Source organism: Sturnira hondurensis, unplaced genomic scaffold (genome assembly GCF_014824575.4).
Source record: "Sturnira hondurensis isolate 20B ecotype Veracruz unplaced genomic scaffold, ASM1482457v3 Scaffold0013499, whole genome shotgun sequence".
Classification (NCBI taxonomy): Eukaryota; Metazoa; Chordata; class Mammalia; order Chiroptera; family Phyllostomidae; genus Sturnira; species Sturnira hondurensis.
The window spans coordinates 1006993-1146622 of record NW_028086130.1 but is presented as its reverse complement, the minus strand read 5'-3'; the positions used below and the strand labels follow the sequence as shown (position 1 = coordinate 1146622).

At 36.3% G+C, this 139630-nt stretch overlaps 2 protein-coding genes and 1 pseudogene across 4 annotated transcripts; 2 read left to right on the top strand and 1 right to left on the bottom strand.

The window, feature by feature from the left end:
- The first annotated feature begins 16422 nt into the window (after positions 1 to 16422).
- IL7 (interleukin 7) lies at positions 16423 to 61910 on the top strand. 2 transcript variants are annotated; one of them, XM_037061639.1, is made up of 6 exons: positions 16464 to 17084; positions 22552 to 22685; positions 53131 to 53211; positions 54234 to 54365; positions 58711 to 58764; positions 60930 to 61910. In XM_037061639.1, exons 1-6 carry the CDS (start codon positions 17075 to 17077, stop codon positions 61047 to 61049), a joined length of 531 nt encoding a protein of 176 aa, XP_036917534.1. In that variant the 5' UTR covers positions 16464 to 17074; the 3' UTR covers positions 61050 to 61910. The 2 variants fall into 2 exon arrangements, with proteins under 2 accessions (XP_036917535.1, XP_036917534.1); XM_037061640.1 differs by lacking the exons at positions 58711 to 58764; positions 60930 to 61910 and adding an exon at positions 57031 to 58136 and having other exon boundaries at positions 16423 to 17084.
- A 6644-nt stretch (positions 61911 to 68554) lies between these two features.
- ZC2HC1A (zinc finger C2HC-type containing 1A) lies at positions 68555 to 116747 on the bottom strand. 2 transcript variants are annotated; one of them, XM_037061638.1, is made up of 10 exons: positions 116660 to 116747; positions 108466 to 108539; positions 101951 to 102067; positions 96458 to 96599; positions 94587 to 94735; positions 90729 to 90828; positions 90065 to 90164; positions 78834 to 78950; positions 73633 to 73740; positions 68555 to 71373 (listed from the first exon to the last, which is right to left on the bottom strand). In XM_037061638.1, the coding sequence occupies exons 1-10, from the start codon at positions 116673 to 116675 to the stop codon at positions 71208 to 71210; spliced, it is 1089 nt and encodes a 362-aa protein (XP_036917533.1). In that variant the 5' UTR covers positions 116676 to 116747; the 3' UTR covers positions 68555 to 71207. The 2 variants fall into 2 exon arrangements, with proteins under 2 accessions (XP_036917533.1, XP_036917532.1); XM_037061637.1 differs by lacking the exon at positions 78834 to 78950.
- On the top strand, positions 102357 to 104600 carry LOC118997776 (BTB/POZ domain-containing protein KCTD20-like; annotated as a pseudogene).
- Positions 116748 to 139630: the final 22883 nt, after the last annotated feature.

Genomic DNA, 139630 nt, shown 5'->3' with positions numbered 1-139630 from the left:
GGAGAGAAGCGAAATCCTTTGTCCTACTCCGCCGCCATCTTCTCCTCGCTCCCCATGGATATTTATTAAGGGCCTATTCTTTGCCAATAAATGTTCTAGGAACTAGATATATATCAGTGAACAAGAGGTGTCTCCATGGAGCTATGGTATAGTGGAGAGAAAAGGGCAATGGACAAAGAAGTAAATATACAATCTGTCAAATGTTGATAAATTATATGGAAAAGAGTATCTAGGGATGAGGAATTACTACTTTAGATGGGGAAGCCTCACTGGTAAGACCATGTGATATATTTCTTCTCTGCTCTCACTCATTGTCATACTAAAGCAGAGAGGAAAACTCTCTACTTTAGGAAAAACTTCAGTGGAGTTTAGGAAAAGAAAGCTGAATTTATGAAAACTTTTAGAAAAGTTTATATAGAGTGTAAGCACCATAAAGAGGTATTGTTGTAAAGGAGAGACCGTAAATTAAGTGTTCAAAAGAACTGAGCCATTTCTATAAATTCTTTATAAAGAATTTAAAAATTGGGAGGGTCCAGTAAACATGTACATTTTCAGCCTTGCCTGCAAGATCAGAAAATCAGGCACTGCAAACCATGGATCCCAGAATCCTTCAGACCAGTCCAGCTCTCCAGTCAGTCACTGTGGTTCTCATCAGGCCGTTTGCATTCACCTTACCTGAACTACCTGCTCCCTATAACCTTTCGAATTTGTGACCTTTCCAAAATTAATGAATAATTTTTAAAAGAATCTCATAATGTGTTTGTTTCTAAACTGCTGTTTCTCTGTTTCTGAAAATCAAACCCACCATCAAAACAAAAAAATTTAAATAATATACTAGAAGCTCTGCAACCTGCTCTGTGGATATTTCCAAAAACCATTTTGAAGAATGAGAGCATAAATATAAAACAGGTGTATAAATTAAGGTACTCACTTTGATATTTATTTGAAAAATACATATCAGAAAATAAAATCTCTGGAGTCTAAAATGCACATGATACCTTGTATTAGTAATTAAAGTATATAACATTATACAGATACTCATATTGTTCAATGTGCCTATTTTAACATTAACTGTAAGCTTTAGAGAACAGTTTCTTCTTATGATTGACCTTACACCATCAGCATTACTATAATACAATGAAATATAAGTATCATTTCATACTTCAAGATCATTTAAAATGTATAGAACAATATGAAGGAATTTGACCAAATTAATGACAAGTCGATGCAAATTTTTTTCATCAGTGAATGTAGCATGAAGGTTATCAAGTTACTGCAATCAATTCTGGTAAACCAGTTTTTAATTCACAATTCACAATTGCAAATAAACTTCAAACAAACACCTGCACTGGTTTATAAACATTTCATGGACTGAGTTTATGAAATATCACCTTCCAACTGCCAAGATGCATACTTACAAAATTCTATTTACAATGCTGCCTAGATACCACTATTAGTCATCCTAAATATTGCTACAACCAAATAAGTCCCATAAATAAAATGTTGCCAATAAAGACAACTGGTTCTGGAATAATTTCTAGAGCCAGTCTCATCAATTTCAAATTTGTTTATTTTGGAAGGAATAAGAGGAGGATAAAATAACTGAAGTAGAGCTTACAACTAAAATTATATTTCAATTTAATAGAATATATGTAAATAGGATGTTTAAATAAATGTTTCACATAAGAAACTATTTCAATTCTTTTCCCCTTCACTTTGAGATTTCCTTATACCTATTTTTTAATTATAGAGCACACACCAATACATGTATTTGGTTGGCATTAAATTCATTTGGATGCCATTTTTAAAAAAATAAAGTATTTTTTTCATTTTTATAGTATTTTTTTTTGTCTGAACTGTATGAAGTTTGAGAACATTGAACTGTCCTTATGGGAGTTTTCCTTATATTACACTTTTAACATAGCCAAATATTCTAAATATCACTTTTGGGTTTTTTTATGTTTCCTTTTTTAAGTATACTTTACTGATAATGCGACTACACTCGTCTAATTGTTTTTCTCCCATTTCTCCCCACTCTGCTCTGTACATCGCCACCCTCCAGTATTCCCCCCTCCCTTATTTCATGTCCATGGGATGTATATTTGAGTTCTTTGGCTTCTCTATTTCCTACACTATTCTTAACCTGCCCCTGTCTATCTTATGGCTACCAATTATGCTGCTTATTCCCTGTACATTTCCCCTCCATTCTCCCCTTCTCCACTGACAACCCTCCATGTGATCATTTTTATGATTCTGTTCCTGTTCTAGCAGTTTGCTTAGTTTTTGTTTTTGTTTTTTAGGTTCAGTTGTTGATAGTTGTAAGTTTGTCATCATTTTACTGTTCATAGTTTTGATCTTCTTCTATTTCTTTCTTTTTTGTTTGTTTGTTTGGTTGGTTTGCCTTGCAGTGGGTCTTCTCTGCCTGTCCTGTCTCTGCCCCTCCTACTGGTCTGGATGAATGTTTCTTTAACTCCTTGGTTGTCAGAGTTCCATGCAGTTTGGTTTTCTGACAGTTCTGGTTGTTTAGTTTTTCAGCTCATTGTTATCCTTGTTTTGGTTGTGCGAGGAAGCAAAGCATTTCTACCTATGCCTCTTCTTGGCCGGAACTCTCTTAAATATCACTTTTGATATCAGATATGTATGATGAAATAACAATAGTGATTTGTTGTTCAAATATATGAAAAAATTGAGTATGCTTAAAAGGCAGAGTTTTTCTGTGTCTAAAATTTCTGTCTGTATCTAAAGATTAAGGTACTCCAATTAATCAAATCCTAGTTATCAGTTGATGAATAAATATACCAGGATGACCACACGCATGTACCTTTGAAATGATATTGGCAGTACATTTACCAGGTGCTTGTGATGCTCAGGGCTGTGCAAAACATTGAGAATAGATCTGCCATCAAGACTCGGGTCTGGCTCTGGCTGGTATGGCTCAGTGGATTGAGCACTGGACTGCTAAGCCAGGGGTTGCCAGTATGATTCCAAGTCAGGGCACATGCCTAAGTTGTGGGCTAGGTCCCCAGTTGGGGGTCCACAGGAGGTAACCACACATTGCTTTTTCTATCCCTCTCTTTCTCCCTCCCTTCCACTCTCTCTGTAAATAAATAAATAAAATCTCTTAAAAAAAGATTGGTGTCTGTCCTCAGGAAACTGACACAGTTTAATAGTGTAGCACATACAACAGCAGAGGTAGCTATCTATTCATTCAACAAACTGGAATGAAACACTTAAGGCAAGACAGCCATGGTGCTGGACTCAGAGATAGCATAAATAAACAGAAGTCTGTGCCATGAAGGATCTCACATCGTAGGAAGAAAAGCATCACAATAATTACAATATAGCTGAGAAGCACCTGATGAAGGAAGAACCTAGTCCACACAAATGAGGTTATATAGAGCATCCCTCAGAAAATAAAACCTGAGCTTACCTTGAAGGATAAAGTGGACAAGGGCACTCTGGGCACAAAGGAAAGCATGTGAAGATATATGGAAGTCTGAAGGTCTGAATGCTTTGAGGTTTAGGATGCCAGGTGGGGTGTCTAAGTGACTGAATAGCAGGATGAGTTGGTGGTGCTAAATCACGGAAAACTTTATCTCATATCCAGGGGGTATGTTGGCACTACCCTTGGGAAGGAAACAGGAGACCATTGAAAAACAGTCTCATAGTTCATTTTTTCAAAAATTCCTTTTAAGGAGATTTTATAGTTGAGAAGAGAGAAAAAAATCACCTAAATGCAGTAGGAACGGCAGACAGAGAATAGTTAGTATTAAGCAAATGGTACCAAATAGGACTTAGTGATTAATTCCATAATTCCTAGGTTTCCAGCTTGCTGTAAAATGTACTATTAAAGTATATCTTCTGAAAAGATATAGGATGAGAAGAATAAAGCACAAAACAAGTATGTGTTTGTACATGTTGAGTTTGAGATATCTTTGAGAAACTCAGGTATAGATGCACCATACATGGCTTGTTGTTAATGGGGCTAGAATTTAAGGTCATGGCAGACTAGGCTGGAAATATAAAATGTGGGCAATAAGCACAAACTGGTGGTTGAAACCATCTCAGTGGCTGAGGTGACTCAGGAGGGAAGTGCAACATAGGGATGTCACAATAGACAGACAGAGGAAGAGTCCAGAGCATGAGAAGTAAAGAATTCAATTCTGTAAGACAAGAATCAGGAGAATGATGTCAGTAGAAACATAGGAGAGAAAACATGCTAAAAAAAGTAAGTGTCCAATGCTCCTGAGATGTCAGTCAACTAGGTGGTGAAATATGCCCAAAGGGTTTTTACAAAACTGCATCACCCCGAGTGGCTAGCAAGAGAGAAATGGTGGAAAAAATTACGGGCCATTTGTGTACAATGCAGTTATTTCAAAAGTCACAAAAGGTCTCTCTGTCCTTGTATGGGGAAACTACTTACCTACTGGGAGAAGGAGAAAAGGGTATGAGAGGAAAGAAGTAGTTATCCCACACAGCACATCTGCAGCAGTCTTGTCTTTGTCGTTAGATTTAAAAAATACCACGGAAACAATGAACCTATCATGTATTAAATTGGTAAAGTAAACATAAATAGAAAATATTGACTTTAAGTGACTTTAGTATACAGCATTTTGATGTTATATACATGCTTAAAGAGAGACATTCAGGTAACAGAAGGAACTATAAAGATGGTTTAAAATTCCATTAGAAGTTATATAATTTTGTCAGTATTTTGTGTCAGTATTTTGCAGCTACTTTATTTATATCTATTGTTCAAAAGTAAGCATTTCAGTTAATCATCTCAGGAGTCAGTGAATATTATCAGTGAAAAAGAAAAGTGATGAAATTCTAAACTTTTTAAATTAACTGAATATACCTGAACTATTAAAATGTAATTAGAAAGATCAACACAAAGTCACAATTTGTCCAGCTATGAAAAAAAATGAGTACTAAAATGAGTACTAGGCCACTAAAATGGCCTAGAAGCAATGAGTACTTTTAGTGTCCAAGTTGTGGTCATTAATACAATAATCTATTATAAGAAACCAGAACTCCAATGTAATGGATGTTTTGGGGACAATTTTGGAAATTCAAATATCTGCTTACTAGGTAAGAATTTATTAAAATATAAAGGTAGAGATAGAGGCCTGAAAACAAAGCATGTTGCAGAACAATATGTATGTATAGTGCTCCATTGCTGGAATTATACCCTAAGAATCCTGAAACAGCAGTTCAAAAGACCCTATGCACTCCAATGTTCATAGCAGCATTATTTACAATAGTCAAGTACGAAACAGCTTAAATGCCCATCACTAAATGAGTGGATTAAAAAACTGTGGTACATTTACACAATGAAATAGCATGCAGCAGAAAGAAAGAAGCTCCTCCCCTTTGTGACAGCATGGATGGAACTGCAGAGCATTGTGCTAAGTGAAATAGGCCAGGAGGTGAAAGACAAATACCATATGATCTCACCTATAAGGAATCTAATCAACAAAACAAACAAGTGAGCTAAATAGAACCAGAGACATAAAGAACAATTTGACAGTGACCAGAAGGGAGGGGAGAGCGGGGATAACGGAGAAAGAAAAATAGTCAAGGAACTTGTATAAAGGACCCATGGACAAGGACAATGGTGGGGGTAGGATTAAATGTGGGAAGGGTAGGCAGGGCAGGGTAGAGCAATAGGGGAAAAATGTGGGCAACTATAACTAAACAACAATAAAAAACTATATATATATATATAAACTATATATATATATAAACTATATATAGTTTTTTATAGTTATATATATATATATATTGACAGCATATTAAGCATCACAAGTGCAATGGTTAGATGGAGTTTTTAATTTTTAAATTTTGTCTCAATTTATTACATGTTTATACTTAACATGATTTGCTTTTATTTTGAAAAGGAAATTTAAAAAGTAGCATTGTCAACTAGTTCACTGATGACCTAGGACATGGTGGACAGAAGCCAGGGTGCCTGGGGTGAAGAATGGCTAGGCGTGGACACCATAAGTGTGGACGACTCAGAATGAGTCAGGCACATGAGAAAGCAAGGACAAAGGAAAGTAATTAAAAGCAGATACGCTAGTCTCCAGGCAAGCATTCTCTGCCATAGAGCTTTGGCACTGGCTTTCTTTCCCCTCTCCAGATGCTTTCTTAAGAGGTATCCATGTGACTCACTCAGTCACCTAATTTCAGTCTTTGTTCAGATGTTACCTTCCTGCTAAAGCCTATTCATAATCACAACCCTTTCTCACCCTATCACTTCCCTCCACATATACAAATCCCCTACTTTGACCTTATTTTTACCATAGACCTTAGTAAATTTCTAATGTTTTATGTAATTTTTTATGGTCTATTGCCTATTGCCTCCACTGGAATGTAAACTCATTTTAATATGAATTATTTGCTTTGTACACTGGTATGTTCCAGACACCTAGAACAGTGGATGAGGACTTAGTGTCACCTGATAACTATAAACAGAATTAAAACAAGGGTTATTTATGGTTGGGAAAGACTTGAGCACATTTATGTGCCAACCTTGACTATTACCAGGGAGAAACACAAACCCAATTAATTAACTTCAGGATGAGAGAAGTAATTCTTATGAGATTTCCTTTGTATCTTCCTAGACTGTAGAGAGTAAGAATAAAAATGCTGTTCAGAATGTTTTACAGGCCAATGAAAGAGTGAGCTGACTACCACATGTGTCCTTGCTATTTGACCTTTACTTCTAGTAATACAAAAGTCATCGCCGGAAGAAACAGCTACATAAAATTTTATTGGTGCTTTTTCAGGAGGGGAAAAATACCTCATTGCCTTGGCAACAGGACATTTTAGAAACACACAATAAGCTGGTACTTAGTATCACTGAAAAACAAAGATCCAGTTAATTATATTTACTGACATGGTACACTGAACTAGCTGCACTTACACTATGGAAAAAGAATCAGTAAGAACTGCCAGAGAGGTCTACTTGAAAAAGTTCTACCTTTCACTGCCTGGCTTATTTCATTAGCATAATGCTCTCCAGGTCCATTCATGCTGTCACAAAGGATAGGAGCCTTTTTTTTTCTTTCTACTGCATAGTATTCCATTGTGTAAATATACCATAGTGTTTTTATCATGTATTTTATTGATTATGCCATTACAGTTGTCCCCTTCCCCCTTTCATTCCCCTCCACCCTGCACACCCCCTCCCGCCCACATTCCCCTCCATGTCCATGTGTCATAAGTTCTTTAGCTTCTACATTTCCCACACTACTCTTGCCCCACCCCCTGTCTATTTTCTCCCCACCATCTATGCTACTTACTCTCTGGACCTTCTCCCCATCTCTCTTCCTCCCATTCCCCTGTTGCTAACCCTCCATGTGATCTCCATTTCTGTGGCTCCACTCCTGATGTAGCTGTCTGCTTAGTTTGCTTTTGTTTTAGGTGTGGTTGTTAATAACTGTGAGTTTGCTGTCCTTTCACTGTTCATATTTTTATCTTTTTTTCTTAGATAAGTCCCTTCAACATTTTATATAATAAGGGCTTAGTGATGATGAACTCCTTGGACTTGGCCTTATCTGAGAAGTGTTTTATCTGCCCTTCCATTATAAATGATAGCTTTGCTGGATAGAGCAATCTCGGATGTAGGTCCTTGCATTTCATGACCTGGAATACTTCTTTTCAGCTCCTTCTTGCCTGCAAGGTCTCTTTTGAGAAATCAGCTGACAGTCTGATGGGAACTCCTTTGTTGGTAACTGTTTCCTTACCTCTTGCTGCTTCTAGGATTCTCTCCTTCATTTTAATCTTGGCTAATATAATTACGATGTGCCTTGGTGTGTTCCTCTTTGGGTCCACCTTCTTTGGGACTGTCTGAGCTTCCTGGACTTACTGGAAGTCTATTTCCTTTGTCAGACTGGGGAAGTTCTCCTTTATTATTTATTCAAATAAGTTTTTCACCAATTGCTCTTCCTCTTCCCCTTCTGGTAACCCTAAATTTGGATGTTGGAACATTTAAAGATGTCCTAGAGGTTCCTAAGCCTCTCCTAATTTTTTGAATTCTTTTTTTTATTTTTAAAAATGCTTTATTTATTTATTTTTAGAGGGTAAGGGAAGGACAGGAGAGAAATATCTATGTATGGTTGCCTCTCATGTGTCCCCTGCGGGGAACTGGACTGCAACCCAGGCATATGCCCTGACTGGGAATCAAACCATGATCATCTGGTTCCCAGGTCCGTGCTCAGTCCACTGAGCTATACCAGCCAGGGCCTGAATTCTTGTTTCTTCATTCTTTTCTGTTTGGTTGTTTACTTCCCTCTGGTCCACTCCATTGATTTGAGTCCCAATTTTCTTTTTATTGCTAATGGTTCCCTGTGCATTTTTCTTTATGTCATTTAGTGTAGCCTTCATTTTTTCATCTAATTTGTGACCAAAATCAACCTCTTCTGTGAGCATCCTGATCACCAGTATTTTGAACTGTGCATCTGATAGGTTAGCTATCTCTTGGTCGCTTGAAAGTATTGGCTCTGGGGCTTTGATTTGTTCTGTTTGTGGCATAATTTTTTGGTCAGATCATACCTGTTACATATGAGGGGTGGAACCTCAGGTGTTCGCCAGGGTGGGGCAACCCCGTCAACCCAGTCCCTGGGTTGTGACACTCTATGTGGGGATGGGGTCAGAGGGGGATCAATGGTGCTTGTTTCTCTCTCTCTCAGATTTCAGTCCTTTCTGCAGCATCCCACAAGCAAGTTGGGCCCTTCTGATGCTGGTTCCCAGGTGGGTGGGCTTGCGTATGTTTTAGGACCCTGTGGGTTTCTCCAACAAATTCTCCTGTGAGGCTAGAAGTCTCTCCCAGCACCTTTTCAATCAGTGCTTTTAGGCTTTATTTCCTGGCGCTGGAGTCCTGGGTTCCACGGTCTATCTCGCTCAGCATTTTTGCCTGGTTTATTTGTGTGCAACTGTATGACCACAGTCAGCCCCATGCTGCCTGTGCTCCTGGGTCTGGCAGCCACCGCCTTTTCCTGCTGTGACCCCTCTCCGCTGGCCACCAACTCTGCCCCTCTTACCGGTCTGGTTGAATGGTTGTCAGACTTCTGTACAGTTAAACTTTCTGTCTGTTCTGGTTGTGTATTTGTTTCTAAATCTTTGTTGTCCTTAATTTTGGTTGTGTGAGGAGGCACAGTGTTTCCACCTACGCCTCCATCTTGGCCAGAAGTGTACCATAGTTTTTTGATCCATTCATTTACTTACTGATGGGCACTTAGGTTGCTTCCAACACTTGGCTATTGTAAATTGTGTTGCTACAAACTCACCTATAAGTGGAACCTAATCAACAAAACAAACAAGCGAGCAAAATAAAACCAGAGACATTAAAATTAAGAACATACTGACAGTAACCAGAGGGGAGGTAGGAGGGGATAATGGAAGAAAAGAGGGAAGGGTTTTCAGGAACATGTACAAAGGACACTTGGACAAAACCAAAGAGAGGTAGTATCAAGGGTAGGGAGTGGGGATGGCTGAGGTCAGGGAGGAATGGTCAGCCTAACAATTGAAAAAAAAGTTTTTAATTGTTGCCATGAGGCAACAATTAAAAAAATTTTGCCACAAGGCTTATTTATTTCCTTAATATTCAGTTTAATATTTAATAAAACTTTAGCTGGAAATAAAAAGGAAGGAATTATATTAAGTCAAATTCAAGTCAATAAAATAAGTTTTTATTAAGGTCATCAAAAGTCTTAGAAAAAACTAAAGTCATAAAGAAGATAGTAATCTCAATCAAGATCAACAGCAACTACAGTAGTAATATAGAAACAGAAAAGTATGCATTTGGTTTATTCCAGACCTCCTAGCATTTTTTAGATTCAACCTCCTGAGATTTTGGGGGGGCTCCAATTTTTATCACTTTTTGACAGTGATTGTTTTAACTCCTGAAAGTCCTCAATTTTGCTGTTTTATTTCAATTGTTTTTGGATTTTACTTTAAAGTCACTTATTTAAACCTGGCTATTAAACAAAAGTGCCTGAAAACACCTATAGTCTCAGAGGGTCATTCTTAAATGATCAGTGCACAAATACATACAATTTTCATTTTTGTCTTGGTTTTTTGGGTCAGGTCTTATTGTATGTTTCATGTAAATACATATATATAGACATCTATATATATATGTATATATATATACATACACATACAGCAAGCTTAAAAATAAACTCAAACAGATTAATACATAGGAACATATTTGTGTTTGGTAAGGAGCAATCATTTCACACTTTTCTTTAAAAAGTTATAAAATGAGTTCTTTGGATATTAAAATCAAAGGAGATAAACTTTTAAAATCTGAATAAAAGCTCAGAGGTCACAGAGATAGAAATGACACAGAATCTTACTTTGAAAGGAAAGAAATAACAAGAAATAGAAAACATTACATTTTACTGGTAGAAACAATGTCTTACCTAAGACCAGAGATTTTTCAACTGGTGTGCCACAAAAATTTTTAAAACATGCAGTACCTATTTAGTCAGGGGCACTGACCTCTTTCCCCTTACATTGTCAAATAAAAAATGATAACAGCTAAGACAACAATAGCCATCTGGGGTGAGTGAATTAAAATTATACCTATTTCATCAGATCAGCAAGAAAAATACTTTTTTGGTGTGCCACAGAATTTTAGTAATCAGTTTATGTGTGCCATGAAATGAAAAAGGTTGAAAGTCACTGCCTAGGACAGGTCAGAAAAAAATAAACCTAATGAATAAGACATACTTAGAAACCTTGTTAGTTAAACATTAGGGAAAATTGCCAACATAGTAAAAGAAACAAGGAAATAAAAACCTTTAGCCACCATTTCATAGGGCATGTCACTGAGAAAATATATATCACTTTGTTTCATTGTTTGAAGAAAATATTGATACACCAAAGTTGATGTCTCACTGTTTTAATCTCTTGAAAGCTTCCATTTTTGTGGTACTCTTATTGAGGTGTATTGTCACTGCCAGCTAACACATTAATGATTTAGGTGAGCATTTTAATGGTAGTTTCAGGCTTGTAGGATGTCAGTTAACCAACACATGACTGATACTCTAGGAGCTCGGGAAAATACAAAATCTTTTCAGATTACTGTTTATTGACTTCACTACTGTGTCAATACATGCAATCATTCCATGTCATGTACAAATTAATGGAGGTTCTGAGAATTCACTCACAGTCCAAGGTAATGACAATATGTAGGACAAACTTGGCTTACCTAAAGGAAAGATAGATTGGATTAATTCTCTACTATAATAATAAAAAGGACTCTAATAGGTTACATAGATCTTCATATTAGAAAAGGTCCAAATCTATTAAGTATGAGAATTTTGACACTCTTACCAGAAACCTGAGCAAACTCAGGTCAGTCAGTGATTGTTGTTATAACATTACTGGATGTTATCACAGGTTCACCCCAAGAACTGGTTGTCTGTGAAAACAAGTCAAAACCTGTGCATCTGATTTCTTCCTTTTCCACAAGCCACACTTGGGTAGAATCTGTATCTTAAATAGGATTCTGTTGACTTCAGAGAATCTCAGGTTGAATAAGACACCACCACTATTGTCCAAGACTTCATAAGAACAACATAGCATCTTCCCATAGTAAGTGGATGATGTTAAGGGAATCTCTCCAGGGACTTTAAGGCAAAGAAAGACAATGTTTTTCCATTTTCTTCAAATAACTTGCATAAAGAAAACTATGATAGGAATATCATCCCTAATTAGGCATCTATCCAGGCAGTAGTTAAAAGCACAATCTCTCTAGAATTTAGTATATGAAAGATACCTCTGATTGCCCACAACACATCCACTAATGTACAAAAATACTGGATACTGCAAACTGTATAAGCTATACTTGCTCCCTCTGAAGGTAATTTAGGAAATATTTTTCTCTTCAACTAGCCAATACTCAATCCAGAAGTAGACATGAGAGTATTAAAGGGAACACTTCAATAAAGAACATAAAATTAGGTACTAGATTTATAGTTGGTCCCTATTATGAAGAACTAGAGAATTTAAGGACTGAAATGAAAGAGGAGAGAGAAATGAAAGAAGCATAAGAAAAAATAATTCATCTTGGGTTTCTTGGTTCTATCCTTTTTTACTTCTTCAGAAGAACACAATTTTACCAATTAATATATAAATGTGCTCTAGTACCTCTCCTACAAGAAAATGAAAACCTCCATTATGTTGGGCATGCCTTTCAGACCATTACCCAAGTCCTTTTACTTTTACCAGATATCTTTAAAAAGTTGTCTCTCACTTTATTTGTATCTTTGCTTGCACCCTACAAACTGGAATATTGCTTCTATGTTGTTCTTCTCAAACTGTTGTCATGAGGAATATAGACAATCTCTCCTACACCAAAGTCAGTGGACCCACTTTTCAGACTTCACTTGTTCAATCTCTCTGAGGCATTTGGAAACACCGACTACCTAAACTAACTTGAAAGTCTGTCCTCCTGTCCTCTCTGGGACACCAGATTCTGCCTTTCCCATTTTGCTGCCCACTGTTTGTTCCTTTGTTGGTGGGCACCCTTTTCTCCATCTAACTTTAGTGTTCAATACTCAAAGTTCCTCCCAGCCTTAGTTCTCTGTCACTTCCTTCTTAGTTGTAGGTTGAGTAATTTCATTCATTTCTATAGCCCCAGCAATTACCAATATGCTGACATACACATTTCTAGCAGAGTTCTTAATAATTTTTAAAGATTTTATTTATTTATTTACTTTTAGAGAGAGGAGAAGGGGAGGAGAAAGAGAGGGAGAGAAATATCAATGTGTTGTTGCCTCTCCCATGCCTCCCATGGGGACCTGGCCTGCAACCCAGGCATGTGCCCTGACTGGGAATTGAATTGGTGACCTCTTGATTCACAGGCTGGTACTCAATCCACTGAGCCATACCACCCAGGGCAAGGTTTCTTGATATTTTGACATGGCCTTGATCAAACTTAGAAAGAAACCTTTTTATTTTCATTTTCATAATGCTCAAAACTGGCAGTCTCATCTTATCCCTGGGCTTCATCCTGCTAAATCATGTATGTTTTTATTGTTGAACTATCCAGACACAAAGAGTTTATATAATACTTAAATAGCTATGGTTTTTAAAAAAACAAGAGAATTCCCAAATCCATTTAGGAAGCTAAAAAAAATCTGACAAAAAATAGCCAAGCTCAGTTAAATATGAGGAACAAACATCTACCAATTAAGAATGTAATTACAAAATTTTAAGTTAAATATTAGAAACTTGAATATAGCATTAAGGTAAATTTGTGGTTTATTTAGAAATGGAACAAGAAAAAACATAACTATGTAAATAGATGCTCAATAATCATCTGATAAAATTTAAAACTCATTCTCATGCTCAGGCCTGAAAAATAAAGAGATATGATTTAATTTATAGCTTCTCCATTATAGCTTTTTCCCACTAGACAGGTAAACGAACCTTTTTTGGACTCCAGTTTCATTAATCTTTAAAATTAGTCTGCCTAGCTGGTTTAAAATATCAATACATCTTGTCCTTTCTTTTTTATAATACTTTTTATCTTTTAAATTATACATTTAACTTCTAATCTCCCCACCAGACCTGCATTGCTATCCACAATGTCCAGCTTAATACGTGTGCGTACACAAGCAGTTACAGAATTTGTGAGGACCATTTACAAAGTGAAAATGAGAGTGCTTTTGACAAAAAAAAAAAATCAGGAATCACAAGACAGTGACATAGAGCATTAAACCAAGCATAGAGCCCTTGTAAGCACTTACACAGGCTCCTGGACGATGACCCAGAACACATGCCCATTAAAAATGTCAAACCCGTGTGTGTGTGTTTGTGTGTCCAAAGTATGTTGAATACTATGCGTGGAAAATTAAGTCATAGGAACTTCAGAAAATATCCACAGACAGAGCAACAGCTAGCATTCAGATCTTAGACTATCAAAAATAGTTATAGTTAGGTAAAAATAGTTTAGATAATTAATTAAGAAAATATTTTCAAGTTACCAATAATTGACTATTTTGATTGAAGGCACTAGACCGCATGTGACTCAGGATGGCTATGAACACAGCCCAACACAAAATCATTAATTTCTTAAAGCATTCTGAGATTTTTTATGATCACAATGTATTTAATGTGGTCCAAGACAACACTTCTTCCAGTGTGGCCCAGAGATGCCAAAAGGTTGGACATCCTTGCAAGAGCATTAAAAAAGACACCGTTTAACCTTCAAGAAGTCTCTCTTTAAGTTGACTTTCATATCATCTTATTTCATTTTTTCTATTACTTTGTATTAATAATCCCGAGAATGTTGTCTTCCTTCTCAGTATTTATTGGTTATAATTTATAAACTTTATGTACTGTTTTCATGTTGACTGTTCTGCAAAATTCACTGGGGCTATGAGTAAACATAATAGTAATAACTCCATTTTTCTAATCATAAAACATCAGCATATAAAAATTCACAGACATTTTGTCCTTGCTCTTTCCATCTTGTAGAAAATAATGCTCAGTTTATCAAAATATCAACCATTCATTTAAGACTTCATTTAGAATTTTTTCTGATAGAAAAATAATAAAAATGTGGTGAAAATGTGGCCACTCTCATACAACAAAAATTCCAAATCCCATCTTCTGAAGAGTGATTCTTCACATTTGGGGTCAGAAAGAGGAATCTACATTATTCCTGGAGCTCTGAATACTTTCTCCTCATGCTTCCCCAACATCCACTTATGCATGCGCCCTTATTCTCCCAGGTTTTGTGGTGATTGCATGAAAAAGGAGGACAGATTTCCTCTTAAGGAAGTTATTGATAGATCCTCATTTATCTGTCCCTTAAAAGTGAAAAAGGGGGAGGGGGGTAATTTCTATAACTCAATATTGCTGTCAGGGATAATAAATAACCAACCTAAGTGTGTTTAGGTACTGGATTCCCTTTTAGAAGTCACTGCAGCTTCCTGTGTTTCTATGCTCATCTCTTCTCTAGGTTCCAGTCACATGGAGTGCTCTGCTTTGCCCACCCATTCCCTCTCCTGCTCTCATTCTAGTCCTCCTCCCCACCTTCTCTGTTTCCCTCTGCATTCACGTCCTTCCCCTCGAGCATGTTTCCATTCACGCCTTCTCTTTCTGTTGTTGTCTCACTCTGTTCCTAAGGAGTCCCGTCTGACTGCCTGAGTCTAGGTACTATACTTAGTTGAAGGCAACTTGGCTGGGACAGGAGAAAAACAGGACAGTGTTTTTGTCAGAGTTTACCTAGCCAGTTACTGAGGGAGCTTGTGCACAAACCTGCTCCATTCTGGCTGTGGAGTCTATGCATGGAACTGTGGCTGGAGCCACAGAGGGTCAGAGGGGCACAGAGCCCGGGTCACCCAGCACCTTAGGCTTGGGGTGATTGGAAGTAGCCAGGCTCCTGTGAGGAGAAGAGTCACCGGCAAGAGTGAAAGCTGGCCATTCTGGATTGCAGGGTGTCTGCGGTTGGCCCACAGACCATGCTCAGAGCAGATAGAGTGGATTTGGGTGTTTTAGAGGTAGAACTAATGGGGCTTGGCTGTGGATTGGATGTGGGACATGAGACTAACAGACAAATAGAGGATCCAAGTTTCAGGCTTGAGCAATCTGTCTCACTCTCTATTTCATTGGTATTCCCTCTCTCCCTCCCCACTTTATCTCTTCCTTCACCCCAGAACAGAATCAGGAATGCTCCTATCCCCATCTCCCTCCTGGCATCAGTTTCTACATAATTCATGAGGACTTCAAACACAGTTCCACGCATAGACTCCACAGCCAGAATGGAACAGGTTTGTGCACAAGCTCCCTCACTAACTGGCTAGGTAAACTCCGACAAATTACTTAAGGAAGTATTGGTCCCCACATCTGTGAAGCACAGATAAGAAAACTGTCTACCTCACAGAAAATGTTGCATGAGACCACATGTGCAAAAGGCTTACTTAGCATAATACTAGCACAGAACGAACGATAGGTACACAATAGCCACTATTATTATCACCGTTATTACTTTATACTACCCACCTTCATTTAAGCAAAGCTTCGGCAGACTAACAGAAACCAAACTAAAACAGTATATACCTAAATAATTCAGGCCTGAAAAAAATTTAACTACTCAGTAACACACAGTCAAAACGAAAAGTATGATTTCTTAGCCAATTCAGATAAATGTGAGAGTCAGTTATTTAACTATAATAGACTCCATTTCCCCCACCTAATTTGGGCTTTGATTTCCATGTCCAAAGATTTCCACTTACCAGTGTAAGTGGACCCACAGAATTATTTTTCCCTAAGGTCTCACCTGAGCAGGTGCATCTACAAAGAGCAGAAAGAGACTGATGAGAGGAGTTGGAGAGGCCGAGGGCGTGACTTTCTCAATCCTTCCTACTTTCTTTCCTTAGAAGACTGTTTGGCACCAGCCATCACACCTGTGGTCAGAGCTGCTACGCCCCCTTCCTGGCCTCTGCTTGCACTAGCCCAGCTTTCGTCCTATACTTTTGTCGCTTCCATGACACAGTGGCAACCGATGCTTGCCTATTTCAGGGACCTCGCTCTACCAAGGCGGCTAGAGGTCATCTGGAAAGTGTCTTGCCTAGAACCGCTCTAATTCAGAACGCCCCCTCGGTCCTCCTGCGGAGTCCTCATCTAGTCCTGGTCCAGGTTCACAGAAAACGCCGAGGAGTGGAATGCACAGGTGCGCAGGGGAGGGGGGCCACTGAAGGCGCCCCGTGATGAACCCAAAGCTCGAACCTGCAAACCCAGAGAATTAGAAGCGAAGTAGAAACTGAAAGTACACTGCGGCAGATCCTACGGAAGTTCTAGGAAAGGCAGAGCGCCCAGCCGGGCCGTGTCGTGTGCCGCTCCCCCCACCCCCTCCCCTGGGATGGATGAAGCGGCGGGCGAGGCGTGGGGCAGAGGAACCAGCCGCAGAGGCACCAGCTACAGAGGCGTCCGCCAGGCCCGACTACCGGCCCCTCCGAGCACACGGTGGTCCTCGCAGTGACCATGGGCTGTGAGAGTCCGCTCCTGCTGCAGTTGCGGTCATCATGACCACGCCCGCCTCCCGCAGACCATGTTCCATGGTAAGCGCTCCGCTCCTGGCGCACCAGTTCGCGCGCCGGGCACGCTGGGGGCTCCGGGGCGCGCAGTCGGGCCCCGCGCCCAGGCGCGTCCGGGAACAGCCGGGCCTTGCACTTTGGACTTGTAGAGAGCACTGGCTCTCCCACAAGCAGCCGGTAGCTGCGCCGGAGTCCCCTGGCCCAAAGCCACTGGCACCTGGGGCAGCTGCGCCTAGCTGGCTGCGAGAAGCCATCCCCGACGCCCCGTTTCTGTCCCGGGACCCAGTGCTGCAGCCTCTGCGCCGGTCAGCTGGGGCAGACGGGTCTCCGAGGGAGATGGGGCTCTGTCAGTTGTCCTCAGCTACGCTGCCCTCGGTCCTCCTCGCCCAGCCACCCTACTCGAGTCCCTGGCCGCTCCAGATTACAACTTACCGGCGCCCGGCGTCGGGGAGCACTGGGGCTCCTACAGTTCTCAACTCCCTGGAGAAGTGAAAGCGCGGCTCCCACGAGAAGTGCTTTTAAACCCTAAGGGGATAGGACTCTGGAAAATCCCGTTTTCCTCCCTCAGAGAGGCTGGGAGTTTCCGTCAAGGGCTGTACCTTGTGCCTTTTGCCGGGAACCAAGTCCTCGGGCTGGCACTGGGAGAGGCCAGTTTCAGGTTTCTTTTTCTTCCTATTTTATTTGTGCGGATTTCAGACATGAAATGAACAAGGGGGCGAGCTGGGTTTCGTTGCCAGCCATGTGGCCAGAGTCCAAAAGTTTACTGGAAGGAGAAATGGGACAAAAAGATGTTAAGGGAGAGAATCTGCTGAGGAAAATTGGAATGTTTTACAGTAAATACTTCCTCATGCAAAAAGAGTCGGGTCGGGGAGAGTGCTGTAACAGTGATTAGCTTGTTGGTCCCTTTGACGCTTGGTCTGTGGGCTTTCCTGGCTCCACCGTGGAATCACAAGAACCCTTTCCCATCTCCGAGGCACTGAAGAATCAAGAATGGACATAGCCCAGACTTACCAGATCAGTAACAAAATAAAGGGGCACGAGTTAGAGTATAGAAGACAATTATGGAAGAAGATTTATAATGGGCATCCTCCCGAAGTTTATGGAGAATTAAAAATTAGGTATATCCTTGTTTTCCTTTCAATACACATGGGTCCTGCTCTTACTTCTTTCTGGATCATTTCTGGTCCTATCTAGTCCTAGCGTCACCTCTGACCCGAAGTGGAAGGTGAAACAAGAGTAGGAAGCCGAGGGTGCGCATTATGGATGAGTCTTTATTTCCTGAAATATATCTATATTAATCATGTAGCATAAATTGTTATCAGCAAGCAATATTAAAACTCTAAACTTGGAATAATGGTTACAATAAGTGGCTTTCTGCCAGTTTGTTTCTAGTTTTCACTAGAAGCTTAAGGATAAGGTTACTCTTTGTCCTTTTTCTTTGCTACTTCATTTGGGAATTTAAGTTATTGATGACCTACTATGTGGTCCTCAACTATGCTATGTAGTTTAGATAATTTACTCATATTCGAGGACCGAAAAATGGAATGTTACTAAAAACAGAGAGCTAAGAAAGATTAGAAAACTTCAACGTGGATAAAGGAGTATTACACACAATACCACATCAACATTTAAATATCTTAAAAATGGAAAAGATCATTTCATAGGACTAACTAACACATCTTATCACATGTGAGATTTTTTTCTGGTTGCACTTCTGACCCATAACCCAGTGAAATAACAGCAAATAATAGTGTCTTTTTTCCTGCGATGGGAGTATATGATGGCAGCAAGTCAGAACTTGGCCAGGAAGTGCTGTCCTTTGGTCCTAGCGGAGCAAGGTGGGTGGTTGTGCATTTCCCTTGACTGAACAACACGCAGTTCTTGGGGTGTGTGTGTGTGCGTGTGTGTGTGTGTGTGTGTGTTTTGTTTTGGGTTTTTTTTTTTTTAGGAAGCAGGGTAAGTTGGTGGCTAAAAGCTGAGTTTCTAGACTCTTTCAACCTAATAAACCTGAATTTGAATCTTGCCTCTCTCTCACTAGACACTTTATATATGGAAAAAAAAACAAAAATGGCTTTTTGGTTTCAGATTCTCCATCTGCAAAAATGTTAATAATTGGCAGCCCTTAATTCATGAAATGGGTGTGACATATTATATGCCATGTCATAGGAAGTCTTCAGAAATGTCTTTAGTGTTTATCATGGGATTTGTGGATAGAATTTACAATTCAATCCGACTATGCTTGTGGTGATTATAAGATTTTTTTGTGTGAGCAGTATTATATTTATTTCTGAAAGCTTAAAAAGCTGGTTTCCATATAACATATGATTCTTTTATATTCTTCGTTAACATTTTCTTTATTCACCCATTTGCTTGTACCGATTGATCATATGAAGACCAAGTCTTATACATTCAGATTTTTAAAAATCCATCCTGAGTGTCTTTTTACTACTTTTTAAAATTTCCAGGGAAAATAGGTCTATGTAATGTTTGTAATGGACAATCAATGAACACTTATTGGTCTTAAAGGCTGAAAAACAGATTGGAATTGATGGATTGTAGAAACTAATTTATTTGTGTTCACTTTGACCCCATAACTTAAGTAGCTGAGGATTGAATGTATTATTTGGCTTAAACAAAAAACCAACAAGAGTTTTTTAGACGGCCATCATTTTGGTTTAACCAAATTCCCTACTGAAAACAAATTCTCCAGTTTCAATCCCTTCAGGAGATCTAAAGAAAATTCCACAAGTCCAAACTTGCCTTGCATTATCCTTTATGGTTTGTCTTCTCTGTAACTTAATGAAAAGGTTGGGCTGGGGGAAGTGTGGGTATCAATATACAATTTGAAACAAAACAAAATGAGTCCGTTCCCCATTGTAACAGTGTTAAAGCAAGCTCAAAGCAGCCAATACTAATGTTACTCTTTAAGTGGTGTGGAAAAAAGACTTCAATCACAGACCAAAGTGCAAGTCATTAGCAAGAAACTGGGAATCTATGAGATGTACGTCCTAAGCCCAGGGTATGCTTGCAGCATTGTCCATGAGTGATTTCAAGTCTAAAGAGTCACTGCATGTGGATCGCCAGGTAGATTATGAGCAATAAGTTGCTTGAGAATTGGAAGGGACATTAAGGGATCATTTAGTCACAAGTCTTCATTTTACACACCAGGGAAGTGAAGCTTAAAAGATACTCTGTCCTTCGTTCAGCCCACAGCTCATTGTCATACTGAGACACAAACCCCATCTCTACTCTGTTAAAACTCAGTGTCCTGCACTGCCCTCCTCTTAGTGAGGGTAACTTATCTAACATTAACGGGCAACAAAGGGCACTTCTTACTGACAAGTCAAATTATGTTTTAGAATTTGAAACTAGTTTTATTACACAAAAAAGACTGAATTTTCCAACAAGTCATCATTCAAAAGCATTGATAAAATAAATGCCTTTCAATGAATAAACAGGCTTATGTGAATTTGGAAGCACGAATTATTAAAAGTTGAGGTGAAGTAGACACAACAGCCAGCTCTCTACAAAACATCCTCCTTTATCAAATCATAGAAGATGTTCTTTTGAAATAACATTTATGTATAAGGGTAAAAATGCCTCTGTTTCATTGTAGTATTTAAGTACTTTATTGTATTTCCCTTAAAGCTCATTCCAAGTTATGTGCCATATAACTTTTCTTTTATCATCTAATTCTCCCAAAGTCCACCATGGGGACACCTGTAAGGTGACAGAGAAAAGTTAGTTTGTCTACAATCCATACAAATCTGATTACAGAATTAGGACCTTGTAAATCATTAGTAGTTGTTCATACCTGGGAATCTTCAGGCTGAAGGAACAGTAGTAGAAGAGAGAGTGGAGCTGTATCATGTTGTATGGAAGTGGTTTGCATCCAGAAGACCAATGTACTTACATATTATCAAAAGATGATGACCATTTCTGATCAAGTCCTGGTGAGACAACAAGCTCAGGTTAAAATCCAGACCTGGCACCTACTATCCCTGTTTCAGAAAAAGATTAACTTGCAGAACTCTTGTTCTTTAAAACTAGTATGTATGTGACACTCAACAGTATTTGTCCCATGGTAGGTATTCAATTAAAGGTAACTAGTGTCATCATTATTATTAATCCCCTAAGTGATTATTGCTTGTCTTGTATGTAGATATTTCATGCCAAGCAATGAGTAGATTCCATGTGTCATTTTGTTTCTACTGCCTTTTCCAGGGTCAATGACATATGAAGATGAGATTCATGTAGGATTCATGTTTGTTCCCATATCTGCTACCCACCCTACTTTATTTGTAAAACATGGGTATTTAATAGCACATAATTTATGAAGTGCTACCAATTTTTAATCACAAATGATGGTACCATAGATGACAATGTTATTGGGAACTTTGTGATATATTTCATAGTTTTTAGGTCATTGTCACAATGTTAGTAGCTTGGGTTCTAAGGAGTATTGTTTGTAATCTTAATCAGAGCAGGTGCACATATGAAATGCCTTGCACTCAATAAGTACAGTTAAAGTTCATTTGGACAATTCACATATGTTGTCAATATAACCCAAGCATTTACCAAAAGATGCAGAGAAGATACTCTGGCAGGCTAATGAAGAATTGAGTCCCTATATAACCAGATTTTTATGTCTCAGAGGACCACTGACTTTCTATTCCTGTATTATTACTGCTCCAAATTATACCATTTATGATTTCATTCCTTTTGATTACACAATTTCCCCTAATTAGGAAGGCTTATAAAAACAGATAGAAATAATTAGTTAACAAATGTGAACTTATTTACTGAGTTTTTCTAACATATCAAGAAGCTAAACAGTGTTTGAGGAGAATAGGGGTCTTTGAGTACTTAGAAACAGCAGTTACTGAAAAGACAAGGAGTCTCAAAATACAAATGTCAGCTTTAACATTTCTGGAGGGGGTAAACACTACACATACACACACATATACCTACACACATAAACTCACACACGCATGATCACAGACTAGTACCACGGAGATTAACCTGTAATGCATCCACTTGGACAACCACTGAGTTTCACATACATATACGATCACATGCCATAGATCATAAAATTTCAAAAATGCATACTGTTTTTACCTGTCATTAGTTACCTATTCACCTGTGGATGCCTTTTCTTGTAGGGATGTTCAACATAAATCAAAATTAGATAAATTGCATTTATATGTTGAGTGTTTCCCAGAAGCAAAGAGGCTCTGCTGGCATCTACCCTTTTCTGCACTTTCTCAGAAAGTGATTTCTCAATTAAAAAGTGAAAGAAGCCCAAACACTAAAATTCTGTCTTACTTTTGTTTTAACTTAATATTGAATCTTATAGTTCTTCCCACTCTATCAAAAAGCCAAGATGCATGTTTACAATTATTAGAACTACATGGTCAGGCCCATTGAAATGCTACTATCAAATAACATGACTTATAATGTTCAGCTTATTCTTACTTGCTGTTGACTTTAGTTTCTTTTAGGTATATCTTTGGAATTCCTCCCCTGATCCTTGTTCTGTTGCCAGTAGCATCACCTGATTGTGAGATTGAAGGTAAAAATGGTGAAGAATATCAGCATATCATAATGGTCAGCTTCAAGGAGTTGGTATGTACTTCTTTTGCTTTTCTCACATTTAAACTCATTGGGAAAATTTAATGGGTGCTGTCACTATGCAGTTTTGTATTTTAGTATCTATTTGTAATTCTTGAAAGTGAAATAACTAAAGAATAAAATTCATTGAGCTACTGACTATGTATTTTCCTAACTGGCATCATTATATCCTTTAAAAACAATTCTTTCCTAAACTTTCAGAATTCCACAACTATCCTTTAAACCTTACTGCTGTTCATTATCAAATTTTTATAAGCATGATTTAGCATAGCTGTGTGCATTTCCTCACCTGTCATTAACAGTTAGTCTCTGTAGAAGCATTATGTCAAGAGGGAAAAATAAAAGAATATAACATTTAAGATTATCATGAAAAAAATATATATAGTTATCTCATTTTATCTGAATATATGTATATGCATATATATTATGTATGCATTTTTATACACATGCATATATAACTTGCTGTGAGTTAATTTTCTATTTACCATGGATGGTTTTTAATAATAGATTTTATTTTTAAAGCAGCAACTTTTACAAAAAAAAGTTGCACTGAACATAAAAAAATTCCCAGATATCCATTCTCCCTCTGCACAACTTCCTCTATTATTAACATCTTGCAATTTCGTGGTACACTTGTTATAATTGATGAACCAATCTTGATATGTTATTATTAATTAAAGTTTATAGTTGACTTTGGGCTTCATTCTTTGTGTTGTATAGTTCTATACATTTTGACAAATACATAGTGTCATGCGTCTGCCAATACAGTGCCCATAGAATGGTTTCAAATGCCCTTAAAACTCCCCTGTGCTCCACTGATTCATCCCTCCTCTCCTCCCCTTGAACCCATGGCAGCCACACACCTGTTTGTGGTGTCTCTAGTTTTGCCTTTCTGGTAGGTAATGTAGTTGGAGTCAGGGAGTACACATTTGTTAGACTAGCTTCTTCTACTTAGTAATGTGTAGTTAAGGCTTCCCAATGACTAATTCTGGAATGATTTACACCTCATCTCATTTTATTGCTGAATAAAATTCCATTGAGTGATTATACCTCAGTTTGTTTCTCCATTCACTGATAGAAGGACATGTCTTGGTTACTCCTATTTTTTGGCACTTATTAGTAAAGCTTCTATAAACATTCATGAGCCGAGTTTTTTGTGGACATACAAAGTGAGTTTTTAATTCACTTAGATAAATACCTAGGACAGTGATTACTGCATGGTATGGGAAGACCATGTTGACCTTTCAGTAAAACTGCCAAACTGACTTCTAAAGTGATTATACTATTTTTCATTTTATATTTTATGAATTGTTGACATTTTTCTGGACTAAATGATGCTACTAAATTAATCTTCCTGAGTCAAGATAATGTTTTTTTGTTTAACTTTATTATCTGTGAAGAGAATCAACAAGTATTATTAGTTCTGCAACACTCAGGTGAAACTGTAAAAAATAAAAATAAATTAAAACGCTATTGACAATTCAAAAGGAGAATTTAGCCACCAGATTCACAGCTCCCCCCTCCCCCACCCAGAAGTATAGAAGAGCTAATCTCATTAAAATGCACAGCAGCAACAATGACATTATTAAAGCAAAGCAAAGCATGCCTACTGGTCTTAAGGAGATTAATTCACAAGACTGGGAAAAGTATGTGAGGTAATCAGTCCAAGTGAAAAGTGCCACAATAAGCTCGGGGAAGTTGTAAATACGAGGTGAGAGTAGAGAAGATTGAGTCACTCACTCATGCATACTTTTCAGACATGGCTGTGTTTAAATCTCAGGGAGACCATAATAATACTGACACTTGAGAGTGCTTGTTATATTCCAGGTTATAACCGATTTAACTGTCTCAACGTTCCCATCAGACAGGTACTCTTCTAGCTTCAATTTCACCGAGGAAGAAAGAATCTGAGGCTCAGGCTGCTCAGTCTATTAAGTGTTAGAAGGATATGAGCCTCTGCTGGTAATCAGCACCCTTTCCTGCCCCCCAGTAGCAACATCTGTGTTAGGGGTGGTGGAAGACTGGGGATAAGGCAATGAAGGACCAGATATAGAGACTTCTTTTAAGAAGCTTGCCTTTGGTGATGTTTAGGTCTTGGGGGGAAGAATTCAAGTTGCAACTTGAAAAGCTGTGAGCCAGATTTGGATATAAGTATGTTCTAGGAGGAGGTGAATAAGGTCATCTGGGTGCTAAGAGACAGACCACATTGTGGAGTGGCATGCTGATCTTTAGAGTTTTTAGATAGTAAACCCTTTTAGTAAAAAAAAAATTTAATAGATTTAATCACTTATGCTATTACAGTTGTCCCATGTTTTTCTCTCCTTTATTCCCCTCCTCCCTGTACACCCCCACCATCATTCCCCTACCTTAGTTCATATCTAAAGGTCAGACATATAAGTTCTTTGGCTTTTACATTTCCCATATTATCTTTCAACTTCCCCTTGTCTATTTTGTACCTGCCATTTATGCTTCTTATTATCTGTACCTTTCCCCCATTCTCCCCCTTCCCCTCCCCACTGATAACCCTCTATATAATGTCTATTTCTGTGAATCTGTTCCTGTTCTAGTTGTTTGCTTAGTTCATTTTTGTTTTGTTTTGTTTAGGTTCCATTGTTGATCGTTGTGAATTTGTTATCATTTTACTATTCATATTTTTATCTTCTTTTTCTTAGATAAGACCTTTAACATTTCATATAACAAGGGCTTGGTGATGATGAACTCCTTTAACTTTACCTTATCTAGGAAGCACTTTATCTGCCCTCCCATTATAAATGATAGCTTTGTTGGATGGAATAATCTTGGGTGTAGGTCCTTGCCTTTCATAACTTTGAATACTTCTTTCCAGCCCCTTCTTGCCTGTAAAGTTTCTTTTGAGAAATCAGCTGATTTCTCAGCTGAGAAAATGTTATATTCTCAGCTAATGGGTACTCCTTTGTGGGTAACTGTCTCCTTTTCTCTTGCTGCTTTAAGATTCTCTCCTTCTCCTTAATCTTTGGTGATGCAATTATGTTGTGCCCTGGTGCGTGCTTCCTTAAGTCTAACTTCTTTGGAACTCTCTGAGCTTCCTGGACTTCCTGGAAGTCTATTTCCTTTGCCAGATTGGGGAATTTCTCCTTCATTACGTTTTCAAATAAGTTTACAATTTCTTGCTCTTCCTCTTTTCCCTCTGGCACCCCTATGATTTGGATATTGGAACATTTAAAGTTTTCCTGGAGGTTCCTAAGTCTCGCCTCACTTTTTTTGAATTCTTGTTTCTTCATTCTGTTCTGATTGAATGTTTATTTCTTCCTTGTACTTCAAACTGTTAATTGGGTCCTGCTTTCCTTTCCTTCATTGTTGGTTCCCTGTACAGTTTCCTTTATTTCACTTTTCATAGCTTTCACTTTTTTTCCTCTATTTTGTGACCATTCTCAACCATTTCTGTGAGCATCCTGATTACTAGTGTTTTGAACTCTGCATCTGATAGGTTGCCTATCTCTTTGTCACTTAGTTGTATTTATTCTGGAGCTTTGATCTGTTCAAAGCTGTATTTCTTTGGGCTGTATTTCTTTGTCTCCACATGCTTGTTACATAGTAAGGGGCAGATCCTTAGGTATTTGCCAGGGTGGGGCAACCTGCAGTGTGGCACTGTGTGTCGGGGAGGGGTCTGAGAGGGAACAATGCTGTTTGCTGGGCTCTCAACCAATTTTTAGTCATGTCCCTGGCTACCCAGGGACCCTTGGGTGCTGGTGCTGATTCACAGGTGGGTGGGTTTGTGTACATTCTAGGACCCTGCGGGTCTCTCCAACAAACTTTCTTGTGAGGCTGTGATTTTCTCCTACCACTGCAACCCCCACAGGTTTTTTCAGTCAGAGGTTTTAGGGTTTTATTTCCTTGAGCTGGAACCCTGAGTTTTGTGGTCTGTCTTCCTCCGTAGTTGTTCCTCCCAGTTTATCTGCATGCAAATGTGGGGCTACCTGCTTTACCACCCACCACGTCTCCTGTCCGGTCCTCCAGGGGAGGTGCCAACCTTGCTGTGAGTCATCCCCGCTCCAGCTGCCTGTCCGCCCCTCCTGCTGGTCTAGATGAATGTTTCTTCTTTAACCCCTTAGTTGTCAGACTTTCATACAGTTTGATTTTCTGGCAGTTCTGGATAGTTTTTGTTTTTAAATTTGTTGTTGTCCTTTTGGTTGTGCAAGGAGGCACAGTGTGTCTACCTATGCCTCCATCTTGGCTGGAAGTCAGCAAAAATTTTTTGAGCCTGTACTTCCACTGCACATTTAACATTTATTTATGTATCATAGCACTTTCATAGTATTTTCATGTACATTAGTAATGATACATACAAAAATTAAAATTTATCTAGATGAGATAAAAATAAATTGTGATAGAATTTTTAAAATTGCCCTCCCCTGTTGCAGTGGACTGTCCATTGTGGACTCCACTTTGAAGATCATGAATATAGCAGAAGACATGAATGGGCCTGTGTGTTATATATCAAAATGGGGAGTGGTCTTGATGTAATGGTATTTAGGCTTTCTTCTAAACATAACTAAAAGTCAATGGCGATTCAATCATAAGGTAACATTTCAGTAAAATACAAACCTTTCAGCGTTTGCTATGTGCAAAGTGGGCCATTAAAATAAGTGATAGTTCTTGTTCTCCTCTAATCTATTGTGGTGATGGAGACACATGTCACTGTAATACAAAATGATAATAGTACATTACAAAAGAGTTTGATACACATTATCTTACTCGAGCATCACAATATATCTATGAGGTGATAATGACATAATACTAATAGGGTTTGCTATTTGCCAGTGCTATTCTGAACAGTTTCCATGTATTAATTTTATAATTCTTAGAACTCTATATAATAAAGATACAGAGACCCAAATAACTTAGATGGCAAGTGGCAAAGCTAGAATTCAAATGCAAGCATTTTGGTTCTAGAAAATGCCCTTATGAGGCAAAGCAGTTAATAGCACCCTTCTGACCTCCTATTTTTGTGGGAGAACATGGATTAGGGAGTTGTAATGATAACTAATATCAGAAGGTATCAGGAACTTTAAGATGGTAACCCAGACTGGATGAATTGTAGGGAAAGAAGCCGGGGAGTTGAACAGGTGTTGTAAATATTGTCATAGCCATCTAAATGAGATAAATAAAGTGGAATCTAGTTGTAAACGTAAGAAAATAGACATGAGGAAAACCATTATGTAGAATCCAAATAGGGTCTAGGGAAGGGAGGTTCATAATCAATGATAAAGACGCTAATTTCATCTGATCTTCCAAATAATGGCGTTTAGATTCCTAGAATTGGAATAACTAAATTAAATAGATTTAGCATTTTAAAGTTTCTTAATACATATAACAAAATTATTTTCCAGAAAGAACCAATCAATTTATAGGTCTTATAGCAATAAGAATTATTGTCAGCATTGAGTATTCTTATTTTGTTTTTGATAAAATCTGTCAAGGCAATGGAAAAATAAGCTTTTGTTTTTATTTATATTTCTTTGCTTGTGACATTGCCTGGTTTTTTTACATTTATTAATTTTATATTTTTAATTATTTTGCATTGAGATAAAATTCAATTTACATTTTACTTTTTAAAGTGTGCAATTTAGTGGCTTTTCATATATTTACAAGTTGTGCAATCATCACCATTATCTACTTCGAAAACATTTGCATCACCTGGAAGAGTGATGAAAATCACTAGTAGTGACTTTCTATTCCCCAACATCAGATGCTGGCAAGCACTAATCTAGTTTTTGTTGCCATGGGTCTGTCTTTTCCAGGCATTTCATATAAATGGAATCATACAACATATAGCTTTTGTGTTGGGCTTCTTTCACTTAGTGTAATGTTTTTAAGGTTAACCATATTACGGTGTGAATAAGTAGTTCTTCTCTTCTTATAAATCAATAATATTCTCTTCTATGCATATAGTACATTTTGTTTAGCTATTCATCAGTTGATGGACATTTGAGTTGTTTCCATGATGAGTAATACTGCTTAGAACGTTGGTATACAAATTTTTGTGCAATTCTCTTGGATGTCTATCTACAAGTGAAATTGCTGCATCATATGGGTAACTCTGTTTAATTTTTGAGGAAAAGTCAAACTATTTCCAAAGTGGCTGCACCACTTTACATTCCCACCAGCAGTATGTGAAGGTTGTGGTTTCTCCACATCCTCACTAAATCTTGTGGATTATTTTACTCTAGTGATCCTGGTGTGTGGAAGGTGGTATCTCATATTTTTTTAATCCTCACCCAAGGACATGTTTTTACTGATTTTAGAGAGAGAGGAAGGAAGGGAAATGGACAAAGAGAGATGTGAGAGAAACATATGTGCCTCCCATATGTGCCCAGACTAGGGTTCAAACCCACACCTATATATGCATGTGCTTTAATCGGGGAACAAACATGCAACCTTTCGATGTACTGGATGGTGCTCCATCCAAATGGTCCACCTGGCCAGGGCTCATTGTTTTTTGATTTGCATTTCCCTAATGACTAATGATCAAGCATCTATCTTTTCATTACTGACCATTATTATTGATGTTCTTTAAAGAGGCCTCTCTTTTAATTCTCTGCTCACTTTTAAATTGTGTTATCTTTTTATTGGTCAATTGCAAGATTTTTTTTTATATATTCTGGATACTAGACCTTTATCAGACATGCAGTTTGTAAATATTCTCTCCCATCCTGTGGGTTGTATTTTCATTTTCTTTATAGTAGTCCTTGAAGCACATAAGTTTTGTATTTTGATGAAGTCTTCCTTTTTTTTTTCCTTTTCTTTTCTCTTTCTTTCTTCCATTATTGTTGGTCATGCTTTTGGTATATATACAAAGTCACAAAGATTTACACCTATTTTTTTCCTAAGAGATTTATAGTTTAAGCTCACATTTAAGTCTCTGATTAATTTTTAGTTAATTTTTGTATATGATATAAGGTGGGGGTCCAGCTTTATTCTTTTTCAGCTGTTCCTGAAACTTTTGGTGTAAAGACTGTTTTCTGCATTGAATGATCTTGCCACCTTTATTAAGTATCAATTCAACCCAAAATGTATGGGCTTATTTCTGGACTTTCAATTCTATTCCATTGTCTATTTGTCTTTCCTAATGTCAGTCACACACAATCTTGATCAGCATAGCTCAGTAGTTAGTTTGGGGATTGGAAGTGTGTATCCTTCAACTGTTTTATTTTTCAAGATTGTTTTGGCTTTCATGGGACCCCATCATTTATATTAAATTAATTATTGATATTTGTCTTATAGATTGTCTACATTTTTAAGGGATTCTGTTGTTTAAAAGCTTTAAAATTCAAATGCAATGCAAAACTCTCTGTTGGTAACATGATTCTGCATAATAATCTAGCCATATAACTCCACACACTTGTAAGGATGGCTCAGTTGGTGTCATGGACGGTGGAAACGGGGGGTGAAGAGCTTACGGGTATCTTTTCCCTCATAGCCCTGATTATCCCTTGTCATTCTCTTATGGGCTTTTACTGATATTCCTATTATTTGGTAATAGATCATTATATATTTAGTATAATAATTTTATGATTGTCATATATGTTGAAAACATTTTCCAGTTTATCATTTACATTTTATCTTGCTTTTTGATATATATTTCTTTGTATATAATTTTTATTTGATCTGTTAATGCTTTGTTGAACATTTTTATATTTGTGTTCATGAAACATACTGCATTGTAGTTTTCTTTTGATGTAATGTCTTTATCTGATTTTGGTATTAAGGTAATTCTGGTGTCATAGAATGAGTTAGAAAGTATTTCCTCTTCTTTCATTCTGTAAAAGAAATTGTAGAGATTCGGTCTAACTTATTCCTTAAATGTTAGATAGAATTCACCAGCAAACCCATCAGGGCCTGGTGCTTGCTCTTTTAAAAAGTCATTAATTATTTATTTTATTTCCTTTATAGACATAGGGCAATTCAGACCATCTGTTTCTTCTTACATGAATTTTGGTCACCCATGATTCTTGAATCTTAAAATACATGTAGATGTTACCAAAAGAAGTAGAACTGGGTTGGGGGGACTCCCTCAAGGAGAGGATTGATCACTTTACAAAAGAATGTAAGTAGGAAACCACTTGGCATGCTATGGCTGGATTGTAGGGTGCAAAATGAGAACTGAATCCTCAGAGGCAGCCTGGATGACTGACTCATTTCTGTCCCTATCATACTGAGGAATCTAAACTTTTTCCTAAGCACAGGAAGTCACTGAGGAATTTGTGTGTACAGAGGTGTGGCAAGCGGAAAGCCACTCAGTGTAAGAGCCATAACAACAGAAATCTTTGTCCTTCATAATTCACTGCTGTACTGGGAAGGACTAGAATTCTCAATAAACAATGAATGAATGAATGAAGTAATGCCATCAGATTTTTATCTTACAACTTTTTTTTTTCTGGCAACCCTATAGATAATTTGTAGGGTAGGATTGAAAACAAGACAATGGGAAACAACTTCAGTCATTAAGGTGAAAATTGTTGATGGGCATAAACCAAAGTAGTGATTCAAAATTTGAGGGTACTTCAGAACAAACTGAAAGGCTTATTAGGATATAATTTGCTCGGCCTCATCCCCAGAGATTCCTGTTTTTGAGGAATTTCAATGATCTGGGAGGCCTACTGGATAATTTCATGTATATCCCTACCTTATTTCTAAAGAATTTATGAAGTCAAAACAAAAATTAGAATAGTCCCCTGATTTTAATCTAATACTTAAATTCTGTTGCATCGGCTCTGCAAAGCCAGATATTACACTTTGTGGGTTTTAGCTGACACCAGTTTCCTTGCTTGTTTGTTTTTCAGTAGTTAGCTCAGCCACAGTAATAAAACAGAAAAAAACTGACTCGTAAACTGAATTAGCTATCATTTTTATCACACATTTTAGTTTAGAGTCCATGATTGAATCTCCATTTTAAGGATAAATAAAGCAATATTCTGTATCATAGAGAAATATATTGCCACTGACACCCTCAATTAGATTGTGTTTTAGTGAAGCAGCATTGCAGTGCAGTGTGAGGGGCACTGAGTGAAGGATAAGAAAACCAAGTTTTTACTAGCTTTGTTCTCAGCAAGCACTGTGAACTTGGATACCTCATTTAACCACTTTAGACTCTTCAATCCCCTTAAAATGTGGAAAATGAATTATCCCCGGGGTCACTCAGAGTGCGAAATTTTTTGAGAGATCGAAAAAATTGTTTTCTTATTTCCTTCTTCCTTTCCTTTTTCCTTCCTCCATTGCTGACTTGTCTGGATTATTTCCCTTCTTTCATAAGTTTTCATCAATCCCCTACTGTGTACAGTGCTCTATGTCAAATCCTTACAAATAATAATATTAAATGGTCATCAGTAAACATATAATTGAGGACTGGAGTGAAATTTATTCAGAAATATTATCTTATAAAGGAAGAAGTAAGCCATACTTGGATAAGAAAAGACTATTTCTTATTCTCCTGAACAGTCCTGACATCTTTTGACCATATATGTATGGATTTATTTCTGGACCATTCAATATAATTATTTATTATTCTATACACACACACACACACACACACACACACACACACACTCAGTATCCTGTGCCAGTACACTATGTCTTTATTACCATTGATTTGAAGTAAATTTTTAAATCAGGAAGTGTGAGTTCTAGTTTGTTCTTTTTTTCAAGATTGTTTTGTGTGTTTTAGGTCCCTCTCAATTCCATGTATATTTTAGAATCAGCTCATCAATTTCTAGGAAGAAGTGATTTGGGAATCTGATAGAGATCTTATTGCACCTGTACACCAACATGTAGGGTATTGTCTTTTTCACAATGCAAAATGATGGTTATAATCCATGAATACAGTATGCTTTTCCATTTTTTAAATCTTCTTTAATTTCTTTCAACAATGTTTTGTAGTTTCTAGACTATAAGCTTTGAAGTGCTTTTGTTAAATTTATTTATAAGCCTTTTATGTGTCTTTGATGCTATTGTAAATGGGATTGCTTTCTTTATTTCATTTTAAAATTATCTGTGATTCTTAACTCTGTACTTCTTGAATACTTACCTAAGTTTGTATCTTATTTCCCCATACTAGTCCATAGTTTGTCAAGGACAGTTTATGTTTAATTTATCTTTTTATCTCACAGAATGCTCAATATAGTACTTTGCACCTAGTAGTTTATCATAAAAATAAAAATATAAATTTTAATGGTATAGGATAAATAAGATATGAATTTTAAATCAATACCATAAGTTAGTGAGAACCCAGAATTTGTTTCAAATAGGCTAGGAAGTCTTTTTTCTTGAACATTTGTTTCTTTGGAACTTTTTTATAAATCAAATGTCAGGTACTTTTGAAATACTTAATATGAACTGGTTTTAGATGTTACACATTATTTTATCCACAAAAAATTGTTTCGCCTAAACATGACTCATATGATTGAATTATGTAACTCAGTCACTGGACTTGAGGCTGGTTAAAAATTTAAAGACTACTAGAAAATGCCAAATACTTTCTAGGAATGCTTCAGTTTTACACATGTTCCTGAAGGGCTGTCCTTTCTTTTAAGTTAGGAAATTTAATATCTAATGCCTAAGAGGTTATAATTGTTTTTTATAATTTCTAATGTCTTTATCTCTATTCTAGAGTCCCTCAGAGATTCAATTTCTGTCTTTGCATAGATAGCTCTCAATCAGTCACTGGTATATACCTCTTCCATGAACTTTGGAACCATTTAATTCTAATATGAATTATAAATCTCTACCTAGAGGTACCGTGGCACATCATGCACAATAGAGAGTTAATTATGATCACTGTTATCCTGTTCCTGCTTCTGCATTTTGTGTTTTGGGTAACAGCATTTGCATTTTTCCAGTCATTCAATCCTAAAAGCCTGGAATCATCCTTGATACCCTTGTTCTTTTATATCATTCATCATCAAATCCAATAGATTTAGTTTATCCCCATAACAGCTGTATAAGTCATTCATTCTATTGGCTTCCACTGCTGTAGTCTTAGTTCAGGTAGCCATCAAGTATCAGTGGGACAACTTCCAAGGCTGTCAGCCTGGTTGATCTTACTATCACCAGTGTATATCTGTTCTCTTCACTGGCATTTTCATTATCTTTCCAAAATTCAAATTTGATACTCTCTCTCCTTTTAAAATTTCTTTAATATGTTAAAGTCTTTTTATCCCTAATCTAGATATAAAAAAGGAAATAAAATTGTTATTGTTTAGAGAAGATATCACTATCTTCATAAAAAATACAGAAGAGTCAACAAAAGAACTCCTGGACCTAAAAGCAATTATAACAAAGTTGTAGGATACAAGTACAACATGCAAAAAACAATTGCTTTTGAATGATCAGCATTTGAAATTAAAAAACACCATTCATATTACCATCAAAAAAGAGAAGTACTCAGTTAACAATATAACAATATAACAATATTGTTATATTGTTATAACAATAACAATATACTCAAATAACAAGTACTCAAATATAACAATATATATGCAGTATCTATTTGAGAAAACCTATAAAATCCTGAGATACAGAAATCAATGAAGAACTCACTAGATAGAGATACTCCATGTTCATTGATAGGAAGACTCAGTAGTGTTAAGATGTCAATTACCAATGCAATTTAATAAAATCCAACCAGTTCTGTGGATATCAACAATCTGACTCTAAAGTTTGTATGGAATGTTGAAAGACCCACACAATATCCAACACAATATTGAAAAGTAAAAAAGATTACTACCCCCACCCAATCTCAAAACTTATTATAAAACTAAGATAATCAAAACAGTATGATACTTGTAAAAACATATATAAATCAATGAAACAGAATAGAGAACCCCAAATAGACCAACACTAATATAGTCAACTGATTTTTGACAAATGATCAAAGCCAATTCAATGGAGAAAAGATAGTCTTTTCAACAAATAATGTTGGAATAGCTGAACATCCATGCACACACAAAATAGACCTTCTACCTCTCATAAAAATAGACTCAAAATGGATCTTAGACCTAAATATAAAACACAGAACTATAAAACTCATAGCATAGCATAGTAATAAAATCTAGATGACTTTGGACTTGGTAGTAACTTTTCATGCATAACACCCAATAGTAAAATCCATGAAAAAAAAGAATGAGGTTGAATTTAATTAAAGATTAAAACTCTATTATAAGAATAAAAAGACAAGCCACAGAATGGGAGAAAATATTTGCAAAAGTATATCTGATAAAGGAATTACTTTCAAAATATCCAAAGAACTGTTAAAAGTCAACAATAACAAAAGAAACAATCTAATAAAAAGTGGGCAAAATACCTGGACAGACACCACACCATTCTATTCAGTGGCATACAGTCAATGATCAAAATAAATGAGCTACTAAGCTACACAGGACATAGAGGTATCTTAAATGCATGTCATATGAAAGAATTCAGTCTTAAAGGGCTACATACTACAGTGATTACAACTAATCATTTCAGTTGTAACACCCATTACAACTGAAATTACCAAACTATGGAGACACCAAAAAGATCAGTGGTTGCCAGGGGTTGGGGAAGGAAGGAGAGAAGAGGGAATGAGTGGATGGTGCATAGTGTAATTTTATAGCAATGAGACTATCTGTGCAACACTGTAATGGTGAATTCATGACATACGCACCAAAACCCTGAGAACATTACAGCACAAAGAATGAACCATATAAGCTATGAGCCTCATTTGTTAATAATGTAACAATAATGATTCATGTTTTATAACAAAGGTACCAGACATCAATGCAAAGATATTAATAATAGGGAAGACTGGATGAAAGGAGGGGATACGTGTGAAATTTCTCTTCCTTTTTCTGTAAACCTGAAAGTATTTTAAAACATAGAGTTTATTTTTGAAAGCAAAATAAAATAATTAATTAATTAAAAAATAAAAGTAGTTACATTAAGACTGCATAAATTCTCCAAATCCAACATCCTTTGGTATGCACAACTAGTTGCTGGGAAGGAAAAAATTATACTTCCATAGATACTTTCCTGGGAAGAATGACATTAAAAACCCAACCTCTTATTTTTTGAGGTTCCATGATATTACATTCTTTACGAAAGACTGAATTGTTCCTGGCTGCTATCCACTGATGGGGAATTCATCATGAGAGAAAGGAATCATAACTGGTTACCTGGACTCCACACAAGTTTCAAGACATTTGTTGGAGAAAGTTTACTCTAGAAAAATAAGGATTGTCATCACTTTCAGATAGAGTACTCTACAGTTGCAGATATCTTTGGAGACAATGTTGGGTATATAAATATGAATTAAATAATTATAATTTTGTCCCCTGAGGCCTGTGTATGGTTGGAACTGGTACAGATGCCTGGACCAATAAGAACATCAGACTATATTGCACAGGTTTTCTATGTTGATGCCTCATAGCCACTACAGACATCAAAAGAAGTGCTTTTCTTTCAAAAAAAGAAAGAAAAAGCATGAGCCAAAGGCTGTGGATGGATCAGATAGTCCTGTTTCCTCTACGTGGCAAATGGAAGGAAACATCATCTGTGATTAAACTTTCTATATTCTGAATTCAGAAGCTTGAAAATAAATATTTCTACTAATCTAGCAAGTCAGGATAGACCTACTTTAATTGGAAAAGTTGAAAAGATATGACATTTGAGTACTTTCAACCTGCTGAGGCATTCATACCTGTTTTGGAAAGTACTATGACCTTGTTACAACAAAGAAATGATATGATGTAGATTCTAAACTTTGTAGTGTACTTTAACAGACTGTGTTAGATGATGACACAATAGAACTTATAGGTGCATATATCACTGTGATTCATGATTTAAAATGTGCCGCAGGGGTAAGATGACAGATGAATGCACATTAAAATGAACTAAGGCCTTACAAAAGTATAAAATATAAAATCAAACTAAGGAAAAGACAATTGTTTTTTTAAAAAAGTCATTGAAAACTGGCAGCCTAACAATGAGAAAAATCTTTCAAGAAACCACAAGATAGTAGCATCTTCTGAAAAGAATGCCCCTCCAAAAATAATGAAATGTGGTTGAACGGTGGTGCCCCAGATGACATGCACACCGGGAACTCGTGAATGTGACCTAACTTAATTGTATCTGAGAACACCTTTTTTCAAGCTAGCATGTTCAGTCTGAATGTGCCGTTTGCTTGCTTAGCTATGTAATGTTGAATAAATTGTTTAATCTTTTTATTTTTTAGTTTCTTCATTTTTAAAATGAGGTGAAAATTAGAACCATATTTAATGGAGATATTATAAGGATTAAATGAATTAGTGTATACAAAGTTAATGAAACAGTGCCAGGAACTTGGTGAGCATTCGAGAAGGGATGGCTCTCAATAGTTTTCATGTTGGAAATGTCTGTAATAATACCTTCTGAATTTCCTATTTTACATCCTTAAAAAACAAAAGTAAATAAAAACCTATAACATTTTTGAATGGCAATAAATGATTTATGAGAGTGAAATTTTTTAAAAAATTGAACATACACAAGATGATTTGGCATTTATAGAACTTAGAGGTAGATCATCAATAACTGGCTTTCAATTTTTTTGTCATTAATTTTCTCCAAAAAGAGGCCTCCAGCCTTGATTATTCTTCATCATCTGATGCCCATTTCTAGCCAGACCTTGTGAAAACCACTGCTCAAGTTTATTGTGCTCATTTTACTAGCTAAGAAATTCAAGGAAAGGCAACATCGTATCAGCACAGTGCCACAGGAAGGTCTTCTGGTCTGGAAATGTTTGGGTCAGAACCTTAGCTTTGTCACTTTAGTTGGAAACTTTGGACAAGTCAATTACATACTGTAGGGCTTTAAAATTTTTAATTCATAAAATTAGAATTGTGGCTTATATAATAATCTCAGAGGCCCATTCCTGCTGAAAAATTATATAATGACTCTCGTGGAAAAACTATATAATGCAGCAATATGCACCTATTCACACCTCTGTTTCAATGTTCTTTCCATTGCACAGATGTAGGATTACAGTTTATTTAGAATAAGCAGAGAACGGACACCCCATATGAAGCTTCTATATAACTCTCATAACAGTATTCCTATACATTCGAGTAAGATTTGTTACTCTTTTGTCTGCAGCACTGTACCCTGTACAGGTGAATATGTTGCCAAATTTCTAATATTTAGTGTTTGTATTTGACACCAACATTAATATTTAGGAAAACCTGCCAATTACTGAATCATGTATTTCTGGAATACCACTTCTTATCTCCAAGTGTACCTAATCACACCTTGATTAATACAAATGAATAAAAAAGCAAGTTGTATATCTAGGGTATGTTGGTGAAGCTGGGAAGACCTGGCATGAATAGAAAATATATATTCCCCTCAAGGAAAAGTCTTTGATGAATATGGAACTTTGCACAAGATAAAGAATGGGTTTAACAACTAAGATTTATTCATCACATTTTGTGGTACCCTCCTTTGTTCTGTAATCATAACTTTGTAAGTATCAAAGAAATTCTATAGAGGTAGTTTCACAAATGAAAACTCACACTCATAAGTTTTCTTTTTCCAACTCTTCTGCATAAAAAAGCATTCTGGGGGCACTTTTATGATATTATTTTGAAACATCATATTTGATAAGATAGTCATTTTCAATGTTATTCTTGTGTTCTTTGCTTTATTCCTGGAGTGTTCTCTACAGTGGATGACCATCAATTTTATTGAAGCATTTAACTTTCTCTTTCTGCTATTGTTTATATTTTATGAAGACATGGAATATAAAACATGCTATTTTATGAGTGTAAGTTAAATAAGAAGCAAAGTAATAATACATTTTATTAAAACTAATTTACTTGAATAAAAGTAATCTAATCTTAATAAGTGGATTATATATTTTATCTTTAAAGTGAATATTTCTTGTATAAGCATGTTTCTTTCAGACTACCTAATTTAATTATTCAAAATAAACAGGTCATTAATAAAAAACTCATTGGGAAAAAAAAAGAACAACTACTTTACTTGGGCTACTCTGGGTCATAGAAAAACTGGGGAATTACCAAAATTACACTTTGGTAGCCTCGGGGCTTTAATTTATAGTTGTGAATTAATAGCACTATATAGTCACCTTAGAACTTTAGCAAAAAATTTAGTTTGAAATATGTTTTGGCTATTAAATTACTGTATTCAATATCCTCTCTCTTAAATGTCAGAGTGTAATTGATATATATTTATTGTCATAAAAAGGAATAAATGCTAACACCAAAAGATTTTCCCTACTCACCCCCTGTCCCAACACTTGTTAACATGCAAAGCTGGACAAGAGACAAAGGAAAGGCAGGAATGCAGCATTTGAGAAGGATGTGCTATCTCTGTCTTTGCAACATGACACCTTCTGAAAACCTGTCTGTTGAGGATGGACTCTCAGTGATAGAGGAATTGAGAATATTAGGATAAGCAGAGTCAATTACACAAATGTTTGTATAAAAGGTTTATATGTGTTTTCTTCTAAATTTTGCTGAAAAATTTAGAAAATGATTATAAGTTTGGAATTAATTATTTGATCATTTGTTTCACCATGACTATTCCCAAATAAAAAAGCCTGTTTACATGCTAAGATATCTCCAATTTGGAGTCACTTCCTTTATTCAGTGGGACTTGTCCCAAATGCACATTTCTAGCAAGACAGAAAGTCTTACAAGCAGCCTTCCTTCTGATCCTTCCGTATTTTTCACAGCTGTATACCTGCCTCCTCTCATTTCTCCATAATTTACAATTACTCATCACCTAATTTGATTCTCCGGGCAACAGAGATAAGCGTCATGATCACCCACACAATATGAGCACTTCCCCAGCGTGTACTAATCGTCCTAAGGGAGAGTTGGAATCATGCCACATCCCTGCCCAGCAACTCTCTCGATAGGCTACCACTCATTTTCTGCTGAATGCAGGACTAATACATTTTCTGGGCATCTTGGCAGCAGAATCTGCTCCCAGTCTGTATTTCTAGCGTACTTATACTCTCTGCATTGCCCTGGATTGCAATAAAATTAGACAAACTAAACCTAAAACTAAAACTAGACTACTTACTATTTCCCAAAAGAGCTCCACATTTTTGTACCACCGTACCTTTGCTCTGTGTTCTCTCATTTTGGAATTTTCTTCTTCCTCTGTCTTTCTCCCCAAATACATGCTCACTTTTAAGTACCCTTTAAGATTAAGCCCAGGTTATACTTCATTCTTAGACTGATCAAAAGTAATCTTTCTTTTATAGCATTCTATCTTTATAATTTAGTCAGTTATCACTCTATTTTATGCACAAAATATGAACATTCACATATATTCAATAAATTTCCTAAGTAGACACATAATGAATAAGCAAAGAAAGAGGATTGTAAGCTATGTCATATAGACTGGATTTAAGATAAATCTTAAAGATTTATCTTAAATAGATTTATCTTAAATAAATTCTTAAGGAAAAGAATATAGTTTCCAACTTTTCTTTTGTCTAGAACTTACAACATCAACCCTTCTATTATAAAAATTGAATTGAGTTCACATTACTTAGATGGCACAGTTGGTGTAGTAGGAAAACACACAGGCTTTGTAACTGGGCAAACCTATTTGTGTATTATCTGTGCATATCATTGGTTTTCCACTTAGCCTGTTTGGGAATCTGCTTTGTCTGGGATTATGAGGTGTAATGGTGAAGGTGCTTGTTGTTGTGCCGAGCACTGTTTGCTCAGTCATTCGAGGAGGTCAGTCATTCAAGGAAGAGGTATTCCTGGGATAGAAAATATAACAAGCTTTTTTTTTTTTTTTTGAGAAAGAAATGTTTTCCTGTCTTTGGAGCTGGAAATGAGTTGCTCTAGAAATCTAAGTTAGGAGAGGAGGTTTTTTTTTTTTTAATCCTCATCTGAAGACATGCTTATTGATTTTAGAGAGAAAGGAAGGGAGGGAGAAAGAGAGGGAGAGAAACATCATTTGGTTGCCTCCTGTACTCACACCAACCGGAGACAAAACCCACAACCCATGCTGACTGGGAACTGAGTCCATGACCTTTTGGTTTATGGATGATGCTCCAACCAACTGAGCCACACTGGCCTGGTGGGAGGAGCTGCTTTAGTTCTCAAGGTGGACTTCCTCTGACCATATGAAGGTTGAGCAGGAGCAAGCCATAGATTTTCATTGGTGAAGGTAGCTCATCAGAATTGGGGCTGTTTTCAGAGCAGCAAGCATCCAGGGTATGGGTTATGAAAGTCTCCAGGCTCAAGAAGGTATATTTGTTAGGGTGCTTTCACTTATAAGTAGCAGAAAATTGAACATAAATAAATGTAAACATTACAGAGTACTTCATTGGCTTACATAACTGAAAAGTTCAGCAGTTGAAAGCTCTCAGTTGTGGCTTAGTCAGAAGTTCAGTTGTATTTCTTTACAATTTTCTCACTGTGTTTCTGTTTGTCACTTGGCTTCATACTGTGGCTTTCCAGTAGCAACGAGTTTTTTCTTTTTCTTCTTTCAAATCTGGAAGAATAATCATTGTCTTCCCTAAAAGTGATCAACCAAGCTCCTAGCTATACTCACTGGATTATTTGTGAGACAAGCTCTATGCCAGGGGGACACCAAGGCTCTGATTGCTTTAGACCTTGGTTGTTTCAGCCAATTTCTCTGTCAGGGAAGATAGGATAATCCTTATTGTCTTAATATCTAAGTATTAGACCCATTAAAGCCCAATTTATGTGGGAGTGGAATTCCGGTAGTTTCAAAACAAACAAACAAACAAAGCCAAGCACTTCACTGCTAAATAATGGAGAGGGGAGAAGAGAGAGTAGGAAAGATGCAAAGAACTCTGCAGTATCCTTTAAAATAGGTGTGTTAGGAGTTCCAATGCCCAGAGAAATGCTTCGGTCTCAATGAGGGCTATGATCCATCTCTATAACCAAAGTGGGACATTAATGGTTGTCACTAGAGAAACAGCTTTACTCAGGCAGCTGGTGATTTCATTAAAGTTCATCATCTCTGGAGACAGATTTTGACAGCAAGTTGAGCAGACCAAGTGGAAAAACTTGATTTTATCAAAGAGCACACATTAGGCAATACCATGGAGAATTAAAAAAATTCTTTGTGAGGAGTTAGGCTACATCGGGTAGAAAATTAAAGGCTTATAATGGCAATTTTCAACTGGTGTGCCACAAGAATTTTTAAAACATTACCTGACTATTTAGTCAGAGGCACTGACCCCTTTTCCCTTACATTGTCAAATAAAAAGATGACAACAGCCAACACAGTGATAACTATCCAGTGTGAATGCCCTTTGTTGAACCATAAATATATAGGTCATATAATAGAGTTACATCTTATTGATCATATCACCTAATAAGTTGCATTGTATTTGTTAATTCTTGGTACCCCAAATTCTCATATATAAATATTGGCACCTAATTTTTTTGAAAAGTCACTTTAGAGCAAAAATGATAGGTAATTCTTATTATTTTTTGTACATCAATCAAAATTATATTTTTGTCAGCAAACAATACATTTTTTTGGTGTGCCACATAATTTTAGTGATTTGTTAATGTGTGCCATGAGATGAAAAAGGTTGAAAATTGTTGACTTATTATAATGAGTGTGTAATAAAGAAGAGTGACTTTATGTTGTAATCATCATAGATACACATGTAAAGTCTCCCATACAAAAGCCAAGATTTTATATAACTACACAACCATAAATATTATCTTTTCACCTCTCTCTCTTCCTCTCTATCTTTCTATATTTTTCTCTCACATACATACACACACATATAGATACTTACTATTTTGTGTATTTGTGCATAAATATAATTAAGAGAAGGTAATTGATACCATAGACAGTGTCCAGAGAGATAATCTGTGAAAAATAAATGATTCTCAAAAAAAGCTAACAAATGAAATAGGAGCCAACATTCCAGAATTGAAGAGAGATATATTTTTGTATTTGGAAAAGATAGTTTGCTCATTGTGAGTCAACAGTAATAACAAGAGACAAACACTGGGATATACCAAGGAGAAATTTTTCAAACAACCTCTTTCTAGAAGAATAGGCAGGGTTTCCAATAAAGGAAAATTAAATCAGGCTACCCTTCAATATTTCATTAAAGTTTACCTCAATTGACCAATTTCTACTGAGATTTGTTATAACAAGACCATGAATTCAAAATCCTAGACCTAGGCAAATTTCACTGAATGTGCAAGAAAAATCAGTATACACAGAATTCAGTAAGGATACAGATTCCTTATCTAAAACAATCAGGAAAACTGGGCTGTAAGATTGGTCCAGTTGAACAATATATTAATAAATGAATGGTGAATAAAGATGAGTTATTAAATAGTGAACTATTTAGTTACATCTGGATAGTTATGGCAAATACAGGCATAAATCAATAACGTTTCACCTAAAAACTAATAACATACAAAGTATGTTATGTCGTCACAGAGGGCTGAAAGTAAAAAAGATGACATATCCCTCTTTTTATATCAAAAAGACTACTAGATCTGCTTAGTATTTATATTGAGAGAGAATGTAATTATATATATTTTTGGAAAATACTTCTAAAAGAATTTTTTAATATGCTAAAATTTATATGCCAATATTGCAAAACAAATAAAAAGGAACATAAAGAAATAATGAGTCATGGCTGGGTAGCTCAGTTGGTTAGAGCATCGTCCTGATACACTGAGGTTTTGGGGTCAGTCCCAGGTCAGGGCACATACAAGAATCAATCAATGAATGAATGATTAAGTAGAACAACAAATAAGTGTTTCTTTTTTCTTTCTAAATGGTTTTATTTCTCTTTACCCTCTCTCTTTAAAAAATCAGTAAAAAATTAAGAAATAATAATGAATATCTAGTAAATAAAATTATTTTAAACTATGAAATTAAGTAAGACTAACTGTATAAAACTTGCATTATATGAGAGATTCACCTGAAAATAAAACATAGAAAATATTTTAAATTTTCTAATATAAAATGTACTGGTCATTAAGAGACTCTACAAGAGTAGATAAGAACAGGCTATTTATATAAAAGAATGCAAATTGTGAGTAATATGAAATGATATTTATCTTCCAGGACTTATGGAAATGCAAATTTAAATGGATAATGAAGCAGAAATTGTCTTATGTCAGGATTGGTAAAAATTTCAAGGTTGATGACATCTGGTGCTGGAAAGGATGTGACAAAACACACTCCCTTATTTGCTAGTGGAAGTGTGAATTATTTTTTGAAATAAATATATATTTTTTCTTCAGGAAATTTCAATTATGGGAGTCAATTTTAGAGCAATGTAGGCACTAATATAAAAGAATTTATATACATATATATATACACAAACATACACACAGATACACACCCCTATCTTGGAACAGTAAGTCCTCCCGAATGTCAGTGATAGGTACTTGCAACTGCAGGGAAATGACTTGTAAGGAAACTGATTTTATTATATGCTAATTGATATAAAAATTAAGCAATGTCAACATAAAAATTAAGCAATGTGGAGAATTTTTGGCGAGTTTATTTGAGTCAAACTGACAATTGCTGGAAAGCAAAATTTGAATGGATTGAGAAATGTTCCAGAGGATGGTTGTTTAACACCTTACTTTATATATTACAATCAAAAGAGGAGACAAAAAGAAGTTACAAGAAACACATTGGTGACAGGTTTAGGGAGGCAGGAGAAAGCAAAGCAGGGAAACCTCTGGGATGGGATAAAAGGTAAAATAGACTTATACTTTTTTACAGGGGTTGATAAAGGATAGTTAACAGTCAACAATTAACCTTGTAACAGTAACAATGAGGGGATTTGTGGTCTCAGCTTGTGCCCGAAGGGTTTTGGGAAAAAGGAAGTTACCTTGACATTCCAGAGGTGTGTTATTGTAAATGCAAAAAGACAATAGAAGGGTTTAGTTAAGATAAAGATTGACCTTTGTTAGGGAATAATACTGACCTAGGATATGACTGCCTGTCATGATTTGCTTGTAATGGGGTATTTTTTCATTACCATTTTAAACCCCTTAAAGGGCATCCCTCACACCTCACTCCTCACCATTCCCTACCCTGAAATCACCACACTGTTGTCCATGTCCATGAGTCTTTTTTTTCCTTTTTGCTTAATCCCTTTGTACCCTCCCCACCCCCCATTTCAGACTGCCCTTTTGTGATTACTTTTAGGTCTATGAGTTTGGAAGGCTGCCTTGCCAACCTACCCTGAGCTTGTCAGGTTAATGTGTGGCCCACAGTTCCTAGGGCATCTCATCAATGTTATAACAAAACAACCTTATTTAAGGACCTGGTATACTGCCTTGTCTGGGTAAAGTCACCTCTGGGTGGAATGCTGCCTTTTAAAAACACCTAAGATTCTTAAGAAATCAGTCTTTGCGGCTACAAGGTTAATCACAGATGCAGTAATTAAATGACAGCATGTTAACCTCTTGATTCCCTGCCTGCCTATGTGAACAACCTTAAGAAGCAAGTCCTAAAAAAAGAGTTTAATTTGCAAACTTTGTTTTCAAAGATATAGGTGTGTATGTATAAGTAATATACAATATTATATGTTATAGAATGGATATGGATGGTGTTCCTATATACAAATAATATAAATTTCATATATATACTATATTATAGGGCACATTACACATATACACGTCCCAAATGCATGTATATGTGTGGGTAGGGAGGACACTACTTTAATTACTGTAATCAGGGGAAAGGTGTATATGTGTCTATTTTGAAGTTTTGATTTTAATGAAATCCCAGTTATCAGTTACTTCTTTAATAAATCATGCTATCACATTTTGGAGATTTTATTTTAAAAGCTATCACCATACTCAGGTCATCTAAGTTTTCTCCTACATCACCTTCTAGAAGCCTTGTTTCATGTTTTAGATTTAGGACCGTGATACATTTGAAGTAATTTTTTGTGATAGGTATAGGGTCTGTGACTATATTTATTTATTTTTGCATATGTATGTCCAGTCATTCCAGCACCATTTGTTGAGGGACTGTCTTTTCTCCATTGCATTGCTTTTGCTTCTTTGTTCAAGATCAGTTGACTCTTTTTATGTGTGTTTATTTCTGGGCTTGCCTTCTGTTTTATTATGTATCTATTATTTTGCCATTATCACTGTGTAGATTACTGTAGTTTTATAGTAAGTCTTGAGTTGAGTAGTGTCAGTCCTTTGGCTTGATCTTGTCTTTCAATATTGATTTGGCTACTCTGGATCTTTTGCTTTTCCATGTGCTGATTTTAAAGTAAGTTTGTTGATATCCATAAAATAACTTGCTGGGATTTTTATTAATATTGTGATAAATCTCTAAATCAATTTGGGAGAACCAACATCTTGACAACAATGAGTATTCTTATTCATGAGCATGGACTATCTCTCCACTTATTTAGTTCTTTGATCTTTCATCAGAGTTTTATAGTTTTCCTCATAAAGATCATACATACTCTGTTAAATGTGTACCTACATATTTAATTTTGGGGGGTACTACTGTAAATGGTGTGTTTAAGTTCAAAGTCCACTTGCTCATTGCTGGTATATAGAAAAACAATGAATTTTTTCTTCTACTAACCTGTATACTGCAAACTTGCTATAATCATTTTATTAGTTCCAGGAAATTTTGAATTTATTTTTTGGATTTTGTGTATATTCTTTTGGATTTTGTGACATTGATTGTGTCATATAATAAAAAAAGACAGTTTTGTTCCATCCTTTCTAATTTGTATACTTTCTATTTCCTTTTCTTTTTTTATTGAATCAGCCAGGACTTCTAATGGAGTGTTGAAAAACAATGATGGAAGGAGTGTCCTTGCCTTGTTTCCGATCTTAGGAGAGTTTTAAAGGATGATTTATCAGGGTACAGAATTCTAGATTGGTGGTTTTTCTCTCTCAATGTTATAAACATGTCACTTCACTCTCTTCTTGCTTGTGTGTGTTCTGAGGAGCAGTTGGGTGTAATTCATGTCTCCTCTGTAAGTAAGGTCCTGCCCCATAGCTTTTTTCATGATTTTTTCTTAATCTTTGATTTTCTAAAGTTTGAATATAATATACCCTAGATATAGGACTCAGGGCATTTCTCTGCTTGGTGATCTATGAGATTCCTGGTCTGTGGTTTAGTGTGTGGCATTCATTTAGAGAACATTCTGTCATTATTGCTTTAAATATGGTTTGTGTTCTTTTCCTTCTCATCCTAATATTTACCTGTGCATATGTTACACATTTTGTAGGTGTTCACAGTTCTTAACTATTCTACTTTTTTCCCCCAGTATTTTTTTTTTTGCCTTTTAATTTTGGAAGTTTCCACTGTGATATCTTTAAGTTCAAAAATTCCTCAGCCATATCTAGTGTAATCAGGAGCCCATTATCTTCTTACAGCTTTTTAAAATCTATAGTATTTCTTTATGATTCTTTCTTAGAATTCCCACCTTCCTGATTACATTATTTTTCTTACATGTTTTCTACTTTTCCTATTAAAGCCCTTAGCATATTAATCATATATTTAAAAAATTCCAAGTATGATGATTTCAACATTTCTGCCATATCTATCTCTGGTTCTGATAGATGCTCTGTATCTTCAGATTGTTCTTTTCTGCCTTTTAGTAGACCTTGTAATTTTTGTTGAGATGTGGACAGGATGTACTGTGCAGAAAGATGTATGGTAGTAATGTAGTGGTAGGTGTGGGGAGAAAGGAAGCATGGTATAGTCCTGTGATTAGGTCTCAGGCTTTGATGAGTCTGTGCCTCTGGGCTATAAATTTGACTGGTGCTTCTCAGTACCTTCAACCCTGAGGTAAGACAGAATGGCTAGAGGGGCCGAGATGGGTATTTTCCTTACTTCAGATGCAGGTTAGTTTCTGGTTAACTACTTTCTTCTGAGAATGGGCACTGTGAAGAACGTAAGGCTCTGGCATATACAGAGTGATTCCTTTCCCCTCCCTCTGCCAGAATAACAAAGGGATTTTTTTTTTCAGGTATTCACTGTGAGAAATGTATAGAACCCCTGTAGGTAAAACTTGGAAAAGTGTGCTTCTCACCCACAATGATAGGGTTTTCTTAACAGTTTTTACTTCTCAGACCTGTCCACTCTGAGCCTCCAACAATTCACCAATTACATTTGAGGGTCTCCGGACACCAGCACTGTTTCCCATAGAAGTTCCAGCTCCTGTAAATTGTGATTAGCATAGCCACCTGTCTGTCTCTCCAATATTTGGGGTAGCAGTTTGCCCTGTGACTGCAGTCCTCTGATGGGCATAAGAAAAGTTCCTGATTCTTAAGTCTATTCAACTTTTTTACTTGTTATGATGAAATGGTGACTCCTAAGCTCCTTGACTATCAAACTGGAAAGCAGTAGTCCCCCAAACAACTCTACCCTCATACTAATAGTTCTTGGGTTGATATAGAATTATTAACTGATATACAAATAAGTATAACTTAGTGTAATGGAATTGACTTAGTAAATATACAACTCAAATCATGAGCCTGAAAATACATGAGTATATTAGAAACAGATCAAAACTCCAGAAAAATAATTTAGCAATGAGGAGATAGCCGACCTATAATGCAGAGTTCAAAACACTGGTAATTAGGATGCTCCCCAAAATGACTGAGTCCCAATAGTAGAGGAAGAAGTGAAGGCTATGAAAAGTGAAATAAAGAAAAATATACAGGAAACCAACAGTGAAAGGAATCCAGGACTCACATTAAAGATTTGGAACACAAGGAAGAAATAAACATTCAACCAGAATAGAAGGAAGAAATAAGAATTCAAAAAAATGAGGAGAGGCTTAAGATCCTTTGGGACAAATTTTAATGTCCCAATATCCAAATCATAGGCATGCCAGAAGAAAAAAAGGAAAAGAAGTTGAAAACTTGTTTGAAAAAATAATGAAAGAAAACTTCCCCAATCTGACGAATGAACTAGACATGAAACTCCAGGAAGCTCAGAGAGTCCCAAGGAAGTCAGATCCAAGGAGAGACATACCCAGACACATAAATTACTCAAGATTAAAGGAGAGTCTCTTAAAAGCAGTAAAAGAAAAGGAGACAGTTACCTACAAAGTAGTTCTCATAAGACTATCAACTTCCTGATTTATTGACTTCTCAAAAGAAACTTTACAGGCAAGAATGAGCTGGAAAGAACTATTCAAAGTCATGAAAAGCAAGGACCTATACCCTAGATTACTCTACCCAGCAAAGTTATCATTTGGAATGGAAGGGTACGTAAAGTGCTTCCCAGATGAGGTAAACTTAAAGGAGTTCATCATCACCAAGCCCTTATATGAAATATTAAAGGGACTTGTCTAAGAAAAAGATCAAAACTATGAACAATAAAATGACAACAAACTCACAACTATGAACAACTGAACCTAAACAAACAAAAACAAACTGAGCAAACAACTAGAATAGGAACAGAATCACAGAAATGGAGCTCATATGGAGGGTTATCAAAAGGGAGGGGGAGTAGGGCAAATGGGGGGAAAGGTACAAGGAATAAGAAGGGCACAAAATAGATGGGGGGTGGTTAAGAATAGTATAGGAAATGGAGAGGCCAAGAAACTTACACATACAACCCATGGACATATAAGGGGTAGGGGGAGTGCTGGAGAGAGGGTGGTGCAGGGCAGAGGGGTAAAAGGGGAAAAATGGGACAACTGTAATAGCTTAATTAATAAAATATACAAAAAAGATACTGGCTGTAGTTGAGCATGTTCAATGTGCTATGGCAATTAGTTAATATATTTTTACAGAAGGAATAGTGAGAATTGATAGATTCAGCTAGTTGGTTAATTGGAGACCCATTGAAAGAGCTTCTAGTTTTTGGACCCATTCATTTACTGATGGGCAACTCGGTTGCTTCCAACCCTTGGCTATTGTAAATTGTGCTTCTATGAACATTGGGGTGCATAGGTTCCTTTGGATTGGTGTTTCAGGGTTCTTAGGATCCAAAAACTATGGTACGTTTACACAATGGAATTCTATGCAGCAGAAAGAAAGAAGAAACTACTACCCTTTGCAACAGCATGGATGGAACTGGAAAGCATTATGCTGAGTGAAATAAGCCAGACAGCAAAAGACAAATGCCATATGATCTCACCTTTAACAGGAAGCTAAACAACAAAACAAACAAGCAAGCAAAATATAACAAAAGACACTGAAATACAGAAGAAGCTGACAGGGACCAGAGGGGAGAGGGGAAAGAATTTCAGGGGAAAAGGGTAAGGTCTCACATGAACAAGTATAAAGGACACATGGACAAAAACTAAGGGGGTGGAAATGGGAAGGAAGTAGGGAGCACCGGGGGGGTGGGGGTGGGGCTGGGATGGGAGTAAAATAGAAAACTGTAGTTGAACAATAATTTTTAAAAAAGAGAGAGAACTTCTAAATATGTTCATGTGGTTGAACAATAATATCTATTATCCCTTCAAAAATAACTGTAAAATCAAGAAAGAAACACTATGTACTGATACTAACAAAATAAATGGACAAATGAATGAACACACAAATAATCAAATGAACACACAAGGAAAATAAAGAATTCAGACCACAGATTAATTATCTATGAAAGCAGTAGAAAATGTCAATAATTTTCTTCTTAACACTAAGAAATCAAATTACAAAGAGCTAGAAATAGTATTAGTCAGACGAAAGATAGAAAAAAATTAAAGTGAGTTATTTAGGTTTGGGGGTGGGTGGTAATAGTGATAAAATAAAAACCAGAAATGAGTGCCCTATTAGAACAGGCATAAAAACCACACACACACACAAAACACAAGACACATATAAAAGGAACAGTGAAATAAATAATCCGTTGTATACATAGTTAGTGTTTCTGAAGAAGAGACTGTTATAATAGAAAAAATTCAAGGATATAATAAAATTGTTGAAATGAGAAAAGACGTACTTCTAAAAAGTGAAAGGACAAGTATTTTATGAACGGCTGATATAAAGCAATATTTTACATTGGGAAATATTGCAGTTCAGAGTCAGAGTGATTTTGGCTTTTCTGATTTTTCATATTCATAATAGATATAAAGAAATCTCCAAATATGTTAAGATGCCTGTAAGAAACTAATTGGCAAAGCAATTCTACTATTGGTTAGATCAAAAGAGAGATATACAGGATCTGGCAGAAGTAAGGCCTGTTTGAGTGTGGTTGGTAGGGTCATAATACAGTGTAATAGTTTATAATTTGAACATTTTACCTAAAACATCATATGGTGTACTTGAGTGTAATATTGTTATGTTACTACATAACATAAGAATTACATGCCTATGATTTTGTAATTAAAAAAGATGCATTGTTTGCACCAGACCTTGTAGCAGCTTCTTTCTAACTCCAGGATTCTATAAATTTTAGTCTGTGTCATCCTTCTTATAGGGCTCAAATGGAAACAATTTCAGAAAACAAATGTAACAGTACAGTTGTACACTTATATTTAATTTATTCATAAAATGTACCAAAGTCAACTAGTCAATTCTAATTATGACTTCTATAGAAGTCAACCTTTCAAGTGAATAATAACATCTTTTTTTTATTATTGTTTAACCACAGTTGTCTCCATCCCCCCTACCACCACTTATCTTCATATACTGTAGCAAATGTATCTGTTGGTATAACATTACCTTTCTGTATCTGGCTAAAATGAGTTTATTAAATACCAGGAGTAGTGGTTTATCCAGTATGGCTTTTCAAGTATTCATGAGTCATGCAGTTTGTTAAAATGCCCTAAGAAATGTATACTAATTCTGTGACATATTTTCATATAATATTTTTAGTAAATTGGAGGATATCTAAGATTTGCTGCATATTTGTCTATTTTTTAAAGGATGGCATAGCAAAAAAAGTGAACATATGTTTTATCAAAGAGAAATATATGTGTGATATATTCTCCTGTTTGGAGTTAAGTGGAAGTCAATAAGAAGATAATAAACAAATAGTAGCTCTCTACTACCTTTTTAGGAATGTGTATAAGGGCAACCTGGGGATAGTCATAAAGAGTATATGTCTTTCCCTGGCTGGTGTAGCTCAGTAGATTGAGTGTGGACCTGCGAACAAGAGGGGTGTGGTTCAATTCCCAGTCAGGGCACATGCCTGGGTTGCAGGTCAGGTCACCAGTAGGGGGGTGCATTAGAGGCAACCACACATTGATATTTCTCTCCTTCTCTTTCTCCCTTCTTTCTCAGGTCTCTCAAAATAAACAAATAAAACCTTGAAAAAAAAAGAATATATGTGTTTGCACTAGAGACATCTGCAGTATGGCTGGGGTGGTTTCCACTAACAAATCTGTTTTTAAATATACACTTTTCCAAAGATAAAAAGTGATATAAAAATGTCCAATGCATATAGCACCCACCACCCTTTATATCAAAAGGCACAAGAAACTAGGACAGTGTTTTCTTATCTTTGTTTTCCTATGGAGTTTGGTAGAGGATCTTGCACATTGGCCTACAGTAAGTGGTGAAAGTTTAAGTGAATGATTATGTGTTCAGACATTTAATTCCTGCAAGAAAAACACATAGTATATTCATTTAGGATCAGGATGAACCCAGAGACCGTCTATGCTTTTCACAGTCGGTAAGAGTAGTGCATTTTCTGAAAGTCAGATGAAGGAAAATTAAAAGCCCATGACTATGTCCTGATTACTCCACTTCTTATCCTATTTTTTGGTGACAACATACTAAGACTTCTTGCAGCTCTGAAAGCTCTGACTGCATGGACTTGCCAGTTTGCCAGACTGACCTAGTCCAACCTTGTGCATCAGAGAATCTGAATCCTCAGGGAGGTCTTCCTAATATGTCCACTAAAGTTTTTGATTCAGGGAGTCCCCACCTTCAAATACTACATTCCTTAGAAACGAAGTAGGAGAATGTACCAGTCTGCTTCCCCACTCCTGCCTTACAATATGCACACATTCCAGACAAATTGGATTGTTAAAAAATGCTGCAGAATGACTTTCTAGTTTACTTTCACTCTCAAGAGGTTTTCCCTTCATTCTAATGTAAAGTGCCCTTTGTTACTGTTTGAAGTGACAGAAAATTGGACCAAATAACCTCAAGTACATTTCAACTCCAAGACCTCAAAATTTATAGCATTGTCTGTATATAGTATAACTTCTAAGATAGGTACTTTTACTTTCCCAATGAGCCAGATTCTTTCAATGATTGCTGGGATTAAATGTGGAGTCTGGAGGGAGCTCTAGGTCTGTGAGGCTCTGTGTATGTACTTGACTATTCTTTAACTTCAAAAAACCATTCTACATGCCTCGTCAGCTAAGCCAAGCTAAAGTTATTTTCCTTAAAATGTACATATAACTACCAAGTTCATTGTTATTTTTATAGTTACTACTTATTAGAAAAGTCCCCAGTTTAATCATTTAACTTTATATTATTTATTACAGGAACATATAAGAGAAAATGCTAGTAATTGCCCGAATAATGAACCTAACTTTTTTAAAAGGCATTCATGTGATGATGATAAGGTAATGACAATTATTTGTAGTTTATATGTCATTCAAACTTGACTTTATAAAAGCTTATATATTTTTGTACCTCTGTTAGATAATTATATTGATTATATTAATAACAGATTCCTTTAGTTCTAACCAGATAATTCCTACTGATCTATTAAGTCATACTATAGTCTTCTGTGTTGGTTTTATATTTATTTATTTAATCATTTCATGTTCACTTATAAAATGCTGGAAGAATTGCTGAATTCAAAGACACACATCTGCTTAAGCTGAAATCTTTATGCAGTAAAAAGCTTGTTAGAATGATTACACACATGAATATAAGTTATGGGCATAATTTAGTTGTAGGCATTTAGAAAATTTTTTCACCATTTTCTCATCTTCACATCACTACCACTTCTACTTGGTATAATAATACAATCTACAAAACTTTTAACAAAAATTGGTGTAATTTCTTTCAATAAAAGCCAATGTAGTATTAAATAGTCTTTTAAAAAACTCATAATAGCTGAGTTAACTTCATGGCATCTAATAGTTTATATCTATAAATAATTTTTTAATTTTCATAGTTACATTAAATGTCTGAAAAACTTGTTTTAGATACATATGACCCTTTATTTTCCTGTTACTAGCTCTTCATCCATAGCTAAAAGGTGAAAACATAACAGTAAGAAAAGCCACACATACCTTTCATTATTGTCTCTTCCAGAAGACCTCCCTTTTCATTGCTTAAAATTAAATTTGTTATGTGTTCACCGACAAGTGATAAGATCACACATGTATAACACGGAAAGAGAGTTTAAAAGCCAGCTAATCATTAAACCAAGTTTTAGGCCCTTCAGGCTGTCACCTAGGAGCTCAGCAGTTTCAGTCTAGTTACTTGTCAGTCATGTGATTAACTGGAACAGAAATCTGGGTGGAGATAGGGCATTATTTAGAAATAGGGTTCTAGCTTTAGGATCCTTAAGAATGCTTATCATTTCTTAATATTTTATTTGAATCACAGCCCTTCTGGTTTTTTTCTGTAATAGGAAGCTACGTTTTTAAAAACTGCTGCTCGCAAGTTGAAGCAATTTGTTAAAATGAATATCCATGAGGATTTCAAGCACCACTTATCAGTAGTTTCACAGGGCACATTAAAACTGTTGAACTGCACCAGGAAGGTAAGCTGAGGACTGTTTACTTTGAACAAAAAATACAAACTATTCCCTTGGTAGGATATTATTGTTCTCTGGTGATCCATTTTCATGAAATTCTAAGTGCTTATTACATAACTTAAGGTTGCTATACATTTACTCAACTCTGGAAGAGGACAATCTCAACTTGGAAAGTACCTATTTATCTCTTGGCTAGGGCAAATCAGTAGATATTAAAGGGGGTATAAAATGCATGCTTCACTGCCATAATAACTTTCAAGGAGGCTAGTGGGATGAGTTAGGTGGGGAAAGGTAAATTTTTATCTTTAAAACATATTAATAATTTTAATCCATGGATATATAAATTCATAAAAACATAGTCAATAGAATTGGTAATAAATGTATTTAACAAATACCTTTCTATGCTAATACTGGGTATATATATATACATGTGTATATATATATATATATGTGTGTATACACACACACACACACACATACACACACACATATATATACACCCAGCAATTTCCTCTTTTTTTGCATAAATAATTTTGATAAGTACATGGCTATTTTTTCCCACTTTCCTGATAGTAGTTGTTAGGCAACTAACAAAATTTGGAAGACATTATCTTGAGACTAGACAACAGCTTCTTCATATATAAAATGGAGGAAGAATATAGTATCCACATTATAGGATATTAAAGGCTTAAATGGCATAAGTGTTTAGTATTTCATGCAAAGTACTTAGTGTTGATGATTTCAATAAATGTTTTATTTTTACTATTACCCACCCTCTTCAGGAATTTTACCAGCTGACATGCAAAGTCAAAAGATTTCTTATGATTGTTTTTTAGAAATTTAAAAAGAATTATGATAGAAAAAAGATTGTATATTATTTTTAATGCTAATGGTTGCTCACAGAGGGTAAAATGGCGAGACTGTTTTTGAGCTTCACTGACACTGATGATAAAGATGATGTTGGTTGAACCATTCATTTCCCATGCATTCCCTACCTAACACCAGTCAGTCTCCTTTTGGTGTCCTGGATTTGCCAAGGTTATTTCCCATTTTGTTCCCGTTATGTTAATCCCTTATGTGTTGTTTCCGCTGCTTTCTATAAATCGGATCTGTCCTGACCTCTACATCTGTCAAAGCCAAGCTCAAGATTTGTGAAGTCTTTATAGTCTAGCCTACCAGCTCTTAATCCTTACTCATAGTGATTTCAAACTACTCTTTAATGCAGGAATGGCCAATAGATTCTATGTTGCTTACACATCCAATTGGTTGGTAGTGACTGTTGGAAACACTGAGTTGAGTACAGCCTCAAGTCAGGGCTTAACTGAAAAACTGCAGAACGAACTAATAATATCACCTCTTGACCAAGGGAGGAGTAAGGGTTATGGGTATGTTATATATTTACAGTTCCTTCTCTCATGTGTTTAGCTTTGCATGGATCACTGTGTCCCCAAATCAACTAACTATCAGGAATGAAAACACAAATAATTTATTCTTGAAAGCAAATAAAATGATGTTACAAAACTAACCTAAAATACAGTCCATTTTTTCTTAAAATAATAAAGTGAGATATTAAAGATAGTCAGCTACATTGAATTTCTTTGTGAGTCAAGCCTGTTATAAGCATTTCCTATTTATTTCATTTTGCTTCTGATGGGTAAAGCATAATAAAATTTATGGTTAGGATTTAACAATTTAATGATTACTTTGTTGTCATGTTGATTAAAATTCTAGTTTTGTCTCTGTTACTATACCCTTCTGTATTAGTTTTTGCATACCTCACAGCCATTAACACAGTGCTGGGCATACCTGTAAACTTGTGGAACCAGGGTATTCAGAAGACTAACTTCTCTTGCTTCTTCCTTTTTCTCTCATGTAGGCAGACCTCAAAGATAGTGTGGATTTGGTTCCACACTGCCACAATAAAGCGAGTCATGCGATTATTTTTGTTTTTTCTAGTGTATATGAAAGTTCTGTTTACACTATACTGTAGACTATTAAGTGTGCAATGGCATTAAGCCTAAAAATGTATGTACCTTAATTTAAAAACACTTTATGGTTAAAAAATGCTAATTATCATCTGAGCCTTCAGTGAATCATAATGTTTTTACTGGTGGGGTCCTGTCTCGATGTTGGTGACTCCTGACTGATCAAAGGTGGTTACTGAAGGCTGTGGCAATTTCTTAAGATAAGGCAATGATGTCTGCCGCATTGACTGACTTCCTTTTAGGAATGATTTGTCTGTTGCATGTGATACTGTTTGATAGCATTTACCCACAGTAAACTTTTCAAAATTGGAATTAACCTTTTCAAAACTTGCTTTATTAACTGAGTTTGTGTAGTATTATAAATCCTTTGTTGACATTTCAGCATTTTCACCAGGGGTAGATTTCATTACTACTTATCCACAGGAAGCAACTCCTCACCCATTAAATTTTTATTGTAAGATTGCAGCATCTCAGTCAGAACTTCAGGGTCTCCTTCAGATTCCAGTTTTCTTGCCATTTCTACTACATCTGCAGTTAATTTGTCCACTGAAATCTTGAACCCTTCAAAATCATCCATGAGGGTTGGAATCAACCACTTCCAAACTCCTATTAATGTTGATATTTTGACCTGTTTCCATGAATAACAAATGTTTTTACTGGCCGCTGGAATGGTAAATCTCTTCTAGGTTTTCAATTTATTTTGCCTAGATCCATCAAAGGAATCACTATCTGTGAACCTTTTGACATGCATTTCTTTAAAAAATAAGACTTGCAAGTTGAAATTACTCCTTGTTCTATGGACTGCAGAGTGCATGTTGTGTTAACAGATATGAAAACAAATTAATCTTGTCATCCAGCTCCATCAGAGCTCTTGAGTGACCAGGTACATTGTCAATGACCAGTAATATTTCAAAAGAAATCTTTTTCTTTTTCTGAGCAGTAAGTCTTAACAATGGGCCTAATATATTCTGCAAACCATGTTGTAAACAGATGTGCTATGATTTAGGCTTTTTTGTCCATTTATAGAGACGGGCAGAGAGATTTAGCATAATTCTTAAAGGACCTAGGGTTTTCAGAATGGAAATTGAGTACTGGCTTCAACTTAAAGATCCCAGATGCATAGCCCCTAATAAGAAAGTCAGCCTGTCCTTTGAAGCTCTGAAGCCAGACATTGACTTCTCTCTAGTGATGAAAGTTCTAGATGGCATCTTCCAATATAAGTCTGTTGTGTCTACATCGAAAATATGTTTTTCAGTGTAGGTACCTTCATTATCTGAGCTAGTTCTTCTGGATAAATTGTTACAGCTTCTATATCAGCACTTGCTGCTTCACTTTGCACTTCTGTGTTAAGGAGAGGACTTCTCTCTTTAAACCTTATGAACCAAACTCTCCTAGCTTCCAATTTCCCTTCTGCTGCCTCCTCACTTCTCTCAGACTTCATAGAATTGAAGAATTAGAGCCTTGCTCATGATTAGACTTTAGCTTAAGGAAATTTTGTATCTTATTTGACCTTCTATTCAAGCCACAAAAACTTGCTTCATATCAGCAATAAGGCTGTTTTACTTTCTTATCTTGTGTGTGTTCCTGGAGTAGCACTTTTAATTTCCTTTAAGGATATTTCCTTCGCTTTCACAACATGGTTACCTTTGGTGCAAGAGGCCTAGCTTTCAGTCCATCTTGGCTTTCAACATGCCTTCCTCACTAAGCTCTCATTTGTACCTTTTGACCTAAAGTGAGAGAAGTGCAACTCCTCCTTTCATCTGAACACTCAGAGGCCACTGTTGGGTTTTGGCCTAAACCAGTATTATTGTGTCACAGGAAATCGGGAGGCCCAAGGAAAGGGAGTGAGACAGAGGAACGGCTGGTCTGGAGCAGTGAGAACATACACAACATGTATCAGTTAAGTTCACCATCTTATATGGGTGCAGTTTGCAGCACCCCAAAACAATTGCAATAGTAACATGAAAGATAACTGATCACAGATCAGTGTACAAATATCATAATACTGGCAAAGTTTTAAATATTGAGAAAATTACCAAATTGTGACCCAGAGACACAAAGCTAACTAATGTTGGAAAAATGGCACCAATAGACTTGCTCAGTGTAGGGTTGCCACAAATCTTCAATTTGTAAAATAAAGCAATGTTTGTGAAGCACAATAAAATGAAACAAAATAAAACAAGGTATGCTTGTATTCTATTTCTAAATGAAATTAGTATTCTGCCATACTAACAATAAATAATTTAAAGTAGATCCTCAAAAAGATTAAATGAGTTGAGAGTAATACATGAAAATTAGCAATTACTTTAATGGGAGAAGTCATAAAAATTAATATTAAATGTTGTAAATATCATTTTGTTTTTAAGGATAAAGAAAAAAAACAACCTTCCTTGGGTGAAGCCCAGCCCACTAAGAATTTGGTGAGGATAATTGTATAATTTTCTTTCTTCATTAGCTTTTTACTTACCTTAATTTCTTCAGTTTCTCTTTGAATTTTCCCTTTTATGGTTGGTTTGAAAGTATTCATTATACTGTTAATAAAAGAAGTAAGAAGCTATTTCTTAGAAATTGGAGTCCTTTAAACTTTTTCTTTTAAAAAAACCTCACTATTTTAAAATAGAAGAAGCTAGGGGAAATATCAAAGCATTGATTTTTTAAAAAGCAACAAAATTGAGACATGACTAGTTAATAGGCAAAAGACATGAGCATACCATATAGAAGAATTTAAAACAGAAAATAAGCATCTGAAGAAAGGAGCCAGCCTTGTTTGTTAATAAAGAAATACAAATTAAAAATGAATAGCCCATTTTATACCTATTTTATCAGTATAGAGAATACAACATATATGTTTGAATACTCTATATTTATATATTGTATATTTATATTAAGTATTTATATAAATATTGTACATTATATAGCAACATAAACTATTTATGAATGAAAACTCATAAATATGAGTTTTTAATCATAAATATGATTAAACATTAATGATATATATATATCAACTAAGAAAGGACATGTAAAAATAAACACCCCTGGTTCATAAGAGTGATGGGTTTTTCTTTTATATTTTCATTGTTATTATTGTCATTTGACCAACAGATACATGGGAACATGAAAATTCCTTACTCCTCTTAGAAAAGCAGGATGCGCTTGCTCACCCTGGGGCTCAGGAAACCTAGGAATTCCACCTAAAGTGGCAGAATTGAGATGAATACATGAGCAATGTAAATACAATGATGGCTTCTAAGAACATTTGGGTGGTGGGCACAAAATGCAATGTGCGGATCCTGTGTCATAGAAATAAATGTTCTCTTGAAACCTATATGATCCTATTACCCAGTGTCACACCAATAAATTTAATAAAAAAGAAAAGAAATAAAGGGCATGAGAATAAAAATAAAAATAAAATTTGGAAAGATAAAAAGGGGAGTTAATATCTGTCTTCTTAGGATTACAGATATAAAATCATGGTTCTTTGTTTTTGTTTTTCTAATGAATGTTCCATCTTGGTCTCAGAGGAAAAATCATGAAATTTTCACATCTATGTGTTCAAATCTGCTTAGTTACATAAACCTCAATTTATACTTTTAAAATATGTCCTGGAACCCTAATTAAGAAGTCTATAGAAATTCTTCTTCATATTTACCTTTCATATCTGTTGTCTAATCTTTTGAATGGATTATTTAAAGGCCAAAAGTTAATCTGTTAGTAAGTAAATACCTAAAACAGATCTGAACCTATGACTTAAAATAGAATAGCTGAGCTCAAGATCCAGTCGTCATACTTGACGTGTGACCATGGCAGCTTATTTATCCGCTCTGCAGCTCAGTTTTCTCATCTATGACAGGGGGCAAAATCAGCAATACCTTAGAGGAGTAGATAAGATGAAATAATATAGGTGAAGCACTGAGCACAATACTGACCTAGAAAACACCCAATAATTGGATCTTATCTCAGTGAAGAATTCCTCTGCCATCTACCAGCCCCCCGCTTCTGGGGGTCTTTCAAGATATAACTGAATATAGGTAATACTGCTCCCCTGTATATTTCTCCCACGTGAGGTATCTCTTTTTCCATTTTCTGTAGATTGTATAGGTAACACTTTTTAAGATTTTCATCAGGAAATGAGGCAGGCATCCTCCACACTCTAGTGAAGAGCACACTATTGGGTGGACCTCAGGGCACAAGCTCCATCAGGTAGATCCTAATTAATCATCTTTGCCAAAATACTCTGCATACTTTCAGTGTTAACTATTCCTTCCACAAAAAATACATTTGTCCATATTACAAAACTTTTTTGAGTAATGTACAAATATTGGTGTCACAAAAGTTGAAACAACATTCTTGTCTCACTGTTGCAGCCACCCAACACAGCTCTTTGGTGAATTCTAGATCTTAAACCACAACAACCACAACTAGAGTTAGCAATCATAGCTTAAAAATATCATGCAAGATTCTCCTTTTCCATGACACCAAATTTTCAGTAGAATCTATGATGATGAGAATTAAAGAAATGCATAGTTGGGAATGTGTATATTTATAAAAATGTGAACTTAAAACTTTTTTTTATGCATTTCTGTAGGAAGAGAAAAAGTCTTTAAGGGAACAGAAAAGACAGGATGAAATGTGTTTCCTAAAGATACTACTAGAAAAGATAAAAACTTGTTGGAATAAAATTTTGAGAGGCACTAAAGAACATTGAAAAGTGTGGTGTGACAATATAAAAATGTGTGAACTTTAGTTGCGTCCTTCAAGAATTGATCTGCTCATGCAATTTTTTGGAGAAGAATGCCTTCTAGAAGTTACTGAATACATCCTGGTAAGAATGGGTTAGAGCAGTTGAGAAATATGTACTGTGGTACTTAAAGATGGACTTAAACAATGGAAACTGAATGCTGCAATCAATAAAGTATTTCATGTGTATGTGGACATAGATCAGCTGGTGTTAATTTTGTGCTGATTTTGTAAGATGATTCATGTAAGGTATTAGCTGCAATATTAATTATTTAGACCTGTTAAAAATTTCAAAAGAAATTAAAATCTGTGATGTATATAAAGGTTACAAGAATTAAAAATTAATATTGCTTTATTACTAAAATATTTTATGGCCTCCATGGCATCAGTATACTGCAGTAAGTGTGGAAATTGTCATCTGTGCTGAAAATGTTTCAGAGTTAACAGTGAGCTATGGATAATGCCCATGCAAACAAGTCACTTATATTACTTAAAGTAGCAACATAAAAGAGTACAAGATGCCTAAGGGAAGTATTAAGACATGTAATTAAACATGAATGTATTGCACAGTGCCTGTAATAAGTGGCATAGAAAATGTTTTAAAATGAAAATAAAGAATAATTTCACAAAATAGGAAGTAATCTGTTCTAAGGATGCTAAACCATAGTACTGAGTTTCTTCTATCATTTATGTATAATAAAACATGTCTAAATGAGCTTTCAATTTGGGAAGTATATTTTAAGAGAATAATATATGTTTGCCTTTTAATTAATGGAATGTGTATATTTAATTTTGACAGTATATCTGTATATTAAACTATTTTCATACAGTATTACAAGCAAATAGCTTACTTTGGATAACATTTCTTCTTTGATAATAAATGACCTATGTATTAACACTGTCAGATTCACTTAATTGCAACAGGATTTTTTTCTCAGTTTTATTGGGAAATAATTGACATACATCACTGTGTACATTTAAGGCATATCTCATGATGGTTTGTCTTCATATATTGTGAAATGATTAACACATTAGGTTTAGCTAACATCCATCTTCTCATATAATAAAAAAGGAAAAATATTTTCTCCTTGTGTTGAGAACTTATAGGATTTACTTTGAACAACTCTCTTATGTAGCATATAGCTACATATGTTAGCTATATTCATCATTCTGTACATTATAGCCCTAGTACTTAGTTACCTCGTGATGGAAGCTTGTACCTTTTGACTTGCCTCCAGTTACCATTTGCCCCTACCCTCTATGTCTAGTAACCAGTGTGATCTCTTTTTCTATGAGCCTTTATTTTTAGTTTCTACATATGAGATCATCTGGTATTTGTCTTTCTTTGTCTGACTTACTTTACCTAACATGATGCAAAGTCTATCCATGTTGTCACAAATGGTAGAATTTCCTCATTTTATGGCTGAATGTTATATAAGTATATATTTATCATATATGTGTGTATACATATATGGTATGTATACATATATATACATACATATACATACATACATATATATATATACACATACATGTACATCTATACACTGTCCAGAAAAAGTCCAGCCATTGTTAATATAGTGGGAACAGTTTGAGTGACATTCATGTAACCTGGCAGCCAAAAGGAGGGTGGACTGGAATGTGTGTGTGTGGACAATGATGACTTCACTGCACTAAGTAGTGGGGGTGGTATGTGCTGTTGAGTGAGCATGTGTACTGTGTGGCAGTTGCATTCAATATGACTGAGAGAATAGAGATATAAATCTGCATCAAATTTTGCATTAAGCTTGAACAATTCTCCATGGAAACTATTCAGATTCAGAAGGAGGCAGTTGCGGGTGACTGGTGATTGGCAGCTTCATCACAACAATGCACCTGCTCATGCATCCCATCTCATGCAGAGTTTTTAGCTGAAACATCAAGTCCTCAGAAACATCTGAGAGTGACTCAGCCCTCCTATAGCCCAGATTTGGTATCCTGTGACTCCTTGGCTTTTCACCAAACTAAAATCACCTTTGAAAGGGAAGAGATTTGGAGAACTGTGTAAAAGCCAAGTTGCCTACTTCAAACAAGACTGAGGTGTCAATGGTCCCATGTACAATGTCTCTTGTATCTTATCTTTTCAATAAATGTCTCTGTTTTTTATCTTATGTGGCTGGAAACCTTCTGAATATATAGATATATAGATATAGGTAGATCTATATCTATCTATATATCTATATCTATCTATCTATCTATCTAATCTCATGACTTCATCTATTCATCAGTAGACACTTAGATTTTTCCCGTGCTTTGGCTACTGTGAATAATGCTACTATGATAGGGGGTGCAGTTATGTTCTAGAGTCACTGTTTCTGTTTCCTTTGGACATATTTCCAAAAGTAGAATTTCTGCATCATATGGTAGTTGTTTTTAATTTTTAAAGGCTCCTCTATAGTGGCTGAACCAAATTACTTTCCCAGCAACAGAGCACACATGTTCCCTTTTCCCCACATCCTAGCCAGCATGTTACCTCTTGTCTTTTTAATGATGGCCATTCTAAGAGGCATGACATGATATCTCCTCACAGTTTAAATGTGCACTTCCCTAATGACTAGTGACCCAACGGCATTTTTTAAGTTAAGATTTTAATGTTATTACCCAAAGCAATTTACAGATTCAATGCAATACCTACTAAAGAACCAATAGCATATTTCACAGAAATAGAACAAACACTTCAAAAATTTATATGGAACCATAAACGACCCCGAATAGCAGCTGCATTCGAGAAAGAAGAGCAAAGTAGGAAGAATCACAATACTTGATACCAAACTGTACTACAAGGCCACTGTAATCAAAACAGCCTGGTACTGGCATAAAAACAGACACATGGACCAATGGAACAGAATATAGAACCCAGAAATAAACCCAAGTCTCTACAATCAATAATATTCAACAAAGGGGGCAGCAACATAAAATGGAGTAAAAATAGCCTCTTCAACAAATGGTATTGGGAGAACTGGACAGCTACATGCAAAAAAAAAAATGAAATCCGAGCAGCAACTTACACCATACACCAAAATAAATTCAAGGTGGATAAAAGACTTAAATATAAGCTGTGACACCATTAAAGTCCTAGAAGAGAACATAGGCAGGAAAATCTCAGATATTTCATGCTGCAACATTTTTACTGATATGTCCCCTAGAACAACGGACATAAAGGAAAGAATAAACAAATAAAATCTCATCAAAATTAAAAGCTTCTGCATGACTAAAGAAAACAGTATTAAAATAAAAAGACAACCAACTGTATGGGAAAACATATTTGCCAATGATACCTCAGACAAAGGTTTAATCTCCAAAATATACAAAGAACTTACACAACTTCACTCTAAGAGGACAACTAACCCAATTAAAAAATGGGGAAAGGACTTGAACAGACACTTCTCCAAGGAGGACATACCGAGGATTCAGAGACACATGAAAAGATGCTCAATATCGATAGCTATGAGGGAGATGCAAATTAAAATCACAATGAGATACCACTTCACACTGGTCAGAATGGCCATCATAAACAAAGCAACAAACAACAAGTGTTGGAGAGGTTGTGGGGAAACGGGGACTCTAGTTCACTGTTGGTGGGATTGCAGACTGGTACAACTATGGAAAACAGTATGAATTTTCTCAGAAAACTAAAAATAGATCTGCCTTTTGACCCAGCAATTCCACTGCTAGGATTGTATCCTAAGAACCCTAAAACGCCAATCCAAAATAACCTATGCACCCCAATGTTCATAGCAGCACAATTTACAATAGCCAAGTGTTGGATGCAACCTAGGTTCCCGTTAGTAAATGAATGGATAAAAAAACTATGGTACATTTACACAATGGAATTCTATGCAGCAGAAAGAAAGAAGGAGCTCCTACCCTTTGCAACATCATGGATGGAACTGGAAAGCATTATGCTGAGTGAAATAAGCCAGGTGGTGAAAGACAAATATATGATTTCACCTTTAACAGGAAGCTAAACAACAAAACAAACAAGCAAGCAAAATATAACCAAAGACACTGAAATATCGGACAGGCTGACAGTGACCAAAGGGGAGAGGAGAGGGAATTTCAGGGGAAAAGGGAATTTCAGGGGAAAAAAGGAAGGGCTTATAGGAATAAGTATTAAGGACACACAGACAAAAACTAAGGAGGGTGGAAATGGGAGGGAGGTGGAGAGCACTGGGGGGTGGGCTGGGATGGGAGTAAAAGACAGAAAACTGTACTTGAACAACAATTAAAATTTAAAAAAAAATTTAATGTTGCCCTATTTGATCTCTTTTTTACTGAATATATAACCTTTAATACCATATTACCAAGAATGTATGAAACCAATAACAGTAGTATTAAATGTGTTTTGCATAAATATTTTTCCACACTTCAGATTATTCCTCCAAGAATTAATTTTATAAATAAAATTACTAGGTTATGAGACATGAATATTTTAAAGGCTTTTAAATTAAATTTAGTTACCTTATAAAAAGTATTATCAATTTATAGCTCCACTGTGAGTAGATAAGGTCTTTCATCATCATGCCCCATGGCAGTTTTCAGTTTTATTATAAGTTTGTAGATTTGATTAATCAAATCAACTGTTGAGTGTACTCATCAATACCAGCACCCTCCTTCTATTCCCAGACTAATTGCTGCAAATTCAAAATTGTATAGAAGCTGAGGTGCTTGGACAAAGAGAAAAAAGGCAAGTGAAGTGAAGAGTTATGTAAGATAACACTAAATGGAGGGACGTGTCAGTAACTTTCACACAACATTGCTTTTTCTCAGTCATCTGGACAATGCAAGTTGCTCACATTTTATAGCTGGTAAACTGTAAAATGTGGATCCACCACACACACATCATTCCCATGGCCACTAGCCTTTCCCTCCAAAAGGTAATGCAGCTGTCCTATGCCCCAGGTTTCCTCCTGAGCATTGGGACAGGGAAGAAAAATAGAAAATAAGGAATGGCCTGCTGTTTAACCTGTGATAAGAAGCTCCATTTTCAGCTTTCTGCATTATTTTGTTGGTAACTTTATAATAAAGTTCTGTTAAATCCTTTTTTGTCCTAAGTTGTAATTGCTTACCTATCAGCTTCTTCAAATAAATTATTGAATATGTCAAGTTCAGGGCAAAAACTTCATCACATATTATTTCTCTTGATTTTTAAGACTTCACACAATGAAGGCCACATAAAGGATTTTTAAAATATTTATAAAGCTTTAACTTTGTGCATGTTAGCATTATTTAGTCTAAGCAATTTATTCAACTCCTGTTTAAATAGATGTCACTCTCACATGTCATGTTGTTAGGCTAGATGGCTGAAAAAAGTCTTAAGTTAAAGGAAATTATAACTGCTGTACAACTAAAATGAAATAGTAAATAGATCAGACAGTATTTGGTAATGTGCGTGAGTAATATGTTAGAGATGTATAATTGATAACAAAATACTGTGAGGTAAATAGCAAATATTTCTATCAATTAAAAGCACACTGGTGCCCAAATGAGGTAGACTAGGTTTCTGAGAACCAACATATGAATTGTAAAGTCAGAACAAAACAAAAGCAACCTAGCTCTTATAAAACTCTGTAATTTCATGTTTCAAAAAAATTCATACCTATGTTGCTGAGAGGCCTTTAAAATAACAACTACAGGACTGGTAATATTATCCAAAAACACCCCCTAGTGGCAAAAAGAGCAAGTCACACACTTTCACATGAAGTCAATGAGTATCCTGACTATAACATTTAACTGAAGAAATTTTAAATAAGACTAAAAATGAGTGTGGCTATCAATAACTTCATTTTAATGATTGCACTGCTCTTTAAATAATGTGGTCGGTTGGAAAATTCAATCTATTTCATTACTAAAAACATACTTACCATATAAAATACTTATTATACCTGCAACGCAGATACACACGAGTCCTGCTCTTTGCAGCTGTGTACATCTGTACAGGGTGGTGTCAGGCCAAACAGCTGGGGAACAGAGTAAGGGTGCCCAGAAGACACTTGCCCTCCTTGCAAAGAGAGGAGCCGCTGGTGAAGGGAGACTGCCTCAGGTAACTGTAAACAAGCCAGGGTGTGTTGCTCTGGCAACTGAGCAGCAAGGCCAGCAACAAGAAGGGCATAAAAGGGGGCCCCTGGGGAAAAAGAAAAAACAAAAATGGAGCTGGGGCTTGATGGCCTTCCCACAATTTGGGGCTACTGTAAACATTCAATACTGCTTGTGACACTGGCTGCACAGCACCTGTGGGAGCTGGGGGGCGAAAGTCCCGCCCTGGTGTGAGACCCACGCAGGACTGGAGACTTTGCCCCCTTGCAGAACATGGCACTCAACGAGGGGCAAAGGTGAAGTGGTGAACACTAGCACACATTGGTTGAAAAGTTGGAAACTCCCACTAGCTTGCAGCAGCAGGTGGGGTTTGGGGGACTCTAAAACAGAATGCAGTCAGCTCAACCTCTGCTTTTTCTCTCAAGGAGGTTGGAAGTGGCACATGGAGGAGTGAGCTGGGAACATTCCTCAGCCCCACGGGTGCAGGCAGCCTTGGGCACCTGGGCCATATGGACAGTTTTCCCTGCAACACTGGAGTAATCTGGCAGTCCCCAGGGGGAAAGCTGGTGGGGAAATGGAGACACTGACCTCATGAGTGCTCACCAGAAAGAGAGAAAGGCTGGAGCTGGAGACACAGAGATCCCTTTGAGTAACAACCTTGACCTGCAAATTAAGGAATGGTGGGCAACTTCTGGGCATGGTTTTGGACATTAAGCTTTTGGGGAACATGGGGATTTTTGTACTTTGAGGAAGAGTAGGGCTGGGGGCAGGAATGCTCCCAGGACCCTCAAATTAGGAACCCTGTTAATAAAAACTTTCCATCCCCCAAAGTATTTGTGTTATGTGTGAACACAGTGACAAGCTGCTGGACCCCACGCTGCCTGGTTACACCTCTTCCTATTGTTTTTTTCATTTGCTGAGCTTCTACTCATGATAGCAGTGCTCACTTCTGGCCTAAGAAACAGTGAGTACAAATATGTCTAATCTGGTATCTTCACTAGAGATAACCCTCGTTCAAAATTTTAAACATGATAGTCTCAACCATTAAGTATTCATTGCAAGTGAATACTTTTTGCCATTAAATTGTATGTGACCTAATTAGAAACACCCATAATGTTTATCAACCTTGACTTCAATGTTTTCAATTGCTAAGTTTTATTGGCTATGAAATGTTTCTATCCCTTAAAAATCTGTGACAAAACATATTTACAACATTCTGAGGTCACAAACACTTCAATAAAATAGTAGTAATTTGACAGCTGATGACACAAAAAAAACCTCTCAATTAAAAGCTAGTATTATTTTAAAATATATTTTTATCTCAAACATTTTCTTTATAGTTCAGTATATTCCTATCTATGTTTGGCTAAAAGATGACATAAATGAAAACCAACTGGCAATTTTTTCTTCATGTCTTTATTGAATATGTTCAAAAATGAAAACTTATTTGTAATAAAAAACAGTGAACAGGAGACAACAGCAGTTATAATAATCTTGCCTTTTCAAGCTAATAACTTTCAGGATATTTTTACATTTTAATTTAAGCTTACAATTTCTTAAATTCTACCACACTGGAAAAAAACTGGTAAAAATAAATAAAAGTGATGCTTAGATCTATAGAAAAATTTCTTAAAGACCAAACTATTGCACAACAAATCAATGTGAGAATGATATATGTAATATAAAAATGCATTTAAATGCATTGTCATAACATGTTTCATAATTCGTGAATATATTTCACATACTATTTATAATATTCTCTATGGTGTGGAATTGTATATTTTACAAATTTATTTCCCAAGTAGTACAATATAACATTTACTTGCTACTAGAAAATTCAGTGAGAAACAAAAATGTACCACTTTCTTTGGGCCCATTTTTCTACTCTTTTCTTGAAGAGACAAAAAATTATGTGATACCATATTATGTCATTCATATATGGAATCTAATGAACAAAATAAACAAACAAAATAGAAACAGACTCACAGATAGAGAACAGAGATGTCAAAGGTAACAGGGTTGGGGGCTGGGTGAAAAGGTGAAGGGATTCAAAGAAAAAAACATGTCATAAACACAGACCAACAGCAAGAGGGTGGGTGGAGGTGGAAGAGGTGCAAGGCAGAGATAAATCATATGGTGGTCAAGGGAGACTTGACTTGGGGTGATAAACATACAATATACAGATGATGTGCTATAGAACTGTACACCTGAAACATATATAATTTTATTAACCAATGTCACCCCAATAAATTCAATAAAAATACTTAAAAGGAAACAGAGCCCAGTTCTAGATAAAACAAGAACTGAAGTTCTTCATGACTTATAACCTCAGGACAGAAGAACATAAATTATTGAAATGGAAATCTAATTGCACATTATCCTCCTAGATTTATTGTAGCTAATCTAGTTGGTGAATTCTTTTCTGACCAATATGACTGAATAAAGACAACCAGAGCAAGTTAATAAAAAGTCATGATAGAAACTATAATATAAGTAAAATTACAATTCCCATTACATTCAGTCTCTATCTCTTGCCTGAATGGGAAAAAATGAATAAAATTATTAAGTATAAGAATAAATGAATTTCAAAGAAAACTGTCAGCCACAAATTTCTACACTGATCCTTATAATTAAGCAGAATCACAGAAGCTAGAAATTGCCAATAAAAGATTTGTTTGTACCTTTATAATATCAATACAATCAGAGTTGCTAGGTTTCACTCAACAGAAATTACTACTGAATTACTGAATATGGTTTTATACAAGCAAAGAGATTTACTACTAAATACTGTTACACTGAGTGTGACAATAATTAAATGCTATATTTTAGCCAAAGTTAAAGAATATAATTACATTTTTGTGAATGTTTAATTACGAAAGTCAGATATGCAATAAAACAATGCATTTTTAGTGGCTTTTTATTGCAATGTGAATGGTGTTTCAACATGAAAAACTAAAAAGAAAATATAGGTAGGAAAAATTAGATATTCTCTTAACCTACTAATAACTACATCTAACTATACTTGAAGGGGCTAAAATTCAAAACTTTTACCTGTATGCCCTCCACTACTAGTTATTTACCAAATTATTATTTATTAGGTGAGGTGGTTGGTTTTAAAATTCATTGAAGTAATTTCTTCTATGTTCAGATACATAGAAATAAACACAAAATATTTTGAAGAAAATTTTTGCAACTTATATTAATTATATTTTCAAACTTTGTAAAAATGAAGTAGAGTAAATTAAAACTACTCTATAGATATGAAGTTATGGAAAAGAAAGAAAAGAAGTGAAATTTGAAAATGCAGCTCGAAGTAAAAAGGAATATACTTTCTACTAATACACACAGAGGTAAAATATTCAGTAACAACTAGAATTGACACATTTGTATTTTCAGCCCTGTGTCTCTGGAAAGAAAACTCATGATTATATTTTCAGAGAATGAGTAAAAATATTTAAATTATATCATTAATCATACATTAAGTAAAGGGTAACACAGAACTTAGGCGTTTTTTCTTTTAAAAAAAATTTATAAAATTAATTGTTGAAGAGCTCTATATCAAAATGACCCAGTTTAACTAAAAATATTCTCTTCAATTCCAAGCATCCTAATCTACCATCATAGATACTACCTGAAAATAGGCACCAATAAGAAAACATTTATTCTGATTTTTTACTCAAAGTAATGATTATCTTAAACTTGAAGGACTAAACACTGGGGTTGAAAAATTTGTAGAATACTTAATGTGTTTTAACAACCAAAGATTATAATATGTAAGTCAATGATTGTACTTGAAATTATTTTCTAACATATGAGTGAGTGTTTCCTTGAATGGCACAATTTGGGGTATCAGGAATTTATTATATACAGTATATATACACATATATACACATGCACCCACACACATTACATAGCCAGAAGAATTCTGCTCTAAAAATTCCTGGAAAAAGCGTAACAATTTTAGGACAAAACAACTAGGGGAAGTGCTCTAGCAAGAAGCAGCAATAGTCATAAAACTCTGGACTTTGCTCTTCTTCATGTGGGATTTTGTTCACAAAACCATTCTTCGGATGCCACATTCACAGCAGAACTTGGCCCATTCTACAGGGTATTTAGTTCCACACTCATGGCAGAATTTTGGTAAGTGTCCAGATGAATTTCCTTCAATGCCTTTAATGTTTCCACCATTGAGTGAGGATACACAGTTTCCATCTGGCCTGGAGAAGTACAGAAAAAAGTTCACATTAGCTGTTTCAACACCCACCCCCACCCTCCACCATATGCTTGGAAACAGCAAGCATGTCATATTAAGCATGACTAAAAGTTTGCTTATAATCTCACATTTCCTATTCTTGCAGTTCAGATTAAGTAAAAATCCTCTTTTAGTAAATAATAAAATGCTAATTTTTTTAGCATTGTATTTGTTCCTAAGTAATGTCTTTACATCTATCCTCCAGTTCACTTCTCTTTTCTTTCACTCTGTCTAAACTACAGTTTAAATAATCTCTTAAGTCTTTTAGTGTTTTTCCTTATATTGAGTTCTGTTTGGTTCTTTTGCACAGATGTTCAAATACCTGTGACAGAATACTGTCATTGTTAATTCTTCCAATTCCCCCATTTCTTTACATACTTTGAACAGATTCATAAATCAATGTTTGATGATTTCAACAATCTTAGGTATTGGGGTTTTTTGTTTGTTTATTTGCTTGTTTTGAAAACTGGTGACATATTGCTAGTTTCTTTGTATAGCTTGGAATTTCCCTGTGTGTTTTTTAGGTCAGAACTATGAGCTCATATTTGCTTATCCATGAGAACTGGAAAGGGAGCTGCTAAACCAAACTAAGTTATTTTTTTCCAATTAAGAATTTCTTAGAATATGCAGATATTGTACTGCAAACCCTAAACTCATGTGAAGGTAAGCCTACAGTTATGAAAAATAAGTGGGAACTCTCGCATTCCTCTGAACCATGGCTGAGATAGACAGGTTTCTTTCGGGTCTCCTCTTCCTGGTTGGCAGAATTTTTTTCCCTAATATATCCTTTGAGTACCATGAGAAAAGATTAACAGAACATTCTAATTTTCGGTGGGCATATTTGACCTTGGGATAACTTCCTGGCTGTTTAATGAAAACCTAATAAAGATGGATGGAATGCCAACCATTTTCCCAGGCAACAGTGTTTACGTGTTGTCCACTGAAACTGGACATACTATATGCTCAGGAAAACCTGGAAGCCATGGATATGGGATTGTTACAAGAGATATTGTTCCTTTCGGGACACAGAATGTCTAGTTAAACTGTCTGTACACCCATATATGAGATCTTGTTCACACCTGAGCCGTCACTTTGTCACTGGCTCTGAGTAGCACCTGAAGCTGCCTTGCTGTATCATTCCTTATTTCCTGTAACTTATTCTAATGCCAAGTGAACATACTGTCACGTAAGCAGTTCTAGCTGAGCCTAAGATGCCCCTTGCTGGGCATTTTAAAAGTCCTGGCTTAGAAAAGAGGAATGCAGGGTGGCAAGAGAAAGCCGAGTCTCTACTGTTACCCTCTGTATAAGTCCTAAAAGTCAACTCCTCCCTCCCATGACGACATTAAAACCCAAGCCTAAGTGGTGAAGGCCAGTCAAAACCTCAATGGAGCTGCAGTTATCAGGGTTAATTAATTAATCTGACCTCGTTTCCTTTACGTTTATGTCCCTTACTTTTGAGAGCTAAGTACCTTGCTCTTATGGTAACTTTATGTACCGTGTTTTAAAACCTTCTGGAACATTTTGTGGACTAACTTCACCCCTTTTTTCACTGTTAATTCTTATTGTTCCTCTATTATTCCCTCATTTAAAAAAAGTATTGTACCTCACTATACATCATGAATTTATACACCTTGCCTTAAAACTTTCTGGACTAAGTTGAAATGTATATAAAAAATATCTATGACTGGGACAATTTCATTATGTTTAAAAACAGAGTAAATGTGAACATTACACAAATATTGTGAGAGTTTAGAAAGGGAAGTACATGAATAATCACAACCTCGGCAGGGGAGTTTAAATGTATGAAAATGGTTCTGAAAATTACAATAACGGTGGTTTAAAGACTCTTTATTCAATGTGTAGTTAAAAACACAGACATAAAAATATGTATTAATTCAGTGGAACTGAACAAACTATCCTGGAGCATTTACAACAGTAATTCTAACTACAAAGTTTTAAAAACAAAGACATAAAAATTAATCCAGTGGAACCAAACTGTCTTTGAGCATTTATAAAAGTATTATAATTCTAACTACAAAGTATAGGACTGTATTACTTATGTCCAAAGTATTTCTTTAGTCTACAAATTAAAAGCCAGATTAAATAACAAAGGAAAAAAAACAGATTTTCTATCAAAGCCTAATACATATTTTGTATATGGTCCTTGGAAAACTACATATATTCATTTTTATTATGGCTATTAAAGTATCAGAAGTAAACATACCTGACTATGTAACTCTCACCATATGTTTTTCTTTTGCTTGTAAGAACACCTGAGGCAGGATTTCGTGCCAAACTAGGTGGTGTGGAGTTTCGAGGTTTGATATTAGCTCTAGAGAGACAAAGAAGTGGCAGTGAAAACATATTGAATAGTAATCATTTATTTCTTAAATTCCTACTTGTGTGATTAGAAAAATAATTAGAAGCTGTAAAGAGCTAAGTCAAAAGATTAAAATCCAAATAATTATTTTAAAACTGAAAACAGTAGTTGAAATGAAAAATAAACCAAAGCATTTGGCATTTACTAACATTATCTTGACGGTATATAAATTCAATTAAAATATGTATATATGCTTTACATGAAATATTTAAGTTAATCATTCTGAAAAGCTTCAAGATTTTTAAAGTTTAAAATTGGTAGTATCCTCAAAATAAAGATGTGGTTTGTTAAATGCCTACAAATCACTGCTAAATAATATGGTAAGTGTATTCGATGTGGTAAAAAAAATTAGCTAATCACTTCTGGCCAAGATGGAGGTGTAGGTAGAAACATTGTACCTCCTTGCACAACCAAGTTTAAAGACAACAAAGTTTTAGTAACAAAAACACAACCAAAACACAGAAAATTGAACTATACCGAAGTCTGACAACAATGAACTGTTCAGCCAGACTGGTAAGAGGGGCAGAGCCAGCGGTGGAGAAGGGTCGGGAAGAAAAGATGTGTCGGACGACCCAAGTGCACAGGCAGCTGTTGGTGGATCCCAGGCGTGGAGTAGCAACTGGCGGACTCAGTGAGGGCGTAAGGCAGCAGGCTGACCATGGTCACACATTCGTATGCAGATAAACCAGGCGAAGGAGCAAGTAGTGAGACAGACTGAGAAGGCCCCAGCGCAGGAAGCAGCAGAGGGGACCGCCAGTGCCCTCTCTGACCCCACCTCCCACATACAGTGTCACAACCCAGCAACTGAGTTGCCCTGCCCTGGTGAACACCTTGGGCTCTGCCCCTCATACATAACAGGAATGAACAGACCAAAACATCATGGCTCAAGAACAGCTCAAAGCCCCAGAGCCAATAACTCTAAGCAACCAAGTAATAGCCAACCTATCAGATGCACCGTTCAAAACACTGGTGATCAGGATACTCACAGAACTGGTTGGTTTTAGTCACAAATTAGAGGAACAAATAAAGGCTAAACTAAGTGAAATGAAGGGAAATGCACAGGAAACCAATAGTGATGGAAAGAAAACTGGGATTCAAATCAAGGAAGTAGACCAGAAGGAAGAAAAAAGGACCAAATAGAAAAGTATGAAGAAACAAGAACTCAAAAAAATGAGGGAGGCTTAGGAACCTTCAGGACATCTTTAAACATTCCAACATCCAAATTATAGGGGTACCAAAAGGGGAAGAGGAAAAGTAACAAGTGGAAAACTTATTGGAACAAATAATAAAGGAGAACTTCCCCAATCTGGCAAAGGAAATAGACTTCCAGGAAGTCCAGGAAGCTCAGAGAGTTCCAAAGAAGTTGGACTCAAGAAGGAACACACCAAGGCACATCATCATTACATTAGCCAAGATGAAAATGAAGGAGAGAATCCTGGAAGCAGCAAGAGATAAGGGGACAGTCACCTACAAAGGAGTGCCCATCAGACTGTCAGCGTATTTCTCAAAAGAGACCTTACAGGCAAGAAGGGACTGGAAAGAAGTATTTCAAGTCATGAAATCCAAAGACCTACATCCAAGATTGCTCTATCCGGCAAAGCTTTCATTTAGAATAGAAGGGCAGATAAAGTGCTTCTCAGATAAGATCAAATTCAAGGAGTTCATCATCACCAAGCCCTTATTATAAGAAATGTTAAAGAGACTTATCTAAGAAAAAGAAGATAAAAAGTATGAACAGTGCAAGGACAGCAAACTCACAGTTATTAACAACCACACCTAAAACAAAAGCAAACTAAGAGGACAGCTAGATCAGGAATGGAACCACAGAAATGAAGAACACATAGAGGGTTAGCAACAGGGGAGTGGGAGGAGGAGAAGGGGGGAAAAGGTACAGAGAATAAGTAGCATAGACGGTAGGTAGAAAATAGATAGGGGGGGCCCTGGCTTGTGTAGCTCAGTGGATTGAGCTAGGGCCTGCGAACCACATGATCATGGTTAGATTCCCAGTCAGGGCACATGCCTTGGTTGCAGGCCAGTTCCCGGTTCCTGGCAGGGGACGAATGAGAGGCAACCATACATTGATATTTCTCTCTCTCTCCCCTTCTCTTCCCCTCTAAGATAAATAAATAAAATCTTAAAAAAAAAAGAAAATAGATAGGGGGGAGGGCAAAAATAGTATGGGAAATATAGAATCTAAAGAACTTGAGACACGTGGACGTTAACTAAAGGGGGGAATGGTGGGGGAGGGGGTGTGCAGGGTAGAGGGGAATGAAGGGGAGAAATAGGACAACTGTAATGACATAATCAATAAAATATATTTAAAAATAATTAACATTAGGAAAACCACAATAAAACATTTCATATAGTAAAAAATTATTAGCTCATCACTTTAAATATTAGCTAACCACTTTAAAGAGTAATAATTCAATTTATGAAACTCTGTTGTAAGAAACATCAACTCAAATATAATTTCCCTTTAAAACTTTAGTTTCACTAACTGCATGGCCTGGGCTATCGCTCTCAGTAGAGGGAAAGTTTTGGCTGGGTCATCACTAATTCCCTTACTGTGACTCAGGAATCAAGGAAAACTATGGTTACATGACAGTTAATGGTGAATGTACAGGCTTTGGAGATACAGATGAATCTGAACTCAACTTCCAGCTACTACGGACCAACTTTGTGACAGTGGTCAACCTCTCTGAGACCAAGTTCCCTCATTTATAAAATGGGACTACCTTCACTTATATAGAAAGTTTAAGACATAAATTGCAATTTATATGAACATATTGCTACTACCACAAGTTCACATTTATATAATTGTGCTTACTATATTTTGTATAGCTACATTTCTAATTGCCTTCATATATAAATTTATTTAATTTACATAGTAGGCAGAATTAATAACTCCACTCTACAAATGTGGCAGGTGAGGTGAAGAGTGGTTAAGTCACTTACCAAAGTGTCACAGCCTGTATGGTACTAAACCAGTGGTTAGAGGTTCAATAAAGCACCAGTTCCCTCCCCCTCTTTAGAGATTTACTCAAATCTTTTCATTTCAGAAATAAGCAATGTTATGTAATAAACAACTGAATGCTTTTCATATTTCCTTTAAATTGAATGACTAAAATTTTTTTGTCTACTTACACAGCAAAGTTGCAGAGCATTTCCTAAAATTTCAAACATCTACCTTGAAAATAATATAGGTAATACAATATCTACTATTTCTCAAATACCACTATATGCCAAATATGATACATATATAATTTTAATTAATCTTCACAAAAATCTCTGAAAGTACTATTTATTCCCATTTTAAAGTTGAATAAACATTCATATTCAGAGAGACTAAGTAATTTGCAAAGCTATTACCTGGCCAGAGTTCTTGAGATTGGATTTGGGTGGGTTGGATTACACATCTTATGTTTAATATGCAATGTTGGCATTCAAAGAGGCTGCTCTGAATAGTGACTTTAAATTATTGCTAAACTTCCACAAGAATCACCTTTCACATTGGTGCATGGATAGACTACCCCTGGACCTCGAATGGCCTTCACACAGTCACTGCCAGTCCATCAGTGAAGTGTATTCTACTCTGCTGCTAGGCCCTCTAGGGATGTTACAGAATTGCTACTATGCCTTTTTAGGGATTCGGTCTCTAAAAAATCATGCCAGTGAGTGGTAGTTCCTGCAGAGAAAGTCACTAGAAGAATAGAAAGGACATATTTTTTTTTATTTTTTGGCTTTGGAAGCAAGTCTTATTAGAAATCCTATCACTTTCATATAATATGCACATGAGATATACAGATAGCACCAATACATCCATGCATACACACACTCACAATTTCACCAAATGAATAATTTAAAATTGTTTAAATAATTAGAAATAAAAAATTAGGGCGGGAATAAGACTATAAACAATGACCACCATTATTAAATGTCGATCACATATTTTTAGTAATATCTTCTAAAAGGCAGAATCTGAATGTTAAGACCATTCTCAGAGATTGTAAAGATGTGTCTTGATCAGTACTGACACCTGTTGCCCCAGGCTCACATGGTCAAATCTGCCTACTACATGCAGTTCAAGAAGTTACACAAGAAGGGTTAATTTTGAAATTGCACTCAATCGAGCTTACTGCTAGTCACTGTTTCTTTGAGATCTGCTTCAGTAACTACAGACAGCAGTATTAATACAAAGAAAAATGGTTCCGGGCAGATTCTTCTTTCTAGGACTTATCATTAACCACTTAACAATAGCTCATGGCTGCTGGTTGCTAATAAGTTCAAGACTTCCCCCATCCTTATTTTACTGTATATCTAGTTAAAGGTATTACTTTCCATACACAGTAAGAGAATGTTGTATAGTAGACCCTGGTTTCAAAGGTACCTAAGTGAACTCTATTAAATAATATATTTTAAAACTTTAGTAAGCAATTTATTAGGCCCTAATTTCGTCATTTTAAAATGAGAGGGCTAGACTTGTATTGGAGCCCAAATGGGCAAATTTGAAGACTTATGTAGACGAGTTCCAAAGTGACCCTCATATCTTTTCCCTGCTTAAGGTAGAATTTATAAGCATTTAACAAAAAGACTGAGGACCCCTACATAAAATGTTTTCTAAGATAATTTTTTTCTGCCTTTTTTGACTATTCATCATCTGCTTACTTAAAGATAATCTAACAATATTATATAGTACTCCTATATATGGCATAATACTTCCTATACTCTTCAAAAATATTACTCTTAAAAAAGAGCTTCTTAAAATTAATGATTATTGAAGATGAGCACTATTCCAACCCTCTAAAAATTAAAATTTAATGGAATAAAATGTATGCAATAAAGCAGTTTTAGGACAATGGAAATGTTCAGCAAAAAATCAAGCTGTTGTAAGTCCTAGAAGATTATTTAGCACTTCTTGGCTTAAAAAATTATTAAAATGAGATTTTTTAAAGTATAGGAATGTACAAGTTTATAGTATTACAGTATCTAAAGCTTTTAAGGAAATATGTGAAAAAGATGAACCAAACTGAGTTACAAATACTTACTTGTAAATGGGTAATAACTCATATCTTTTGATGGCACTGTCTGATTTTGTTTCACTGTCACAGAACCTTTGCATATATCTTCCAGTTCGAAGTGGAGTGCCTAACTTGTCCATCTTACTATTAAAATATATAAAGGTGTACCCATAAGGAGACTGCTACATTTGTTGCTTTATATAATTTTTTAAAGACATTATTCTGGTTCATCAGAAATCCACTCCCCAAGCTCTTACTTACCTCACTTCCAGAGTCAGGACTAATTTCAAAAGGAATCTTCAGAAAGTTCATACAGTGTCCATTATTAAGTATAAAAAGGCAGGTCATCTTGCCAGTTTTGATGACTAGCCAAAGAAATGCCATATTTATGCATAGCAGGGCAACAAAATTAATGAAGACACTTAAGACAACAATTGTTTCAAGTAAAATTTGTGAAGCTAGAAGCAAACTGAAAGTTGTTATTCTAGAAGACAGAGCAGATGCTTGTTTCCAAATAATCTCACTTTTTCCCTTCCCTGAATTCATACAACCTTTCTCTTTTTATTTTTCATTTCTCCTGCATTTTAAAAGTCCAAGTATAAAACAAGAAATCCAATAAGTATTTATATCTTTACCCAATTTAACTTTCTAACAAAGGATGACTATTTTAAGATGCTTATATACGGAAAAGTAAAAATAATCCTATGTGTAAAAACATGGATGGCAATATGAAAAATCACAGGTAAAATGTAAAGTGGTCATGCCAAAAGTATAAAGTATGTCTATTTAGAGGATAATAGAAGAATTGATGGTCAGCAGGTATTTCATTTTTTTCTATTAACCAAGTAACTGAATCATGTATGTTATCACCAACCAATATGCATTCATGGTAGGGAACAGGGAAAATTAAATTATGAAATTAGGGAACTATAGTAAATGTCTACTGAATAACATCTCACTGCTTACTCACTTTTAAAGTATACTCTTTTAAAGGGATGCCCATTTGTTCATTCATGCTTCCATGCATTTACTGATCTTACAGATCATGAGCACCTACTATGTGTCAGGCACTGTGCTACATTCTAGGGATATCATGATAAATAAGAGACTTGATGCTTGCTCTTATGGAGTTTAGTGTTCAAAAAGAACCTGTTCATTTTTCTAGATTATAAGGGTCCTTAAGGAGAAACATATTTCATTCATTTTTATGTTCTTTTAGTATCCTATACTATTCTATATACATAACAGGCATTTTGTTCTAATTAACAGGTTCATATTAATAGTTTGCATTATTAATAATTTGGTAGTGATGTTTATATTACTTAAGACATTTTAAAGTTTTTAAAAATGCCTTCATTAAATACATATTAAACATAATCTCTAAAATATTTGAGATTAAATTTGATGGTTTATTTGTGAAAGATTATTTAAAGTTACCTATTTGAAATTTAAACTAACAAATCAGAATTTTCTTTGAATTATTTTTTTAAGTTTTTTTAAATTTATTTATTTTTCAAGTAAAGTTTTCTGTCTATTCCCCCCATCCCATCCCACCTCCCGTGTTCCCCCCCTCCCATTTCCACCCTTCTCAGTTGTTGTCCATGTATCCTTTATATATGTTCCTCTAAATCCCTCCCCTATTTCCCCTGAAATTCCCTCCCCTCTTCCCTCTGGTCACTGTCAGCCTGTTCTCTATTTCATTGTCTTTGGTTATATTTTGCTTGCTTGTTTGTTTTGTTGTTTAGCTTCCTGTTAAAGGTGAGATCATATGGTATTTATCCTTCAACACCTGGCTTATTTCACTCAGCATAATGCTTTCCAGTTCCATCCATGTTGTTGCAAAAGGTAGGAGCTCCTTCTTTCTCTCTGCTGCATAGAATTCCATTGTGTATATGTACCATAGTTTTTTATCCATTCATTTACTGATGGGCATCTAGGTTGCTTCCAACTCTTGGCTATTGTAAATTGTGCTGCTATGAACGTGGGGGTGCATATGTTCTTTGGGATTGGTATTTTATGATTCTTAGGATACAATCCTAGCAGTGGAATTGCTGGGTCAAAAGGCAGGTCCAATTTTAGTTTTCTGAGAAAATTCCATACTGTTTTCCATAATGGTTGTACCAGTCTGCAATCCCACCAACAGTGGACCAGAGTCCCCTTTTCCCCACACCCTCTCCAACATTTGTTGTTTATTGCTTTGTTTATGATATCCATTCTCACCGGTGTAAAGTGGTATCTCATTGTGGTTTTAACAATTATTAAAACATTGTTCCAATTCTAGCTTAACAAAATGAATTTGGATTTGGAATAAGGAACAAAAGATTTTATTTTCTTCCTCAGAAAAAAGTTATAAAAACTAAAATTTAGAAAATCTTAAACCACATTTTTCAGACAGATTCCTCTAACATAAGAACTACTCAGATCTTACATATGATATAACAAAGTCTAATTTTGGAAAGAGGACTGTAAAATCTAATAAAAATCTGGAGGTAATTATCTAATGGAAACACTCCACACACTCCATATGTGAGAGGAGTGCCAGTATTTTCAGATTTTGAAAACCTAACTGAAAGGCCAGTTGCAATGATGACTTATCATCACGCCATATACCTGTGTTATAAGTTCAACTCACTGATCTATTTATCTACCTATATATGTATATAAGTGTATATATATATATATATATAAACACACAGAATTCAAATGTTACTTAGGCTAACTCTGAGTAAATGTTCATCTTAACCTAAAAATCACTTGAACTTATGTTCTACTAAAATCTGCTACTCTACACTATGGTTCATATCAAGGTATAACTATATAAAAATTAATTTATAAAGTTAAACAATACAAATAAAATTATATATATAAACATTTATACATGTAAATACATTATATATAATTTATGTAAAAATACATATAAAATCTAAATTACACATATATTTTTAAATAATAAAAGCCAATGTTGGGGTAATTAAATAGAAATTTTAAAAGACTCATTTATGAAGAACTTTCAAATATTTAAATCTTTCCTTAAGCTCCCCAGATGTAAGATGTAACAGGCTTTTCCCATGTACCATCATCATATTTATCTTGGTATACATAGACACATCTTTGCTCATATCTTCTTTTCTATCAGACCCCTTACTTCTGTATCTCTGCCTCTAGTAGCACTAAGGATAATTTAAAGCAAGCAACAAGATGAAGGGAAATTTGAAAAGAAATGGAAAGTTTTGCACAAGTGGTTATATTATCATAGGGAATTTAAAAGCATCAATCCAGGTGATCATTCCCAGGTTGAAGTTTCTTCTCTGTCTTCCTTGGTCTTGTAAACCATTGGTTAAGGGAGTGAATAATATGAGTATAGAAACCAGTTCTGGCTGGTGTGGTTCAGTGGATTGAGTGCTGGCCTGCAAACCAAAGGGTCATTGGTTTGATTCCCAGTCAGGGCACATGCCTGGGTTGCAGGCCAGGTCCTGAGTTGGGGCAACCTGTGACACAACCACACAGCGATGTTTCTCTCTCCCTCTCTCCTTCCCTTCCCCTCTCTCTAAAAAATAAATAAATAAAATTTTAAAAAAACTTAACAAAAGAAAAGAAACCAGGAAGTCTGTTTCTATTACACGTTTTGCCTTGATCTCAAGGGCTTAGATGTTTCAAATTATGAAAAAAAATGCAACTCCATTGATTTTTATACAGAATTTATACATCATCTACTCCTGGGGTTACTTTGAAAATTAGTAAATGTTGGAAAATATAATGACAATTCCATTTTATCATGTATTTTTAATTATTCACAAAGTTTGAGGAATATAAATTCAATCTGATAGTACCCAGTTATGGAACTAATAAGATCAATGTTTTTATAGAGTGCTTCAATACCATTTTTGTTTAAAGGCTCCAATTCAGTAATGGCAACTATTATACACCCTAGGTCTGCGAGAAATTAAGGCAGGAACAAACAAACCCATTCACCAGTAAAAGGAGCCTTGCTGCTGCTGAGGAAAACAAAGGCGGTTACTTTGATGCCAACCAAGCACTCACATGCAGCAGACATTTTAGTGCAGACTAAGCAATCCAATCACATAAGACAACACAGAATTTCAATCTCATATAATATGCCTTTAAATTGGCACCTAGATTTGGGCATAGTCAACATGTAAGTACATTTTCAATCCCTTGCTATTGTTTGAATTCAATCATTGAATAGTGCTGGATTAATAAAAGTTATAAAACACTTTGGTTCCACAGAATACTAATGTGTAGCATAAGTTCCCAGAGAGCCCAAATGACTTAAAAAAATACCAGTTCCATCGTTGGATGTAAATGAAGAATCCTTAAAAATCCTACCTTCAAATTATAAATATCTAATGCCTACTATAATAACTTACTTATTCTAAAATAAGGAGTGGCAAACTTTTCCTGTAAAGGGCTAGACAGCAAGTAGTTTAGGCTTTGTGGACTGTACTCTCTCTACCACGAACACTTACCTGTGCCATCAGAGCATGAAGAAAGCCACAGACAATGCAAAGCAATTGGGCATGTCCATGTTCCAATAAAAACAAATGCTGGGATAAAGAATTTAGATAATGGGAAGATGCTGGCAAGATAGGTAGGAGCAGAATCTACTTCCACCTGCATATGGGTAAAACTCCTAACCAACCTTCTGAGGAACAGAGCGAACAGCTAAAAGTACCCCAGCATATATGAAGATTGGAAACCAAAAATTGTAGAGGGCATTGAAAAACCAGATGAGCAGGTAGAAGCTGTGAACACCAGGATACCTGCTGGAAGAGGAAACCCACCAACAAAGGAACCACCAACAGAGAACAACACAAGAAGGTGAAGGAGGAAGTGGAAGCCACAATATCCTCAATCCAGGATCTATCTGGAAATACAACTAAATAGCAGAGAAATTACCCAGAACAAGCAACTGAACAAGAACAAGAGAGAATCCTCAAAACCTTGTACACCTGGAAGAACCAGCTTCAACACAACCTGCCCACACCTGTATAACAGAATACAAGAGGTGGTGGACAGAGTGACCCTCAGTTAACCAGCTGGAGGGAAGGGCCCACCAAATAAAGACCCAACAACAATCAAAACCCAAAGATATACAGAGAGCCAATATAAATGCCAGACCAAGAGCAGCAAGCTAGGAGATCAAGGAGACTGCAACACTGAATCTCACAGGTTTTCTACCATAGAAGTTCACACCATAAACCCAGGGAATCAGAACAGATCAATGTTAAGAAGCACAGGCTAACAAAAAGAGTATCACAAACAATGGGAAAACAAAGAAACAATCCCCAAATGAATGGAAAGAAGGAAGCATCCGAAAGAATGCTAAATGAAATAGAGGCAAGTCAACTATCAGATACTGAGTTCGAAGCAATGGTTATCAGGAAGCTCAATGAGCTCACATAGAATTACCAAAAACTACAGAGAAACTACAATGAACTCACTTCAAACTATATCAACATGAAAAAGGAAATAGAAACTATCAGCAAGGGCCAAGGAGAAATGAAGAATACAATTTCTGAACTGAAGAACAAGTAGATGGAATCAAAAGCAGAATCAGTGAAGCAGAGGATCAAATCAGAAAGCTGGAGGACAAGGTAGAAAAAACACCCAAAATGAGCAAGAAAAAGAAAAGAGGCTCAGAAAGAATGAAGAGGGGTTAAGGGAAATGCAGTACAACATGAAATGTAATATCCATATAATAGGAATACCAGAAGGAGAAGACCATGGGATAGAAAACCTGTTTACAAAAGTAAGATGGAAAACTTCCCTAATTTGATGAGAGAAAAAGTCACACAAATCCAGGAATCACAGAGAGTCCCAATCAAGAGGAACCCAATGAGGCCCACTTCAAGACACATTATCATTAAAATGGCAAAATTCCAAGACAAAGAGAGAATCTTAAAGGCAGCAAGAAAAAAACAGGAAGAACATAAAGGGCACCCCGATCAGACAAGCAGCTGACTTCTCATGGAAATGCTCCAAGCTAGAAGGGAATGGCAAAAAATATTCCAAGTAATGAGAATCAGAGGCCTGAAACCAAGACCAAGACTACTTTATCTAGCAAGGCTCTCAATTAAAATGCCAAATAAGGAGCTTGCTGGACAAAAGAAGCCTCAAAGAATATACCTCCTCCAAACCAGCTCTGCAAGAGATGCTAAAGGATTTGCTTTAAGAATAAGAAGAAAAACAGTGAAAGAGAGAGGAACACAGGTATGAAAAATGGCAATGAATAAGTAGCTATCAATAATAATCTTAAAAGTTAATGTATTAATTGCCTCAATCAAAAGACACAGAATAGCTGAATGAATAAGAAAACACGACCCACATATATGCTGCCTACAAGAGACCGACCTCAGAAAAAAAGACCTACATAGACTGAAAGTGAGGGGTTGGAAACAAATATTGCAAGCAAATGGATAGGGGAAAAAAGCTGGGATAGCAATATTCATATCAGACAAAATAGACTTCAAAAGAAGAGCCATAAAAAGAGATCCAGAAGGTCATTTCATAATACTCAAGAAAAGAATCCATCAATACATAAACACTGTAAATATATATGCACCAAACATAGGAGCACCCAAATACATGAAAAAATATCTTGGAAACATAGACCAATGGAAAAGAACAGAGAGCCCAGAAACAAACCCAAGTTTCTACGGTCAATTAATATTCGGCAAAGGGGGCAAAAGTATCAAATGGAGTAAAAACAGCCTCTTCAACAAATGGTATGGGGAGATCTGGACAGATACATGTAAAAAAATGAAACTCGATCACCAATTTACACCATACACAAAACTAAATTCAAGGTAAATAAAAAACTTAAATACATTGCCCTGGCTGGTGTAGCTCAGTGGATTGAGTGTGGGCCTGTGAACAAAAGGATCGAAGTTCAATTCCCAGTCAGGGCACATGCCTGGGCTGCAGGCCAGTTCCCAGCAGGGGACACACGAGAGACAACCATACATTGATGTTTCTCTCCCTCTCTCCCTCCCTCCCTCTCTAAAGATAAATAAATAAATAAATCTTTAAAAAAAAAACTTAAATATAAGTTGTGATACCATAAAAATCCTAGAGGAAAACATCGGCAGGGAAATCTCAGACATTCCACACAGAAACATTGTCACTGATATGTCCACTAAAGCAAGGGACATAAAGGAAAGAATAACAAATGGAACCTCATCAAATTAAAAAGCTTCTGTATAGCTAAAGAAAATGGCATTAAAATGAAAAGAGAAGCACCATATGGGAAAACATATTTGCCAATGATACCTTGGACAAGGGTTTGATCTCCAAAACATATAAAGAACTCACATAACTCCACGCCAGGAAGACAAACAACCCAGTTAATGGGCAAAGGCTTTAAACAGACACGTCTCCAAGGAGGACATACAGAGGACCCAGAGACATATAAAAAATGCTCAGCATCACTAGCCATTAGAGAGATGCAAATTAAAACCGCAATGAGATTCCACCTCACACTGGTCAGAATGGCCATCATAAACAAATCAACAAACAAGTGTTGGAGAGGATGTGGAGAAAAAGGGAACTGTAGTGCACTGTTGGTGGGAATGCAGATTGGTACAACCACTATGGATAACAGTATGGGATTTTCTAAGAAAACTAAAAATTGATGTACCTTTTGACCCAGAAATTCCACACCTGGGACTATACCCTAAGAACCGTGAAACATGAATTCAAAAGAACCTATGCTCTGCAATGTTCACAGCAGCACAATTTACAATAGCCAAGTGCTGAAAGCAACCTTAAGTGCCCATCAGCAAATGAGTGGATCAAGAAACTATGGTACATTTACACAATAGAATTCTACGCAGCAGATAGAAAGAAGGAACTCCTACCCTTTGGACAACATAGATGGAACTGGAGAGCATCACGCTAATGATGCTTTCACTTAGCATCATGCTAAGTGAAATAAGCCAGGTGGTGAGGGACTAATACCATATGATCTCACCTTTAACTGGAACATAATCAACAAAAGAAAAAAAACAAAATATAACCAGAGACATTGAAATTAAGAACAATCTAACAATAGCCAGAGGGGAGGAGGGAGGAGACTGTGGGGGAAGGGGTTTTCAGGAACATCAATAAAGGACACATGGACAAACCCAAGGGGGAGGGTGGAAGCAAGGGAGGGAGATGGGTTTGACTGGTGTGGGGGGGAGTGGTGGGGAGAAAATTCATACAACTGAAATTGAACAACAATAAAGTAATTTATGAAGCAAAAAATAAAAACAAGAAATTTAAAAAAAACAAAAAAGTAAAACAGATGCTAGGATTTGGCTCACAAGTCATAATTCAAGAATATCATATCCTCCAAAATACCAAAATTTCACATATGAGAGAATCCCAGCATTTCTGAACATCTGAATAAAAAGCAAATTTCAATGATAATTTTTAAAAAATTTACCATATATTAAAAGGTTATGATAAATATCACTATATCACCTAGTTCCCCAACAAAAATACATTACTTCTGTCAAGCTAACACATTTCTCCAGATGATAAACTGTTCTATTTTGACCAAGACTTATAAATTTAAAACAACTATCTGTAGCTACATATAACTGCCATGGTATGAATATACCATGGTATATCCAAAGTATATCTAGAAAGAAATGATACTTTGGCAAGCTTTCAAAATATTCATAGCTGAACAAGCAGTTTTAGAAATATCTGACAATGATATCAAGGACATACTTCTAATCTGAAATAAACTTTAACTTATTGGAGGTCCTTGTTTACTGTTGATATTATGAAAGTGAATTCTCTTAAGAAATAAGCCACTCAGTCTTGTAAAACTATAGCAAGCACAGTAGATTGACATATAATTAAAATATGACTTCTGAATAAATATTGGAAAAAATTTTATAATACCAGTTGGTATTCTGTCTGTTACCATTGTAGACCTCCATTGTTATAATATCTGAGGCATTCAAAGTTCTGAAATGTGTCCTCCTATTTTTTATCTCAAATTTATCTTATACAGATAACTCGGTCTATAATTCCCTGACAAAGTTATCTTTACAAATCCAATAATCTCAATCATTGAGATTGAGGCAATCTCAATCTCAATCATTGTTGTCCACGAGAGGCCAAACCCTGCAATCCTAGGTTGTTTTGGGCATTTCTAGATCAATAAAAAAGAATAGTTCATAGAAATTTATATACAAAATGTACTTAAAAACCAGTTATTTATACTGCTGTTAATATAAAGTGTGAGGAACCAAATTCAATTTTTATATTAAGAAATGTTCCTTACATGCATTCTGTTGCTCCAAACTCCTGTTTTTCGCAGTAACCAAAGAGAAGCTTTGAAATTTGATCTTTTAGCTATTGAAAATTATCAGCTGAAACATCCACTTAAGCTGGTAATAACCATTAAGAAAACACAGTTCTCAAGGCATGACTGTGAAGTCTGTGACAGAATTCAAATGCGCAAATATTTATTTGAAAGGTTTGTGTTTCATAATACTTCTAAATTCCTAGGATTAAAGATAGCCATCTTTTAGAATAAGGGAAAAAATTCCGCTGGATATATGCTTCACTTAAAAAAAATGTTAAAACTGGTCAACCCACATGTTGTTTAAAAGTTAATTAGCAAACATGAGAATTTTTCAAAGTACAAAGATAAATTTTTCTGTGGTATGTTTCCAATATATGCTAAATATTACAGAATTATCAGTATGCATGATTAAAGCTGAACACAATACAGACTGTGTATATACAGGTTTTAAACAATTCAAAATCACTGAAATTATCTCATTTTACTAATCACAGAAGTAATGAAATGAAATTACTTCATTTTACTAATAATTCAAGTTTATTAGTAAACTTTCAATTTACTAATCAATTTCTTGAACATTTCAGCTAACCAGATGTCTAATTCCTTTACTCTACCCGAATCACCTGTGTCAATGGAAATAATAGTGGCCATACAAACTTCATGTAATTATTCCACCAGCACCAGGATCATGATTCTGTGATGTGCCAACAGATTGACAAATAAGATTCAATTTATTAATTCATTACTTTTTCACTTATTTGTCAAAAATTTGTTGAGTGCCTATATGCTGTCCATTATACAATATTTTGCAGTTATATCTATCTGTAAGCAAGGCAGACACTCAGAGCTTTATGATCACAGAGGTTATGCTCTAGCAAGGGAAAAAGATTATTACCTCAATAACTCTGAAAAACTAATCAAGTATGCCACTAAATAGACAGCCATGAATGGTTCTGTTTATTATAGTAATGTTTCAGTTAATATAGTAGTATATTAGCCAGAAGCAAACACCACTGCTCTCTTCCCTGTACCTAAAACACTCCTTTAACATGTAAGGATCATATGTAAATGGACAATTGGGGTTTGAGTAGTTATGTCTAACAGTTTAATATGATGTAAGAAAACCAGAGATGTTAACTCTTCATCATATTATAAGAAGTATATAACATAAAATTATGTACTCATAATCTTTGCTTATAGTACAAACGTATTTTCTCCAGGGGATCATGTAAATGTTGATCAGATTTTCTTCTGTCAGCTGTCAGGGTCTAAGCAGAGTCACAGATGTCAGAGTGAGACAGAAAAACGAGATAGGCACAAAGTCAAAGTCATAAAGCTTTTTAGTGGCAAAGTAGGGCCTGAAATCTAGTTTTCTTTCTTCTTTTTTTTTAAAAGCTTGGGAAGCTGATTGGTTCTTTTTAAAAAATATTTTATTCATTTATCTTTAGAGGGGAAGGGAAGGAGAGAGGAAGAGAAACATCAATGTATGGCTGCTTCTTGTGCATCCCCTGCTGGGAACTGGCCCCTGCCGGGAACTGGCCCCTGTTGGGAACTGGCCTGCAACCCAGGCATGTGCCCTGACTGGGAATCGAACCACGATTGCGTGGTTCGCAGGCCCGCGCTCAATCCACTGAGCTATGCCAGCCAGGGCTCCCAGAGTAAAATTATTTAATCAAAAATATAAATGTTTTAAGACTCTTGATAAATGCTACCAAGTGTTTTTCCAGTACAGTTATACTAATTTAGATCCTCAAAGGCAGTGAGTGTGGATCTAACCAGCAATATTGAAAGACAAATTAATTTAGAAAGAAAATTAAGGATAATTAAAAAGCCAATTATCTAAACAAAATAAGGCTTAGTATTATCTATGCATATGTATACATATATACATATGTGTGTGTACATTACTAATAAATTAAATTCAATGTAGACTTACCCTACATGAGGGGCTGCTATGCCTTTATGTGAGGGAGATAAGGTCTGAAGTTTGTTTCCCAAAGAACTGCTAACTGAAGGCACTTTACCTGAAGGTACACCTTATAATAAAAAGGTATTAGTTTTAATGACACTATGAAATAGAAATCACATAAAAATCTGACAAGGAAAACAATGGTTTAGTGGCAATACATCTAAACAAGTTACAAACTAGAAAGAATTCCACATATAATATCCTTCATTTCTTATTTCTATATTTCTTATAATACACATACAAATAAAGGTACATATCAGCAGTTGACATCTTCTTCAAACCATTAAACATTTGTCTGTTAAGGACACTTGTCAAAGCTGTGTAAGTAGAAATGAGGGAAAAACAGTCATAATGAATCTAGAAAAGAACTTGGTTGACTACTCTGAACAAATGCTTCACCAACAACATCAAGGACATGCTTTGAAGCTTAAAAAAAGGAGTATAAAATATCTGAAGTAGAAGCTGGTGAAAGTTACTTTATTTTTAAGCAAAAATAATTATTTAACCTCCCAATATTTTGTTAATTATAAATCTATTTTAATAATCCAAAATAGAATACTATCTTCATTTCCTTTTCTACCAATACTGTTAATAACAAAAAAAAAACAAGTTATTTCATAGATCTCATTACCTACAACAGTCTTGCTAGTTCCACTCGGTTGTGGTAATCGTGAAGATCCTGATGATATGGTCCCAGGAGAATTTGACTTTTTAAGAGCAGGTGGCTTATACTAAAATAATGAAAATAAAATGTTATCAGCATCATTTTTTTAATATCTATTTTTAACTAGTATTTCAAAAGTAGTATTTTTCATTCCCTTCAATGAGGAATCTTTGTATTAGCTACTGTTATCCAAAATGAGAAAGTATAGATTAAAAAGTGTCATTTCAGCCCTAGTGAGGTGGCTCCATTAGTTGGAACGTTCATACACCAAAAGGTTCTGGATTCAAGTTCTGGTCATCATGCATACCTAGGTTGCAGGTTTGATCCCCGGTCAGGGAGCATATGTGAGGCAACCGATTGTTTCTTCTCAGTCTCTGTCCCTTCTTCTTTCTCAGAAAAAAATCTACAAACATATATCCTAAAGGGAAGATTAACCTTTTAAAAAAAAATGTCATCTCAGAGAGAGGTTCCCCAAAATATGTTCCTTCTCAAAACTGGTGTACTAAAAGTTTGGCTCAGATGTTCCACAGCTGAAATAAACAAAGAGCAGCTTTTTCCAGTTCACCGAGTGGGGAAACATTTAGTGGAAAATATTTCCTCAATGTTAGATTTTAAATGCCAAGCAAGTACTAACAGAAAAACTTAGAGACACACAATGATGCTCACTAGGTGGTACAGCTTTAAAGGTGAGGATTTTGCATGCTCCTGGTACGGTTTTTTATTCCACATGTATAATCCTGTCACATTTCTTGGTAAAAATTTCAAAGACTACATATCAATAAGGACAAGTCCCACAATAGTTGCCTTTTGGATATCCGCAGTATGAAGAGACAGAGCCAAGTCTGGCTTTGCCATCCTCACCAAACCAAGTCAGCTGAATGGGACATGGGTCGAGGAAAGATAGAGTACATCAGCTTCTTTTATTTTTATTTTTGCTCCATTCTCCAGAGGGATATCACTATTAATTTTATTTTACTGTATCACCTGTTCTGATAGGAAAAAATGCACTTGCCCAGGGTTACACCCCAACTTACCAACTGCACAGAATTTAAGACTCATGCCACCTTAGTCCCAGCCCAGTGCTTCAACTATAAAGTGGCTGCTGTGCTTGAGTTTAGCACAATGCATTTAGACTGCTTAGGACTTTGTGGAAATGGTTTGAAACCTGATTTTCAAAAATCAAATCATATTTCATAACCAATAATCAGTAGTAGCACTACTACTAAGATGCTGCTGGCATAGTAAATCAGTAGTGAAACACAAATGTTAAAGTCAAACATAACTCTTTGAAATTCACTATGTAACCTTTTAAAAAAATAAATCTTGATACAAGGGTCTCACACACACTCCAATACCATGCACCTTTGGAACTATTGTGCCCAAAACTGAAATTTCTTAAGGATGTAGCAAACAGAAAAGCTTCAATAATTATCTGTTAGATGAACAAATGACTAGAAGTCTTTGGAGATAAGCCATATAAAAGTTTCTTTAAAAACTTAACAGGTGTTTCTGGTTTATAAGGACATCTGTTAGTATGCCTCTCACATTAAATACCAATGAAGATATAAGGAAAGATTTTAAAATAAACAACAATATGGAAAACAAGATTTAAGAAAGACTTGTCAACATATCAGAGACATACCTACTAAAAATGGGGCCCATAAAATTGAATTAAGAAACAGAATTGGTGATACTCATATTTTGCTAATTACCATAAAAAGAGCAAAATGATCAGCATAAATGAAGGGTGGCATATTATATACTGATTGAGAGGTCAAATCTTTGGATTGAGCATAGGTAGGAAGAGCTCTCACAGCAGTATATATCAGGGACTGTAGACTTTTATGTACATATTAGAATTTATTATTAATAAGTTAATGGCTTACAAATAAAAAAAGCAGAATATTCCTTTCAAAAGGTCCTTTGTTTTTCCACTTTCTACATTAGACCTCCTACCATTTTACTCAAATTTATTGTCAGGTTTTCTGAGGCACCTAGAACCTAGCCCAACCATATCTAACTCCTAGAATATTTCTATTACTTTCAACAAGAACTAGTTAGGTTAGTTTCCTTTCTGAAACCTCATACTATGAATGCCTCTTGTTTAAAACATATTCACCTGTCTCTCAGTAAGTCACTGTTCCCCTGACCTAGATACTCTGACTTCTTCCTTACTAAGCTGTATTTTATCTATTCTAAAACATCTAGCTGAGATTCTAGCAGAATTATAAAGGCTTTTAGAATGACTTTAGCTATGAACAATTTTGTATAAGTTCATTCAGAATAAAAAACATTTTTATTTTAATACAATTATCTTCAATGTATATTTCTTTCATTTCAGTATTAGATGCTGATTATTTCATGTGTTTTTATGAAGATCACAAATCTAATATTTCCTTAGTAAAATATTATATTGACCAAGACCTTTTATTGAAATTAGAAAAGCTCAAAGAACATAGAGGCCATTCATTTCTTATAAAATGGCAGAAATTGCTATTTGAACCCACTGTTCAGCTAAGCACTAAAAATGCTCAGAACTGATAATACTGAGTGCTGGTGAAAGTACAGTTGACATGTACAAATATGACATGGATGCATTTAAGCATCTTTTAAAAAGTACTGTATTTAGTTTTCTAATAGATGAGTACTTGCTACAGTGTCTGATTCAAAGAGTACTCAATAAAAACTTCTTGAATAGACAAAGATGAGAAATTATGGGGTTAAACTCAAGTGAACTTATATGACTAGACACGGAATCAGCACTGAAACAACTGAAGGTGGGAAAATCAACTACCTGGATTTTACATTCATCAATCATTTGTCAACAAATTGTTAGAATATACACATTTTATTGTATATTCTCTGCTGTACTAATTTATTCTTGAAACAAAATAATACAAAAATCAGATTACTGTTTGTATAAAAAATATATGTTGTTTGATCTCTGGTGTGGAAATTATTTGAAAAGAATCACTGTTCCTTGTGCACAACGATGATACTGATGTACTCTATTTCCAATAACATTAATGAAAACTCAAAGAAAATACTCCCTCAAGGAGGTCCCATATTTAATGAAGTCCTTTAAGTCAATATTTCATTAATAAGTAATAAGAGAAATGGATTTATTTACTGTTTGCTAGATATACAGTACTAAAAATTATTTACAAATAAAAGCCTTATAAAAATGATATTTGCTAGAAGTATGACATTCTCAGTGTTTTTATGTAACAATATGCTTTAAGAAAAACAACAGTATTATAAAAATCAATTTCATATAACAAAATCCTTATGTGGTTAATGGTGTGCTAAGTGCTTTCACAGACATTAGTTCACTTGTGTCTCACAATACTCATGTAGTTACCACTTCACAGATGAAGAAATAAGGACTAAAAGTAGCATTTTGAATTTGACCCTACATCCATTCCCTCATGTGCATTACTTATATATAGCATGAAAATATTCAGTACTTATATAATTTTTAAAAGAGGATTTTACTGTCATTTTCTTATTCCTCTGTCACCTCTGGTTTCCTGTGCATCTGCTTCACCTATTTTTACTTATTTTCTTACTGTTTCCTAATACTTCTTTAAAGTCTATATATTTTCAAGTCTCTACTAACTCGAGTACATTTAGAACTGATTATTTTTAAATATATATTTTTAATTAGCCATTCAAATTTCCTACTAAATCATTGAGTAGTAATATCTAAATATTAACAGATGAGAAAACTACTTAAATGTTTTATAAAACATAACCACAAAACGGTAAACTTGAAAAAGTCATTTTCTCATCTGTTTGTAGAAAGGATTAAGTAGTGCATTTCACCTGAGTCCGAGAAGTAGCTTTTCCTTTGGCATCAGATGCAAATTTGCCTTTGTTACTAATACGTGCTGCTTGTTCCTTACAGAAATTTATATGTCTATCAGCTGCATTTTCATTAAATCTCCTCTGGCAATATGGACACTGAATATAATCTAAAGCAAGAAAAGAAACAACTTAATAACATAATACTTGAAATTAGACATAAAGAATTATGAGTTTATATAAAGGTAAGCATAAATACATATATATATATAGACATTTGATACACAAAATCTATTTCCTTACCCAACCTGACTTATCCAAATTTAGTAAAAGATATTTAAGCATGAAGTCTGTTAGTATAATAAATTCCAATGTTCTTCCAGCTTAGAATCAAATTTGGGGGAAAGAATCGCTGATACAAAATATGAGTAAGTAGATGAAAAGTGTTATTTCTTATTCATCTCTATAATGCAATATTTCTATCACATATACATATTTTATATGGTAGAGTAGTTAAACAATAATAACATTATTTTCAAAATATATTATAAATTTGAGATCTGTTAAAATCTTTTAATTCTATTAGAAGAGAACTGTCATACAACAGTTTAATTGACTTTATACAGTCAATTTACCTTTGAGAGGGAGTTTACCCTTTAGAATTTACATTCATCTGAAGCTCAAAAATTTGTACCACTAATTAGAGAGTAGGTCTAAAACTTCTAAAAACAAATGAGTTATTTTGTCAAGACTAAGAGATTTAAAAATTTCTAAAGCCCAAATCAATACACAAATACCTCCAAAACAGAAAGAAAATTCAACTTCATGGGGAAAATTAGGAAGAATTAGAAGAGATCCAAACCTAGTTAGGTCATCCCAGAAACACTCCTAGCCTTAAAGTTAATTACTTAAAGTTAAAGTAATTAATTACTTAATTACTCTAGAACAGAGGTTGGCAAGCTACGGCCCCTGGGCCAAATCCAGACTGCCTGCTGCCTGTTTTGATAAATAAAGTATTATTAGAACCCAACCTTGCCTATGTATTTACATATTGCCTGTGGCTAATTTCCTGTAACAGGTGTTAACAGAGCTGAGTAGTTGCAAAAGAGAAACCCTGTGGCTATAAAACCTATAATTTGTTGAGTTCTCTACAACTAAATATGAAAACTGATCATATCTAGATTTTCTAAAGAAATTTCTCTTTACTAAAAAATAAATCCCAATCTAGAATACTAACATAGTTTTCATGCACTTAACTTGTTACATTAAAATAACTACCTCTTCAGGCTACTCTAATAACCAATGTTAAAATGTCAACTGTGCTATTTTAAATCTTTTACTATCTTAATATCTCAAATGGGGTTGCCAGCATCCTGCCTTGCTTTTGTTAACCATAACAAACAACTTTTACCCACTCAATGAAGAAAACATAATACATGAGCTTAGGGCATACTTTAGGTATATAAGTTTACATGGTAATTTCCTCACATGAACTATACATTTCTGAAGTGATAGTATGATTTTTTTTCCATCCCAGATGAGATTCCAAAGAACTAGGCAATATTATCTAAATCTTACTGAAGGACTACATTTCAATTCACAGTGAGCATCATTAAAATCTGTCCTAGAATGCTAACATTTAATAGTAATTAATAGTCTTAAAAATTATATTGTAATGTTTTATGTTTAAATGAAAGTATTAAGATAAAAAGATAATGCATTTCTTAGTCCAAATGCTTATTATCACCATTATTTTGTAATAAAAATTTAAAGGTTATGCTTCACCATGCTCCATTATAATGAATTAAGTTTAATAGCAACTTAAAATTTATAAAAATTCTATCACTGTTTTCTCCCCACATGAACATTACTGTCCACAACAGTCCATATACCTGGATCATAAGAAGGTGGAGGAGGAGGAGGAAGCTTGCCCCCTTCCTTAAGTGCCTGATCAAGGCCTTTTGCTGCTCTTATGGTGGCAATGAATTCCTCATGTTTTCTTCTCCAATTAGATGGTTTCTTTGGAGGTTCAGGCTATAAAAAACAAACAAACAAAAAAAAACAGTTTTGAAACATTTTTTTAAATAATAAATTAAGGTAAAACTTGAAGAAATGCCTTATTACTTTAAAAATTCTCTTACTAGGAGTCCTTAAATGATTTCCTTCACAAATTTACAATTACAAAAAAGAACTTTATGCAACTATCTTACATGTAATTTTTAAAATACAATTATAATTGTGATTGGCACTGCTAAATTGACTTCTGTAGATGTGACATGCATTTAAATTACAACTAAGAGTGTATATCTCTGTTTCCCACAGTTTCTCCAACTGAGGTATGTTATCACACTTTTGGGTTAACTGATTAGAGGTGAAAAATAGTTGTCTTTATGGTTTTCACTGGCTTTTCTCTTACAATGAATAATATTGAGCATCTGTTCATATCATTAAGAATCATTTGTTCTGACTTTGCTGTGGAACTGTTTATATACACCTGGTCAACTTATCTGTTAGGTTATTGGTCTTTTTTTTCCCCTAAGTGATTTCTAGTAACTCTTTAGAGACCAGCCCCAACTTTCCTTTGCTAACAATTATGTCTGTCTTTTGACCTTGTCTAAGGGTCTTCTGATATAAAAATTAATTTTTTTAATGTAGTCTAATTCACCAATCTTTTCTTTGTGGTCACTGGGTTTGTAGTCACAGTTAGTAAGGCTGAATCTCACACCAAAGTAAAATGAAAATCTTCCACATTTCCACCCAGAACTTTCATGTAAAAATGTTTAAATCTCTTACACATTTGGAGTTTATCCTGATGGATGGTGTAGCATATGGATTTCACTTTATTTCCTGTTCATTAACATGGCTATGTAGCTGTTTCACTATCCTTCACTGACTTTTCTCCCCACTGAACTGGGATAATACCTTTACCATATTCTCTTTTGTATTTGGGCTTATTTCTGAACTATTTCTTTTATTTTTTACTTTTTATTATTATAAAAATCATAATAATAAAGTCATATTTGATTATTATAAGGTTTACTCCAAAATATTATATATTTGATGTTATTCTTTTATTCTTCATTTTTTATGTTATAAACTGTTGAAACATAAAATATAAAAGCTAGTAATTTCTGTATACTAACATTACACTTCATTTCTTCACTGACTTCTTTCATTACTGGCAGTAATGTATCCGACTCTTCTGGGTTTCGGTCTCACAGTAAAGGCAGTTCTACCGCCTCTCTTCCAACCCTTGGACACCTCGTTTCTTGCTATTATCTAACTCTCAGCCGCACTCACTATATTGGTTAGAGCTTAATTTTGCTCCCAACTTTAATGGAACTACTTCTAAGTATCTTTCCACTAAACATGATGTTGGCTCTTGTGCTACAAGAGACTTATTTTATTATTGAAATATCCAACTATTCCTATTATGTCTTTATTTTTTAAACCTAGAATATAGGTTGGGTATACACAATCAAAAGATAGTTCTTCAAAAACAATAATAAGGTAAGACTAATCAAAAGAGAGAGAAAAAAATACAAATAACCAAGAACAGAAAATAGTACATGATCCAATTCTTACAAACATGAAAAAGAAAACGAAAATATATTTTAATTTAATAAATTTGATAATTAAGAAATAAACAATACCCTTAGCATACTCTATAAATCAGATAAACAGAAAATCACAATAGTCTTATATTCTTATAAATGTTTTTAAAATGAATCTGTTATTTAAACAAACCCACAAAAGAAAACTTGGTCCAGATGCCTTTCCTACTGAGTTCTTAGTGACATTTTTTAAAGATAGCATCAATCTTTAAAAAAAGAGAAAATGAACAACATTCTAACTAGTTTTATGAGTAACAAAACTTTGATAAAACAAAAATTATAGACTCATTTCTCATTAATATAGATGCAAAAATCTAAACTAAATACAAGTACATTTCCATGTTGGAGATGACTAATACTTTTGTAACAGGGTACAGCCAAGAGGGGGCCCCAAATAGGGATTTGGAATGGGGTCCAGAACTCTGGGTATTCAGAAAATATTAGAAATATATATATATTTCTTATATATATATATATGATGTCCTTATATATATAGGACATGAGGACATATATATATATGATGTCCTCACCCCACAAGTCTGAGCTGAGAGGATGGGACACATGGAGCAGGGCCATTCCAAGCTGTGTTGAATAGCAGCGACTTTGCAGCTAACCCCTGGCATGGCCATTTAACATATCTATAACCTTTAACTGGTTTCATAGATGTGTTAAATAGCTGTGGCCAGGCTAGGAGCCAGAGAAGGGAATGACTTCCACCCAAGATGTAACTGGGAGGCAGCTCCCCTTGGTTATGGCACCTGCATGAGAGCTTGGAGAAGACTGGCTCCATGCCAAGAGGCCACACCTGCCCAGACTCACTATGGCAGCCCAGTAAAGCTAGAAGAACATGGGAGTCCTGGCAGGTGTAGCCGATTGTGGGAGGGGTCGGAAATGGGGCTGCAAAGGAGGACTGGCGTGGGGGTTTAAACCCAGCACAGCAGCCATATCAGGGAAAACCCCTCAGCTTTGGGGTGCTCCCTTTTGCCATGTGGCTTAGGAAGCAGGAGAGACTGTGCCTGGAAGAAAAGGGGTGAAAGGACTCTTGCTGGTGGGCTATAAGGTGCCACATGGCTTTGGATTAACTAAAGATCACAGCTGCGGCACAGCTGATGGTGCCAGAGGCCTGAATCACAGACTTCTACTTCTTTTCCTGAGATACAGTACCCCAGACTAGGGCAGTGGGAGAAGGAAGGACTGTGTGTGTCTGAGTATTCTAAAGGACTTTAGTATTTTAATGACATTAAGTCACTACTCAAAGTCTGTAGAGCTTTTAAATAAATAATTCCTTTCCTTTTCACAAATCTCTGGCACTGAGAGAAGTCTTTCTTCTGGTGGCAGGCACAGCTAACCTAGTGGGGGGACCCTCAGAGAAAAAGGGGGGTCCTTTTGGTAATAGTATATTGTTCAGCCCTCCGTCTATTCTGTAACACTTTGAAGTTTCGTACTTTATAGTCATAAATGTCTGATCACATTCATCTGCTCCACAATGAGAAGTATTAGTCATGTACTGGTCAATCCTGCTGCCCTCCTCTTTTTCTTACAGTATCTGTATCAATGCTGAGCTAATGGTTTTTTATTACTCATCACTGAATGAGTTAGGTTTTCCTGGTACAGCTATTTACAAGAGGTTTTAAGGAGAAGGAGAGTCCCAGGGTAGCCTTCCAAGCAACACAAACCAATAGTTCTCTTCTTTGTTGCATCAGATACAGATGCAAATAAGGCTGTTCTGTGTGCTTAGACACACCCCTTCTGCTTCTCTAAAACAACATGGGTCAAGAGGGTAACTACTGCCAGCTACACTTACTTCAAACAAGACATAGCCCTGCAGCGTGGGCCCCATGCCCTCAGAAAGGGTATTTTCCTTTTGGTAGTGCTTTCGGAGAGCCTCTGCCTCTGGCTGGGCCACTTAACTCTCTGTGCCTCTTCTCTTCACCTCCTCCCTCCTGGCTTTATTCCATTTCAGCCAGGATCATTCTTGTTCCTGGCTATCCAAGGCCCTGCAGCTCTTCTCAGTTCCTGCCCTGGCTGTAGTAAACAAGGGATGTACCTCCTGATAAGACCCCTCACCATCAAAGTCACCTGTAAGCTGAGGAGACCTCTCACCTAAGGTGCCAGGTTCCCAGATTCTTGGCCATAATCCCTCCTCCCAGCCCCCACACCTGCTCCAGGAACCTCTAGTGTTTCCTTAATAGGTAACTTCTCCTGGATCTCAGTTGCTCTGGGCAGCCCTTATATTTTGTGTTCTGTGGATTATGACTGTCTTTGTTTTCTCAAAAAATGAAGTTTGTTATTTGCTTTGCTCTACTGTGTTTGTGATTTGTAGAATTCCTTGATACAGATAGATCTGAGAACTACACTATGATGTTCAAAATCTTTTAACATACTGCTTCTCAAACTTTAACATGTATATGACTCAAATAAGGATGAAGTTAAAATGAGTATGGCTCTAATTGAGGTTGGTTCATGTGAGGTTCTAACTGAGTATGTCTGGTTGACACCCAAGACTCTGCACTTCTAACAAGTTCCAAAATAGTGCTGATATTATTACTCCATGGACCATCATTTAAGTAGCAAGAATATAAGCTACTTAATGTAAATACATGGCTTTTATTTTTTCTGAAGGTTAATTTTTTAAGTATATAAATTCATAAGAAAGATATAGGACAATATTTATCAAGAGATCACCGTGGATAAATTTACATAACCCCCCTAATAAGCCCACAAAATAGATGCTACCACTCCTATCACCATTTTACGGATAAGTAAAAGTATGGATTAAGTAACTCGCTCATCACAACCTGCTAAGTAGCAGAGTCAGGGTTAAGACTCAGCAGTCTGACTCTTGAGCCCTTGTTTATACCCACTGTGTTATACTGCTCCTGAAGATTTCAACAGTATTTCTTCTAAGCTAATTAAAGGGAATACAAGTATACATCTGGCAGGTGACTATGGAAAACAAATAATGTTTTACCTTATTCAAACTTCACCAGTATTCTCTTAGATAAATAGATGAAAATACAAAAATGAACATGATTTTTCTTTAGCCAAATGATTTTATTAGTAAGATTAATTGCCCCATAAAGAAATGCTTTCCTGCGCTCCTGGAGGAAGGTATTAACACTGAAAGCAGGGTTTTGTTTCAAAAACCTATTCAACAAGTTTGACTTACTCAAATTTGACTATTTCTCTGAAATAACTCTTTAAAATTTGCTGGACAAAGTATTTACATGATTTATTCTTAGTAATATAACATATCACAATGGTTTTAAAGAGACATTATCATAGGAGATTCAGTGCTTTGATTACAAGGAAGAAAAAGCTGAAAATGGCTATGTGTAGACAGCTGAGCAACCGATAAAACTTTCCTGAAGAAAGCATAGTAAGATCACAAATAATGACAATCAATCGACCAAGATAATCAATATTTATTATGCTAAGATATCTATAAATAATAGCTTTACTTTTACTTATAGTTATTACACTTCTGTTAAGAGAGACTTTAACATACTTAAATTTTATCTGAGGTAATTAACAATGACTTAAAAGGAACATGTGAGGACTTCTAATTACTTACAGCCTACAGCTAAGAAGTTATTCTCAAATGCTACAAAACCTCACTGTAATAGAGTCTGAGACAGTAGTTAGGCTTCTCCTTTGCAGTCAAACTGAGAACATTACACAAAATCCTGCTTATTCTTCAATCTTGGTATAATGATAATTGTGATTTTTTTCAATAGCAAGGTTCACACTGTTCAAAGGTCATACAATTACCCTAGGTTTAAGAGGTTTTACTGTTGGAATATCAGTTCCTTCAGCTCTTTGTCTGCTGGAATCAAAAGTCTTCCGTTTTTTAGTAGCAGTTTTCTGGCAAATGGGTCCATGTTTTTTCTGTTAAGATACAGAAAAGCAATGTATCATTTTCATTTCTACACAAGGGAAGATTTTAAATTGTTACTTTAGACCAGGTTAAAAATCTGAAGATGAAATAAATAATAAATAGTAATACATAAGACATACCTTGCTTTGACTAAAATTGTTAAAACGTATATACAATGCATGCTATTAGTTATCTTTGTCACAGCAAAAGTAGAGCTAAATACCCTTTCAAAATTGTATTGAGTTATTTAATATTCTAGTTTCACACTGATTAGAATAAAGGTAATTTCAAAAAGTCAAGATGTCTGAGTAGGGAAAAAGTTATATGCAAATACCTGAAAATAAATACTGTATATGCATTAAATACATATACATATACAGTAATAAAATACTGTACTGTATTTTAAACACCCCAAAATAATGTATATAGAGAATGCATTTGTATTAGGATTACAACAGTTAATAATAGAGGTAGTTTAGATTACTAAAGTTAAGATAACAGGATTATGTTAACATAAAGTCAACATAAAATAATAGGACAAAGTGGTCATATTTATATCCTCGTGTCCTTCCTCCAAAATCACTCCTTTCTTCCCTCTGGAACTCAAGTTTTCTACCATTCTTTATCCAGGACTTTCCTTGAACTATCTAGTGTTGCATTCCTACAGGTATTTTTCTTCTTAACATGGTTGACAACTTATTCATTCAATCATTCACTTATTTATTCATTATTTATTTATTTATTTATTTATTTATAAAGATTTTATTTCTTTATCTTTAGAGGGGAAGGGAAGGAGAGAGGGAGAGAAATAACAATGTATGGTTGCCTCTGGTGTGTCCCCTGCCAGGAACTGGCCTGCAACCCAGGCATGTGCCCTGACTGGTAATTGAACCACGATCGTGTGGTTCGCAGGCCCGTGCTCAATCCATTGAGCTACACCAGCCAGGGCTATTTATTCATTTTTTAAAAATTACAGTGGAAGCTCTCTTAACTGATCTCTAGTTAACCTACCAGATAAATAATACTTCTCACTCCACTAAATAAAACGTGTTGACTGCTGACACCGGTGCACTAAATGCACCTTTTTTCTTCTGTATTCTGATAAACACTAACTGAATAAGCTGGAACTATTAAACTCTTAGGATGAGAGGAAACCTCAGAATTGGTAGGTTTGGTGTCATGGGGCCTCTCATATTTTTCAATACACTATCAGTAGTCAATTGTTTTACATACTTGTTTCAGCCCCACAAAATAACCCCACAAAAGTACTTACAGTACTTGTTCATTCTGACAAACAAGTGCTGTAATTATAGCTATTAGAATAAAATCTTCTAAATATTAAACGTGTGGCCAGCAGGTGACTTTCTAGATGTCTGTTCTCATATTGAGTTGTCTATGTCAAAAGCATGTAGTGCTTGCTCCCCAAACTGAGGCATTATACAAGTTTGAGTTGTTACAGTAATTATATCATATGTAATTAAATCTACTACAGAAATAAAGTAAAAAAATAATTTTTCTATGAAAACTCAGCTGAATGCTCTGAAAATGATTTGAAAAACAGTGAATTGCTTTTAAAAATCACTAAATTAAATGTGAGAAAGCTGTTTTTGTTTTAAAACTTTGAGAGAAGAGTTGTCATTTAGGAGGAGTTGGAGCTGCTTTGGCACTGCCATCCCCAAGGCAGCGTCTGTGGATGCTGTGTACGTGCCCCCGGGTAGACTCACCCCTGGCACAGAAGCAGGGCAGGGAGCGGCAGAGTTGTTTTCTGATCAAGAAAAAAGGTCAGTGTACAGTCCAAGAACGAATGTTCACTGTGGCAGTGAGACAGGCAGGCTATGGCAGCAGACCAGCTGCCTGGGGGATGAAACCTCAGCTGCAGCCCAAGAGATATCTAAGGTCTGGGATAGAGATGATTACCTCCGAATTAGCACTTCAACGCTATCTGATACCAAGGTCTGAGTGGTTTACTGAATTAACTGTCTGACAACAATGCTCTCAAGCAGTCTGATCACTTCCTTGAAGAACTGATCCTGCCCATCACGGTAGGCTGTGCCAAGAAAGGGGAGAGAGTGGCACATTGTGGTGCTAATGGATGAGGATTCTGTGGACTGGGATGAAGACCCCCCCGAACTCCCACCTGTGAGGGAGGAAAAGTCGTTATAGCTTCACACTCTGCAGATTCTTCAAATATATTGAGAATCAGAATGTTGCAAAAACAGGACCTAAAAACCATCTGCATTAGAATTGACTGTTACCCTACTTGTAAAGAAAAAATTAAGAGAAGACCTAGTAGCTGATCTGAAGTAATCGATAATTCTGTGCAGTGCACCTTCATCCATATGTCATAGGAAAAGCAAGAAGGAAACAGTTGCCATGTGGCTCTCCAGTGTGCTTGGAGGAAATCCCTCACTCATCTGGTAGCTGCTGGAAAAGAAGTCTTAGAGGACAAAGAGATATTAAGGCATTACCTGCCCCCAAGTGGATAAACTGGACTAGCTCAATGCACCACTTTCTCAGATGGCTTCGAACGACTTTCAGGGTTAGGGCCAGCTATGGGTCCACGCTTCTTTGAAGCTTTTCTCTGTCTGGGCTGCCTAAAGCCAATCTTACCCATGAGTAAAAGGCATGCTTTTCCACTACCCTTTCATAGGACCACAGCAGGACCTCTCAGCCCTCACAGGGATGTGGGCTGGGTTGTGGTCATTCCCTTCAGAGTCAGTTACTGGCCACCTAGGCAAGAAGTGTTTTTAATAAAAAAAAAAGTGAAACTCAGGTTTGCTGTTTCTTCTAAGTGCTTAAATAAGTAAGCCAGGTGGTTTATACAGAAACATTTTCATACAGAAATGGTTTTCCCCAGACTGACTTACTCAGAGGTATCTCAGCAAGCCAAAACAAACCTGAATTTGAAGTTCAGAATGCAAGATTTTGGCTGCATCATATCCGTTGATGCAGTACAGCTGAGTAGGGAACATTTGCCATTGAGGCCTTGGAGAGTAATGAAGAAGGAGATAGTGTTAAAATGTGTCTGGTGATACAACATAATGATTTCTCCAAAGTGGAGGTAATATATTGAAAGAATGACAGCAAAAGGTAATGAAGCTAGAGAGTAGCTGGATTACTACACAGGATATGAAATAGCCAATGTCATTTTAAAGTAAAATCCAAGACAATGGTGTGCTATCTAATGTATATAGAAAGAAGGAGTTCCAGCCAAGATGGAGATGCATGGGCAGAAACACTTTGCTTCCTCACACAACCTGAAGGAGGATAACAACCAATTTAAAAACAATAAACAACCAGGAGTTCCAGAAAATCAAACTGCATGGAACTCCACCAACCAAGGAATTAAAGAAATATTTATCCAGACCAGCAGGAGGGGCAGAGATGGGCAGCTGAACTGGAGAACACGCAGCAAGGCGGCACTTGGGAGAGGTGGGGCTGGCTGAATGGCAAATAAAGACAATATACCTCTAGCTCCGGAATCCTATGGGAGTTGCAAAGGCAGAGGGAACTCTCAGTCTCACAGGAGAGTTCACTGGAAAGTGGGGCTAGAGCAAGGCCAGCTAGTAGTAGCATTGTTCCCTCTCTGACCACTCCCCCACATACTGTGCCACCACACAGCTAAGAGGGTTGTCCTGCCTTGGTGAATACCTAAGGCTCCATCCCCTTATAACATAACAGGTACTCCCAGACAAAGAAATAATGGCCCAAATGAAAAACAGATAAAAACTACAGAAAAAGAGCTAAGTGACTAGAAGATACACAAACTATCTGACACAGAGCTCAAAACACTGTTAATCAGGATGCTCACAGAATTGATAGAGGTCACAAAATGAGGGAAGAAATGAAGGCTATGCAAATGAAGGCTATGCAAATGAAGGGAAGGAAACCAGGACTCAAATCAATGATCTGGAACAAAAGGAAAAAAACATCTAACCAGTACAGAATAAAGAAAGAAAAATTTTTAAAAATGAGGAGAGGCTTAGGAATCTCTGGGACAACTATAAACATTCCAACATCCAAATCAGAGGGATGCTAGAAAGAGAAGAACAAGAGCAAGAAATTGAAAATTTATTTGAATAAACAATGAAGGAAACCTTCCCAATCTGCAGCAGAAAATACACTTCTGGGAAGTCCAGGAAGCCCAGAATTCCAAAGAAATTGGACCCAGACAGGAACACACCAAGGTACATCATCACTAAATTACCCAAGATTAAAGGAGAGAATCTTAAAAGCAGCAAGAGGAAAGGAGAGAGTTATATACAAAGGAATGCCCATTAAGATTATCAGCTGATTTCTCAAAAGAAACCTTGCAGGCAAAAAGGAGCTAGAAAGAAGTGTTCAGTCATAAAGAGAACCTACATCCAAGATTGCTCTATCCAGCAAAGCTACCATTTAGAGTGGAAGGGCAGATAAAGTGCTTCCCAGATAAGGTCAAGTTAAAGCAGTTCATCTTCACCAAGTCCTTATTATATGAAATGTTAAAGGGATTATCTAAGAATTAGAAGAAGATCAGAAACTATGAACAGTAAAATGACAACAAACTTATATAAGTATCAACAACTGAATCTAAAAAACAAAAACAAAAACTAAGCAAACAAATACAACAGGAACAGAATCAGAGAAATGGAGATCACCTGGAGGGTTATCAGTGGGGAGGGGAAGAATGGTGAGTGGGGAAGGTACAGGGAATAAGAAGCATAACTGGTAGGCATAAAAAAGACAGGGGGAGGTTAAGAATAGTATGGCAAATAGAGAAGCCAACGAACTTATATGTACAACCCATGCACATGAACTCAGGGGGAGGCAGAAAGCTGTTAGGAGGTGGGTGAAGGGCAGAGTGGGGATAAAGGTCAGAACAAAACTGGGACAACTGTGATAGCATAATCAATAAAATATAATTTAGAAAGAAAGAAAGAAAGAAAGAAGCCCAGGAAGGATATTTGCAAATGGTGTTCTGAGAGGTCCTTGTGTAAGGAAAAACAATCAGAACATAAGCTTTAATTCAAACTGTCAAAGTCAGTGTAATATGGAACCTTTTTTATCAAATAAAAATAGAAAAAAGAAGTTTGAGTAATGTATTCAATGCCATTTCTTTCAATCACTCGGAAATGGTTAAAGTGGACATAGTGACTTCAGAAAGCAAACCTGGTGCTTTTGTGGGAGATGGGGCCACATTCATGCCCCAGTTGGGAACACCTCTGCAGAACATTTCATCTTAATACTGGAAATATTGAGTATAAGAAGTGCTACATAGCAGAACCCTAATCAAACGACCCACATTCAAACAAAAGTCTTTACATCAAAATGTTGAGATGTCCACTTCTATTTGAAGGTACAAAAACATGTAAAGTATATAGGCATTTTTCTTATTCTCTATTTAGATGGTATTTTACACTAAAATCAGTTAAAAGTGCTTTTATTTGCATATACTAAGTATCAGAAAGTATCCGAGCCCTGGCTGGTGTAGCTCAGTGGATTGAGCGTGAGCCTGCGAACCACATGATCGCGGTTCAATTCCCAGTCAGGGCACATGCCTGGGCTGCAGGCCAGTTCCCAGCGGGGGACTCACGAGAGGCATCCATACATTGGTATTTCTCTCCTTCTCTCCTTCCCCTTTCCCCTCTAAAGATAAATAAATAAATTAATAAATCTTTTAAAAAACGTATCCAAAGAATGATTAATATATTTCAGGTATATTTTTAACTGAAAACAATTTTTCTTTGGACCTCCGAAAACAATTTTTCTTTGGACTATTTCAAACATATATTACTATTAAGAAAATAGTGCAATGAATTCCCTGTTATTCATTACCCTGCCTCAATGATACATTTTACCAATCTTGTTTCATCTATCCCAGTTTTTCCTGCAGTGCTTTATTTTTTAAAAGATTTTATTTATTTATTTTTACAGAGGTGGCAAAGGAGGGAAAAAAAGTGGGAGAGATACATTGACCAGTTGCCTCTTGCATGCCCCCAATTGGGTACCTCACCTGCAACCCAGGTGTGTGCCCTGACTAGGAATCAAACCAGAGAACTATTGTTTGCGGGCCAGTGCTCCATCCACTGAGCGACACCAGGCAGGGCATTTTTCCTTAAGCACTTTAAAGCAAATACCATACATTATGTCATTCTGTACCTTTAAATACAGAATGCATTTCTAGTAGTTTTGTTTGTTTTTTTTACTAACCCCACAATGAAAGGTACACTTTAACACTTTAATAGAAAAATTTTGAAGACCAATCAAACTCTGAAGGGAAAAACACCATCATGGAAGAAAGACACAGATGGAACTTACACTCCTGAACAGTACCTCTTCCAATTATTCCAGAGGTTCTTTCCATAAGAGTTGTTCAAAAGAACTGAACAATTACTGATCTATCAATACTGAAAGGAAAAAGGGTACTCACTAATGCCAAGGGAAAAAATGTTCTTCCACAAATCTTGCAAGGTAGTAATTCTCCAACTTGGACACTTCCATTTTCTAAAACAAAAACCATTTTTGTCAATAAATTCTATGTTCAAATTGTGAAACTTCCAAGTTTTAATGTCCTCTCCTAACTTCAAGATGTAAGTTGTCAGTTCTTCTGAAAAACACTTTCTTTCATTTGAAATAAATGACATTTAAATGGGTACCAGACTCACAGTTTATCAGTGGTCAGAAAGGCTATGCCAAATACAGAAGTCATGATTTAAAGATAACCAAACTGATTTGTAGGAAGTATCTTATTTACTTTTAGCCAAGTCAATTTATCATATTCTCTTAATTTATAGCATATGTCTATTGTAAGCTACTAAACTTTAAAAATCAAATTTATCTTATGGTTAACTTATATATTATTAATCTCCAAAGCATTAAGAAATAACCTTGGTGATCAGAGAGGTGGCTTCCTGAGATAATCTAGGATGAAAAGATGACATGATAGTGTATACAGAAAATCCTACAGACTCCACCAAAAAACTACTCAACCTAATAAATGAATTTGGCAGAACAGCAGGATACAAAAATTAATGTTCAGAAATCAAAGGCATTTCTATACAACAATGAAATATCAGAAACAGAAATCAGGGGGAAAATCCCATTTTATATAGCAACAAGAAAAATAAAGTACCTAGGAATAATCCTAACCAAGGAACTAAAAGACCTGTACTCAGAAAACTACACAACAGTGAAGAAAGAAATTAAGGAAGACATAAACAAATGGAAACATATACCGTGTTTATGGATAGGAGGAAAAGAATCTTGTTCTGTTTAACACCATATAATAGGAAGTATTACGCTTTAAGGAAAAAATCCACCTAGTTACTATGCAGACGTGTTATGTGAATTGTTCATTATTTTATATATATATTGTATTAACTTTCATGGTCTAGCAAGTTGAGATATTCTGACCTTATGGACACAAATTCACTAAGCTAGAAGTAGCTGCAACTTCTACTCAATCAAAAATTAATACATATATCATGCATTTTCATGCAACAGATCTGTTATGAAAATGATAAAAACTACATCCTTTGGGACTCTACATAACTGAGTCAATTTGTCACTTTATTATCAAGCAAAATATCAAATCTAAATTTATTTCCATACCTGTAATTTTCTAAAAATGATACTTGAACCTATACCTTTACCATATTTTCTGCTGAATATTTTACTCTTACAATTCTTTTATCATATGAAAGACACAGTAACATAAATAAACTCATGCATAAAGTACAATTATGACCTCATATAATTTGTTCCAAGGCACTTATTTAGTAGGTTCACAGAAAACTAATCAGGAAAATAAAAACAGATATTTGTGGGAATACAATCAAACAGTAACAGAAGAACTGTTTGATGTCACATTCTCCTAATACTCTACTGCCCTATTTTAGTAGAAGGTAGTGACTATGTGTCAGATGGTGGCAATGTCTGTGGTGGACACTACAAAAGCAAAGCTAAGATTTGCCTGATTTGTCCTTCTTCTATACCAGAGGCTGTTATTTTGGTAGAGCAACTCCATTTATTTGAATCATTTAATTCTGGTTCTAGATGAAATACATTAGGGACATTAAAATAAAAATGTCTTTAAACCATGGCCAAAGTAATACCACATGCTGCAAAATCTATTAAGCTTGCTTATTTATAGTTTTCATTTATTCTTTTAAATTTTAAACATGTGATATAAAAATTCATGAAACCGAAATGTCAAAAAACATTCACATACTTTATTTGCTTCAAAGTATATTCCAGTATCTCCACGTTATAGAGAAGAGAAAGCAAAATCTTATAAAAATTAACTATTGAGAAAAATCAGTTTAATCCTGAAAATAACGTGAGTGTGTACTTGGGCACATGCTTGCCAAGCATCGAGTAGCAGAGACGCAAGGGCAGAATGATAGAATCATAGCTCTCATAGAACTAACAGTCTACATGATTCATGGCTTCATATATCTAAGGACAAAATCGTCTTTTTTTTTAAATTCAAAACTTAAAATTTAACAGCAACCAGAAAACTACAATATAATAAAATACAACTCCAGGGATTAATTTCTACAAATTATCAAACATGTTCAAATTGTTTTTAAAGAAAATCATGATCACTAAAAGGCATAAGAGGTACAGCATTAAAGAAAAAGAACTTAAAAATAATTATCTCAAAAAATTAATTACTCCACTCAAAGTAAATAAAGACTATAACTTTATAATTTCCTCATATTCGCTGGTCTTAGGGCATAGCTTTATAAGGCATTACTGATCATATACGTAGCCTCAGTTTAATGAGGATAAAACATCAGCTCAATCTACCTTAACATTAAGAGGATCAACTGAGATGTTACATACAAAAATGCTTCACAACAAATGATGTAAAAAAAACACTGCTCTCCATGGTATGCAGACAACTCCACTAATCTCTCCAGAATAGCAAAAGCTATCAAATTCTTCATTTTATAAGAATACAGTACAGAGATGATATTCAGAGGGGTGATTAGTAAAGAGCAAACACTGTGGAAAGAAGCACTCAAACCAAGGTACAGAACAAAGTATATAAAGTACTTTAATAGTCTAAAACTATCAAGATGTCAATGTCTCCTTACAATACTTATCCTGCACACATTATTGATTCTATCAGGAGTTGCTGTATTTAACAACTTGAAAACCTACATGATAACAAGGCTTGAAATGGTATGTTTATATTATCACATAGGTGATGTGAAAAAATATGCTATTTAAAATAGTTATGACATTCTAAAATGTATAAATTGAAAAAATAGGAGAGAACATTTACAAGAGAAAAGACATCCTGGAAATTAAGAACTGAGCTGGCCTCTGTAGCATGTCCGTTTCCTAAGCATCTGAATGTAACCTTTAAAACTCAAGGAGCCTCCCTTTTGAAACAAACTGCATTCGTTATATATCAACTTTCTATGGCCCATTTTAAAAATCAAATTAGTGATTTTAAAGAATCAAATTATCAACCTTTAATATCTCACAAGATTTCCCTAGATTTCCACATTTACACTCAGCCTGCTGAACACAATATCTTTACCCTCCACCCACTTTAGTTCAGCAAAACACCCAAAGGTCCTCCTCTGGACTCTCAAAATACATACGTCCCTCTCCAATCACAGACCTCTGCCTCTCTGTAAATTACTTCTTGATCTCAGGGTGACTTGCATGTTCTTGATAACTGAATCCTAGCTGCACTTCCCTTTCTATCTAGTCTGAACTTGACTAGTCATTTCCACTACTTTTACCAATCACCTTCACATCCCTTTCTCCATGGTCAAACATGAAAAATTCCAAATGACAGAAACCGGTTTTCTTAGAACAGAACTTTTGCAGTCTTAAAAACAGATTCAGCATGCTGTTATTTCCTCAACAGAAATCTTTTCTGCCCTGTCCCTCACCCTAACCCCTCACCGAGATATTTAGGACCAATGTCCCGAGTAGTACATTTTTGAAAATACCTTTACTAACTAGCTTCTCTCTACCACCTCTCATTCACTCCCCATCTAAATTGCAGGCAAACTTTACTAGGTCTAATCACTGGACTAAAATAGATCCTTTTGTGGATTCAACAAGTACATACTTACTGAGCACCTATGAGGTGGCAAATGTTCTAGGAGGTAGGCAAACAGTGATGATAAAAACACTCAGATCTTATAAAGCTTCTACTATTCAAATAGGAAAAACATAAAATAAAAACAATTAAATATAAAAAATGGCCCTGGCTGGTGTAGCTCAGTTGGTTGAGACATCATCCTGTAACCAAAAGGTTGTGGGTTCGATCCCCCGATCAGGTTACATAACCAGGTTGTGGGTTTGGTCTCTGGCCTGGGTAAGTGCAGGAGGCAACCAATCACAATGAGAAAATGTCCTCGGGTGAAGATTAAAAAAATGTGGGGTGGTTAAGAGAGGGGAGAGTAATGGGGAGGTGGGGAAATGCCAAGTAGAGAACTAGTAGGGAATATTAAAGAATTATTAAAATTGTTATGTGTCATTATGAAAAAAATTATGTGAATATTGAGTTATAAAAAGTTATTTATCTCCCTTGCAATAATCTTGAATAAAGTGTCTTTTTACTAAGTCTAAAAAAAGTCAGGTGGTAATAAGCACAACGTAGAAAAATAGAGCAAAGTAAAGGAATCAAGGACAGTCATAATGCTATGTATGTTTGTATTGGGGGAAGAGGGCAGAATCAGGGAAAGCTCCTTTATTTAGCAGACATTAGAGACAGACCTTAAGAAACACCATTCATGCGGCGTACTAACTGTACAAGCTTTTTTCAGGCACATAATAAATATTAGTTTCTTAGGTATCTCCCCTACCGACACACACACTCCAATTTCCCATCATGCTCAAACCTACAGCATCTGTTCTGCCCAAGTTTCTTTCCTCATTCTGTTAAATACAGCTTTCAGGAGAATGCATCCATTTGCTATTTCTATGTTGTTGACTACTCAACTAAAAACTCCAGAGATACTTCCAAGTATCGATGAGACGTTTCTACCCGACATCCCTGAAATACTGCACAAAAACATTTCAGAAGCCAAACTCTACCTCATCTCCCAAACTTGGCCTTCCTCTTGGTTAAAGATATTATTACCTCTTCGTCCAAGCTAGAAAGCTGCTTTAACCTTGATTCCTTTTCCATCTCATATTCTGTGGTCACATCTCATCTTTCCAGTTCAGAAATGTCTTCTAATCTATCCACCCTTTTCAGTTCCTGCTACCTTTCCCTTAGTTCAAATTCTCATCACATATGTATTTCCAGCCACTCCCTTCTCCTAATACCCTGCTGCTATGATTATCTAGTGGGATTGCTCCCCACCCCAAGCACTCTGTTTTATCTATACTGAACCACTCTTAAGCTCCTGAAATACTTCTTGAATTTGAGGGGGGGCCTATGTATTAGGCACTTTGCTAAATCCTTTATATACTACATCATTTAACAATTTATATACCACAGGCAGATTAGTATTTAATCACTCCATTTGTCTATAGCAAACTGAGGTTCAGATTAACTGCACAAGTCATAGAGCTGAAAAGAAACAAAGCAAGGATCCTTCTTAGCATACTGGTTATTAAAACACCTGGCATTTGTCTCAGTACCATGTACAATCAATACTAGGTACATTAATAAAGATGAAGAATTATTCACTAAACTAATATGTGTTTAGGGAGAAACAAAGCAAAGAAGAAGCTCTAATGGGTCTACGGCCATACCATCCTGAACGCACTTGATTTTGTCTGATCTCAGAAGCTAAGCAGGGTCGGGCCTGGTTAGTACTTGGATGGGAGAAGAATCTCTAATGGGATAGGATGGATGGCTGTCTTTTGTAGATCAAGGGCTACACTGGGTTAGAGCAATCAGATTTGTCATCGGGTTTTAGGGGCAGTACACTAACATCTATTAAGTTTACCTGTCCATAAAGGATGGACAGCTTCATCGATCTCCATCACAACTGTTAATAACCTCTCATCGATGTGTTATGAAAGGAATGACAATGCTGTGTATGTGGACAAAAATCTGCATAGAGTTCATCATCTCTCCACTTTATCAATGGAAGCTTATGAGAGACTAGAACTCTCCCAAGTCTAGACCTACCTCTATTGCCTTTAAATAGAGCTTATACCTATAGGTCACAATATTTAGGTGTGAAGACATTAACAACTTTGCTCTAATTACCCACACAATGCAAAAGTGCTCAGATATAGTTTATACAAAATCATGAGAAATTGTTGATATTTGGTTTTAAAATACAGTGTTTTTAGCCTAATAGCTCATCTTTTGACAATCTACAAAACATAGAGGTCCAGGAAAGCCAAAAATAATATAAGTAGTAAAAGATGAACATGCAAATGAAGTTATAAGAAAAAGCATATGATATTAGAATTTTTCAGGGGTTCATATACTTGGTTTCACCATTGAGATTAGCCTGGTAGCTGATCACAGCCAGAAACGTGGGTCTAATGCCAAACAGTGCAATACTTGCTCAATTATTATGACATGTGAAACAAACTCCTAAAGATTTTCTGCTGGAAACAGCAATATGATGTTTATTAGATAACTTCAACATGCTAGACTTTAACTTCCAATAGGGCAAACCTACCTATCATTTTATTGACATTTCTTTATTGAAGACATAGATGAATTACAGAATGGTAACCTCAAGACACAAACATTATGACTTTGTAAATATGACAAAAAACCCTCAGCTTTTTAAATTAGTTTCAACAATTTTAAATTATGAATATTCAGTAGTTCTGCCCTAAAAGAGGACCAGAAAAGTCAAAATCAAAAACAGAGTGAAGAGCAAATACTGTTTAACATGATACATCACAAGCTAGGCCCATTAAACATATCCATCATAACATACTATACACATCAGAACTCATGTATTTCTCCACTCATGTAACTGAGGACTCTATAATAGGTTTTCATTACATTTTAAAAGCATTCTTAGTGAGATTTCAATAACAATGCCTTGGCACTGCTAAAATACAAAGTTCACTAAAATGTAGGCTCAATGAGAGCAGAACTTTTTTTATTTTTGGCTGCATCCCAGGGCCTACAATAATGCTATCATAGCCAAAGTCACTGATCTAACAAAAAATATTTACTGAATCCCTACTTTGTATCAGACACTGTTTTTGGTGCTCAGTATACGTACGTGAAAATTCAAATGAAGACCTTTGCTTTAATTACAAATGAATAAATTAAAAATATGCAGAGAAACTGTTCTCAAGGACTTTATGTATATTATAACCTGTGAGAAGTCCAGAACCCAAGATCCTATTATGCTATAACACTATCATGTTTTAAAGTTCATTTAAAAAAGAAAGCTGCCCCTATGAGCCCTCTAAACAAAAGTATCTTAAAAGTTACAAGTACTATCACTATAATTCCTATTTCATTGAAACTTGAATACCTGCCTAAAATGAATTAAGAACAAGACCTTCATTTTTTATAATATACCACGGCTGCCCACAAATAGACAATTATAATTCTTAATTATTGTCCTTAAGATGTTTTCTATAAGAACTTCACCTAAGAGCAAAAGCATGAAATACTGATCATGCTCATTATTATATTTGCTTTTTTTGTGAGATTAGGTCACTGCAGTTACTACTTTTTGCTTGAAAACACAATTTGAAATACCAGGTAATTTATTCTTTAACATGCAATAATGCCTAGAGGCTCAATACTTCTGCTTATTCTTAATTCCACCTGAATCTACTAGGAGGGGAAAAAAAGAGCTAAATCCAAAGAACAGAATCTTTCAATTCCACAAGCTTATTCTTCGTCAGAACGATTAATCACAATTTGAAAAAGAACCTTGAAACTGCTATTTGGGTGTTTTCTTTGTTGTTTGTAGGCGAATGCCATATTACAGAAGATAAAATGGGTAAAGGGAATAGAGAAAAAGGAAAGAACTGGAAACAAAGCGAAATCAGGAGTCACGGTTACAGTACAAAGATAAACCGAAAGATAAGGAATCAATGCTGGCTCTTCCGTCCAGAATCACCGTGAATAAGCCCTTAAATACTTCTGTTAATCTATTGTTCCAGCTGTAAAGCTGGCCAGTGACACTTCCTTGGAAGATGCTCTCGGCATCCTTCCCATAGAAGATGCGGTAGAAATGGTAAAACGGTTACCTAGAAAACTGGCCAAGGAAAGTGTCAGAAGCTCGAGGCTGGAGACACACCCCAGGGCCCCAGCAGACGCTGGAGGCGGAGAGGCTGTGGATATTCATGCACGGTTCACTTTGCAAGGAAAATAAAATCTGGCCAGAGGCTGTGATTACCAATAGGACAGCAGGAGTCAGGCAAGACTAGAAAACTGTAGTAAGGGACTTGGGGGCGTGTGTCAGAGGAAAATCAGACTCTGGGTGGTGAACCCCAGCTGAACACCCTCCGAGGTGGCAGTCTGAGGATTACTAGACCCACCGCACTGGGAGCGGTCGGGCCCCCACCATCCCGCCCGGGCCTCCAGAGGTACCCTAGGGGTCCACCGCTCAGGACCTGCCCTCGCCTCCCCGGTACTCGTGTCCAGGGCCCTACAACTGCTCCGGGCCCGTCCCAGACTCCCGTCCTGCATCCATTTATCCCCTCACCTTCCAGTCCCTCCATTGCGCCACCGCCTCCGGCTCTGGGGCACTACTCGGGCAGCGCCCAAAGCCGCCCAGCTACGACGATAGCAACGCGGCCGCACCTCCCACACGCTAACATCCCGGGTTCCCATTGGTCGGGGTGGGGCGTGGCTTACAGGGGGCGGGGCCTGAAGCGACGAGCCGCTTGTGGTCGCAGTAGGGCTGCTTCCTTGCTGCGAGCGTCCTGGAGATTCAGATCCCGCGGTAAACCTGATCCTCTTCCTCGCATTCCGCCTCCCAGCTGAGCCTTTGTTCCACTCCAGCCACGTTACCCTCGCAGCTTTCCCTCTGTTCAGCCGATCTCAGTACTGCATGGGACCCCGGTTGCTCGTCTCTCAAGCGGTCTGCAGTTTTGTGTTCTGAGATGCCCCTCTGAGTTCTGTTTAAGCCAACAGGCAAACCAAACGAATGTCCTGGAAGTCGCACCATCTCCATTTTACACTGGTCACAAGTCTTGACCTGAGAGCATTCCCTAAATGGTATCTCTCACCCAGCTTTTGAGAAGTAAGCCACCTTTCCCTAGATATCACACTTTCTGTCCGGGACGCGGCACTGAAAACAGTTTCCTCACCTGCATCTTTTCTTGGCCTATCATGGCCCTCCACTTTATCACCCTTGAGCTCAGTTAGCTTTCTGGCCTTCCCACTAATGATGTAACCTCCATACTAAGTTAAAGGGGAAAATCATGTACACCTGACCGAACAAGGCCTGTTCCCTATTGATTCCCATAATCAATAGGGAATGAAAGTGTCAACCCGAGAAGGACTTTGACACTGCAAAAGCCTATCAGGCTTCAAATCACCAGTCAGGGTGTGCGGTTCTGACCGATTAGGATAATATTATTTGGACCAATCAAACTGCAAATATAGTTTTTTCGTTGCATAAATAAGGACCAATTAGGGACCAGAGCTGGCACTTTTTCTATGTAACAGCTTTCCATTTGTACCTGGAAGGGCACTGAAGTTGGGTTCCCAGAGACAGTTAACAAATGGCATTCCCTGCTACGGAGGCTGTGTTTCTTCAGTTTGCAAACCGTTCATCAAAAAGGAGAATAAAGTTTCTCCTTTTATTGCATGCCAGATTGGGGACATCTCTTGGCAATGGCTTGGTGGCAGAAACCTTTTATTGACAAAGGTAACTTCATAACTAGCTGAAACCTTTGTTTAACAGCTTAACACATTTCGCCAGGACTAAATTTTTTTGAAAATTTGATATGGCAACAATATACAAGCCATGCTGTTTGTTAACTTTGTATATCTACTGTCAAGTTACAAGTTTTAATGTAATTTCCATAACAAATCTTACATGAATTTTCTCATTAACCTGTTCAGTCACAAACTTTTGACTTTATATCTAACTTGCTTACTGTTAAAAGTATGTATCTTACAAACCTTTGCGAAGCAAGAGCCCAGCTCTGCATTCAAATGAAAGTATTATTAACACACACTTGAGGGGCACACCAGCTATTATTGGGATGGTTCTTTAAATGCATTTAAATATGGTATAGTCCATCTCTTACATGCAGTCATATAAGGGAAAACTTCCTCTGTGTCTGTCTAGACCCCTGCCTTTGGTCCTGCTCTGGTTTTTCTGCTCTTCTGAGATCTGAGACCATGGCCCTGTTCACCAAACCACAGTCATGCTTGCCATGTAACCTAACCCCTATCCCTGGCCTAAGTGTGGCAACTCCTTTTTCCTCAGTATTGCCAAGATAAAGTTAGAATTGGGATAGAGACAACTTCAAAAAGACTACTAAAGAAGAAAAATGCACACACAGAAAAAAAAACTAAATATAAAGAGGCATTTACAAATTACAAGTTCTTAACTGAAGTCAAGGCAGTTTGAGTTGACTGATATACATCTTGTTGGATATAAACATTACAGTAACAACAAAACAATAATAATGATAACAATTTTAAAAATCACATTAAGTATGTTTTAGATGTTTTTTATATATTTTCTTATTTAATATTAAAAGTGGTCTACAAATGGATTTCATAATTTTAATTTTTTACAACTACAGATTCATTTTCTGGATATCTCAGATAGACTATATATTATTTTTCATCAGTATTTATACTACTAATGAATGGTAGCTTGGATTCAAACTTTGATCTGTCCAATTCTACCTCATGACTATCTCATGGAATTCCTCTCCTTGCCTTCTAGCTGCCTCAAATTTAAAGCTAAATGTTCAGTTATGTTTTTAAGAAATACTACTTGAGTAGTCATTGCCACTGTCAATCTCAATTCTCTAAAACATGCCTGCTAATCTCTACAGGGATTGGGCTCTCAGCACTTCTAAGGTACAGCTACTCTGGCTTCTGAAGCTTTTCTCTGGTCCTGACCCCTGGGTGAAGAGGACTGTTTCTTATCTGCTGTCCTAAATTCTTTCCTCAGCCTCCTAGAGTCTAGTCTGTCTGGTCTTGGTGTTCTCTTTTGATTTTGCCTCCACTCTGATTCATTCTATTTTTCCGATGTGTTAAAAAAATGTTAAATACTTACAGTGTTTCGGATCCCTTTCATTCTAGCCAGTTACTAAAATGAATGAAGCTCAGTTTCTTCTCTTATGTTCCTAAGCTGTTTGTTGCTCATATTTTTTAGCTACCAGGTTATCTCAATTGATGATAGCATTCATAGATTAATACACATTAGAGATTATACCACTTTTTTATACAAAAAAGAAAGCAAAGGTTCAGAGATGTTTACTGAGTCAACCCAGATCCCAAAACTAGCAAGTAGATGAAATAGATATTGTACCCTTTTCTTATTACATCACATCCCCAGTTCTATCCACTTTGCATTCCTCTCAATTCAGTCACCACTCCCTGGAACCAATCCACATCTTTTTTGCACCTTCCAAAGAGCTGAACAAGCTACATATATCTTGTTCCAAAGTTCCAACCTCCTGTTGTTTTTACACAGAGATCAATTTCCGTTTCAGAGGCAACCTTTGGCTCCTATTCAAATTGTTTGCAGAGCACAGCCAAGTGAGATTTTGAATCTCAGTGAGAATCTAACAGAAGTGTATCAATTCTGCTATGTACGGTGTTTCTTCTTTCCACAGTTTACAGAGGAATAACCCACCACAACTTAGTATATAAAAATGAGTTTGTACATTTAATAATAATAATAATAATAAATAATTTTCATCAAAAATAAAAGAAGCATTTTCCCCTTAAAAGTGGAGAAAAAGAGCTATTTAAGAGTGCTCTAAATTGAAGCACATTCTTAATTGGCTCTTACTAGCTTTGTTTTGTAAATTGAAGTAAAAACAAAAATTTTTAAGTGCTCCAGGAAAATTTAGTGGTAGTCCTAGACGAGAAACACCAAGACAAGGAAAAATATCAGAACCCAAAGCAAAGTTCATCTCCTTCACTGATTGGAGAGCCATTCGACTCACAGTGTGATAGGGATTATCCTATCTCTTTCTCCTCTGGTTTTGAAAGGAACTCCAATTCCAGGAGTTCAACTTCCAGGAAACTCCATCCTCCTCCACGTTCAAAACTAATCCTCAGTGGCAAAAGGATACATTTTTAACCTTCAGTTACGATCTCATACTCTGCCACCACACTTCCAAATTTCAATTAGAAATTCTGTGAATCCCAATACTTAACTGAGATACTCCTGTGTATACAAATGATGTTCTAGGCACTACAGGAAGCTCCAAAGAAGTCTGTCTAGCCCCTAGGAAGTTAACAATCAGTATTGAAAGCCCCTGGAGAAGACATGATACAGAGAAATACAGAACAGTGTATTCAATACATTATTAAGACAGAGTAATTGGTTTCAGGAAGATACTTACATGAGTAGAAATTTTTTTAAGTTTTTATAGAAATGTAGACTTCAACTGTGTCTTGAATGGTGTCAATGGGTAGGTATAAATCACTGAGAATAGCCTGTCTCCCTCAGAAAATAATGCAAGACTGGCAAATTCTGGGACAGTCAGTAAAGAAATAAGAAGAATATGAATATATATTTTTGTTCATGTTGTACATAACTACAGGTACAGGTTGTACAGGTATAATTACACAATTTATATATTTTTAATCTCAGGTACAGGTTGCTGTGAGTTAATAATACTTTCTAGTTACAGCAAGTGCATTAACTCTCCATGCACACACATCTTTTTTATTTCCATTTTATTATTTTTCCCTTCATCCTTAATTTTAACTCTATCAGTCTCCTCACTGGAAGCACCATTATATTTCATTTAAGCTCTAAGCTCACAGTAATCTCTGGATATAGGTAGCTCCTTAAAACATATGTGATACTGTTTTATATGTGCATCTGTTTTTAATTTATGTATACAGCATTTTTTATGACCTTCATTCAGTTTGTAATTTTTAAGTAAATATTCATTCAGAGATTCACTGACGCTCTCTAATACTAGTTTATTGCTTCTGAATGCTGAATAATAATTTACATATGCATACACTACATTTTATTTACCTATTCCACAGTGATAGGCACCCAGTTGCCTCTAACCTGCTACCACAATGAACATCTTTGTGCCTGTCCCCTTATGAACCTGGACTCAAGTTTCTGTGGGATGTCTCCCTGGAATGAATTACTGGATCACATTCATTTCCAGTAAGTAAGCCCAGATTTTCTCTACAATGGTTGTGCTAATGTATGCTCCTATCAACATTCTGGGAGAGTGCCCATCTTCCTATAATCTCACTAATAGCTGGCTTACCCCTAATTTTTGCCAATCTGTTGAAAGTCAAGAGTTGGGAAACTCTTCATATACATGCTAATTGAAATTTGGCTTTCAATGAATTGCAGAATTTTATCCATATTTAATATTGGGATTGTCATCTTTTTATGGATTTATAAATTCCTTGTATATTCTAGGTGTTAACTTCTTGCTAATTTTGATTATTTAATTTTTCCAGTATGTTTAATACCTGATAACTTTGTTTTTGATGCTTTTCATTAAACAGAAATCCTTAACTTAATTCTAATAAGCCATCAATATACTTTCCCTAAAAATTGTTTCTTTCTTTAAGAAAGAAAACGTTCCTTAAAGTTTTCTTAATTTCCAAATTATAAGCGTATTTGCTTACACATTTTCCTATTACTGTAGCCAAACTGTGATCCTCAGAAAATAGAGACAATTTATATACAGACCAGAAAACACAATAAAAACATTTCCCTTTCGTCTTATTAGGTAAATGTAAAAAATTCAAATACAAACCAACGTCCAGAATTTTTTGAGAACTTGTGAATTTTTAGCTTTATTGAGAAAAGCCAAATGTTTTAAGGTGCTTCTTTCCACCCAGGAGAAAGAGAAGCAGAAAAAAAAAGAGAGAGAAAGAAATTAAGTATCCTCCCCCTCCTTCTCCTTATTATTAATCATAGCAGCTTCCCAGGGCCTTTAAAAGAATTTACTTTAGCCCTGGCTGTTGTAGCTCAGTGAATTGAGCGCGGGCCTGTGAACCAGATGATCGTGGTTCGATTCCCAGTCAGGGCACATTCCTGGGTTGCAGGCCAGTTCCCAGCAGGGGATGCAGGAGAAGCAACCATACATTGATGTTTCTCTTCCTCTCTCCTTTCCTTCCCCTCTAAAGATAAATAAATAAAATATTCAAAAAAATTTACTTTAAAATGTTGTGAAGCATCACATGTAAGTATTATACAATGTTGATGATGACATGAGGGTATTTATACTAAGGATAAAGAAGAAAAATCCTCCCATTATAAATCACCAAAATGAATCTCTTGGCACTTTTTTATAATTTCAAAAAGTTTAAGGCTCTGTTTGTAAAAACAGTTATTAAATACTATCCTTTTTGTCGTTACTTTTCAATGGAAACAGCTATATGAGAATTCGTCCTATGAGCTCACTCTCATTACTAATATACTTGATTACTTGACTTTGCTTTAAGAATAAACAAGAAGTGAAAGATTAATGCTCTAATTTTTATTGTGGATGTACATGCATTTACAATTATCTGCAATTAACTATTTATACAAATGCCCATGTTTGCAAACCTTTTTCTTTTTAGAAATATGCCTTCTTTGCAGTTTTACATTGAAAGTAGACATTTCTATTTACTTCCTTCTTAGAGTGTATTTACAAATTTGATCTATTTCTATCTAATCTTATCATATGAATCTAACAATTGTTTGCTTGCAGTTTCCAAACGTAGAGTTGCATAAGCCTATGTACATTTATGTTGCTGAGCAGCTAACAGAAAATCAATAAAATAGAGGTGAGTCTGCTCTGGCTCTGTTTTCGAAAGTAATAAAGTTTATATTTTTATAAGAAAGAGAAACCTCAGATGATGAAATATTAGTATTCATAGAAACTTAATTTACATATAATTCAAGAAACACTTGTTTTCAAATAATACTATAAAAGATTATCATGGATCCATATACTGGCTACTGTAAAATGATGCTGCAATGAGCATAGCGGAGCTCATGTTCTTTTGAATTACTGTTTTGGGTTTCTTCAGGTATATTCCCAGAAGTGGGATCGCTGGGTCAAAAGGCAGATCCATTTTTTAATCTTTTGAGGTATCTCCATAGTTCTTTCCACAGGGGGTGTAACAGTGTGCATTCCCACCAAGAGTACAAAAGGGTTCCCCTTTCTCCACATTCTCACCAGCACTTTTTTGTTAACATATTAATGAGTCATTCTGACAGGTGTGAAGTGATATGTCATTGTGGTTTTAATTTACATTTCTCTGGTGATTAGCGACATTGAGCATCTTTTCATATGTATATCGGCCATCTGTATGTCCTCTTCGGAAAAGTATCTATTCAAGTCCTTTGCCCATTTTTAATTGGTTTGTTTGATTTTTTGGTGTTGAGTTTTGTAAGTTCTTTGTAAATTTTGGATATTAACCTCTTATCAGATGTGTTGGCAAATATGTTCTCCCATTCCATGGGTTGTCTTTTAATTTTGTTGTTAGTCTCCTTTCCTGTGCAAAACCTTTTTAGTTTGATATAGTCCCATTTGTCTTTTTTCTTTTTGAAGCAGCCCAAGTGTCGGTCAGTAGATAAGTAGGTAAAACTACTGTGGGATATTTACACAATGGAATACTACTCGACCATAAAAAAGAAAAACCCTTTGTGCCAGCATGGATGAACCTGGAGAACATTATTCTAAGTGAAATAAGTCAGTTAGAGAAAGAAAAATGCCATATGATTTCACTTATAAGTGGAATCTAGGGAACAAACTGAACTTATAAGAAAAGTGGATACAGATTTGTAGATAGAGAGTAGGATGACAGCTATTGGGGCGGGGTGTTTAGGGACTGGAGAGATTGAGCAAAATGGAAAAAGGACTCATGGACATGATATAGGGAACCTATCCACATGGCAGTGTGAATGTTGCACAGCCCTGATCCAGAAAACTGGCAAGAGTGAGTCAGCACACAGCACACAGGCCCATGAATTGGTCTTCCCATGGGGAAACAGGCCTGCCTTGTACCTAGGCTGCTATGAACTTGCTTTTTGCTAAAACCCCCTCATTCTGAATTGAGGCAGCAAATGTTTACTGTATATCTTTAAAGTAACTTCCTAAAAGCTGTGCTAAATCTCCCAAGTATGGAGTATAACCAGTTCAATCACCTTTCCCCTTGCATTTGCAAACATCCTTTTCTTTGAAGTAATTAGCAACATACTCTTCTTTGTTATCTGTAAAAGATAACCACCTACAGCAAACCTGTGCATAGTAAATGAGGACCATCCTCAATGTAATGTACACAGAAAAGCAATAAAAGCTTGTCCAGGCAGGGGTTGGGGCCCTCTCTCACTTAAAGAGCGGCCATGCCATAGGACTACTGTAGTATATGTGAATTTCTTTGTTGCAGCCACAGCACACAGATCCCACTGGTCAGTCTGCATCGTATGGACAACAGTGTTGTGATTGTGGGAAGGAAGAGTATAAGGGGGGTTAAAGAATAATGGAAAAAATACAGTAACTTTTTGTACAAAAGACTATAGTGGATGTCAGTGAGTCTTTCTTTGAAAATTCAGAGAGTTCTTAACACCTTTGAAGAGCCTGTTATTATTATCAATATCAACAACCCTTTGTAGCCATTGATATTATTGACCATATCAATAATAGGATTACTGTCCTTCTCCAACTACCTTTACTGAAAGTACATCCAGCCCAGCTACTGAGAATGTTGGTTGGTAACCCACAGCTACTTCCTTCTGTAAAGAATTACCCTTTTTAAAAATTTATTTTAGCTCTGGCTGGTGTAGCTCAGTGGATTGAGCTCGGGCCTGCAAATGAAACAATTGAGGTTCGATTCCCAGTCAGGGCACATGCCTAGGTTGCCGGACATTTCCCAGCAGGGGACACATGAGAGGCAACCACACAATGATATTTCTCTCCCTCTCTCCTTCCCTTCCCCTCTAAAGAAAAAGAAAATCTTTTAAAATAAATAAATAAATAAACAAAATATTTAAAAAATTATTTTAATTGTTCAAGTACAGTTTTCTGTCTTTTACTCCCATCCCAGCCAACACCCCCCCAGTGCTCCCCACCACCATCCCACTTCCACCCCTCCTTAGTTTTTGTCCATGTGTCCTTTACACTTGTTCCTGTAAACCCTTCCTCCTCTTCTCCCCTGAAATTTCCTCCCCTCTCCCTTCTGGTCCCTGTCTGCCTATTCTCCATTTCAGTGTCTTTGGTTATATTTTGCTTGCTTGTTTGTTTTATTGTTTAGGTTCCTGTTAAAGGTGAGATCGCATGGTATTTGTCTTTCACCGCCTGGCTTATTTCGCTTAGCCCAGTGCTTTCCAGTTCCATCCATGCTGTTTCAAAGGGCAGGAGCTCCTTATTTCTCTCTGCTGCATAGAATTCCACTGTGTAAATGTACCACAGTTTTTTGATCCATTCATTTACTGATGGGCACCCATCAGGATGAATCCAGCATTTACCTATTGTAAATTGTGTGGCTATGAATATTAGGAGGCAAAGGTTCTTTTGGATTGGTGTTTCAGGGCTTTTAGGATATACTCCTAACAGTGGAATTGCTAGGTCAAAAGGCATATTCATTTTTAGTTTTCAGAGAAAATTTCATACTGTTATCCATAGTCGTTGTACCAGTCTGCAATCCCACCAACAGTGAACTAAGGTCCCCTTTTCCCCCCAACCTCTCCAACACTTGTTGTTTGTTGCTTTGTCTATGATGGCCATTCTGACTGGTGTAAAGTGGTATCTCATTGTGGTTTTATTTTGCATCTCTCTGATAGCTAGCAATATTGAGCACCTTTTCATGTGACTCTGGATCCTCTGTATGTCCTCCTTGGAGAAGTATCTGTTCAAGTCCTTTGCCTACTTTTTAATTGGGCTGCTTGTCTTCTTAGAGTGGAGTCGTGTAAGTTCTTTGAAGTTTTTGTAAATTTTGGGGATTAAACCCTTGTCTGAGGTATCATTGGCAAATATGTTTTCCCATACAGTTGGTTCTCTTTTTATTTTAATACTGTTTTCTTTAGCGGTGCAGAAGGTTTTTAATTTTGATGAGATCCTATTATGTTTATTCTTTCCTTTATGTCCCTTGCTCTAGGGGACATATCAGTAAAAATGTTGCTGCATGAAATATCTGAGATTTTCCTGTCAATGTTTTCCTCTGGGACTTTAATGGTGTCACAGCTCATATTTAAGTGTTTTATCCGCCTTGAATTTATTCTGGTGTATGGTGTAAGTTGGTGCTTGAGTTTCATTTTTTTGCAGGTAGCTGTCCAGTTCCCCCAACACCATGTGTTGAAGAGGCTATTTTTACTCCATTTCATGTTTCTGCTCACTTTGTTGACTATGAATTGACTGTAGAGACGGGTTTGTTTCTAGGCTCTTTGTTTTGTTCCACTGGTCCATGTGCTTGTTTTAATGCCAGTACCAGGCTGTTTTGATTACAGTGGCCTTGTAGTACAGTTTGGTATCAAGTATTGTGGCTCTTCCTGCTTTGCTCTTCTTTCTCAAAATTGCATTTGCTATTCTGGGTCATTTATGGTTCCATATACATTTTTGAAGTGTTCTATGTCTGTGAAATATGCCATTGGTACTTTAATAGGTATTGTATTGAATCCGTAAATTGCTTTGTGTAGCATGGACATTTTGATTACGTTAATTCTTCCAATCCATGAACATGGCATATGTTTCCATTGTTTGTGTCTTTCTAGATTTCTTTCTTCAGTGTTGTGTAGTTTTGTCCATATAGATAGGTCTTTTACCTTCTTGGTTAGGTTTATTCCTAGGTATTTTATTTTTCTTTTTGTTATATCAAATGGGATTTCTTTCTTGATTTCTGCTTCTGCTGTTTCATTGTTGGTATAAAAAAATGCCTTTTATTTTTGAATATTGACTTTGTATCCTGCCGTTTTGCCAAATTCATTTATTAGGTTGAGCACTTTTTTGGTGGAGTCTATAGGATTTTCCATGTACACTATCATGTCATCTGCAAAAAATGGCAATTTTCTTTCTTCCTTTCTAATTTGGATTCCTTTTATTTCCTTTTCTTGTCTGATCACTGTGGCTAAAACTTCCAATACTATATTGAATAGAAGTGGTGAAAGTGGACAACCTTGTCTTGTTCCTGATCTTAGTGGAAAAGCTTTTAGTTTTTGCCCATTGAGTATGATGTTGACTGTAAGTCTGTCATATATGGCCTTTAGTATATTGAGGAATGCTCCCTCTATTCCCACTTTGCTGAGTGTTTTTACCATAAATGGGTGTTGTACCTTATCAAAAGCTTTTTCATCATCTATTGATATGTTCATGTGATTTTTGTGTTTGCTTTTGTTTATGTGATGTATTACATTTACTGATTTGCGAATATTGAACCATGCTTGCATCCCTGGATTGAATGCCGCTTGGTCGTGGTGTATGATCTTTTTAATGTGTTGTTGGATGTGATTTGCCAATATTTTGTTGAGGATTTTAGCATCTGTTTTATCAGCAATATTGGCCTGAAGTTTTCTTTCTTTGTTGTGTCTTTATCTGGTTTTGGGAAGAGTTTGGGAGTCTCTCATAATTTTGAATTCTTTTGGAATAGTGTGTGAAGGATAGGGGTTAGCTCTTACTTAAACGTTTTGTAGAATTTTGTGAAACCCTCTAGTCTAGGGCTTTTGTGTGTCAGAAGTTCTTTGATTACTGCTTCAATTTCATCTGTTGTTATTGTTCTGTTCAGGCTTTTTGCTTCTTCTTCATTGAGTTTTGGAAGATTATATATTTCTAGAAATCTGTTCATTTCACCTAGGTTTTCAAATTTCTTGCCATACAATTCTTCATAGTAATTTCTTATAATCCTTTGTATTTCTGTGGTGTCAGTTATAATATCTCCTCTTTCATTTCTGATTGTGTTTATTTGGATCCTCTCTTTATTTTTTTCTTGATGAGCCTGCTTAAAGGCTTGTCAATTTTATTTATCTTCAAAGAACCAGCTTCTGGATTTATTGATCCTTGGAATTGTACTTTTAGTCTCTATGTCATTTAATTGTGCTCTGATCCTGATTATTCCCTTCCTTCTACTTGCTCTGGGCTGTCTCTGTTGTTGTTCCTTGAGTTCTTGTAGGTGTAGGGTTAAGTCATTTGTTTGAAATGTTTCTATCTTTTTTAGGTAGTCCTGTATCACTATGAACTTCCCTCTCAGGATTGCCTTCACTGTGTCCCATATGTTTTAGACTGTTGTGTTTTGTTTGTTCCCAAACTTTTTTATTTCTTCCTTGATCTAATTATTGACCATTCAGTGCTTGATACAATGCTATTTACTCTCCATGAATTTGAGTGTTTTTGACTTTTCTCCTTGAGGTCTGGTTTCTAGTTTCAGTCCCTTGTGGTCAAGAAAATGCTTGATATGATTTCAATTTCCTTGAATTTGTTGAGGCTTGTTTTATGTCCTATCATGTGGTCCATCTATGAAAATGTTTCATGTGCATTCGAAAAGAATGTGTATTTAGTTTTTGGGGGATGAAGGGCTCTATATATATCAGTTAAGTCCATTTCATCTAGGGCATTGTTTAATACCACAATATTCTTCTTGATATTTTGTTTGGAAGATCAGTCCGTTTTTGACAGTGGGGTTTGAAAATTCTCTAGTATAATTATGTTGCTATCAGTATCATTCTTGGAGCCTTCCAAGATTTTCCTTATGTATTTGGGTGCTCCTATGTTGGGTGTATATATATTTATGATGTCTATATCTTCTTGGTGGATTCTGCCCTTGACTATTATGAAGTGACCTTTTGGGGCTCTCTATATGGCCTGTTTTTTTTTTTTTGAAGTCTATTTTGTCTAATATGAGTATTGCTACCCTGGGTTTTTTATTTCCTGTCCGTTTGCTTGGAACATTTGTTTCTAGCCCTTAATTTTCCGTCTGAGTATGTCTTTTGTTCGGAGGCAAGTCTCTTGTAGGCAACACATGTGTGGGTCATGTTTTCTTTTCCATTCAGCTATTCTATGTCTTTTGATTGGAGCATTTAACCCATTAATGTTTAAGGTTATTGTTGATAGGTACTTATTCATTACAATTTTTGTACCTGTGTTCCCCTCTGTCTCTATTTTCCTTCCTATTTTTGGAGCAGTCCCTTTAGCATCTCTTGCAGAGCTGGTTTGGTGGAGGTATATTCTTTTAGACTTCTTTGGTCTTGGAAGCTCTTTATTTGGCCTTCTATCTTGATTGAGAGCCTTGCTGGGTAAAGTAGCCTTGGTTCCAGGCCTCTGGTTCTCATTACTTAGACCATTTCTTGCCATTCTCTTCTTGCTTGGAGTGTTTGCATTCAGAAGTCAGATGCTAACTTTATTGGGGCTCCCTTGTATGTTACTTTTTTTTCCCTTGCTGCCTTTAAGATTCTCTCTTTGTCTTGGAATTTTGCCATTTTAATTATGATGTGTCTCAAAGTGGGCCTCTTTGGGTTCCTCTTGATTGGGACTCTCTGTGTTTCCTGGATTTGTGTGAGTTTTTCTCTTGTCAAATTAGGGATGTTTTCCATCATTACTTTTTCAAATAAGTTTTCTATCCCTTGCTCTTCTTCTTCTCCTTCTGGTATCCCTATAATACGAATATTATTATGTTTCATGTTGTCCTGCATTTATCTTAATCCCTCTTCATTCTTTCTGAGCCTCTTTTCTTTTTCTTGCTCTTTCTGGGTGTTTTTTTTCTCCTTTGTCCTCCAACTCACTGATCCAATCTTCTGCTTCATCTATCCTGCTTTTGATTCCTTGTTCTGTGTTCTTCAGTTCAGAAATTGTATTCTTCACTTCATCCTTACCCTTGTTGGTAGTTTTTATTTCTTTTTCATGCTGATATAGTTTGCAGTGAGTTCATTGTAGTTTCCCTGTAGTTTCTGATAGCTCATTGTTAGCTCTTTGAGCTTCCTGATAACCAGTGCTTTGAATTCAATGTCTGATAGCTGACTTGCCTCTATTTAGTTTAGCATTGTTTCTGAGGCTTCCTCCCTTCTTTTCATTGGGGAATTGTTTCTTCATCTTTCCATTGTTTGTGATACTCTTCTTGTTATCTCCAGCTTCTTAAATTGATTTGTTCTGGCTTCCTGGATTTATGGTATTAACTTCTGTGGTAGAAAAACTGTGACATTCAGTAGTTTAGTCTCCTTGGTCTCCCAAGCTCACTGGTCTTGGGCTGTCATTAACTTGGCTCTGTGTTTGTGTTTGTGTTTTGATTGTTTTGGGTCTTTCTCTGGTGAGTACTTCCCACCAGCTGGTTAACTGAAGGTCATTCTGTCTGCCACCTATGTATTTTGTTGTGCTGGTGAGGGCAAGTTGTGTTGAAGCTAGTTCTTCTGTGTGTATAAGGTTTTAAGGATTTTCTTTTGCTCTTGCTCAGTTGTTTGTACTGGGTAGTTTCTCCACTATTTAGTTGTATTTCCCGATAGGTCTTGGATTGAGGTTTGGGTGGTTTCTTCTCCCTCTTTCACCTTCTTCTGTTATTATCTGTTGGTGGTTTCTTTGTTGTTGTGTTTCCTCTTCCAGTGGGTATCCTTGTGTTCACCGCTTCCAAATACTCTTTTTTGTGATGAGTTGGAGGGGAAGGCAAAATGGTTTATGACAGCAAGAGTGTATTCTATGATATTTACAGTAGCAGCTGGTAGAGAGGAGATAGGAGATCCTTTGGCTATGTATAGTGTTAACTGTGATCTTCAATCGAACCAGCCACTTTTAAGAAAAGATGGAAAGAAGTTAAGACTCTTGTTGGGTAGAGAAGGATTGTGAGTTGGATCTAGAAAGCAGTGACGTTGTGGGAGGTCAGATTCTGAGTTAAGGTGAGAGTAAAGGATAATAATTAGGTGTAGTGTGTGAGAAAATAGAATTGACTGCTACAGTAATAGAGTTCAGGAAATTATGAAGTGAGCTAAGATCTGGGAGGAGTGTTGTGAAGTATTTACAATTGTGTGGAACAGGTATTATTTGATGCGGACACAGGCCTGCAGTGTCTGCATCATTATGGATGAAAAGAGATATTCACAGAGACTACCGAGTTCTGTGGAGGAAAAGGGTAGACATGGCTTTTCTCTCAAGGAGAGCAAAAGCTGTGGCCCTTGCCATCACCGGCCTTTATTGGGTTTCTTGGCACATTTCATTATAGTCCTTATTTACTATGCACAGGTTGCTTTAGGTGGTTACTTTTTACAGTAAACAAAGAAGCCAATGCTGTAATCACATCACAGAAGAGAGATATTTGCAAATGAAAAGGGCAAAAGTGGTTAAATTGGTTACACTCATCCTTGGAAGGGTTAGCATGGATTTTAGGAAGTTACTTTGCAGTAAATGTTTGCCCCAAATCTGGGTGAGAGAATTGTTAGTAAAAAGCAAGACTCAAAGCGGCCTGGGCATATTGCAGGCCTGATTCCCCATGGGAGAGCCTATCTATGGGTGTGGGTCCTGTGCATCTCTGAGTGAGAGCTGGGCCCATGCCACATAGAACAGTCTCCTATAATTATTAACAATAATATTAGAGCAACAATCGAATGACAGAATTTATGTGATCTGGATAACAAGAATAGGGGGCATAGGACCTTGAGTACTGTGCTATAGGAATGCAAGTGATGTGAGGACAGTAAATGAGCAATACACTATGAAAGAGAGAATAGGGGGACCCTGTCAAATGATACAATATAACCAGCCAAGCAAATAAGACTATACAGAAAGAAGAGGAATACAAAAATACTATTAAAATAAAAGATGTCAGAATAATGAAAGAACAATAATGCAAATATGCAGTAACTTGCAGGTTCTCTGCTATAGCAAAGTAAAATTTGTCTCACTGTCTCAACTGTTGGTATTCCCCCCTTTGGGTCCAACTCTGGTCCTTTCACAGTTCCAGATTTTTTAATCTCACTTGTGGGCATTAAAAAAAAAACAGGAGGACATCCGGCCAAGATGGAGGTGTATGTGGAAATACTGTACTTCCTTGCACAAGCAAATTGAAGGACAACAAAGATTTGGAAGCAAAAACACAACCAAACAGACAGAAAATTGAACTGTACTGAAGTCTGATGACAATGAACCATTCATCCAGACCAGTAAGAGGGCCGGAGTTGGCAGCGAGTGGAGAGGGGTCCTGGCAGACAAAGGCAATGGTTGGCAGACCAGCAGGCCTGGGACAAAAACCCAGTAAGGCTCGCAAGGTGGCTGGCTGACCTCATACACACATTCTCGTTCAGATAAACCAGGCAGGTTTAAAAATGGTCAGAGAGAGAGACCATGTGGCCCAGGGCCCCAGGAATGGAAAATAAAGCCTAAAAGCACCGACTGGAAGAACTTTTTGAGGTTGAGGTGCTGGGAGAGGTTCCCAGACTCACAGGAGAGTTTTTTTGGGAGACCCATGGGGTCCTAGAGTGTGTACAAACCCACATACCCGGGAACCAGCACTAGAAGTCCCCAATGTGCTGTGGGAAGCAGCAGAGGGGACCAAAATCTGTGAGAGTGTGTGGAACAAGCGCCATTGCTCCCTCTCTGACCCCTACCCAGTCACAACCCAGCGACTGGGTAGACCTGGTGAACACATAAGCCTCTGCCCCTCAAACGTAACAGGTGCAAACAGAAAAAACATATGGCTCAAGCAGACAAACAGCTCAAAACCCCAGAGCCAATACTTCTAAGCAACAAAGAGATGGCCAACCTATCAGATGCATAGTTCAAAATACTGGTGATCAGGATGTTCACAGAACTGGGTGGTTTTAGTCGCAAATTGGATGAAAAAATGAAGGTTACACTAAGGGAAATGAAGCAAAATGCACAAGAAACCAACAGTGATGGAAAGAAAACTGGGACTCAAATCAAGGGAGTGGACCAGAAGGAAGAACGAAACAACCAAAATGAAAAGAATGAAGAAACAAGAATTAAAAAACTCAAGAGAAGCTTAGGAACATCTTTAAATTTTCCAACATCTTTAAATTTTCCAACATCCCAATTATAGGGGTACCAGAAGAGGAAGAGGAAGAGCAACCAGTGGAAAACTTATTTGAACAAATAATAAGAGAGAACTTCCCCAGTCTGACAAAGGAAATAGACTTCCAGGAAATCCAGGAAGCTCAGAGAGTCCCAAAGAAGTTGGACCCAAGAAGGAACACACCAAGGCACATCATTACATTGCCCAAGATTAAAATGAAGGAGAGAATTCTAGAAGCATCAAGAGATAAGGGGATAGTCACCTACAAAGGAGTGCCCATCAGCTGATTTCTCAAAAGAGACCTTACAGGCAAGAAGGGGCTGAAAAGAAGTATTCCAAGTCATGAAATCCAAAGACCTACATCCAAGATTGCTCTATCCAGCAAAGCTTTCATTTAGAATGAAAGGGCAGATAAAGCACTTCTCAGATATGGTCAAGTTCAAGGAGTTCATCATCACCAAGCCCTTATTATATGAAATGTTAAAGGGACTTATCTAAGAAAAAGAAGAAAAAAAATATGAACCATGAAAGGACAGCAAACTCACAGTTATTAACAACCACACCTAAAACAAAAGCAAACCAAGAGGACAGCTAGATCAGGAGTGGAACCATAGAAATGAAGAACACATGGAGGGTTAGCAACAGGGGAGTGGGAGGAGGAGAAGGGGGGAGAGGGTACAGGGAATAAGTAGCAAAGACAGTAGGTAGAAAATAGACAGGGGGCAGGCAAGAATAGTATGGAAAATGTAGAAGCCAAAAAACTTGTGACACATGGACATGAACTAAAGGGGGGATTGTGGGCGGGAGTGGGTGTGCAGGGTGGAGGGGAATGAAGGGGGGGAATAGGAGAACTGTAATGGCATAATCAATAAAACATATATAAAAAAGCAGGAGAAGGGAGGAAGAAGAGATGAAATTAGAAAGAAAGGAAGTAGGAATAAAACAAGACAGGAGGGAAGAGAGGAAAATGTATTGAAAGATAAAACAATAATAAAACAATTTTAATTACTTAAAAAACACCTCTTGTTGGCTTCAAACTGGCCAAAGTGGTTTTTCTCATCTTGCTGTCTGCAGCAGGCTGAGGGGCAATTGGTATGGCTTTTCTTCTCTCCCAATGTGCACTCAGCCATTTTTGTGCACACTCTCCCAAGAGTCTAGTTGGCACCTCTCCCCCACTCCCTGAGTCTTGGACCCAGGTCTTCCTCAAAGGCTCTTTCTCCAGGATTACCTCTGTGGGCTGGGGTGCAGTTGCATGCGTTCTCGGGCAGGTTTCCTCGGTTCCTTCCCAGTGCTATGGGGGTGCACAGGGCCTTCTGCTCAGCCTTCCATGCGTAACCTTTCATGCAACCTCAGGATCACTGCCCAGCTGGGAGGGGAGGAGGCCTAGTGGCTGTTGCAGGAGAATTCCCTAAACAGTTTTTCTTTTTGAGAAATTCCTCCTGCTCAAGCCTGCCACTCACCACAGCCCAATTCTCCAGCCAGACTGGTGACTGTCGGGGTCAGTGCAGGTCACTGCTACTCTCAACTCTCCCAAGCAGGCGCCAAGAAACTCCAGGTGATCCTGACTCCTGTGTGTTTGCCTCTTTGTCCTTATTCCGCTCTCCACCACTTCAAGCAGGTCTCTCCCAGTGCTGCTTGAACCTCGGTTGCCTGGGAAGGGAGGGAGCAGTGACCCTGCTCTCTTCCCCGTTCTGTGGCACCACCCCCCCTCAAGGAGTCAGTGCGGAGCTCTGGGGCCTGGGGCTACAGCTACCCTGGTCCTCAAGCTAGTCCCTGGAATTTTATTGGCCTGAAGTACTCTTCTTACCATCTGTTTTTTCAGTGTCAGCTACAATTTTTGGTCTCTCATTTTCATATATGCTGGGGTACCGTTGGCTGTTTGCCCCGTTCCTCTGTAGATCTGCCGGGTTTTTCTCCTGTGTGTAGGGGGAAGTGGAATCCTCTTCCTCCTACACCGTCCCTGTCTTCCTTCCCAAGAATTTTCCTTTTTATAAAGAGTGCTGCCAAACCCTTGAGGTTATGGCCCTCATCATCAGGAGGGCAGCCCATAGCTGGTGACTGACTGACTCAAGGATACAACTAGCCTTTGACTCAAGGCGGGCTGAAGCCACACTTCAGATAAAATCACTTTCTTGCTTACCTTTCTTCTTTTCTGCTGCACTAACTGCTTCCTTCACTAAGAAGAACCATCTCCAAAAATCACTTTCTTAAGAATCTCCCTCTCCAGTCTCTGCTTCTAGGGGAACATGACCTAAATCCACTTTGTAGATGGATAGCAGCGACAGTGTAATGACTTAGTGCTGTTATTAAAATTTACTCCAATCTATGCCCAGCTGTACTTGAGTTGAAAATAACTACATTGGATACCAAGTATTCAGTGCTTTTGATAATTCTCTACATTTTCATAGGGAATTGTCAGTTTTGAGAAAATTAGTTTAATACTTACTCACTGATGTTTACTAAATATTTGCTGAATAACAGAATAGATATGAGTGAGTGGTGTGTTCTTCAAATAGTTCTTTTAAATGGAGAGGTTTTATTGAACACATAATGTTTATGATTAATATGCTACTATGCATACTGCTTCTCATATAATCTCATGTGGATGATTGGCTAAATGAAGATCTAGAACTCAGGACTTACACTGGCCCTTTGCTCTTCAGGCTGTAATTGTGTCTCTTTATTTGCAAAATTTTACATAGTTCAGCTCTAGACATTGTAAGAATAAAAGCCTTTGACCTCAGGGAACTTTAAACCTAGTGAATTGAACAAGAACATGTGAAGATATAATACATCACAAATTAAGGGGCAAACTGGAGCTCCAGAAAATGAGTACTACATATTCACAATAGAGAGACTGTTAGAGACTGCATGTCCAGGGAAGGATTAATGGAGGAGACAGGGTACTGAGAATGGAAGTCCTGCACCAGTGTACACTCTATGTGGGATAACAGGATAGACCTGTAAAGAAGCTAGGAGTACTTGTCACATGCACAGTACACACAATGCTTGAATAAAGAGTTCAGGTCAAAAGAAGCAGAATAGTTATAGGGAAAAAATGTCCACATGGTTTGGAATTGGGAAAGTTTCTTGTAGAAAATAGATTATGTATTTTTCTTTTAGAATAGGTAGAATTCTGACAAGTATTTTGGGTAGGGGGTGATCACAGGAGGAACCAAGGTCAACAATAGTAGGAATGATAATGGCAAAGTTTGGGGACAGTGTGAACATGTTGAAGATAGAATATTAATTATACAAGTATTTTGTGAGCATTTTATCATATGTGAAAAATTTAAATTAGGCCCAGTTACAGAGGATCATGAGTGCTAGTCTTTCAGATTAAACTTTATTTTATAGACAGTGAGAGATCTTCAGCCTTGGTGATTTGGGGTGGGGTGAAACATTTTTTAAAAGTGCAATTTCGGATGACTATCTGGTAGAGACAGTGAGTAGGGTGATCTTTTTACAAGGACATGAAGTGACCCAATCTTAACAGGATGGTGGTTGAACCTATTGGTAACAGATTTGGTAAGTTCAACGGTGTGGTTTTATAATATAGCAGTTCTTTAAATAACTTTGTTTTGTTCAATGTCATTTCACTGTAACACCAATGAGAAATCAAAATCAATTTCCAGCCAAGGCCCTCTGTGTGGAGTTTGTATGTTCTTTTCATACCACCTTGGCATTTCTCCATATTCTCTGGTTTTCTCCTACATCCCAAGGTGAATCAGGGTGTCTGCATTGTCCCAGTCTGTGTGTGTGAGTGACCCTATGAGGGATGGAAGAGTGTCCTTTCCAGGATGGATCCCACTTTATGTCCTGAGCTGCCATGAGAGGATCTGGCCACCAGTGACACCTAACTGGAATAAGTGAACTGGAAAAAAATTATCATATTAGTTTTTGTTATTCTTTCATAAGTGCATGTATAACAGATTTATTTCAATGTCAAATACTATAAATGTTCTGGATCTTTATTTAGAAGTTTGGTGATGTTTTAGTCCCCAGAAATACACCTTAGGAGCTTAACTCATTTGCGTTGATTAGCCTATGGTAAAATCAGTTTTGTTATATGTTGTTTCACTTAAAGTCCAAGTTTTCCAGAAGCTATCAACAATGTTCAGTGAGGACTTACTGACTTGATATTATCATTCTCTCCAGGACACAAGTACAGTTGACCCTTGTACTTAGGGGTTCTTATCCCTGGGCAGTAGAAAATCTACTTATAACTTAAATTGGCCCTCCTTATACACAGATGGTCATGGCTTGTTGAATCTACACGTGTGAAACCCATGGATATGGAGGGCCAACTGTATATTTATTTTCTAAAATATGCATGTAAGTGGACCCATATAGTTTAAACTCTTGTTCAAGGGTCAACTGTATACAGATATTCTTTTGCCAATTATTCCAACCACCAGTGGAGTACCTTAGGTAGATTAGCTATTAAAAATAGTAGTGAAATGTGAAACAAAGTTCCATTTTATTATTAGTTAGGCTAATTTTCAATGCCAGCATTGTAGAACTATGATAAAGCTTGGTGGCAATGCATGGCATAAGCATTGTTTTAGTCAGCTTGGGCTATAATGACTATAATGAAATACCAGAGGCTTTAACAACAGGTTATTTTTCCACAGTTCTAGAGGCTGGAGGTCTGAGCTCAGGCTGGTAGAAGAGTCCAGTTCTGAGGAAAACAGTTTTCATGGCTTGTAGATGGCAAGCTTCTTGCTGTGTTCTCACATGGAGGAAAGAAAAAGATTTCTCTCTTTCAGACTTCCGCCAAGATCGAGACATAGGTGGAAACAGTGTGCCTTCTCTCACAACCAAGTCTGAATGCAACAAAGGTTTAGTAAACAAAGACACAGCCAAAGAACAGAAAATTGAACTATATGGAAGTCCAACGACAATGAACCATTCAACAGGGACCTGTAAGAGGGGCGGAGCCAGCAGTGGAGCGTGGTCCCGTAGGAAAGATCCCCCAACTCAGGCACATGGGTAGTGCAGACCCAGTCGGGGTGAGGGGCAGACTGACCATGGTCACACATTGAGATGGACCACGCAGGCCCCAGTGGGCGAACTCAGTGGCGAAGGGCTGACCGAGGTCGCATATTCGCGCGCAGTGGGACAGAATGCTTGGGCCCTGGCAATGGTGGCAGCTGCAGTGGCAGCAGTGGGAGGCGGCAGACAAGACCTCCATTGCTCCTCTTTGACCCCGCCCCCACATATAGCGTCACAACCCAGCGACTGAGTTGCCCTGCTCTGGTGAACACCTAGGGCTCCACTCCAGATACGTACATAACAGGCACGAACAGTCCAAAATATGGCTCAAGAAGAATTCAAAGCCCCAGAGCTGATAACTCTAAGCAACCAAGAAATAGCAGCCTCTCAGATGCACAGCTTAAAACACTGGTGATCAGGATGCTCACAGAACTGGTTGATTATAGTCACAAATTAGAGGAACATATGAAGGCTAAACTGATTGAAATGAAGGGAAATGCACAGGAAACTAATAGTGATGGAAAGGAAACTGGGACTCAAATCAGTGGAATGGACCAGAAGGAAGAAGGAAACATCCAACCAGAAAAGAATGAAGAAATGAGAATTCAAAAAAATGAGGAGAGGCTTAGGAACCTCAAGGACATCTTTAAACATTCCAACATCCGAATATTAGGGAAACCAGAAGGGGAAGAGGAACAGCCACGAGTGGAAAACTTATTTGAACAAATAATAAAGGAGAACTTCCCCAATCTGGCAAAGGAAATAGACTTCCAGGAAATCCAAGAAGCTCAGAGAATCCCAAAGAAGTTGGACCGAAGAAGGAACACACCAAGGCACATCATAATTACATTAGCCAAGATAAAAATGAAGGACAGAATCCTAGAAGCAGCGAGAGATAAGGGGACAGTCACCTACAAAGGAGTTCCCACCAGACTGTCAGTAGATTTCTCAAAGAGACCTTACAGGCAAGAAGGGCTTGGAAAGAAGTATTCCAAGTCATGAAATCCAAAGACCTACAACCAGAATTGCTCTATCCAGCAAAGCTTTCATTTAGAATGGAAGGACAGATAAAGTGCTTCTCAGATAAGGTCAAGTTCAAGGAGTTCATCATCACCAAGCCCTTATTATATGAAATGTTAAAGGGACTTACCTAAGAAAAAGAAGATAAGAAATAGGAACAGTGAAAGGACAGCAAACTCACAGTTATTAACAATCACACCTAAAACAAAAGCAAACCAAGAGGACAGCTAGATCAGGAGTGGAACCATAGAAATGAAGAACACATGGAGGGTTAGCAACAGGGGAGTGGGAGGAGGAGAAGGGGGGAGAAGGTACAGAAAATAGCATAGACTGTAGGTAGAAAATAGGTAGGGGGGAGGGCAATAATAGTGTGTGAAATATAGAATCTAAAGAACTTGAGACACGTGGACATTAACTAAAGGGGGGGAATGGTGGAGGTCTACTACAATATGACTATGGCCTGATAAGAAGAGAAAGAGAGACATTTTGTTGTTTTATTTTTAAATTTTATTTTTAAGATATATATTTTATTGTTTATAACATTACC

Coding starts and splice junctions, on each gene's coding strand:
- IL7 (XM_037061639.1), top strand. Junction 53,212..54,233: donor ATTCATGTGATGATGATAAG/GTAATGACAATT, acceptor TTTCTGTAATAG/GAAGCTACGTTTTTAAAAAC. Junction 58,765..60,929: donor CCCAGCCCACTAAGAATTTG/GTGAGGATAATT, acceptor GCATTTCTGTAG/GAAGAGAAAAAGTCTTTAAG.
- ZC2HC1A (XM_037061638.1), bottom strand. Junction 78,951..90,064: donor ATAGCAGCCCCTCATGTAGG/GTAAGTCTACAT, acceptor ATATTTTAATAG/TAAGATGGACAAGTTAGGCA. Junction 73,741..78,833: donor GAGTTATTACCCATTTACAA/GTAAGTATTTGT, acceptor TTGTCTCTCTAG/AGCTAATATCAAACCTCGAA.